The sequence below is a fragment of the Epinephelus moara genome, chromosome 16 (assembly GCF_006386435.1).
Source record: "Epinephelus moara isolate mb chromosome 16, YSFRI_EMoa_1.0, whole genome shotgun sequence".
Classification (NCBI taxonomy): Eukaryota; Metazoa; Chordata; class Actinopteri; order Perciformes; family Serranidae; genus Epinephelus; species Epinephelus moara.
Genome location: NC_065521.1, coordinates 12520476 through 12664654, shown reverse-complemented (window position 1 = coordinate 12664654; position 144179 = coordinate 12520476). Strand labels below are relative to the sequence as shown.

The 144179-nt window shown below is 40.9% G+C and overlaps 4 protein-coding genes across 6 annotated transcripts in view; 3 read left to right on the top strand and 1 right to left on the bottom strand.

Moving 5' to 3' along the window:
- ctnnbl1 (catenin, beta like 1) overlaps nucleotides 1-15849 on the top strand; it is a 109606-nt gene extending 93757 nt beyond the window's left edge. The window contains exons 15-16 of the mRNA XM_050064423.1: nucleotides 1588-1660; nucleotides 14844-15849. Coding sequence (XP_049920380.1) covers nucleotides 1588-1660; nucleotides 14844-14932 — 162 coding nt within the window. The 3' untranslated portion in view covers nucleotides 14933-15849. The remainder of the gene's footprint in view (nucleotides 1-1587; nucleotides 1661-14843) is intronic.
- Nucleotides 15850-26788: 10939 nt separating this feature from the next.
- LOC126402436 (V-set and transmembrane domain-containing protein 2-like protein) lies at nucleotides 26789-98860 on the top strand. The gene is made up of 4 exons (XM_050064419.1): nucleotides 26789-27129; nucleotides 84749-84918; nucleotides 85930-85974; nucleotides 95381-98860. Exons 1-4 carry the CDS (start codon nucleotides 27012-27014, stop codon nucleotides 95846-95848), a joined length of 801 nt encoding a protein of 266 aa, XP_049920376.1. The 5' UTR covers nucleotides 26789-27011; the 3' UTR covers nucleotides 95849-98860.
- A 1091-nt stretch (nucleotides 98861-99951) lies between these two features.
- On the bottom strand, nucleotides 99952-135529 carry tti1 (TELO2 interacting protein 1). Of its 3 annotated transcripts, none has more exons than XM_050065383.1 (14): nucleotides 135417-135529; nucleotides 132703-133442; nucleotides 130952-131289; nucleotides 130553-130847; nucleotides 129580-129757; nucleotides 129011-129303; nucleotides 125121-125537; nucleotides 124262-124421; nucleotides 123800-123967; nucleotides 123429-123580; nucleotides 122833-122973; nucleotides 121033-121237; nucleotides 105342-105429; nucleotides 99952-101704 (listed from the first exon to the last, which is right to left on the bottom strand). In XM_050065383.1, the coding sequence occupies exons 2-14, from the start codon at nucleotides 133426-133428 to the stop codon at nucleotides 101485-101487; spliced, it is 3381 nt and encodes a 1126-aa protein (XP_049921340.1). In that variant the 5' UTR covers nucleotides 133429-133442; nucleotides 135417-135529; the 3' UTR covers nucleotides 99952-101484. The 3 variants fall into 3 exon arrangements, with proteins under 3 accessions (XP_049921340.1, XP_049921343.1, XP_049921341.1); XM_050065386.1 differs by having other exon boundaries at nucleotides 123429-123577; XM_050065384.1 differs by lacking the exon at nucleotides 135417-135529 and adding an exon at nucleotides 134257-134391.
- On the top strand, nucleotides 134854-140403 carry zgpat (zinc finger, CCCH-type with G patch domain). The gene is made up of 7 exons (XM_050065387.1): nucleotides 134854-135012; nucleotides 135535-136200; nucleotides 136491-136624; nucleotides 136849-137013; nucleotides 137239-137361; nucleotides 139090-139504; nucleotides 139928-140403. Exons 2-7 carry the CDS (start codon nucleotides 135590-135592, stop codon nucleotides 140064-140066), a joined length of 1587 nt encoding a protein of 528 aa, XP_049921344.1. The 5' UTR covers nucleotides 134854-135012; nucleotides 135535-135589; the 3' UTR covers nucleotides 140067-140403.
- Nucleotides 140404-144179: the final 3776 nt, after the last annotated feature.

Genomic DNA, 144179 nt, shown 5'->3' with positions numbered 1-144179 from the left:
GGACTCTTCACACATTAATTATTGTTAGGACATCAAATCAGCCGAGCTTTAAAAGCAGGCAGGAGTCAGACGGTTTATTTACTTCAACACAAGTGTGGCTTTTACCAGACTCCATTGTGTTACTTTTGTTGTCTCAGAGCGGAGACAACAACACTGTACCTGCTGCTTAAAACCTGCAGTATAGCCCTGCTCATTTCACTTCAGAGTGGTTTACGCTCACCATAATGTTACTGGGGCGTACCAGAAAATAATAATCCTATTAATAATAAAGCTTATTTATAGTGCACTTTTAATACAAGAGAAGTGCTTCACAATAGAAAAGCAACACATTTACACAAAAGCAAAAAGGACAACAAAATTAGACAATAAGAGACAAAATGTGTAAGTGAAGGTAAAAAGAAGAAGTCGAAGAAGAAGGACATAAATCAAAAGTTAAACTAAATAAATAGGTTTTAGGTGGTGTCTCAAGTATGTAGAGCATAGTTAACAAAAGCTGCGCTGCCTCTTTTCTTGTGTGTATAATTGTTTGCATTTAAAAACCCAGCAGCAGCAGATCCAAGAGCTCGTAGAGGATTACAAAACAACAGTCTGTGATTTCCAGTTTTCCCAAACCATTAAGAGCTTAAAAAACAAGTTAAAAAATAATCTTAAAATTTATTCTAAAAGTGACTAGGAGCCAGTGGAGTGTTGCTAAAAGTGGGGAAATATGCTCTTTTTTCCTTGTTGTGGTCAAAAGTCTAGCAGCACAGTTCTGAATAAGACATTTTCCAATTGACTGTTTCAGAAGGCCAGTAAAAAGGCATCACAGTTATCTGATCTATTTAAAATAAAAGCATAAGAATAAGTACGTTTTTCAGCATCTTTATAGAGTCCGATAACCCCTTTTACATCAAGTGTGAAGGCTCTAAAAGTTGTTGTGGCACTTCGTTGGGCACCTCTCAATTATTGTAACTAGGCACTCACTGTGCACGCAGAGAAAACTGGCTGAGAAGGCTCGCCTGCACAGACATCTCTACGACTCTCCCTTCAAAGACCACATAGACGGTCAAATGGCCTTAAATTGTTGAAAAGAAACAGCCACCACACTGAGGAAAGAAAAGGCTTTTTGCTGTAGGTTGTGGAAGAACGTTAGAGATCACTGTAAAAGCTAAAAATCCATCTCAAGAAAGGGGCGACCTTGGGGGAAAGATGTAAAAAAGCAGTATAAAATGAATTTAACTTTGAGGTACGCAACCGTTATAATTACAGTACCCAACATATGTAAACTAACAGTTCAGGTGTTTGAGAATCAGCATTGCTAGGAGACTTGTTGTCAACTTATGTGATGTGCTATAGTTTATGAACATTCATACAGTACATCCCTTTCCTTTTAACAAGCCTGGTAATGTTACCTGGTGCTAGCAAGCAATTTGTACCTTAACAACATTCAACATTTGGACCCATCGTGTTTGTATTTCACTCACAAATGACATGGTAATTAGAATGTTGACCAAATAATGACACAAACAAACACCAAAGGCGATTTCTTAGTAAAAATGAATTGTAATTTTACGGTACGTTCCTGATCTTCTCTTTCTCTGTGTTTAGCTGCAGCAGAGGGTCCATCAAATTCTCAACCTGAGAGGAGGCTCTGTCAAAGTAGTGCGCCACATCATGAGAGGTAAGTCACGTTATTTTCTTTAATACAGACATTTCTTAATTATAATCAAGATCTAATGATAAACCCATGCACTGCTGTGTTTCCAGTATAATAACATATTTGAGCCATGCTGCTTTCAGTGTCTATTTTTAGTAGAAAACACAATTTCCACACTCTGATAAATTAATTTAAATCAGTTCTACTTTGCTCTGCTTTGTCTGTGCTCCTCTGCTGTTATTGCAGCACTTCTTGCAGATGTTTCACAACAAGAGATGATACCTCTTCACACTGCTGGGGGGCTTTTAATGTTAAACATATGGAGGAGTTGTGAACAAATTAATGTGATTTATTATTAAATTATGATAAAAAAAAATAATGAAAAAATAAACGTATATAAGACGGTGAAAAATAAAGGCATGTGGCTGGAAGCTTTTACCCAGAATGACTTATAATAAGTGTATTCAGCTGTGTGGATACAACCCAAACATTCCAAGACTCATGGGACTACATCAGCTTAATTAAATGCTGAACTGCTTCAAATGCTCCACAAAGGCTTGTCTTTAGTTGGAGCATGTCATTCTAACATGTGACATGAAGAAGTCTTCTTATTTGCAGTTAATGTTAACATACATCACAACTTGTATTTTACTCAGCTATTTTACCTACATTTAAGTTGAATGTATGAATGAACTTATGTATGGTTTGACCCCATTGACAAACCTAAGTGGGAGTGTCTGAGTAAAACTATAAGTCCTTATCAGATATACAGGTCTACATCCTGCATTTCCAAGTGAAAATGAATAAAATAAGAAAACATATTTTTACAAGGCATAAAAACACATTATACCTAAGGTAGCCACACCAAAAACAATTCACATCACTTTAGGAGAAACATTTTATTGACAGTTGTTTTTAAATCCTGGTTCCGAGTGCTTTGCAGCCTGGCGAGGAAGCAACATTTCAGGGGGGGAATGTTGGTATAATCACTGCTCTTTGGCTGTGGTTGTTGTTTGATAGTAAGCCCGTGCTGTTTGCCTGCCAAAGTGGTTGTGATGGAATATAATGAAATACTATGGATAATGTCATTCTTCCTTATTCTTTTAGACACAAAGGGAAAAGGCCCAGGCAAACCTTGAAACTGTGGTGTCTGTGTTTTTACATTATCCAAGCCACTGTTTTGTGCATGTTTCTGTCCAGTACATTCCTAAAAGCATACATGTGCTCACTTACACAAATAAACAGTGCTGTTCACACACTTGTAGCTATTAGGAGACCTACTAGAGCAGAGGGACAGGGGAGGATATAGGTAATAATTAGGGCTGTCAAACCATTTTTGCTTTCACAATTAAATGCTGAATTTTAATAGTTATTCTTGACTTTTAGATTTCTTTCTTTCAAATCAGTGCTGCACTGCTGCAACATTGTGGTCTTGAAACCATGACTTAGAGGTAGAAGACAACTTCAGTAAAGCATATGACTGGTCACAACATGTCAACCTGAGGATGACCCCTTAAGACACAATATACTTGTGCAGTGTTGTGTCTGTGGTGGTGGGGTTTCTGCGAAGTGCTGTAAAGTTAAATTTATTCAAAACTCACGTCCTTAAACATGACCTAATAAAGACAATTTCAAACACAAGTACACAAAGTGGCTTCATTATATCGCACAAGATTCACAGACAAAACACTTTTCTCTTTTGCTGGATATATTTTCCCCACAATTCCAACATGCTAATGTTTTTAGCACAAGCCTATGGCGTTTCACATTATCTAAATTAGCCTGGCAGCTAGCAGAATTTTCATCTACTCATATTAAGCCAGGAACAACAGCAACATTTAACAGAGATAATGTTACAAAATTCACTTCAGTTGCAACTCACAAATTTCACCGACAAATTTATTGTCTTCTATTAGACACGTTTTCCATACAAATACAACATGCTAACGTTATTAGCATAAGCATATGACATTTCACGTTCCGTAAATAAGCCTAGCAGCCTGTGAGGTTTTCCTCTAAAGCCAGGATAAATCACACGCTGGACTTGAAGTGCAGATCTGCAGTTGCCACAAATTAGCATGTGCTGTAATTAACTTCTTCACAGGTCTGTGGCGATTTGCACACTCCAAAATAGTGCTTTGCCGGTGCTGTATTGAAATGTGTTCACCCATCAAACAGTGTTTCCCCCCTCTTGATATATAGCGCCCCCCCTTGGTGGTTAGGGTAAGCGCTAAGGGTTTGGGTCAGGTTTAGGTGGAGGGGAAAGACGTGTTGACAGGGAAACAGTCTGCAACCCAACACCGGCTTTGATGATGCAGTTGCCCGCTGACATTAGCATTAGCTGTACCTGTGAGGTCAGTGTGAGGGTGGTCTTAAACTCAAAGTACTTGATATTTTGATTCCATTTGACACAAGATGCATTTTACTTTTGACTCGTCAACTGAGCAGTCTTGGAGTTTTTTAAAGTGCAAGAAGCCATTTAAAAGCACAGTGGTGTCTTATTTTATATTCACTGTAGCAGCAGAAAGCTGCTATGGCGGCCTGACTACGAGCCAAGGTGCCTCGAAGAGACAAAATAGCAGCACGTAATTAATGCGGTTTTAAAAACAATAACACAGACATTATGTATGGGCCTTAATTGCATCACAATTAACGCGTTAACACTGACACCCTTTCGGATGGTCATAAGATATAAAATGCAGGTGAAAAACTAATTAACAATTAAAGTTATGGCAGCAGTAAATAACAGAAAAATCCAGCATCAGAAATATCCAGGTAGGAATGTATATATACAAGTGTTTATTGCCTTTCACATTACCTGTGTACAGATGGTAAAACAATATGCAGAAATGCATCCCGGCGTGCAAATATGCATTGTAATCTAATCATATTGACATTGTGAGAGGAGTGGAGGCTGCCTGCCTGCCTGTCTATCTGTCATTCATCCTTTATTTTCCCCATCCCAAAGATTTCCTGTCCTGCCGTATTTGTTTTCTGCTTGGTTTTCAAAGACCTAGCAGGTGTGTTATTTTCCTCCCGGTGCGACATCCATCCTTCCTGTATCATTGTCGGATAAAGCTCGAGGACGAGTCTCCGTTCACACACCCTCTGGCTCTCTGTGGCATGTAGCACTGTAGATAGAGCCATCCGTCACGCATGGCGCTGCCAGCAAGCGTGGCAATTCTCCAGTCACTGTGTGTGTGTGTGTGTGGGAATGTTAAATGTGTTAGTGTGTTACTTTTGTTTTCATCTGTATATTTGCATACACATGTGCCTGGCTTGTCAGGGTAGTTTCAACAGTACATTTTTGCTTACTAACATGATTTTTTTTTTTTTTTTTTTGTTCCGGTGTGCACATCATGTTTGCCTTTAGCACGTCTACATATTTATGTTTGCAAACATGTCCTTGCTAGCTTGCGTGTGCATATGTTTTGCATTTAACATATCTTCGCCTGCACAGGTGTGTATGTTCAGTTTTCCTTTGTGGTTCACCTTGCATATTTTATTCATGTGTACCCTTGCATGTGTATATTTAGATGCAACACTTTATACATATTCATTTGCATGTTGTGTGTACTTGTCCTTGCATGATCTTGACGTGATTTATTTATTTATTTATTTGTCATAAATTGCGGTCATGTGTATTTTTACGAGGTGTTTGAGTGTGTGTGTACACCTACGCTGTGTTATGCTGTTACGCCTCTGCATCTGTCCATCATAGCGTGTGTGTGGTTCGTAGTGCGTGCCCTCACCCTTTCCATTAGGCCACACTGTGGAGCCCTCTCCCATTTCAAGTGCCCCACCCGGTCAATGTGAAACTGCAGAAAAAGGTTAAGCACATGCATAGTGTGTCGCCAGCTCTGCCATCTTGACCTTAATGGCTTTAGCTCGCTGAATAAGAAGCAGCTATGCAGGAAGGAAGGCTTAGCACACTGGAAGTGAGAACACTGATTTCACTAATGTTGTGAAAACCTGCTGTGAGGTGTTCCTCCTCAGAAACTTAAGCTAGGTTAGATTATTTTTTCAGGTGTGAAATAACACTGTGTCCCAACAGAAAACTAGTGTCTGACTATTGTGTTACATCAAAGCTCTCTGTCCACACTGAATCTGTTAAATATACACTCAGGATCAGACTGGAAACATGCCCATGTAAAGATGGGTGAGTAGCCTAGTTGCTGTCTTCGTTCCTATGTTTGTAATGTTTTAAAACAGAAAACACAAGTTTTATGTTCTGATATTTACTGGAAATGGCATACAATATAGCAAACAGCAAGTAGCCTTATTAGCGACTGTCATTTAGCTTACCAGAAAGGTTCAGCTCCCCAGTGATCTCCCTCAAGCCAGTCTCCACCTTATTTAGGTTTTTGTAATGAAATGAGGAGGTATCCTATATGGAATTCCTCCTTTTAACTGTACGAATCAGCTGTTCCCTATCCATTGCAATGCTTTCAAAGCGAATGACAGGAAATGGAAACACAGCATGTTACGAAAATTCAGCTTGCAGCCAGTGACATGACTTCTTTTGTCGGCTTTACATACATGTTGGTGCAGTTTCAGTTTTGTTGAGAGACTAACGTCAGGGCCACACTGCCAACGAACTGCTGGGAAGCGCAGCGCACCGAAATTCTCGTGCGAGCCCATTCACATCAGACGCGCATTTCTCCACGCCGGTCGACAAGCGCTTCTGCTCCCAGCTGTTGTCTCCCTCACATTTGGGGCTGTTTTTCCATCATGGGTATCTCTCTCTGTTTGCGTGTGTGTGCCCCAACCCCCACCCCCTATAGCCGGCCCACACTCAAGGGCCGTTTATACGACAACGATTTCAGTAAAAACGGAAAAGTCTGTCCTTTGCGTTTTAAAAAACTTCTGCGTTTATATGACGACGTTATTGAAATGATCCCCGTTCACACAGAGCCGCAAAATCGACTGGAAACGCTGTAGTATGCACGCCAGGCCAATGGGTGGCAGTGTAAATTTGCAAAGCAACACCACGGCATGACGCCATGCGCCTGCGCTGAAGCGCCTTCCTCTATAACGCCGTGATTACAAACCAAAACAAAGAAGACACAATGGCGAAAGCATGCACAGATAACTTTGTCTGGATGGACGATGAGGTGGAGTTGCTACAGTAACAGATCTACACTTCACTTCAAATCAACAGGGTGAGCAGCACAAGCAGAGCTCGGCATTGTTGTGACGGTCGGCATGCCTAGTGACTGGAACCGTAATGCGCATGTGCGAAAAGTCCGTTTTCAGAGGAACTGCATATTGCAAGTTTACATGACAACAGAGACGCTGCCGTTTCCAAAACGTTGCACTTTGGAACCCGTTTTCAAATCGTTGCGTTTTCAGGCACCCAAAACGCCGCTGTCGTGTAAATGATCGGCCAAAACGCAACTAAAGTTTACCGTTTTCAGTTGAAATCGTTGACGTATAAACGGGGCCTCTCTCTCTCTCTCTCTCTCTCTCTCTCTCTCTCTCTCTCTCGTGTGTCTCGTGTGTCTCTCTCTCTCGTGTCTCGTGTGTCTCTCTCTCTCTCTCTCTCTCGTGTGTCTCTCTCTCTCTCTCTCGTGTGTCTCTCTGTCTGTTAGTGGGTGTGAGTGTGTGTGTGTGTGTTCATCTCTCTCGCGCTCTGTTTAGATACCACTGACTAATATGTATAGCCTATATTCCTGCCCGGCTTGACACATTCGCTCGCGGCTCGCGCAGAAAATAGACCAGACGCCGAAACAATCGCTGCAGCGCCAGCCGTGGAGCTGCGCGGCGCGGCCGGTGTGGATGACACAATCGGTTAACATGGGCGCAACACATGCACATTTAGTAAACAGTGTTTACCGCCCATCCTCCCTCCCCGCTCTACTGAAATTTAATCTCCTTTATGTTGCCGACACCTGCCTGGACTCAGCAGCAAATTGCGCACAGCCTGATACTAGTGGCTCTGTTAACTCCCTATAAACACGTTAATATAATATTATATTAATCACATTGTCATATTGCTTATTACTAATGCAATATGAGTTGAATTTAATGCTGTGATGCCATCAGCACACGTTTCTGATGCATGGTACTTTTTAATTTGTCAAAACTTCTCATTCTGTCGGTTGACAAACAGTATCTCGAATTGACCCAACTCTAAATCTATATGACATGAATAGGATTCAAGGACATTCTGGTGGACATGTTTCAGTCCACAGCTCTGGGCAACACCACAACAACATGTATAGGGATTTTCCAGAGTGACAAGCTAGTTTCTCCTTTGCCTTAGGGTCAGGTTATGCTTGATCAGAACTAGTTTGTACGACATGTTGCCTCAACTCATTGGAAGAAAAGTGTTTATAGTTGTTTTAAATGGCCACACTGGAAGGTGAAGTGAGAAGCAGGCTGTCATAGAGAGAGGAGAGACGTGACATCATTTAAATACAGGGATAACAGCACACATTTTCAGACAGTCTCTCTTGGAAGACATTCATAGTGTTGCACTCAATTATTCACATGAAAAGAGAGCCTGCGAGAGAAGTTCAAAGCCTGGCTCCATTCTCACCTCTGCACAGCTGTCCAGGCAGTGCGTGAAGTGGGTGTGAATGTCAGATTGTCGGTTTTGGAAAGTTACAGAAATTGTCGTTCCCCCCTAGTTCCAACATCAAAAAGCATGTGGGGGGAAGGGGGTTTCTGAAGCTTTTCAATCGTCCGACAAGCACTTCTGATGAAGCATATTCGCGCCTTTACCCTCAGAGTATTTTGGTTTCGTGGGCCAGTCACAGTGCTTTGGGATTCATAATTTGGGTAGCGGACCTGTATTGGAGTACTGTATGTATCCTTCAGACACTTCAGACACTATTGAAGTATCCACTGCCCCCTCTGGTGCTCAAAATCTTGGCATATAGATGATGTTACAAAACATTACGGGAAGGTTGTAGTTATTTAATCTTTTTCTAACCAATGAAAAGACAAGAAAAACAGCTTCCGTGCCAAAGAACTCCACTGTTGTCCAGAAACTATTGAAAAGCCACATTGATGTGGGATATGTAATTTGACAAAATTGGCAAAATGGTATTAAGATAGATCAGGGTCTGAGCATGTGCAGTGGCATCTGCCCAACATAGACTTACTCTCTAAAGATGCAGTAATAATAATCAAGTAATGCAAATGCAGAAGCAGGGCTTTTTTATTGAATAGTTACACCTGCAGTACGGGTTTATTGGTCTTTCACGATAGTTACGTTATCGACTAATACGATACAATATATGGACATGACCGCAATCATTTTGCTGACCTCAATATTGTGTTTGGGCGCTACAATTCTTCCATTTTTTTCCTCTCCTGTCCCCTCTCCTACTCATGCAAAGAAAAATAAAACAACACTTCAAAGATGACACAGCATAGCTTACCGGTAGCCTTGAGCTGCACTTTTGGAGTGGAAGGGAACAGTCCTGATAATCATTAGCTTGGCAACCCCTAGCAACAATCCAAAAAGTCCGTCTTTGTACTTTTACCCTCCAACAAGTTCCTCCACTCCATAAATCAACCAGCAAACCGCTCGGCTCCCAGGCTGTCCGTCCCCGGGAGCTGACTGCAACACACCAGCCAGATTATGGAGGTAACTGCAGTGTTGTCAGAGCTTTGCTAAGCTTATCCATGAGCCTGTGTATGCGTATACGTATTATTATGTGTCGTGGATGATCTGATCTTAAGTGGACAGCTCTATGTCTGTCTGTTCACACCAGGCACTAGAATACGTCTCCACATGCTTCTTGAGTGATCAGATGTCATTTTCCCACATTATATGCAAATAAACACCTGAATCATTTCTGCTTGCATTGACCAAATGTGGTTTTGTTTTTACCCGTTTGTAGCGCTATATGTTCCCCTACAGCCTTTACTATGTAATGGGAGTAAAATCGTATTTAATTGTAGGGCTGCGCGAATTGTATTGACAGCTCTTCCCTTCCACTCTCTCCCGTTCTCTCTGAGAGAGAAACTGCACCAGCAAAAGTTTTTTTTTAATCCGGTGGGACATCGGAAAAGGAAGGATATCAGCTAAGTAGTCGGTTGTTCAGTGTGGCCCAGGACACATTAGCGTTCACACTGCTTAAAAAATGTGGCCATACGCAGCCCAAACCAACTCAGCAAGTGGTTTGAGTGATCAGATCACCATATGTCTTGGTGGTTGTTGACTTTTATTTTAAAACTGTCCACATGTGATCAGATCACCTGAGAGGCATGTTGATACCAGGTATAAACAGGCTATGTTAGTCACAAAAGGCGTCACTTGGTTTTGTTTTTGTTGGCCAAATTTTGTATTCTTGAACTGAGTCATTTTGGGCTACTATAAGGTACTATGATTTTATACATTCTTTCTGGTATGTATTAAGAGTTGTTAATTACTTTTAAGAAATATATTAAACATTATTCCTGTTCCAAGGTCTAAATTTTTCACAGAACAGCTCTGCAGATGGCTGACTAAATGTAGCCATACAGATCAGCTGGTGATCTTTCTCAAGGTGTACTTTTGATGGTCATATTTTAGAGATCTCTTTTTGCAGTATTCATTATATTAGACCTTGCATCTTCCTATTTGCCTCTTCATTGAAGCTTCACATAGTAACAGATTTGAAAACAGAACACGAAAGGCTTTGATTTGGTTTTTGTTAATCAATTGGTTCGTGTCAGTGCCACTCTACATGGGGACTGACGCTCATAAAAGTATTATTGTGGTTACACTGACACACCACAGGTGTGCCAGCTGGATCAGACCAGTTTCAGACTGGTATAACGGTGTTTTGAACGAGTGGTGGTGTCCCAGCTGCAGCTGTAATCACACTATAAGTCCTCCAGTGTGTCCCTATCCTTGGCTGCTGCTGCAGAGACCGCTCCTGGAAATGATTCTCCTTGTACTCATGGCAGATCAGTCCCAGTCACTGACCTGAGTAATGGCGATGCTCAGTACTGTATTGTCCTCTGCCGCGTTGCCGTGGTGACAGAAGGAGAGAGTAGCAGCATGCCAAAGAAAAGGTTCTGCAGAGAGTTGAAGAGTCACAGAATCTCTGACCTTTCTGTCTGTGTGGCTGACTGCACCGCCATTTAGAGACGTGGAGACACACACACACACACACACACACACACACACACAGGCACAATGACAGGCTGGCAATGAAAGGGGCTGTAGATTTTTATGTTATTGTTGAGTTGCTCTCTGCGTGTCCCCTTACCTGCTTTTCTCAGTCAACCCTAAAATTCTGCCATTTTTTACTTCAGTAACATCCCACACCTGTGTGGATCAAATGCAAATCCCTGTCACTGCCATTCAAGGCTGCTGTGGAAGGCACATATCTCCCACACCCCAAAGCTCCAGATAGCTGTCCAGCCTTACACTTTTATAACTTTACTCCCCAACTTTATGGTCTTTCGTAGTCCAACTCTCCTCAGAATACCCAATGATGGGGTGACCTCCGTACTCCAGAGTGGACGATTGTCATGCTGTGTGTCTGACTTGAACTGAAAATGCGTCTCTCAAGAAACTGTTCACGTACTGTACTGGTCAACCTACCTTCCGACTCTGCTGATATCTGATGCTTCTCTCAAATTAAATACATACCTGCCTGATTTATTTCTTCACTCCTCTATTGTGCAGTGGTGAAAAGTAACTTAGTGAACCCAAACTTACTATTTAAAAGTCATTTAGTAATACAGACCAACTAACAGAGGCAGCTGTACACAGCAGCTCCCGTGTTCTGCAAGGTGAAATGGTGATAATATTTTTGTCAGTGGAGTCTGGCTTTGAAGACCACATAGATCACAACTTCAGTTCCAAGTCAGAAAGGGCTGTCTGATGGCAATATTCTAAATTTAGATGGGCATTTTTTATGTGGCTAAAATACGTTTTGCTGTGTACAGACATTGTATTGTATGCCATATTTTGACTATAGATAAGTACCTTAAACAACCCCACTTCAAATGATCCTAAGTATCGCTTTAAGGAAAGTGCCTGCATACTTCAGGTCTGGATTTAGATGCTACATCACAGCCCATTTGCCAGAATAAAATGTTGGCATTGTTGTTGGCAGCATAAGAATTTTCGAGACCAGCAAAAGCGGGTATTTTTGAGCTACATGTTGGGATATTTCAAGCTGTCTTTGTTGCAACAAAAGTGGGAGTTTTTAAACAAGAGTTTGGGACATTTCCAGCCATGTTTGTGGCGACAAGAGCAGGTATTTTTTTAACAAGAGTTTAGCATTTTGAACCTTGTTAGTAGCGACAAAAGCAGGTATTTTTTAACAGGAGTTATGGACAGTTCCAGCTCTGTTTGTAGCATTAAAAGCAGGTATTTTTTTAATGGGCTCAGGGCATTTTCAGCCACATATGTAGCTACCAAACCGGGTATTTTAAGCCAAGCATGATCTTGTCCAAACCCTGATCCTGTGCTTTTGTGCCAAAAGTTAGCCATTTAAAACACAAAAAATATAAATTTGAAGCATAAAGTTTCAACAAATTTGCTACGTATGAAACATACAAATATTGCAGAAACATACAATATCACATTTATTCTGGCGAGGAGGAATTAGGAATACAACCTTGTTATCACCTGAGTAACTCAATGGACTATTCTGGTTCATTAAAAGGGGGTATTTTTCATAGTTTTGGCCATCATTCCTATTGTTATTGTACTTGTTGTGATCAGTTAATGGGGTGATGCAGCTAAAAGCAATCAAATGATCAGGCAGGTTTTAAACAAATCCTTAGGTTACCCAAATGTATTCAGTAAAGAAATTAAATGAAGTCAACCTTTAAAAGTATGTTCCACTTCTCCCTACTCAGATGGCCTGTTGCATATCAACGCTTACCATTTTTCTGTGTAGACAATACGGATGCCCTCACTTTTGGTTTCACCTCCAGATGAACTAGTCTAGATAATCAGGCTACACTGGTGGCTTTGTTACAACCTGTTTGACCAATCATCTCAGTGCACATTTCTTGACTAGTCTTAATTTGTGTTAGCGCCATGTTCCAACATCTCTGCAATACCATCAGTGTGTATGGTGATAGCATGCCATATAAATGATGACCAAAACTACAAAAATAAGACTTTAGTTGTAATAACCTAGAAATGTGTTTTTCCAGCACTTGTATAGACAAGTAGTGTTCTTCCACAATACCTCTGAGGTCTCTCTGCAGTCCCATTATGTCTGTCACTATCCTTTATGTACTATCTAATAACATAAAAACAACCCTCCCCCCTCAAAAAACAAAATCTCCTCAGTGTCTTTGACAGCCATGTATCGTCCTCGTAAACCCTGCGGGCTCTTGTCAGGAAAGCCCCCTTCATTCTCTTCTCACTGCAGTGTCTCCCAGAGAAAACTAGTCTTTTTCATCTTTCCGTCTCAACATCCCTGGGTTTAATGTGTAATCCCTGCCTCAGAGGCTGGCTGAGAGACAGAGCGAATGCCTGGACTCCACCGGGGCTGCGGCAGCTGCAGCTTTCTCTTTCTGCACATTAGACTCACAAATCGACCGTTGGACGGTCTCGAAGGCCTTGTGTGGGAGGCAGATGCACAAAATGAAGAAAACAGTCAGACGCTCAGAATCACACAATGAAGTACGAGCACTGCACAGTACACCTGGACTGGCTACTGTTCAGAGCCAGAGGACACAGCAGATTTCAGTACAGCTGATGTCCTGGGACCGCTCATGGTATATAAGCACATTTTCAAAGGAAAGATCTTGTAAAATGACCTTTTGTTACAAAGTGATGGACAGACTCAAAACTGTTTAGACTACTGTGAAAGGCTGTTTAATAATGGTAGCTCCTTAATGCACTGTGTCTCTCAGCTTTGTCCTTTTAATACAAAGCTTCATTTCATTGTTCATTCATAAGTGAGTACAATGAGATCTACTGAAAAGGGTTCACTCTTCCCTAAAGTTACATCTCTTGACTTCCTCTTTCAAAGTATGCATTTTAAATGGGGGAAGGAGAGATCTTAACCGGGTTTACAACTAAGGAACCAGTGAACCAGGAAAAGAGGGCAACTGCACCAGGGCCCCAGACCATCAGGTTCACTGTGTGGCAATTAGTTTGCGGTCATTTAAAGGTCTAGTGCAGGGGTCTTCAACATTTTCAGGCGAAGAACAACTTTGCTCAAGGAGAGATGGAGCAGGGACCCCCTAGTACATATTTCGTATAACACTGAGTTGCACTTGATATAATTCCCTGAATATTTTCAAGTCAGGTCTTCAGGTCTTCAGGTCTTCAGGTCTCTCGTTTTCGCTTGCCTGTAGCTGCTAAATCAGCATCAGATGTAGCATGGCTAGATGTGTTAGCTCTACCCCTCACCGATGGTTTCTGAATTGGATGGTTTGTCAGATCTCTTGATCGATAAAGATATGAACCAACCCATTGTGGCTCACAAGAATGTTTGTACACTTGATATCCTGGTAATAATGCAGCTAAATGGCCAATATGTGGAGAATAAAAGGTGCCACAAAGTGATTTAGTGTTAGCTCCCGATTGAACAAGGCATCATGGATAACAGTTAGCCTGTCATTAATGTTGTGTACTGTGAATTAAATAGGTTTTATGAAAAGGTCAATTTAACTTCACTATTAATGTCAGATTCGTGTTAATGTGTATTTTCAGACACATTTTATGTTTCAAAAAACTGGCAGCACAGTGGTGCAGTGGTTGACATTGTTTCCTCACAGCAAGAGGATTTACAAAGTGCTTAACAATGAAAGGAACACATTAGAATAAGAGTTGTTCTGATAAACAAAGTTTGAGTCCATTTTCAAGCAAAAAAGCCAAATATTTGCTGGTTTCAGTGTCAGTGTGTGACAGAATGCTGCTTTTGTGTGTTTTATTTTATTGTAAACTGAATATAATTTACACAGTTTTGGTGGTCAGGCTCTATGTTGTGATTTAAATTCTTCTTCACTTCTACATAATCTGTGCCCTCAGGAATTATGCGAGAACACAAAGGGGCTCATCTTTTACTCCTTATTTTTTGTGATGGAGTAACTTTAGCTCATACCCAGAGACATTCATAAAACTTTTATTTTTTTTCAAACTCACATTTATCTTCCATATAGTGATTCGAGTTGATCTTAGTCAGCCAGTTTCTGGCTCCAAACATGTTCTCTATAACCTCAGAATTCAAACAGTCATGCCCGTGCTGTCAAGTCAACTAATCCTCTGACTCTTATTTGTCTTTGGCAGAGTACGCTGAGAGCATCGGGGATGGGAAGAGTGACGAGTTCAAAGAAGCCGAGCGGAAGAGGATCATGGACCTTGTAGACAACTTCTAATCTCATTTTCTCTCACACACACAGTCACATTACACACACACTGAACATCAAACACAAACAATATGTTCCTACACATTCAGACCCATCTGACCTGAGCTGGGACTGATGGTGACCTTGAGCCAGTATACGAACCAAAAGGCAGTGGTGTGTTTTTTTTCTGTAGCTAAAGTCACTAGCTATGTTTAAATGCACAGCAACACTGTGATTACTAGTCTGCTAAAAGCTGGACCAGACTTGTGTTCAAAGAAATATAATTTTTCAAATAACCTGATAACTGCAGGAACCTGAAATATTTTCACGTTTTGTTCTATGACATGAATTTCAGTAAATACCCAACTGTGAATTTGAAGCTTTCTGTGGCATAAAAAAGGCGGTTGCTAACGAGTGGCTTGTGACCGTGGTCACCCTTTAGCCTTCAAAAATCATAAAAGTTCTGTTTATTTGCGAAGATTATCTTGCTGAACAAAATGTGTAAGTATCATAAACTTTTGTTTGCCACAAGTTTAGTTTGTGCAATAATTTAAAATGAATCCAATTTAAAAATCTGATAGGCTTTTTGACGAGGGAACCAGGGCGACGTTAACTGCGGCGCCGTCCTACACAGAAAGGTCATCCCTGCACCACTTAATTAATTAATCAAATTCATCTCGTAAACAGTCTTTATGTGCCAGAGAATTGGTTAACATGAAATTTTGCTGTGCATGTAAAGCTGCTCACTGTACATGTAGAAACAGTAGCAGAATATTGTAGCTTGATGGAAACACAGCGAAAACGAGGTGTACCTGGAGCTATGGACAGACTCTGCACAGATCTGCAAACTTAATATCTATCCCTCGGCTCTCCCACTTTACCTGGTTTGTTTGTTTGTTTTGGATTTGCGTGTAAAATATTTTCTAATAAAACATTTGGTAATAAAATCCTGATTGCATGTTTGGTTTGTTTGATTAATGTCACGGTTTAGCGAGCGAGATTGGCACAGCTTGTTGATAACCGTCTGTGCACATGAATCTCATTATGCCTTCGCTTGGTTACTGTTGCACAGAGGCACAGATGGAGACAACAAACCTATATCTGCAGCTTCCTTTGCAGAGAGAGAAAGAGAGAGAGACAGAATCCTTGCAGAAAGCCAGACCTGCTTCTTCTTTATTTGTCTGAACCCACCCACTGCTGGATCTCAGCAGCCTCCCGGAGCTCTCAGCCCACTGCTGTTTTTTCTTTGTGATGCTGTTCACACACATCAGTGTGGAGGTGTATTATGGTTGAGCTGTACACACAAACAAACCTACTGTATTATTCTCCCTGTCTGTGCACCATACTTCACTGTTGCAGTCTTTATGCTTAGGAGTAAGAAAAAAAAAAACATTCCCAATCACTCGTGCATTTTGAGCGTGAGAGAGAAGTGCAGAGCTGACCCACTTAAACTCACTGACCCACTATTTTTAGACTGATATAGATCTTTATGTCATTTTCAGTGTCAGGCAAATTGTACATTAGGGACAAAACTGTTTCTAAATATATATTAAATGACTTGTTTTTTATCAGCCAGCTTCCACATCAAGATAAGACTGATCCGCTGCTATTGTAAGTACGCAGCCGCTGGTGCAGCACTCTGATAGTTGACTAGAAGGGAAAGGAAATGGCTGTTTGCTGAGGCTTGACAATATGATTAATTATTTATATTGCAATAAATTGTAACATTTGTCTTGGTAGAGCTAAAGGCTCAGTTTTATGTTCGTAATATGACCAGTTTAAGACAACTGCAATAGCCTTTAGGCCAAGCATTAACCTCTGTGGCTGAAAAATGAGGCCAACATGCAAGTGCAAAAATGCAGTTCCGTAAATGACCACTTGAGGCTGGCCCCAAGAGCAAGTCAATCTCTAGACCCTCATGTTAAAATGGTACAAAAAAAAGTTTTGGTCTCTATGGTGTCACGGCAACTGTACGAGGGGTGAATTTTTATACAACTCAACCGTTAACATTTTAGGCTTACAGTTAAAAATAATTAACGGCAGGTCGCTTTGAGTGACAGGCTGTCTGCTGCTGACAGTGTCCTCAGCTTCTCAGTCAGATCCTCTCCTCCACAGCTCCAGCCTCTCGCCCATATATGGTCACCCCTCGCTCCAAAAAACCTAGATGGCGACTGCCAAAATGCCCAACTTGAGGCTTTTAAACAAGAGTCCACAAACCAATGGGTGACATCACACTAGCTACATCCATTATTTTTAGTCTATGCTTTAGGTTGATTTGTTGGTTGAACATCTGATTAGATGTCATTGATTGTTAAACTGTAGCAGTTATCAGTGTAATTCTAGGTGATTCATTTCATGAATTCAGTTAGTGTATTGCATTAACATAGTTCTAGTTAGTTCATTTTAGTTAATTTAGCTGAATAAACAGTCAAGTTCAGCGTTTAAACCATCATGAATAAGAACTATTTGATACTGTCAGAACCTCCAGAATGAGCGAGAGGACTCTGATTATTTTGTCAACTGCAGTTTCCAAAGTCAAGAATGGACTTTCAAGCTAATAAAATTTAGATCGGAAAGAGTTTCACAGTCTTAATAGTCCAATTCATTTGGTTTATCAGCTGCATTGTTGGCAAACTTTGTGTTTTTGTTAGCTAAGTTGAGCAGCTCACATCACGAAAAGTCCCGTCAACATTTTGACAAGAAGTTACACAAAAGTCTGACGACTGAAACAAATTTTAAAAAAAAATTCCAAGGGAGGTGATGTCCCTCCCCTTCAGGTGTCCCCACAGAAAAAATGTTTGGTAGTCAATGACAAGAGACAATACAATTTTTATCCTGTTAGAATTGTGCCATGACTGACACATGTATGATGTTTATCAATTTAAAAGATAATTTTACAAGTAATGAAAATCGCAGATTGTCACAGTACCATTTAGTTAAAAATAGGGGTGTAACGGTACACAAAAATCTCGGTTCGATACGTACCTCGGTACACAAGTCACGGTTCATTTTTTTTCGGTACAGTAATGAAAAGAATAGACAACTATTAAATATCTTTTACTTATTGGTAACCTTATTAAAACATACCACCACAGCAGTTAACTCTTTTTACACAATTTTTGAATGAAACAAATATATATAAAATCCTGCTTTTTCACATTGTTTGAATGAAAATAGAAATATAAAAGTGAAAAATAAAATCCTGCTGTTTTTTTAACACATTTTTTGAATGAAAAATATAAATATACATTTCTGCTTTAACAGTTTTACTCAATTAAAATAAAAAGTATAGTGCAGCTGGTCAGCTTTAAAGCCTGCTCAGATTCAGTTTTACTAGGAACTTACTTAGCTTTCCCACTTTGTTAAAGTGCAGTAAACAAAACATGCTTATATCTAAAGTGCAGCTTAAACAATTTTACTCAACTCCAATGGCGTTGGTTATTTCTTTAGCGCGATGGTCAGGGAAACGCTCTTTCTTTTTAAACGACGACGATATCGTAGTTTGCACCAGATTGCTTTTTCTAGTCGTGCCGGTTAACGTTCAAACTCGGGTGGTGTCGCTTTAGATGCGTTAGCATGTTAGACGTGTTTCCAAGTACATACCCGACCGCTGTTCTGCAGTGTCGGCACACTGCTTTTGTCTTGTCCACTTGTTTATTTCCATCTTCGTATTTTACCCTGAAACCAAAGTGTTCCCAAACGGAGGACTTAAGGTTTGCGGGTGGGTCTTCAGGTTCGTCAGGCTCACTTGCCATGTTGTCAAAATGCGAGAATGCGCTGCACAAAGTGAAAGCGGAGATTTACGGTCGGACTCGGTCCGTCACTCAATTATGTCCGTCGGGGAACTAGATATTTTAAATGGTTCGGCTCGCAAAAACGGAATTAAAATAAAACAAAATAAAATAAAATAATATCCTGCGCCCAATAATTCGGTACAGGGTCGTGCCGAACCGAAAGTCATGTACCGAACAGTTCGACACAAATACATGTACCATTACGGCCCTAGTTAAAAATAATAGTTTTTTTTAACTAAAATAATAGCTTGTGAGACCACAAGGTGAACTACATCTGTTTTAGACGATGCAAGTCACCAACACAGATAATGAAACAATAATAATGCTAATTTGCTAGCTTTGCTATGTTCCATGCACAAATGTAACGTTATCCTACATGATTTTATTGTTGTTTTATCCAACAGAAGAAAGACTGAGCAAGACCCATTGCTCATGTGGATACATCTCAGACATCACTTACGCAACTTTTGGATGTGAAGTCTTTCTTATTATGTATTTTTATAGTCTTACACCTCAACAGTTTTGACTTGCGAAAATTAATGTATTTGTGGCACAAGAAATGCAGGATAAAAATAATTATTGTCTCTTGCCGTTAATCCACAGGAAGAGGAGGGACTTTGTCTTTCAATAGCTCTACTTACATGGAACTAGTGTAGAGAATGTAAAGGTACGCCCTGTCTTGCCGCTGTTACCAAAGTGCATGTACTCAGTCCAAAAACAAGGTTGTTTACAATGTATGAGTTGAGGTAGTGAATCAGCCACTGTCGTCCGGCCTGGGGCTCCCAAGTCATATCTGTGTCATTTATTGTGATTAGTTTGTCCAAATACAGTTGCTTGACCGCCATATTATGCAGAGCACAACTCTCTCAAGATGGTGCCCATCAACTTTGAATTCTCTGTTACCAGGGGATCTCTTGAATTTAAAATCAGAAACTTGATCTCTTAGTTTGACTCATGGCCTGTCCACTTAAGCCTAGTTCACATTACATGATGTTCACCCTGTTTTTCCGTCGCGGAGACTATCGTAATCTTTTTAGTGTTCATACCTAGCGATGTGTGTTTCTGTCAGCAGGAGTCTCGCCAACTGCGTTACGACCTGTGTGTGCACCACAAGATTTCTCCACCAAGCCCTCCCCGACAGAGCCCCAGATAATGCGGTGACATCACCAAACTTGGAGACGACACATCGTAAAGGCATGGATATTTTTTATTATCCTGGGTCCAAACACAACGCGCTCCCCGTGATCCTGTGGACGCCGCAATTGTTGGTGTTGCTTGCCAGCCGGCTTGTCAGTGTTGCCAGATCTTGGGAGAGAAACAAGCAGCCAGGGCTATGGAAACAAGCCCAAAAGAAGCGACTGTAGTCCTACATACTATCATGCATTTAAATAACTTATTAGACAGCTATATATAGAGAAAGGTGAAGTTTTAGAGAGCAAGTCCAAATAAGCAACTCCACTTTAGGGGGGTGATGAATATTTTTTGGCTTCAGTTTCGGGGAGCTGCCATGCCATCTGTCTTTATATGCATTGTATGGTCAAGGCTCTGTGTATCACCCACTTCCTCAATGACAAAAGCAATGGCTGCTAAGAAGAAAAGCAGGCACTGGATGCGCAAAGAGACACTCATTTTAATTGCTGTGCAGGATGGGTCTCCATGCTGAGTAGTGAGATAAGCCTGCCTTAATTTGCACCCAAAATGCTGTATGTGTGAACAGGGCTTATGACACTCTAAATAAGTGAGTCAGAGGTGATGGAGACTTTTCCTTCGTCTTTGCTGAATTAGATGCCTACTATTTGTCACTTTGAAGCCATGTGTGAATAAGTGTCACAATGTCGTGACCACCAAAAGGAACTAGTTAAAAGTGTGTGCATGTATTCAAGGCAATGATAGCTGGTTTTCAGAGGACTTTGATTAATCCTTTGTTTGCTCATATTGATGAGGCATTTGAGCTGTTTTACAGTCATTTATAATGTAGCAAGCACATACAGTACATCTTGCTGAGGTGAAATTATTTTCCAGTATTTACCTCTAAAAGCTGATGTGAACACCTTTTTTTGAGAAGGTAGCTCTTAACTGTCTCCCATATGAAACCACAATCAGCATCTGTTTGTATTAGTGTGATGTCGTTTGTATATTTCGGTATTATTAATTGCTAATTTAGTGTACCACACCCTCTCTGGATCCCTGACCATTATCCTGGCAGGAAGCAGCAGTGTTGGGAGGGAACACGGGGGCCGTTCACTGACAGCTGTCACATCTATTGCCTTTCCTAAGTGTCTTTACAAACCCTAATATCGCTCAGTAACAAGATGGGTAGAACGGCAGGGCGTCGTTTGCATATTGTATTGGCAGAGGAGGCCCGGCCCCATGCATCTCTTATCAGTGATTATGACTGCGGCGTGTTTAACAGCGGTTGTACAGCAATTTCACAGCCGAGGGGAAGGAGAATAATTGTATTTTCCGAATGACTGAGTGCAAACACTGTGCACCACTGTGCTTTTGGGCTCCTCTCTTTTAGCAGGGACCAAGAGGAGAAGGTATTCTGTTATTGAGAGTAAGCACAGGGATTGATAAAGGGTGTAAAAGGGGTACTGCAACTTAAAGCTTTGGTGTATACAGGCCTCTAGGACCTGAAGCTCGACAGTAACATTTTTATCTGTGTGTCACTGTGGAGCTTTCTTCATGTTATATCCATCTGGTCTCCATTCCCTAAAATGTCAACACAGTTTTGACAGTCTACAATTTGTGAGAGTAGATTGCTGATTGCTGCAATCCTATTGCAATTAAATGATTTGGGTCTGAAACTGTGCTGTTATGAAAGCTGGACCAACCAGGCTGTTTGACCCTCAGTGAAAGGCATGTAAACAACAAGAACGAATGGCAAAGACGAAAAAAGTAGGAAAACCCTCATGAAGGTCAAGTCAGTGAGGCATCCTCCATCAGACCAGCAAAAAGCATAATGATAGGGGAGAAAGATGGCACCCACTTGTGTTCACTCAGGTGAGATCACTGTATGTGATAGTGATGGGCTAAAATGAACCAGTGTCCGGTATGCACCAGGGTCAGCCTGTTGAACGTCCGAGTGCTTATAAATCCCTAAATTTCCCACTCACTTACTCGTGATCATAGGGTACTGCTCACGCTTCCTGTGAAGGTGAGTGAACAAGAAGCGATTAAATCAGACTCAAGCCAAGACCACCTCCAGCCAAGGTCAATGGGGCATTCACGTGCTTCTCCAAAGGTCGTGCTTCCGACTACGGTGTGTTCATGAGTTTTAGGTTGTAAAGTAGAAACAACATGAAAGATACAAAGAAGATGTGTTGCATTTTATTGCTAAGAGCATTTAAACGACATGTTATGTTGTGGTGAAAGGCCTAGAAATACTCGACCCTGAAGGTCAAATTAGAAGCAAAACATGTTAACTAAGATTGAATAACCCTGAACGGTCTCACTTTGGGGAGAAGTCAAAGAGCAGAGTGACCTGACAAACATTGTGATGGGAACAAGGTGTGGTAAAATGCCAAGTATTAAAATAAGCTCAGCGCAAGTTCTGGAAACGGCAGGAAATCACACCCACACACACATGGAAAGTAAGGTATGATATTCATCTGAGGAGGAGTATAAGAATGTTTGGTGAACTGCTCTACAGTGCTGTCTCCTTGTTGCGGTATGTGAAGTTGTAAGCTGTGTCTTCAATAAAATATCCCGCAAGGCTGCAAATCAACCCCAAGTCATACGAGTCCTTCTTCAGCAGTTGATAACAAAAACCAAAGGAATTGGATCAAGTGAGAAATATGAACGGGATCTCATGTTACTGATTATTTCGACACCACATGAATGCAGCATGAGACTAACTGCGACGACTGCTACTTGCCCAGATTGTTAGTCTGGGACATTTCCGTAACATCATATTGAGCTCATATAGACTACCTACATATACATGTCAGCATCAATGAATCAACGCATTTAAATGAATCTTTTATTAATTTGAACTTATGCAGTGGTTAGGTTAGGCTAGGTTAGGTCAGGTTAGGTTAGGTTAGGCGGTAGCAGTGGTTGGCATCGTCACCTCACAGCTAGAGGGTTCCTTGTTCAAACCTGAGGTGAGGGGTTTGAACCCCAGGTGGGAAAGCCCTTCTGTGTGGACTCTGCATGTTCTCCCCATGTCAGCATGGGTTTCCTCCGGGTACTCTGGCCTCCTCCTACAGTCACAAGAAATGCAAGTTAGGTTAATGGTATGAATGTGTGATGTACGTGTGAATATGAGCATGAATGGTTGTCTGTCTCTGTGTGTAAACCCTGTGATTGTCTGGCGACCTGTCCAGGGTGTACCCCGCCTCTCGCCCAATGTCAGCTGGGATAGGCTCCAGCCCCCCCGTGACACAGGATAAGCAGTTACAGAAAATGAATGAATGAATGAATGAATGAATGAATGAATGAAAGTAAACTTATACATGATGACTGGTAATACACTGAAGAGAAGTTTTGCAGGGAGGGCAGCTCTAGCTGTCAAATGTTTATGTACTAGAACAGAGTGTCACGGAGAAACTGACACCATGCTTTGCAAACTGTATTGAAACTTCAAAGCAGTGTTGGACCTTGACCGTTAGGCTTGAGAGGCAAGCCCCCCTCCTGCCCTCCACATACACTCCACCTCACCATTTCCTTTATATATGTGCTTGAAAGCTTCAAACGGTTTGAACTCAAAGGGACTGATACTGTGAAAAGATCTGGTCGGCTCATCACTATTATGTGACAGGTGTCTGTGCTGAACCCAACCAGCAGACTTTGAGATGACATTCAGCCATGGACATGCTCGTACAAGTAGCAGATAGTGTCAGTGTTTAGAGCTAAAACTGATTAAGAATTTGTCTTTATCCCTCAACATCATCAACACTGCCCCGCAGCCATACAATTAAACAAGTTCACAAACATGAAGCTGTCATTGCTCAAACTCATGGCCTCACAACAAAGCTGTTAATTGCTGCGTAATCCAACTGTCGGGCTGCAGCCGTGGTCTTCACAGGGCCTAAGCTCAGCTGTTGGAGAAGTTGTCTCCACCAAATTGGCCACTCTCACTTCCTTCATATTATCAGGCACTGCAAAAACACATTCATTTCCCATGATGGTTTTATTGGGGCACAGCAAAATATTACTAAGGCATACTCACCAGTAAATTGGGCCTAATGGCACCCCAGAGGTAAACTGACCACCAGTTGGTGATCATCACGATGGCAACAAAGCCTGCTGTGGAAATAAGTATATTTTTTCCAATTCTCAGCACCCTTTGTGTTGTTTCTCTGCGTACTGTTCTCTATTATGTAAAAGTTGTGGGAACAATTTGTGCAATTTTCTTTTTCATCTTTTTTATGAAAGGCTGTGTCTTGGACTGAAAAAGCACATGAATGTCTGGGCTTTTATTAAAGAGGATAATTGGAGTCAGGTAATCCAATCAGTGTGTTGACATTCAGATACGGGTTACAGCTAGGTCCCTGGCTCTGTTAAAAATCCACAAAGTTTAGTCACGGACCGGGTTTCCTCTTCAAAGCAGAGGTACAGTGAGGTTAAACGTGTCTCTATCAAAAGATTTCACGGGATCAAGCACGGTGTACAACCAGTGCCATACATATCAGAAAGGCCAAAGAACTGAAAATAATTATGGACCTGCTGCTGTGTTACACACTTGCTAATGTCTGTGTTTAATGGTCCACAAATAACTATAATTTAAAACAGGAAGAAAAACAATAATGGAAGAATGGACATGAAGACTTATTGTCAGAAATGGCTGCCCGCTATATATATTAAAAAAAGGTTTTCAAAAGAACAGGTTTAACAAGACTACTGGAACACAATGCTGTGGACAAGCTGAGCAGAACTTCTAATTCTTAATACAGAGTGTAATGTTATGTTAAGAGGAGAACACTGCATACTGATCTAAACCTGGACGGAGAGCTTGCTGTTTTGTTAAATTATTAAAAACGAATGTGCCATATCAGATTTCTGACGTTGATCAAAATGTAATTTTTGGTTTATCCCACCCACACACAAATACTTATTGTATGTGTAGAAAATCACATATTAGTTGTTTGTGTGTTTATTCATATTCCCAAGACCATGTTTGAATGTTTTTAAGCATTACATGCAGATTAGCAAAAATAATTAGCTTTCTCTGAGTTGTGTTGTTGAAATAAATTGGATGCACAGTACATTGTGTTGCCTAACAGGGTGGACAAAATAACCTCTGGTTTTGCTGCCCTGTTGTGTAAAAAGTCCATAAGATCAATGGAGATCATATAGGCACTTACATAGTGTTCTATAAAGTCCAACAGCCCATACAATTGTGGGGCTTGTCTCTGGAAATCTGATCTTTTACTGTCTGTGCAATATGTGACCAGCACTGAGGCTGCATTTCAGCACCATGGACAACAACACACCAAAGCTACAGGATGCTGCGTTCCCTCACACCAACCACCGCAGGTCTGATCCAGGGATGGAGCTGAATACAGTCAGAAGACTCTCTTAATATCTCTGTGGTGCAAACACTCTGCTTTAAGTTGAAATCTAGGATTTCAGGCTACTTGCTAATAGCCCCCATTTTGAAGAGAAGAGTAGTCTTCCTTGTTCTTTAGAAACCAGTCTGTACATCAGGCTGGTTGGGGCAGTCGATTGGCTACAAAAGCTGTAAGTGGTAAAATCATGACATCTGATAGAAAAGCCCAGGCTAAAGTAGTGAAAGGGCACAACTAAGATTGGTGGGTGATTTTTTTTTTTCTTCAAAACCCTCAATAAACCTTCTGATAAGCTACTGTGAATAAGGGGTTATACACTTAGTGACGTTTGAACTGTCATCAGATTTTTACCACAATCACGTGCTCCTCAGATGGTCCCATATCTTGAGTTGGTAAGTTGTTCTTCCAACTTTGGTGTGTTCATGAGCTTTAAGTCATAATGCCAAAACAACATGGATGCCACAAACAAGACGTATTGCATAGATGTATAGATGTGTTGAATTTTATTTCTCAGAGGTGATTTTTCCCAGACTTTTTACCTGACTTATGCTAATAAATAAGTTTTCTAAATGATTTAGGTTACCCTATGTGTACAGCAACTCATAGTTACGACTTAATAATGTACCATATTACAACTTACATGTGAGCAAACTATCTAAATGCAATATGTGAATGAATAAAACGTTTATTATCATCGGCCATGTTTCTGTATTTATTACACAACTTGGCAACTCATGTACCAAATTTTCGCTGACTTTCTGAGTCGTTGTTCGGACTTGAGGTGGCGTTCATGTGAATTTTCCCAGAAGGGAACTCATTTTTCCAATTATTCCTACATCACATGAATGCATGGTTGGATTCAAACGTTACTAAATTGTGATTGGTGCGCAAAGTATGTGACATCACATTTTTAGGCTAAGCCCAGCCCACTTTATCCATTGAGAAGAGCACAGAGGAGAAAAGAAAAGTATCTAAAGTGAAAGACAATTGAAAAGTGCTCCATCTTTGGCAGAAAACGTTGTGTTCACGTAAGATCCCATTGCTCATTACAAAACTGAGTGAGAAAAAAAAGTCCTCAGGGGCTTTAAACAAAACGGTGCTGCCAGCCAGAAGTCGTTTCTTAAAACATTTCTCAAACTTTATACGTTTTTATTTTTTCTTTGATAAATATCTTGAATAATTAACTAAATATATTAATAGAAATGCCACCTATGGTCAGACAGCGGTCACTGAGATAAGCTACATGACCCAAGCACGCTTTTTTCCCACTCTATTAACAAACACTTTAACCTACCGTAGTTGCATGCCAATACGTCCTTGGCGGTAGAAATAAGTGTTTTTTCGTTTATTACTGACTTAAAAGTAATAAAACATAATAATAATACCGTGTTAGGACGTTAAATCTCCCCCGTTGTTTCATAAAAGCGCATCTGCTCCGCGAAACGTCGTAAAGTTGCTGAATGTGTTTCTAATATCACTCCTCTCATAACTGATATTCCCCACTGCAAGCCGCGGCACGTCCCATCTGGGAGAAGTCCCTCCGCCGCATGTAGAGCCGACTGAACGGCAGCAGAGCCTCAGTCAGTCTGCTGGCGTTCAGAGAGGCTGCAGCCACTTCTGCCTTGCTGTATTCTTCGCAGGTATCTCACTCATTTCCTCGCCAGAACAAGTCACCTGGATTTTAAAAAACAAAACTAAACAAAACACAAAGAAAAGAAAAGCAACAAATCTTTTTCGACGTGCACTCCACCCGATGTGAAAAAGACAGAGAGGGGAAAGGAGAGCAGATAAAACAGAAGAGAAATGGGAGCGTTCAGAGTGCTGCTGGGGAGTTTACATTACATGGGACTCTACATGCAACTTAGTGTCTCCACAAGGCAAGCTGGACACGGCGAGATAGAGAACCACATCTCTGGGAACGGTAGGTGTGAGCTCCGCGTCACATTCCTCTCATTTATTTTCTTTTATGAGGGGACATCTGAAGGGGCTGTGGAGAGGACGGCATAGGTGATGCCATCTGCTCACATGCAGAGGAGGAATTAAACAAAGAGCGGCGCACAGGCTGAGAGCATGATGCTGATGATATGCCAACTAATGCAAATGTGTGCTTTTTTTGATTGTGCAAAGAGCTTGTGGGCTCTTGCTGTCAGGCATTAAATGAAAGAGTTTAGGTCTGGACAATGAATACATCCACCTGTCATCCAGTCACTGCATGTCTGTCCATCTTATCAGTGCTAACAAGGTTTGTAGTGTTATTTACATTTGGGTGTTCAGACAGTGTGTGGAAGGCTTTTTAATGAGTGTATATGGATATAAGTGGTGGTGATGTATGGTGAGCCTGTGCTCATGACTGACAGGATTTTGTTTTCTGTGAGAGCTGCATCTCTCCACCAGTGCCTCTCATCCCCCTCTCTCCTGATCAGTGGGTGATTCATCCAGATGGACCAGAGGTGATGTCAGCTGATAGATGGAAGTTCATATCCTCTTTTAGTATACCCATAAAATCTATAATGAACATCCTCCCTTTAGATTTGCCTTTTTCTCTCTCCCACCAGCAGCTTCCCTAAATGGCCTCCAGTGTTTACACTTTGTTACGTCATACACGACTGATACACACACACACACACACACACACACACACCGAGTGTCACCGTTTGTTTCAATAACTTTGGCTCGTCCTGGCAATCTCCAATCTCCACAGGTGTCACGCTGCCGGCTTGGCAGATGTGCCGGCAGCACGATGTCTGTGTGGGTTGAAAAATAAAGTGAGGAGGAGGAGAATGAGCGGGTGTGCTGGCCAGAAAGTCTGAATGCCCCAATGCCCTTGAGGCACCGAGTCTCACAGTAGATCTGTTACCAACTTTTCTTACTTCTGTAAATGTGCTCTATCATCAGATGCTTTCCCAGCAGCCCGGTCAACCTCAAGCAGCCATGACTCAGTGTGCATCCCACACACTGAGCTGCACTATGCAAAATTTGCATCTAAGAATACACATCAAATCTCAAAGCCTGGTTACAACACAGATGAGAGTCCTGTTCGCTTTAATTGAGACGCTGATTTGCACAAATAAAATTACCTCGTCAGGTATCAGGCATGTTCGCACCCACGTAAAGTGATTAGCTGAAACTTGAGAGGAGTGGTATCATACAGCGAAAGCACATCTCAGAAACTCTAGATCTTTTAGACAATAAAAGAAGGAAAAAACTTAAAGGAATAGTTTACAACATTTTGGAAAATACATTTGCTTTCTTGCTGAGATTTTGAGCCAGGACGCAGTTAGTTCAGGAAAGCATTAAGGCTGGAGGCAAAGGCTAAATGCCTGACTCTGTCCAAATGTGAAAAAAAAATCTAATGTTCTTCTAATGTTCACTAATTAAACATATTATATCTCCTTTGTTCAATTTGTACAATCACAGAAGTGGAAAAACTACATGTTGCGGTTATAAGGGAACTATTTCTTCTTCTTCTTCCGGCGTATGTCCTTAGACCTTCAGCTCCGTTGAGGCAAGCCAGTCCAGTGTTTCATCGTCCAGGTCAATTAGACCACGATCGCCATTTGTTGCCTTTTGTCGCCATTTGGGGCAGCTGGTAACTATTTATTGAATGCTCCCAGTAAGGATGTTCTGATCAAACCTTTTTTTGACCCGATCTGAGCCCATAATGGATATCTGTTGATACAGAGTCCGATCGGATGTAAATGCTGTTTAATTATGTAAGTAACACATTAAAATAACAGTGTCGCCTGCTTCATTTGACACACCTTATTTTTCACAAGCTACTTATTATAAGTAGTAAAGTCCCGATTCAAAACAATAAAGCTGATAATCTGAATTTATTGATTTGATGTTGGAGAGGAATGCCATAAAGTGGTGCAGAGATGATGTTTTTTGGAGGCTAGCGTGAAAGTTAACACCGCCCTGGTTTCCTTAACAAAACCCAATGGGATTTTTCCATTGGGTTTTGGATCTTTCGAGAGATAATCTTCAGATACGAACACCACTTTTTTTTAGCCTAAATCCAATTGGCAGAGGTAAAATTCGAACAAAAAGCCATAAATTAACTACACTACGATGTAGAACTGTTCGGTGGGTTGATGTTGTCTCATTTAGCCACTTGTTAGCGACACAAGACACAATATTTTTTTTGCTGTAGAACAAAACATGAAAGTGTCTTAAACGTGAGTCAACCGCAGACCTAATTTTAGACATCTATCTAAATAAATATCATAAATCTAAAATTCTATTCAAAAAACACATTAAGTTGTAGACGAGGGAACCAGAGGTGCCAAATTCTAACTCATTTCCAGGCTTTAGGACTCATTTCTGACCACTATGTTAAGGAGAGCAGCTTTTCTGAAACACTGACAGGATGTGATGGTCAGTTTTTAATAGACACGTGAGTGGCACTGACCTTCTCATCTAACTCTTGGCAAGTAAGCGAAACAACTGTATTTCTCAAAAGGTTATATGGATTACTATTCCTTTAACTCAAGCTCCACTTACTTGCTTTTCCCCCTGAACTTTCAACTGCATTTCATGGTTTTCAACAGTGGAAGGAGTTTTTTTTAGATTGTCATAACGTGACCTCCGTATGGAACTCTGGACGCAGCTGGTCACATATGTGAGGTTTGATCTTTGAGTCTTTCCCAGTTGATGCTCTGACCAGTTTTAGTCCAGTGATGTCTGTTTCCACTGTTCATTCAGTCTCTTGCCACCCTTGCTGTTTCATCCATGTAGCGTTCCTCGCAGTCGCAGCTGTCACATGTGATGTCATATACAAGTCCAATTGTTCTCTCTGGGGGGGTCCTGTCTGTAGGTTGAACCAGCAGAGATCTTAAAATGTTGAAGGATTTGTCGTAAGTGCTGACTCTTTGTGAGCTGAAAACTGTGGTTAGACGTTCTGACAGCTGCAGTCACGTATGGGAGTCCCACTGGGCTGCTTCTGGCGGTTTCTGTTGATTTAGCAGTGTCCGTCCTGGTCTTAGGATTCTTATATGATATCTTCAATCATCCACTACATCTTTTGTCTCTTTGCCACCCCCTTGTTATAAAGCATCACAGAGTTGCCAGGTTTGCACACATGTGCTGTGTAAAGTACTGATGTCATGTTGAGGGATTTCTCTGTATCTAAGTTTCAGACATTTAGTGTTTCTCCTTTTGTTGCCATTCAGAACAATATGAGTAATATCTGGTGGCAGGTTGTGCATCTGTAACACAACACATCTGAATGATTTCAAACTGAATAATGTGCTTGTGGGAAGAGATATTTTCTAACAGTGGGTGTGTGGGATTTTTATGGAAATGAGTGTGTGCAGATACAATTGTTTTTGTTTTGTCCTGAGGGTAGAATGAAAGAAAAGAGGAGGGCAGATTCATGTAGTGTAATTCCTAATTGAAATATGAAGTGGCCCTGCAATGTAGTAATTAGTAAATCATAAGAACACAGTGCATAATACTGAAGTATAGAGTTATGTCTAATTGTATATTGTCGGCTGAGTTGCAGGTATGAGGATTTGCAAGGTGGGAGTGAGGAGATATTCAGGAATGAAGATGAGGAAAAATCCACCTGAACTCACTTTAAGACTTGTCTATTTGCAGGATAAATTTTGACACTTTTTTTAGATGGACGTCTATGGTTATGAGGTGAACTCACAGTGTAGGCTACACCACGTTGAGTAATGTTAAATGAATGGCAAGAGGACGGGATCAACTGAGCATTTGCTTTTCTGAGATCATACTATAAGTTTGGCTTGTATTGGTGGTTTCCGTGCCCCGTGGGGGTCATAATTTATCATTCTTTGCCTTCACTGGCACTCCACCAGCTGGAACAGAGAACAGCGAGGGGAAAAAAAAGGAAGTAAGAGAAATGAAAGAAAAACAGTTTGGAAATCTGTGCTCGATTTTCATAATGTTCCGGTCTACATCTGCCTAGACGCTGCTTTAGTCATTGATACTTTTCAATTAACTGCTAATTAGGGCATGGTTATCCAGCGAGGCGATTATTCCAGCCAATCAATTGCCTTAATTAATCAGTGATGGGTAAATGAGCCGTTGGGCCAATAAGATGCTTAAACTTTACAAAGAAAAAAGGCTGTAATCAGACAACAGGAGCAATGCTAACAGACATTTGGATAACCCTTTCTTGTTGACAGTTCCAGTCTAGCAATCTTGACAGTTTAGTCATTTATCAACTTCCATCATGTGCTGAACGATGTGCATATTAATAAATTAAAGAGAAAGGTGCAGGGGAAAAGTATCGCTTTTCTTAAATATATAGATATATGATTGTGAATTCATCATTTTAAATATTTAGTTGGGTCAAAAATGAATCTTTTGTTTACACTTGTGTAAGATGTTTAAAGTTAATTTACTAATTCTGACAAGCAGGGCTGGGCAATATGGCAAAAAATATTACGATAATTTTCCCCGTATTGATCGATATCAATATTTATCACAATAATTAATTTGATAATGCTGCGAGTTTGAAAAGGATCCTGATAATGTCTGACACCTTAAGAAACCAAATGATTTTCCAGCTTCCCACGGCACTCTTCGTAAAGCTGGGGCAGAGCAGTTTGAGAAAAGTATTTCCTGCCTGGGAGCTCGTACCTGCGGTCTAGCACTTACATTGCTTGAAACTGTCTTTCTCCACGGTGCTCATGGGCATCATGTGTTTGGCAGTTTGTATGACACTGCGTCTGTTATATCTCTGCTCCTTTTCTATCTCTTCTCATATGGGGTTACATCGGCAAAAAAGGACACTATTGATTGCTGTTTTGGTGCAACACTGCCCACAGCAGCAGAAGTGCTAGGCCATTGAGCAACACTTGTTGGTGGACTTACTGTAGTTTTGGCTCAGATTTTCATGCTTTCAGTGTAGTCGCTTGGATGCCACCTTTTCAGCACAAACTTTGCAGTGAAAAAGGGGCGTGTACAATGACGCGTATCCCCAACACTGCAGATTGACTGACAGCTGTCTGTTAATTTCTGCTGCAGGACACGCTGTTTGGATCTATCTGGGCCTATCCATATCGAGTAAAAATGACTGTAGTTTATCATCGTCATTGGCATACATTTTATTGTGATCCCATTTCGAGCCAGCCCCTCTGAGAAGGCTGGTTAGCTAATAGTGTAATGACATTGGTAGCTGTGTGGAGCGTTTAGAGTCATATTTGTACTCTAGTGTGCACTGAGATATTTCGTAAAACAGACTTTTTTTAAGCAGAGGGGGACATATCTGTTTTTTTAAATATCTGTATACATGTACACAGAGCCTGAGTCTCACTCCATGCAACCATGAAATATGCAGGTTGTGCAACTAACTGGCAACCATTTGTGCTTTGAGGGACGTTGGAGTTGTGACTTGAATAAAAAGCAAGAGGGGAGGGGATGTGCGACATGTAGTGGCTAATGATATCAATAGCACCTTTAAAACATATTTTTTGACCACTTTAGAATTTAATTTTTGGCTCTACTGACTGGACTTAAAAAGATATTCGTGCCTGTGGGCCTTCTCTTAAGGCCAGCCTTATATCTTCACCCTGTTTTGACCTCCATCACCAGAGAAAGCAGCCCTACTCTGACTCCCATTATTAGATTGGATTTGAACCATTCTTTCCAATTTTCAATAGCTGAATCATTTACCATTCAGCAAAGACAGAATCTTTTATGGCTGCTGCATCACCTTGAAAGGGTTCAGGCATGGCTGCTCCTCTACACTACGACAGTATTTGAGAGAGAAAATGCTGGATGGATGTTAGAGTATAAACCCAGGTCTGGCACAAATGCAGTCACAGCCTGCGGTGGTTAAGCCTCCTTTACAACCCTGTCTTTACCACCTTAAATGCCCTTTACTAATGATGTTTGTGCTGTATAATAAATGCAGTGAGGGGAAAAATAGGTCTTCCACTAAAAGCAAACTGGAGCACTGAGGCAATGACATCACACTACTGTTAGACTATTAAAGATTTAACAGTGGCCAATGCAGTATCACTGGCAAACATTCAGCAGCAGCTTGTGGGGTTTACTCGAGTCTTCTGCAGAATTAGACACCAAATGTCCCCGTCTGCTTCTCGACTCCCACTCACTCGCACTTCACTTCTGACGACGGTGTATTGACATGACAGTGGGGTTCCAGACATTGTCATAGCAGTGAGTATAGAACAGAGGAGGCTGGTCCATGGAGGCAGAGGAGGTGGCTCCCTCTCTTTTTTTTTTCAGAAAAAAAATATATAAATAAAATAAAAAAGTGTAAGGTAAAAAAGATTTATTAAACCTCAGTATCATTTAAAAAATGATTTCCTCGGTTCTCTGGACAGAGGAGGATGGGCTCCTGCTGTCCTCTGCAGGGCAGGGATCTCTTAAATCATTTTAATGTACTTAATTTCTTTTTCATGCCAATCTGTTATTGGCAAAAAAAACTTAAAATGATGCTCCAATGGAGGATGTCTTCCCTGACCAATCAATCACCAGAATACAATATAGACATCGCCTTGGTTTGCTTATAATTTCAAATTTCATATTTAATCCTCCACCACTGTACTGTACATGAGTGTGACAATTTGACAATAAAGCGATGGATTCATGCAGTGGCATCTTAGAAAAGAAATTATACCATGCAAATTGCAAACTACTTTTGAACACATCATGATTTTACTAAGGCCTTTTCAACAGAATGCAAATTTCCTTTCCTCAGATTTACTCCCCTTTTTTTTATTTAGCAGTAAATAGCTACCTGTATTAGCCAACGCAACAGTTAGCTTGTTGTGGCAACCCGGACGGATTGTTAAGCTTATGGTGAGAATGAATTTGGATCATAGACTGTACAAAAATGTGATGTCACCCATTGGTTTGTGCTTTGAGTTCGGCATTTTGACTTTCAACATCTTGGATTTTTTTGGGCCAGAAGTGACCATATATGGGTGAGAGGGAGGAGATAAACCTAACACTAGCTGCTAGCTTCGTTAGCACGGTGCTTGTAGCTGTGGTTAACCGAAACAATGCTTATGGTAATTTTTGCTTTATTGTGATACTTCAGGCTCTTTTACTCTCTCTCTGTCTTTCTGTCTGCCTGTCTGCTGCTGTCTGTAAACACAAAGGGACATACAGTAATAGAAGGAGGAAAGTGTCAGAACAAACAGGGAGGATGGCTGAGGGAGCCGAGGAGAGGGACAGGCTGACAGTTTTAATGCTTGTTGGCGCTCAGCGGTAGGTAGAGCCTATGTATTTAGGTCCTGACCTCAGTATATACTCCTCACTGAGAAGACAAGTGCTGGAGGGCAGCCTGGGATTAACAGCAGAGAGGAGAGAAATTATCACTGTAGCTGCACCGTACCTCTGCACAGTTGTCTTAGGAATTAAAAATCAATCTTGTACACATCTCCTGGCTTTGTCTGCATATCCTTTCACAAGCAAAGTGTACTCAAAGTAATAATCTGTGTTTTCACATTAATAGGTGTTGATTTTGCTGCTCTACACCTTTCACTGATGCAATTCAGCAGTGATTCAAATATATCTATGCCATGAAAGTGGTTAAATGTCAAGGATTGCCACATGACAGTGGGAATCATATAGGTTTTATTGAGAAAAAAAAAGACCTTGATTCCACTGCAAAGAAAATGTGCTTTCACTATAAATAAAGTGTAATTTATCAAGAGCCACACAGGTGTTTGCACTTACTTAGATTAGACCCCTGCTGAGGTTGAATTTGGGTGGGCGATGCTTGTTTACGTGGGGTCACCAAACTCAGTGTACCAATAAGAATGATAAATGTGTAAGTTGTCCTGCCCTAACAGGCGCAGCAGGAGAATGAGGTAGACGTCAATCAAACACAGTTTATACACACGTACAGTCCTGAGAGGTGCAGAGAGGTCTAATCTAAGTGAAAGCACCTGTGTGGATGGACCATGACTGAGTGTATGGTATTTGAAATACTCACCTACAGAAATGCACAAGCAGGTTGGTTAAGTGAAGACAACAAAAAATTGAGCAAACATTGAGAAATATTAAACTGCTAAATTTCATAGGGTTTTTGCTTTTTAAAATCTGCGTGTGTTTTTATCATTACATTTTTGCCTTTTTTTTTTTGTATAGAAGAGCAACGAGCTCAAGCACACAGTTATCTTAAAAGGCTTTGGCCAGAGACTTCCAGTGTCGCCGTGGCAACAGCTTGAAAACCTAGCTTGCTCAAAACCTCAATAAACTAGCTTCAAACTACAGAGCACAGGCAGAAAAAAATACCTGTAGGTCTCTACACCTAAACGATGACAAAAGAGGACGTCTGGAGAAGATAAAAAACAAACAATGTCTGTGTGTGAGATGCCAAATGACAGACAAACTGGTGGAGGCTACAATCCTGGCTGAAATACACAAGCTAAGATATGGAGGCGACTGAGAGCTACTATAATATGATATTTTTGGAAAGGACAACCTTTTTGGAGCAACAAACAATTATGGAGGAACGGCTGAGTGACATAGAGGCCAGAACTGCCAGGGTGGAAATTTCTGCTATGCAAAGACGCCAAACTATGTGCCAAGTGTGAAGACTCGAATTCACGGTCAAAACCAAGCGGCAACCCTCCGGGGCTGAGAGATGAAGCCAACGCAGGAGTGCCAAAAACTCTCGACCCCCATGTTAAAATGACAGTTTTGGTCTCTATACCTAATTTCCCCCCACTTTGATTAACGTGTGTGCAGTCTGTTGACCCCACCATGGCAACAACATTGGTTAGGTAATGTAACCATGGCATAACCCAAATGTCTCTATAGGCAAAGTCAGATCTGCTTCTTGTTCCACCACAGATCCACCCTCTTGTCCAAATATGGTCACCTCTGGCTCCAAAAATACAAGATGGTGGCAGCCAAAATGCTGAACTCGAGGATACCTACATTGAGAAAGTACATGGCTCGTTGAATGCAAAAGTGAAAGAAAACACAGCTCCCCCAAGAGCGATTATTTTCCACTTCCTTGACTATTGAGTAAAAGAACAAGTACTGCAACAAGCATGGAAGCAAGGCACAATCATGCTCCATGGACAAAATCTTACTCTACACGTGCAAACTGGTGTGGGCTGTAATTAAAATGCTTGAGGAAAAGACTGTAAGATAAGATAAGATAATCCTTTATTAGTCTCACAGTGGGGAAATTTGCATTGTTTTGTCCGAGCAGTCTATTTTTGGAGTAGGGCACAGAAACAGCCAACATGCTGCAGACGCCGCCGTGCCCAATCTCAAGGAGATGGGGATTCACATTCAAGAGTGCGAGACAGAGACGCTTCAGAAAACCCTGATACAAGGCAACTGGAGTGCTGTGATGGGGAGGAGTGAGAAGAGAGGGCTGCCAAAGATGACAGACATACACACTCTCGTCCAAGTGATTTCATCCAAAGAAACTGCATGGTGAGCATCGTAATAAGGATGCTAAACTGAATAAAACGCTTGGTGACAATGAATGCTTAATAGATTATGGATAATCTTCCTAACTATAGTCACTTAATAACAGCTAGTTCATACCTCATTAGTCTTTTGTCTGTTTTTGAACTGACGGAGGGTTTACATGGGCGGATAAACAGAGGCTTAGGCTACCCAAAAACTGACACACACTGTCTCTGTTCTTTTTCTTTTTTACGTCGAAGTTCTTAATTCTTATGACTATACTAAGTTCAGTGTATCCTCATACAGTGGTTTGTATGATATCTTACTGGTTAGGGTTTAAAAGCAGAATGGGGGTTTGTGGCACAACTTCACCTACTTTCAAGGTGCATGGAGAGGAGATATCTAATGGCCAGGACACGTGGTGTCTTTTACCACCTGGAATACGCAAGGTAGAGCCCTGAGTGCTCCTCTTGTGCCTCGTCCATGCCAACTTTCAAGGGCGCGGAGGCAGGTCACGCCTCACATTGCTAAGCCACCATAACCAGCACCGTATCATAGCGTGCTTACTAGATATCCTGAGTCCAGAGCTGATCTTCTTCCAGATGTTTTTAAGTGTGTAGGCCTAAAATGTTGTCCGTGGGACAGAAGTAAAGCTCTGGGTAGCCATTGACTTCCTCCATATTTATCATAGACTGATATTTACAGAAGAAAGGAAAGAAATCTGTTGGCTGTGATTAGTTATTCCTCATCACATGACAGGCCGCGTGTTGCTGTGTTCCAAAAGTTTAAGTTTGTTGATCTCAAGGTGCAGCTGTCGTGCTATGTGGACTTTGTTGTTCTTTATATTGCGTCACCTCACTTCAGCCTGCAGCACATAGGTCGTGATCATGATTATGTGGGTTATGTACGAATTATAATGCATTATTTTTCATAGGTTTGAACAGTTAATGAGAAAAGCCTGCCAAGTGTTGCAAAGCATCCTCAGTTTATTTGAAGGGCAGTGTTTTGGTTTCAGCCAAGAGGGAGTAAATGATACATGTTAGTTTTTCCAATACCACAGCCCAGGAAACGATGATGATACCTTGGGCTCTAGTTTCCCAGTGCAGCGCAGGGTGGCGAACCCCGCGCAGAGCTAGTTTCGAGCAGCGCAACCCGAGGCGCGCTCAGTTTGGTAGTTTGGCAGACCGAGGTGCGCTGAGATGGGTGGCGGCACCGTCAGATCCAGCTTGGCGCAGTGACAGTTTCGTGCCAAAAGGCTTCGCCAAAGGTGCGCTAAAAGCTCGCCAGCTGAAACCAGGTCTACTGTCAGCGCAGGCGGAGCGCAGCCGGTGTAAGCCGAAGTTTGGCTGACCGGCGGACAGTGCGCACACATCACCAAAACCTCAGAGGCAGGTTTCCAGAATATCAGGCACATTAACAATGCAATAAATACCCAAAAAAACACTATTCAATGCAACTATCTGCAATCAGCACATAAATGTATCTCTATATCGACTGTCCCGTCACATCTGATGTCAGATCAAAGGGGATTGGCACCGTTTGGCACGTTTGGCACGCGTAATGGAAACCCAACCTGATTTGATTAACACAGCTGCAAACTAATGAGTTCACATCCCTCTCAGCCAACCACAAACAGCCACAGCATCAGATAGGGAGTATATATTCAGCATCTGTCATCTTAGAAAAGTCAAAAGAAAAGAAACAGAGTGAGACTGCGAGAGAGAAAGAGAGAGCGCGCGCGCACGAGAGAAACGCAACATTGATTTACAATTGTGGTGACCTCCTCCCAGGCTACCTTTGCATCATCAGCCCGTGGAGGTCTGCTCGCAGTTCCGTATATTCGGACACTGCGAGCTTGGACCTCCCGGACCAAAACATCAGTTTCCTCCTGGGAGAAGTTTGGCCATCTGACGCTGCTGCTCTCTTCTGCCATGGCAAATTGAGTAAACTCTCAATTTAAGGGCGAGGAGAGGGGCTCATTTGATTGGTGTGATGAGTGTAAAACCCACTCCACGCCTTCTCTCCTCCCTCTTTACGACTTGCGCAGGTAGGAGGGACGGAGGTGGGAAAGAGGAGTAGCTGCACCAGGCGCACAGTGTGCCAAACTTGCAAAATCCACCTGGCCACACCCAGTTGGCGAAGCACAGGTGTGCTGCGCCTCCGCCTCGCCCGGTCTGCGAAACTAGAGGCCCATGTCTCAATCAGGGGAAGAAATGATTCAATCAGCTGAAGCAACTATAGTTCTCAAGTGCTTAAATACAGGAAACTGGTCTAATTGAATACACAAACTTAAACAGAGATTGTGTTAATCTGGTATTGTATGTCTCCCATGGCAAGAAAAGAGGAGTAGCCATAATCATCACTAAATCAGTACATTTGCAGATAATATGAACTTTTTTGAGCAGGCTGTCCTCGTCCATCTCCATTGTATGGAGAAAAATTGGGCCATTGCACAAATGGAACAAAATTCCCCCGTTTTGATGTGATTATTATATCTCTCAAACTACTGCTGAGGATATGCATTTTTATGTGTTGAAACATTTATAGAGACACAGTGTTTTGTTTGACGCCCCACTGCGAGCACCGAAGATGAACATTTTTCAATTTTACACATTAGGCCTTTTTTTTTTTTCTCATCATTTCCTTTGATAGGGACAATGCAGTTTAACATAATCCCAATTCAGAGTATGAGACTGATGTGTAGCACAGAGAGTTTATAGCTACTGCTACAGCTGTGGCTGGAGGCATTACATTTTTTTGAGGTTGTCCATACACATGTATGTATGTCTCATTCTTCTGAACGTGATATCTCAGAGAGGTGTTGACAGAATCTCCAAAATTTGGCACAAACGTCCACTTGGAATTAAGGATGAACTGATTACATTTTGGTGGTCAAAGGTCAAGATCATTGTGACCTCACGAAACACGTTTTTGGCCATAGCACACAAATTCATACACTAATTCTGACATTCTGAAAATTTCACACAAATGTAATTTAGTAAAATGAAGTGACAACACTGTATTTCCAAATGGCTAAAGGTCAACTTCACTGTGACATCATAGTGCTCTGCAACACACTATGACACTGGCCATTACTCAATGTCATATCTCAGGAACACAAGGGGAGACATTCTGTCAGATACCAAATTGATGACACTGATCTTGGTTGTTCAACTTTAAACACGGGTGGTAGAAAACATCAGTACAGCATAAAATCACAAAATTTTTGTGGGGCAATGTTGTATCATTACACAGTGCTGAGTATTGATTTAAATTATTAATATTACAAACACAAATTAAACTTGAGGTAGCCTACTAGAATAATTAAATCAGTTGCTTTCAGTCCACTCGATACATTTTGCTCCTGCAAAGAAAAAAAAAATGGTTGTGAGATGAACAGACTGAAAATGTATCTTATTAAATAAAACAGATATTGACGAAGTTTTCCTTTGGGGACATAATTTACAAAAAAGGTAATAAATTTAATCGCTATACTCAGCATATCGCAACATATTTAAAATTGCATAATATCGTATCGTCACTTAAGTATTGTGATAATATATCGTGGATCCTCTGGTGATTCCCACCCTACCATGAAACTGCGCTGATTGTATAGATCTTCTGTGCTGTTGGGTTGAAATGTGTATGAAGCATCCACCTTTAGAATCCGTAGCTTCTTTGCAGCAACATTAATATTTGAAGCATTGTCTTCTGGCTATATATAAATCTGGACAGACATGGATGTAAACTGCAACTTGACTGGTTGGCAGAGGCATACAAACACAAATTTAGATAAAACTGAGGCCTAGTTTTATATCACTCAGCCATTTGTATGTCTCAAGCCTAATGCACAATGTTGCATTCAAGATATTTCATGTATTTTGCTTGCAATGTTTGGAAAGTAAGCAAACCCATTCTGCTAAACTGAGATCTGAAAGCATGAAAGAGTTGACTGTTTTCCATTAACTCACCATGTATCACTGCAAACAAAAACAAAAAACAGCACTGGGTTTTTTAAGCTAATACTGAGTTGGTTCTGCTTTTTTTGTACTTAATAGTCATCATCATTTCTTTTTTCCTTGCAGAAATACAAGGATTTAGTGACAAATCAGATGAGACACTATTCAACAGTGTAAGTGAATAATGAATTTACAGAGAAATAATAGAACAATGTACAAGAATTAATAGAATATGCCCGCAGCATAAACTTCACTCCAGTCGTACCGTAGCTGCAGTGAATGAGTATGAGTGGACGGCACTGACTGGCCACATCTGATACAACCAGCCGATTTATCTCTATAAAAAACAACAACAGCAGTTCAGGTACTCATTGCTTGACAATGTGGACTCAGACCTTCTGTGTCCTCCATCACTCTTGCCTCCTCCTTCCTTCCCTCGCCTGTCACCACTCGCCATGTTGTGTGTAAAATTACCTCTGAATCCTCTCCTCTTTCTTCCCCTTCGATCAGAACGCTCTCTTCAAAATCGGCACAAACAAGCTGCGGGGTCAGCCGGCAGTCAAGGACTCTCCCTCTGTCTTTCTCTATAAGTGCCTTCTGCTGCGCTCGTCCTTCCCTCTCTCACAAAGCACTTCACTGTGTTGTGTGTGCGAGAGTGTGTGTGTGTGTGTGTGTGTGCGAGAGTGTGTGTGTGTGTGTGTGTGTGGAGGGACGTACTTTGGAGGAGAAATGATTGCGGGCAGCTTTGAGCATGGCGATCCAAAGCTACACTTTCTCTGAGGTGTCCCTCCGTGACTAAAACTCATCTCCGGGGACTCATCATCTAACCCACCGTGTGTGTGTGTGTGTGTGTGTGTGTGTGTGTGTGTGTGTGTGCGTGCGTGCGTGCATGTGTGCGTGAGGCTCTGCGGACTTTGTGTGAGAAATGATAAAGGCAGCTTTGAGACAGATGATCCAAACCGTCACTCTTGGTATTCCGTGTGTGTTTGTGTCTTTGCATGGGTGTTCATTGCGACTTGTGTGTATGTGCATGTGTGTGTGTGTGTGTGCTTGAAGAGATGGAGGGGGAGAGAGTATTCCCTCTATTGCACTCAGCGTGATGATGTTGGGGGAAGTGCTTGGCTGCGAAGACTTGTTTGAAAGAGTGTTGCTTATCTTCCATTAGACACATTACTGCCAACGTTGCCATCAAAGTGGAAACACACACACACACACACACATGCACACAGACTCTCAGATTTAGACACACACAAACACACACACACACACACACACACTTCTCCTGGGGAGGCACTTGGCAGGATTCATCTGTTGGCAGTCTCACTGAGGGAGGAAAGAGGAGGAGGGGGAGGAAGAAGACAGGCGAAGAGGGGAACGTGATGTATCCGTGGTCCAGGATCAGTCATTTGCAGCCTGAAAGAGCTCCTCAGCCTGCAGCAGGCCGCCACATAATTTAGTGAAGTACCATTGTTCCCTGGAGAGTATCTCCGGCAGTGTGACGTCACACAATGCTTCAGCTCCTCACAGTGAGTCTGAAAAATGTAAATGAATCATGAAACAAACCAAAAAAAGGAAAGTATTTGTCCATATTTGTTGCATTTTTAAGAATCAAGCAGATGCTACAAAAAGCTGCCTTAGTGCCTTTAATCACATTTAATGCAGTCATGCAATTACAAGGCTGCCCAGCAGTCCATTGCAGTGACTTTATTATTCACATACTGCTGAGACTTATGAAAATAATCATCCAAGTCTATTGTGCACACCGTAACATACACATATCATAAGCCAGCATGTAATATCCATATTACAAAGCTGCACTGGAGGCCAGAAGATGTTGCTTATGGCTTTGTCCCTATTACTGCAACACATCTTCACACAAGCATGCTACTTGGAAAATTGCTTTGAAGTTCGCGTGTTTGCGTTTTTCACAATGCCTGGCACAATTTCCTGTCTTTTCCATCTTTGCATTGACTTTGTATGTAATCATGCCACACAAAACACGTGCTTTGCGTGTGGTGTAAACACAACATTAGAATTTCTCATTGTAACAGGTGTAACTGACTGTAACTTATTTAGTTATTAAAACAACAGACAAATCAAGGTATTTCAACACATCAATGCGAAAATCCAATAATATTGTAAAGAAATGTTAACCTGATTCTGCCAGAGATAAACAGTTAGTGTATATGTTTTTTATAGGCTAATTTTCCAGACAGATCCTCTTGACCATGTTATTTTGTTTGGTTGTGACCCTGTGTGTTCATTCATGACATGACATTTTAAAGTCTGCTCTTGTACACGTGATTTTTTAACCTCATGCATCACTTTCATGGGTTCGTACACCCCGCCTCTCTCCCGACCTACAAACTGTCTCTCGTGGACCTCACACTGTGACAGACGTATCCACCTATTCTGTATATGCAGTGATGTTATGGCCCCGTGACAGTCCTTTGAAATCAACCCATCACATAATCAGCAGGCGGCATCCCGTGACTTCAAGCACATGGGGGAAACTGACTTTGAAGATTGCTTTAATGTGTTTGCTTCTCACACTGCCTTTCATGTGGCTGACATGGAGGCAAACATTCACATTTTGATGATTTTCAGAAGCACTGTTTGAAGGATAGCATGGAGAGATTACATCATTTATAAAACTCAGTCAATCATACCCACTCAGGCCCACCAATGAGCCCAGCTCCACAGAACTCTTTTTCAAATTCTAGAGGAAATGTCAAAACTCCAAGGATATTGATTTGTCATGCTAAATTTTTGAAAAGTGTGTGGCCTAAAAAATGATGCAGGAGTAGACACTGAATATTTCTGTTTGAAATACTAGTGTAGCCCTAACAACATCACTGGTCTTAAATCTGTGGATATTAAATAAAAACCGATAAGTGAAAATGTCAAATAGTGCAGATTTTTTTTGTCTAACTTTAAAGCAATTAAATTGGAGGACACAATGTCAGGGTTAAACCAGTATTTTGCCAAAATATTTTAAGTTCAATATTACATTTTCCCTTAGTTTAGCTTTAATATTAAATAACTTAAGTGTTAGTTGTAGGTAATTAAAACAAGTAAACAAAGATAGGTCACATTCAGGTTTTTAGATTTTTAGCCAAGTGATGATCTGGATATATGTTGTATGTTGTTCGGCTGTAAATGACACCAATTTGAAATGTTAAGAAAATATTTGGTGAGAGATTTGCCAAGCCCTCAAAAAAAAGAACATCATCACATAAATGTGCTGACAAATTTGTATGTTTGTTTCATTTTTGAATCAGTGCTCAAATCACATCCGCAATCTTACTATGTCAGCCTTGGTAACATTTCTGTAATACTTCCAACATGGCACAAATGAATGCAGTCACATTATTGTCAAGGCCACAGTAGCACACTACACACAGAAAGATTAAATGCCTTGTTCTGACTTATTAACAGCACTGCGGTAGCTGCGACAGTCAGCTATCATCTCTTATGCACAAGGACAACAGCATCAGTTTGATCAACCTTCCGGAGATTCCCACCATGTCTATAAAAATGTTTTTCCCCTCACAGTGCAGGGCAAAAGAGTTCATTATTACCCACGCCAACTGCTTGGATGAAGTTATGAATATCTGTAAGGCTTTGCATACCAAATGTGAGCAAATAGGAATTCAATCAGAGACCCAACTTAATGTCTTGTGATTCTTGTGCAGAGTCAAACAGGAGAATTTGCTAATAAATAACTGATCAAATTGATAAGCAAACCTATAAAAAGATTAACAAGTGAGAAGTGAGGGAAAATAGCAAAATATGTTTTTAAAAACTATCACAGATACAGCATGTGAGAGCAGAGAAAACAATTCTCCTCCTCATCGCTATTCTCCAACATCACTCTCTCTCTCACACCAGGCTCCAAATATCACAGTCACACGTTGTGGCTCTTTCCATAAAGGTCCTTTCGTGTCTGAAAAAGGTTGCAAAATTCTGGGAATATTAAAAGTGGAATTTACAAGAATAAATTGAAACATGGGGTTTATTTGCTCGGGCACTAATTAACGTGCCCTATGCAGAAAGAAACAAACCTTTTACAATAATCACAAGCAGACATAATTGCAAACCCTTCTAATAGAAATTTGAAAATTCAACAGTTTAGTTAAGTTAAACATTAATTAAATGAGTTGACTCACTTAATATTGCATTGCACTTTCATTCAATAACAGCAGTGTAAAAGAAAAAAAACAATTTCTTATGACCCCCTTCCAAAAAAATAATTTTGCTCTTAGTCTTCCATTTCCAACAAAGGTTCTGTATGTAACATTCAGAGCATTAATAAAGCAGCAAACCACTATTTGCTATGTAAAGATATAGTGGAGTAATGGTGTCCTGAGCAGAGAATGAAGTTATCTCTATGTATTGTAATCTAAGCTTCTCTGTGGTTTGTTGTGATAATGCAGTCCTTCTGTGTGTGCATGTTAGTGCATCTGTGTATCCCACTGGCTTGCTCATCGCTGCCGCTTTGCACTGCGCTCATATGGCAGTTACTGCTGATATAAGGACAGCGTCATTGGGAAAGTGTCGCACCAACAATCGGGGTTTTCCCCCTGGTTAGCAAATAAACATGTTTAGTATTGAGGTGGACGTGTCCTCTTCGTCAACCCCAAAATCTACATCTATGCCCGGGACGTAATAAATTTGGTCTTTTTTTCTTCTAACTTGGAACTTGATCTAAAATGTGACTGGTTATCACGACTCACCAGGAGCTATAACAATCTCTGCATAAGCATGACAACAGGACAAACGTACAAATGTATAAATATGCCCATTCCTTTGCATTTTATGCACCTGTGCCTTATGTTGGGACTTTAAACTGGTGGCTTTACTCTCTCTTGTGTAACTATTTCCTTTAAAGGCACCGTATGTAAGAATGTGGCCAAAACGGTTACTGCATTCAAATTCAAAATACTGCCGCGAGTCGTGTCTGCCCCCCCTCCCCTACAGATTCGAGGTTGCTGGACAGCGGCACGCTGGAGACTGATTTGTTTGCCCACGGGCGGCTGCCGTGGCAGGGCTGCGTCGCCGTGTCCTTGATCTTTGGTTTTCCAGCGGACCATTCGAGGAAGTCCAGTTTCTCTGCTGCTAACGCTGCTGCCGGGATACAGCTGAGGAGGAGCCGGCTGCTAATGCTATGTACCGGGACACTGCTAACTCTGCTGCCGGGATACAGCGTAGGAAAAAAAATCAGTGGGGCGATGACCCACCTGCACATGGGCTACAATGTATGATCAAAAATGAATAACAGTTGAAAGTATTTGAAATGATGCTAGTTAGCCAACTTTGGCTAAAGCTTACCTGTCGAGGAGAAGAGTAGCCACTTCAACATCCGATTTCAAATACTTCTCCGCTTTCAACCACCGTTCAAAAGCATCTCCTATATACCCTCGCTTTGCCTTGAGTTTTGTCTTGGCGTTTTTGGGAATCATAACGAGGTCGTTTGGATTTAGTCGCACCGTCAGCCATTGTAGCTCAGTCGTAACTAACTGATGCTGAGACTCTACTGACTGCGTGACTGGTAGACGGCGGTGGGTGGCGCAACAGGCCAAAACACAAATTCAAAACATAAACATGATTTGCGGACCGTAAAAATGTTTTTTAAATGTGAATATTCTGGCTGTACTATTGTTGTCGGTGAGATCAGTATGTTATATTAACATTATTCCTTTGTCTCTGTGACATATTAGGAGGATTTTACGACTATTTGCTTTAGATAGCTCCTTTAACATAGCTCTGAAAAGCTGCTGGACATGTTTGTACTATATTAGCAGAGAGTTTTTAGTTCCTTGAATATTTTTCCAAGGCTACAGAGCTCAGTGTTTACTCTCTTAATGTGAAATGTCTGACACAGACGCTTCTGGTTTTGCCCAATATCCTCATATGAAGGCACAGGGCGTCAAACTCCGCGTTCATTAGGTGCTGCTGCATACATAATACAGTGAGTAGAAACAAAACAAAGCAAGCAGCGTGGTTTGCCAATTTTGTAGCCCTCCCTTGTGAAGCACACACAAATGCACGCACATAGACACAGCATGCTCAATTATGTGTGCTGCCCCCGGCCATTTTCAGACAGGGTTATCCATTACAACGTCTCTGCAGTGACCAGGCCTAATTACACCGCTGTGGAGAGCACTCTTTGCTACACAGTGGGTGTGTATATATACGGACACAGACGTGGTGTGTGTTTTTGTGTGCGATTGTAGCCTGTGAATGACTCTACATCCTCTGGTTGCTTCCGCAATTACCCAAACTGGAGCCAAACTAACTGGCATGCGCATGTGTAGTTGTTCAAAGTATTGTTTGGGGGTTCACACACTCACACACACACACTGACAGGCACACTCTGCTTGAATCCAATCATGCTCTATTCCTCCTTTAGACCGCTGCCAGTGATTCACATATTCTGTCTTTCATGTCCAACTAATAGGCTCTTGGACATCTTTGAGGCCCTGCATGGTATTTACAAAGGTCTGCTGAGTTGGACAGCTTGATTCCTGTGGGCTGTTTAGAATGAAACATGTAAACGCTCACATATACAAACACGCTAATACCCTTACACTCAGCTGGTGCAGTAGAACAGCATTAAAGTAAATGGTATTTTCTCAGTGTGGTTTGTGATGGTTGGTCGCACTGCAGATGACAGCTGTAGTCCAGATAGACACTGCATCTTGCTGGTTAGACTTATTTGTATTTAATGAGTGTCCTTCAGAATTATGCTTTAAGTTTTGCTCATTGTTAGGGCTGTAATTTATGTATTATTTATTTAATTTCATCACTCTATTTTTTTTATTCCAAAATGTAATCAGTAAATTGTTTAATCCATGAAATGTGGAAAGAAATGGTCTGTCACGGGGTGTAAGGTGACATTGTCACTTTTCTCATTTTGTGTGATCAACTGTCTAAAACCAAAGATATTCACTTTACAAAGATTTAAAACATAAAGACAGTAAGAGCTTACATTTGAGAAGCGCAAACCACTGAATATTTTGTATTTTTCATTGATGAGCGACTTTTAAAATCGCTGATTAATCATTTGTCAATAGACTATTATTTCAGCTCTAACCACTGTAATCCAACAGCGCTAGCGCAATCACTGAAATGTGAATATGTCAATTTGTCAAATCCGAAGAAAAGAGAAACCTTATTCTGTGTGTGCGTCTTTATGATTGATGTCTCCCGATGAATTAATGTCAGCTTAACTATGGTGTAAAATTAGTTATAGTTAAAGGAATAATTAAAGCTGGTCGTGGGTGTTATGTGTACACAAACTATGTCAAACATCCCACCATCTTACTAGTGCCCAGATCTCCTTGCCTGTTTGCTAGCAAAACTCCACCGAAAAGTGCATTTCATGGATTTTCACTGGGTCTTGAGCTGTTGCTTGAGCTATATATTGTGCTTCATCATTCTTGATTGCCAGCCACCACCACAGACATAAAGAGTATAAAAGCGGATTGAGAGAGAGGGAGAGAGAGAGCCACCGCCCTTTCTCTCACAGACCAAAGTCTGTAAAACTAGACAGTGCTGATCAAATATAAACCAAGATTCTGTCACTGTGTTGCCCATATCTAACTAACTGTTTTCAGAAACAAATTTTAGTGTACAAACAGCTGTAACATGAGAACAGGAAGTGAGCACCGTACTGTTTCCTGTTTTGTAAAAACAGAGGCTGAAAATACTGCGATCCAACAGTCCAAGCTTTTGTTAATGTGTTGTCGATTTCTTGCTTCAAATGTTGTCATAAACAAATTTTAACAACAACAACAACAGGCAACTTGCATTACATCATCCACCCGTGGGACCGTTCATGGGTCTGGTGTGGTGCACTGCATTCTGGTAGTTGTAGGTTTTCTACATCTTTCAGCAAAAGCAAATGCCACAGCCCTTTTCCTCTGTTTTGTTTGATCATATAACACCAATTTCAAAAGTACTTGCATCTTTTCACTGCATAGACAGCCTCATTTTATTAAAAGAGCATCTGCCCAGCAGTGAAACACTTATTTAAAGGAATAATTTGACATTTTGAGAATTACACTTATTTGCAGTTTTGCAGAGAGATAGATGAGATGATCCATACCAATTTTGAGTCAGTGCGTTAAGTGGGCAGCTGGGTGTTGTTAGCCTAGCTTAGCATAAAGACAGTAAAAAAGGGAAAACAGCTAACCAGGACTCTTACCAAACCACAAAAATATAGATAAAAGTTTGTTTGCTTTTTCTTTCTTTTTTTTTTCTTTTTTTTTTTTTACATTTGTAAGGTTTAGAGGTGGTAGTAAGTACTTTTGTGCACATTAGCTAGCTTTTTCCCTTGTTTCCAGCCTTTACGCTAAGCTAAACTAAGCTAGCTACCTCCTCCTGACAGTGATATCAATCTAAGGCCTGTAGCTAGAAACCAAAATAAGTGTTATTTCTTAAATGTTGCCCAAACTGTTTTCACTGTATGTGTCCAAATGAAGCAGATATGAAAAAAATTAAAATAAATCAAATATTTTTCCTACCAGGCCTCTGCAGGACACTGACAGTTGGCTGAACAGAGAGTGAGCAGCAAAGCACCTTAATGCAGAAGGGAGTCCCAGACATTTCATAGGTGAGACATGCTGAGGACAGAGAGGATGTGGATGAGGCCGCTCAGAGCTGTACTTAACTGTCCCCTGGGGTGGATTTCTGTCTGCATCTGGCTGTGCCGCTTGGAGAGGAACAGTTTGGCCAGAGAGGATGCAGCTCATAGATTGGAGCTACATAGCCCTAAACATGATCAGTGATGAGAGCATGCTGCGTATCTAGCTGAATTGCTACTAGAGGGATGCTTTAACCATGAAACTGCTCAGTGCTGAAGCTATAACTCCAGACAAGGGATTAGTGATGAGTATATGTTGCATATCAAATCACCTTTTGACTGGAGGGATGATTTACCCAGCAGTACATTTACACTCACATATTTCCTTCTTTCCTCTCCAAGGAGTTTTGGCTTTGCTTATTTTCACTGCTGTTCTACTGCAGTGGCCATTTTGCCTTCTTTCCAGTACATTTTCACTTAAATGTTTTCAGGATCTCAAAATGGTGTAGGAGCAAACCAACAAGCATGTGAGAACTGGTTTAAACAAAAATGGCATTGTAGGCCATAGACTTAATTTTGACCTCCTGTTGCTGCACCAGCAACATCCTCCAACAGCCTCTGTAGCGTCTCGGCTTCAAAGCCCGCTGCTGTTCCTAGGGACTCGATGGGGACCCTAAAAAAAATCATGAGCGGAAAAAAACCATGCATTTATACAATCACAACTCTAAACAAACCCCCAGATTAGCCAAACTAGCGAAAAAACCTAGGTAAACTTTTTACCCAGACTGTCCATGTAAACATCCATTACAGTTAACAGACAACTTTGGTTGAGCTTTAAACTATATGTTTACTGTAGATGTATGTGCACAGTTTTCTTTTGCAGAGTGTTTACTTCCAGCATTTCAGGTGTGCCTACTTTCAGCTTCAGATAGACTTTAAAGTTGAGCTAACCTTTCTAAGCTGTGGGCTTGTTTACAGTCTGATTCCACTGTTAATGTTTCTGGCCTTGTTTGACTCAGTTGTAGCGATCTCATCTTCTTTCAAGATTTCAGCAATCACTTTGAGGGCTGGGTATCAATACTGGGGTATTGATACTGTATTGATACTGTGCACAATACTGGGGTATTGATACCTTAAAGTTATTGACCAGAATAACCCGATACCAAGAATCGTTAAAACTTCTCTTGTCAACACTTCCTGCATTCAAATCTTTCTGTACCCAGATCAAGAAAAACATGACTGTTTGTATGGTTTTGCCAATAACCGTAAGTGAACTGATCTGTCAATGCAATCAGAGCTGATCAGGTCAGATCAGTGGAAGAGAGGAGCAGCTGTTTGTGAATGAAAGCAAACTTTAGACCCAGCACACTAAAGGTTAAGTTTTACTTTCACTGCGCCCGTCAATGCTGCTCCATCCGTGCCTTCTGTCTGTGGAGCAATTAATAACCAAACAGTCCAACAATGTTTTAATCAACGGGGGCCTGCCACAAATAAATGAATGTTTGGGAAACCCTGAAAAGCTTCAAAACGACTAAGTGGACCTAAGTTGGGGACTACTGTTTCCAAGTTCAAGACTTGACTGCTGAGCTGAAAGTGTATCCACTGCATTCTTAATGTAAACTGGTTTGCTGCAGCCAAATCATAAAAAGTCTTTATACAGTCACTGAAAAAATAGAACAAGCTATTTCAGATGAGATTTTGTGCAAAATTAAAGACATGGTATGGTTTTGACAGAAGAATAATCAGCTAATGGACACTTTATTTGCAGCTTATTCTCATTACTACTATCTTTCTACTGTCGTTAGCTTCCATTAAATCTGTAATAGACAAAATCAAAACAAGTTTTTATTTGTTGGAAACTTTCCTAATTTCCACATTATACATTCATTCTGATGACATGTTTTGGTGCTTGTCTCATTAGATATTTAACACTGATGTAAGCAGTTCATTTGTCATGTCATTCCCTCCTGATTAAACGTTATCGTGCTTGTGACAGTGAGCCCCTGATAAGCTCTGATGTCTTGCTGTTGTCCTGAGCTGACGATATGTCAAGTTCATTAGCTCAACCAAATAGTAGTTCCAGAAAGACAAACACAGCCACGCCGCAAATGAAATCTCCTACAAATGAAGCTTAGCGTCGCCACTGCAAATAGATTACAACCGAGGAGTTGTATTCCCAACGTCGGCTCTGATTAGCGCCGCAAAGGCACCGCTCGTTCAGTTTTTCAAGAGAGCTGTTTCTGTGTGACAGCTCGGCGTCTCAGAGGATGCTTGATGTGTCGTGTCCCTATCAGATGTGACACTTTTTTGCGCCTGTTATTCTTTTTTAATCTGCTGTGTCAAAGTCATGCTCTCTCTCTTTGTTTTTTGTCTTTTCCTCAATCTTTTTTTTTGGACTGTGTCTCACTCGTCTCACACTCTCCTCTTTTCTCCCTTCCTGTTCTCTTTCTTTCTCTCTTTCTACATGTGTTAATGTGGCCGAGGTGTTGCCGGCGTGGCAGCCGCAGGGAAGATGAAAAGATCCAGTGCTGATGCAGGCAGGGCAGACACTCGCCTATCACAGGCAAACAGTTTTTTTCACATCTGATTAATCGAATGTGATTCACTTTAAAATTCTGCGTAAGTTTTGGAAAGTAGGCCAGGTGCCTCTTTTTCCCCGTCAGCTCCTTGTGCTGCTGTCTGGAGTCCTGAGGTGCTTTTTAGTTTGATTTTTTTCCCTCAATGTAATGAGCTGTACTGAACTGAGACTGCAGTTATTTGAAAATGATGCTGCTCTCTTCCCAGTTTGTACAACGAGTTTATCACATAAATGTGGTATGAAAAAAGATTGTGTTAAGCTAAATGTATTATTTGGTATTTATATTTAATCACAATCCTACCAGTCCAAACTATGAATTGACAGATCAGTTCAGCTTTACTTTTAGGATGTTGAAGTTCAGCTTTGCTTTGTTGCTTTTACACACTGAGCAACAATAAATTATGTCCTTGCCAGACTAACAAGCTCCGGTGCTGCATTCACAGTCACAGCACACAAAGTCACTGTCCTCTGTCCACCTACTACAGTACATCACCTTGATTTTTTTATTAGGCGACCAGACACAAAATTTAGTGGCTTTATTTCTCTTTTACTAAAACTGCTTTCTAATGAACAGAGACACCAACAATCCAGTCCCAAATGATGTGTAAATGTGAGTCTTATCAGATGTGTTTCTTCAGTTTTCTAAGTGTAATAAAGCAGCATTCAGACAAGACCAAAGCACTGGGTGAATAAAGGCAGCCCCCTTATTCATTTGAATGGGGCTGTTTTGTTTGGCGCAGTGGGTGTCCCGACGCAGATTGCTGCAGCAAAAAAAAAAAAGGCATGGTCCATCAAAGAAGTTGAGCTTTTTTTGCAATGCAATGTAACGACATCCAGTGAAGCACTGCCAGATTTTTTATCTGGTCAATGAAAAAACATGCCAGCTCACATTCCTGGTAGATTGCTTTGTAACTTAAGCAGTATATTTCTACTGTTGATCCGGTGGTCTTGGCAAGAATAAATCGGTGAGCTGATAAAATAGGATCCAGGAAGGTTTGAGTAAAAGATCAATGAGTTTAAAAGCTTATCAGTAAGCTGCACATTGGTTTTAAAAGTAACATGAGATGTTACAACTCTGGTGAATAAAAACATGCTGGCTGAACTGGTCAAGGTGGCCACTGGGTCATTAGGGTGCAGCAAGCCCAACTTCAAGTCATTTTTTGTAAAAGGGTTATCACTAAGATTATCCCATGGACTTAAATGAGGGCGACTGTGAGTCATTTCATTTTGATGGCCGACTGTATTTATTCAAACCAGTGTGAACAGACGAGGTAAATCAAATGGAAGATGAAAGATGGAGGCAGAAAGGCAGCAAGAACTGTACCTCAGGAAACTGCTGGCGTTTGTGTTGTTTTGCACAGGTCTGCTACCCTGAATCTCAACAGCAGAGGTGGTGAGTGTAAAATTAGTATGACCCTCAGAGCCACAATGCCCACATTTATGGGAAATACACCAGTATGAATCAAATTGATTTCTCCTTCAATGTAACACTTGCACACAAGCACTTTGGCTCAACCCCTTGCCCTTACCAATCAGCCTTTAACACTTGGTTTTGCATGTTCACGTTAAGGGGTAGGGGGTAGGTCCTACTTCTTGTTGGGATGGAGGGGTAGGGTGAAGTGTTAGCGCTACATGGCCCTCCACACGGAGGTTTTTCAGAGGCACACACCAAACTAAGTTTAATAAAAAATCATCAGCAAGATGGCTGCACGAGCAACAAAAGAAACCCACATTTTCTTCATAATAAAGATTTAAAAAAATATGATAACAGTGGTATTATCTTAGTTTAATGTTGTTTCAATGAATTGGTCATTTTCTTCAAGCATGACAAAAAGACTAGACTAGTATGCTCATGTCTTGGTTGGTAGCTAACTAGCTAGCTAGCTAACATTACATTGTTATTGCTCATTTGTGCATGACAGTCAGGCATTTTCACATATTTCCATGTTGCACATTAGCTAACGTTTCTAACGTTAACCTACAGAGCACTACTAGTTGCTTGGTAATGAAGCAGTCTCCTTTGTTATTTCATCTCCATAAGATAAATGGCAAATGTCATTGTGATGACGGCATTATTGCCATAATTGCGTCTGTTTATATAAACACTATCTGTGAGATGATGTATCGGGGCTGCAGCCTTCGAAGGCTGCATTTGAAGACCGATCGCATCACAGCGGCGCGACCGAGGCTGTCCCATTTCAAAGGCTCCTTCAAATGTGGCCGAGAAATGCAGCCTTCTTTCCCAGAATTTAGAGGATGCAATGGATGAATCCTTTGTAGCCCAGTCTTTCCCAAGATGCATTGCGTGCCAGTGACAATTATATATTAAGTCAAGTTAACTCAAGTCTGCAACCCGTGAATTGAGACTATTGAGTTGTCCCATTTCGTAGGCAAAGACTTCAACCAATACCCTTTGTAACTCTGAAGGGCAAAGGGCCTCTTGAAAACAAGGAGTAGGGGTAAAATTAAGAAATGGGATTGGGTCTTTTTCTCGCCTACAGTTGGACAGCACTTTTATTTGGCATTGGTTCCAATCTGCCACTTTTGTGGTATAGAGGATGGCACAGGTGTTTCTGCCCTTGGCTTGGTTAGCTACTTGGTTTTAATGTGGATATTTACTTTTAATTATTTCTTTTAATAAATATGTTTTATAGTGCTTTAATGTCCTTGACAATATATTACAGCTTATCAGTGTTTTCTTGTGACCTTTGTGTATAATGCCTGCCTGCAAACCGAAGTTGAAGTTGAAGCTGGAAACTTATTAGGGTTGAAATCTTTTTATTGTTTGTTGCAATGACTGACTGACTGACTGACTGACTGACTGACTGACATGCATATGTGCAACAATGTCTAGATGACCTGATAAGGCACATTAAAACCCTCATACTATAACTATAATAACATATCTAGCCACTTTGTAGTGAAACATTACCTACATTCCCTTGATGAGTGTGACCAATAAATTGCACTAGAAAAACAGTTACAGTGATGAAAATACACGACAGATTGGCCTCCTCTGAAGTAATGCTTAATGACTTAATTGTGGGGAAAGCTTTCCAGATGGTGGGTCTATAACAACAATTTGAAAACTTGTATTTGTTGCAAAAGTGTTTCATTTTTACGTCTTTTACAATAAATTCTCAGCAACCACTCAAACCTTTAAACCCTTTTTCCCCCTTTATAACAAAATTGCAAGTCTGGTGCTCAGTCGCCTTATTGCTGCTTGCAGCTATAATTTGTTTTGCTTTTTCAAATGCCATCTCTTAAGAGTAATGCCTCGCTCTGAAATACGTCTGGTATTTCTTGTTTATTGGATGCTATAACATGGAGAGGGAGAGCAAAGACGGGACAGAATGGGCAATGGCATTTAGCAAAGGGCTGATTTGAAGACAGCATATAATGAGCACATGGTACAGGACTGTGTGAGTCCAAACAAGTCTTAACTTCTTTTTGGACAACTGTAATGAGCTTAAGTCTAAGATCCACTAACTCTTTCCAGACTCCTTAGAGTCCCAGCATCATTATGCCGAATCACTTTCCTCCACAGGATGAGAAGAGTTTATGTCATCACATTACCGGATACTATCAGAATATAGTTTAGTGGCTATGTCCATACTGAGAAAAGAAACAGACTGTTCCATGTGTAAAACAACTTGTTTCAAGGAGTTTCTTTTTTGTGAAAAATGAGTTGACATTAAAATACTTAGAGCTGTGTTGCAAGTGAATTAATCTCAGCACTATCAGAGTTTGTTTTAGCAAAACTGAGATAAGTCGGAGCTGCAGTATCTCCATCCTTTTATCTTTCAGTTGACAGCTTCAGACCACGGTCTTGTCTCACCATATCGGAACAAGAAAAACTTATTAGCTGTTAATTTTTCAAGTCTTCCCTTGATGTTAATAAGAGTCATTTGGAAATTAATTATCCACATCCCTGATAATTTGGATAACTAAAATGCTAATCCACGTTTAAAGTGTTAGTCTTGTGGTGATTTCCCTGAGTTGTTAAACCATAAGTGCAGACAGTGGGGGAGTTGTTTATGTATTTATATGCTGTAAATAATGAGCAGTTGAAATATGTTAAGAGTGCAAAATAATGTGACAATGGCAAGCTTACACTCAATTTGCTTAAAAAGCCAGTAGGTGTTCATCAGTGTGCATGTGTTTAACTTTACTGTCAAATTTAATTGTGAAAAGTTCACCTGCATGTATTGCAATTGTGTCAGTGTGTGTGTGTGTGTGTGTGTGTGTGTGTTTGTGTGTGTATGTTTTCAAAATTAAGCTAGATGATGAAGGCACATTTTTCTGTAAATTTAAATATAAAAGGGAGCATCTCAAAATTGCTAGAATGTGCTGAAATTTTACCAGCTGTATGACTAAACACATTTCCACCTCATAGTGGGACTTGTGGGACCCACACTGACTCTCAGCAGCAGAAGTGTGTAGTGTAGAAGCCATAATAAATGATAGTTGTGGTTCAGGATGCCTCGCCCAGTCTTATGAGACACACCAAAGCCTATAACAATATGAACATGTTATAAAATATTCACAGCTTGACATTAACTTTTTGCTCACCACCCACTGTGGCTAGTGGTTTTCCCAAAGTTATAAACCACTTAGCATTTTCACTAGCCACAATTTTGTCACCTTCCCAAAAGGCAACAGGTCAAAAGAAGCCATAAAACTGAAAAACATTTGTCATGATATCAATATGAAAATCAATAGAATGATAAAATAAAATTCTGAATTAGTTTCAATTAGTTTCACCTTGGCTATATGCCAATATAAATGACATTTGCTTCAGTAATTGTTTTATTCTGTTCTGCTTTTGCGTCTGCTAAAGGCTGCTTGAAAGCAGCGGGGATAAGGAGTTTGGCTCCAGATGTTTTTTTCCTAATCCCAGTGAACAGCACATCTGGGTGATGCCGTTGATTGTGTTTTTAGACACAGACTGTGTATAAAGATGGACAACACATCTCCACTTTCCTCCACTGTACAAAACTGAAGCCAAAATATTCAGGATACAGCCGCTGCCATCTTGCACTGGTCATGTCATTTGGAGTCGGAGTCTGTGCAGTAGCGATCTCCACAGTGTGGAGTTTCTGACCATGCACTCATTCAACCAATGTTGAGCAGCACCACTGATCACGAGGACACCCATTGGAACCCACAACTGTCAATCATGATGTATTACCCCCTTTTTATAGCATCGAACAAACCAAACTTATCAGAGAAATACATGTTTGAACTTACATTGGCATGATAAGAACTACCTTAAATGACAGATACCATTTTTGGGAAAAATGTATATGTGTATTCTCATCTTTTAATCTGTCCCATGTCCGATCCACTAACATGGAGGCGGCAGGGTTGATGACCTATTCTGCAGCCAGCCACCAGCATTTTAGATGTTTTGGTTTCACTTTTGGGAAACATCATTAATCTTTATATACAGTCTAAAGTTTTAGCATGTTGAATGTGTTTCCTGTCAAATACCCTAAGTATGGTGGATCAGTGCTCATATACCATCCCCGTCCTCTCTTGGTTGCTGATGTAGCTGACTATAGGAACCCACAGACGGGTCTTCTCAGCTCTGGCATTTAATTTGCACTCACCATAGTGTGACTGACTCGCTCGGCAATCAGCTTGTTGTGCTAACCTCAGCACATGCTGCTAACTGCAGTCAGCTAAGTTTCTGTGCAGAACTCACGCTTGTAAACTTTGGTTCTGCATTATGTGCAGCAGTCTAGATACCATGCGACTTTGTGCACATATATGCCACCTGCTAAAGTGGCTAGGACAAGTGATTGTGTTAAACGCCACTGCCATATTCCACCCACATCTAGCGAGTGAGTGGGTGCTAATGGCAAGCACTGAAACATTATAGCCCTGCTATCAGTAATTGGAGGTAATTAAGTGTTTTGCATGCATGCAGCTTGTTTTTCACACTGAATGGGGGAATAAATTAGTCTGCACATTATAGTTTGATTCATTATTTCAAAAATCTGTCAGCTCTGACAGACCCAAATTATCACTGTTGTAAAGCTGCATTTGTTGCCAAAAAGCACAAACAAAGACCTTGGTTTCTGCAGAGACAGCATGCGCTCTCCTTGTCGACAGTGCGATTACATTCTGCACAGGTCACAAAAATTATGCCAGTCTTGTCAAAACAGTGTCTTCTAATAAACTCATTGTCATCAAGTGTTCCCAAAACGTATGTCCCCGACACCTCTGGAGTTCAGCAGAGATAGAAGTAAATTTGAATGTTGAAGGTTGTACAAATGCTTGTACTTATAAGCATAAAAGCTGGACTACTGAGAATGTTAGACTGCTTAGGACTGATTCCTGCTTTGGGATTATTGAAAAATACAGGCCCAGTCCTTCAGGTGTTCCAGTGGAGGCACACAAACTCAATCATCGACATGTGCTGAGGATCTCCAACACATCTTCTTTTTTATATTTAGGCCTTCTTTTACAAAGTACACAGACTCTTATACTGTGTGTCCTGTTGCCTTACACGCCTCCATCTTGTGGCGTGTTAAGTTCCCTTGATGCTGTCCGTGTCTTTTTGTTTGATTACATTCACTCTGTGATGAAGCTAAACGGCAGTCTGTCCTGTAATCTCTGTCATTCATCAACGTCAGCCTTAATAGAGGCAGAGAAAGAAAGGAGCAAAAGGGAGCGCTGTTGGTAAACCTCCTGTGACTGCCTATACATCTGCTGGTGTGTGTGTTTGTGTGTCTTCAGATCTAACCTCCTCTCACTATATGCTACCTCTCAAAAAGCCCATTTTGTGTAATGCATGTACAGAAATATGTACTTCAATTTAGCGAGTCTTGGAAAAGGAGCATAGAGTGTGTTCCTCTGTGTGGAAAGGTGTGTGTGTGTGTGTGTGTGTGTGTGTGTGTGTGTACGTGCATCCGACAAGCCAGTTCACTTGTTTATCTGTGCTGTCAGCTCGCCCCATGAGAGCCTCGCTCGCACAACAGTAACCTGCAGGGAGGAGGAGTATGAGGAGGAAGAGCGAGGGATAATCAGGAAAAGAGGAGGAGGAGAAAGAGGTGTGATTTGTGTGGCGGGGAATTTCACCACTCCCTGCCAGACAGGGAGGCTCGATTCCAGCTGTCTACCAACAAGCCTCCTGCCCCCACTCCTCCTCCTCCTCCTCCTCCTCCTCCTCTTTTCCCTGTTGCTGCCTGTACGCCTCCAGCATTGGACACAAAGGCTTTCTCAGCTCTGGCTTTTAACAGCGTGGAGATAATGGGAGGCTCTTTTGGCTCTCTGCAAACAGCTCCGTAACTACCAAAGCCGTGCTCTCAGTCAAACCAAACAGAGCATCAGTCTTTCTCCACGTCAAAGGAGGGTGTAAAGCACATCCGTAACATAACGTCCAATTCATCACATTGTCATATCCATAAACGTCCCCTTTGCAGTCAGTGTTGAATATGTTGATTCAAGCTGTAACTCTGTTTATATTTGCAGTTCTCAGTATTTACTATCCTGTCGCTCTTTCCTGGGATAGAAAAGAAAAGCACACTCAAAGAAACAAGGTGCAGTCAGGCCTCAAAACTCCACACTCAACCTTTTCTAAGCCTTATTTTAGTATACAGCCTGCTTATATTTCCATTTGGCAGTTATTGATCATTTGTATGTTGTTGCCCAATGTAGCCTAAACAATAAACTGTGATATATCTCATTTCTAAGTACAGTAAAATGATGACCTGTAGAAAGAAGTACTTCTCAGTACTTCTCAAGTACTTCTCATCTACCACAGAGGAGGATTTAATGTACAGGTTGTGAGGGGTCTGCAGTCATTTTCTCAGACTAGTCCTGGATTGTGGCCAGGTTCAGCACCAGTGATCTTCTCTGCAGACCTAACTTGTTGATTGCAGCCTGTTCTCGTCCTGTTTTATGGCCAGTTCAAACGAGACTGCGATTGATGTGCAGAGAACAGACACTGTGATTGCTGTGTGGAGCTGGATGAGCAGCTCATGTGGCATGTTGAAGTACATTATCTGCAGGGCCATTTTGATGATGGATTTAGTGGATGTCGATCACCCACTTCAGGTCCTGAGAGATTATATAGTTCTTTCATGGCTGACAGGGTGCTGTTAAGATTGGTTGGTCCACTAAACAAATTATATTTTGATCAGCCTCAGCTGTACTCTCTGTTCAGTGCAATTTAGCAAATGTTTGCATGCTAACACGCTAAACTAAGATGGAGAACATTGTAAACATTATACCTGCATTAAGTCAGCATGAAGCTATTGTTCTTGTTGTGCCTAAGTTCAGGCTCTCAGAGGCAGAGCTTCTGCACTTTGACCAGACTCCTTAAGAAGAAGATAATGCACCCAGCCATTAACCGTGGCAGGACTGGAAGATCCTGTGGAAGTTATTTGCAAAGAGTGGAATTTTAATTGATTCATGATTTTTTGTAAGAACAGAATCATTTTTTTCGGTCTGATGCGCACATGAGCATGGAGGTTTACGGCATGTGGTTAATTTGCAACAGTCTGGTACTGGTTGTACACGATTTAGCCAGTGGATCTGCCATTCATACTTGAGGTTCGATGGTGTGCAACATCACTCCATTTAGAGAGTGCAAATGCTTCATTTTACAGGCCTGTTATTTCCAGAGTAATTTCTATAAAGATTTTGTTTTGTAAAAAAGAATGCAATTTTGAACAAATTAGGAAAAATTGGCAGAGTTGTGAGGTTGGTATTTTACTTTGTTTAGTTGTATATAATTTAAAAGCAGTTGTTGATTTCAATAGGTTTTTTTAATGACTGGTATTAATTCATAATCAGTTATCACTTGAAACTTCAGGTAGCAGTAGTGCCTAATACAACCTTGTTTGTTAAAGTGATAGAAAACAAAGGCAAAATCTATATGTATCTATACATTAATTAAAGGGATAGTTTTTAGCCTCATTGTAGCCTGTAGACCGTAAGACATGGGCACCGCGTTCATGTGTGTTCACGTGCTTTCGCTGGTCTCGCACGCAAGTGCACACACGTGAGCGCGGAGCACAGAGAAGCAGTCAGAGCTACAGGCTACAGTGAGGCTAAAAACAAGACGTTAAGACGTTTTTCCAAACAACTTTTTATGTTGGGGCTTCAGGACACTTGGATCACTACGGACGAGCAGTATGGAGATATTTTGTGGTTTCAATTATGTGCTTTTGAACGTTTGAATCTGGGGCGCCGCTGCTACCCCCTCTCCTCTGGGATCTCCGCAAGGGATGTGAGGACTCTAAAACTTCACCTGAGCCTCCCTTGGCATATGGGTGAGTTGATAATGGCTGAATTTTCATTTTTGGGTGCACTATCCCTTTAAGTTCCTATCTTTTTTCTTTTTCTGCTGCATTGTCTAATTATAAAATTTCTCTTCAGCCACAGTCACAATGTGACACTCGGTTTATGGCTCCTGGGCTAAATTGGCCCATGATAAGATGCTGGGGTGGCCCACTGACCATTTTCTTATTCATAATGAAAATAAATTAATTTACAATGGGTTTTTTTGTACTTTAAATGTAAATAAGGTGCAAGAGTGTATAGAAAAGCATTAAAATAAAGCTTGTTTATCAAAGAAAGAACAAAGTCACTGAGGTGGATCCCCTGGTACCCCTGGCAGAGGTCTGGGCAAGGCCCCAAAAGTCCTCAAATCCTAGAAACACCCCTGTGTACACTTGACCAACACTGGGCTACTTCGACTGGGTTTGTCTTTTGGCAAGGATAAGTGAGGACAGCAAATGTTAAAAGGTTTAAAACAGGCTATTCACTTATTATATATGCTGATAAGATTAATATTTGTAATTTAATTGCCCCCTGGCCTCCTATAATTTGCAAAAGTTGCCCCCAGGCATAGCAAGTTGAATATCCCCGGTGTAGGTGTTCAGGTCTCCTCAGGGAGGACAGGAGAGGGCAATAAAGGCTGCTCCCACTGTGCACTGTGACTAGCAGTTGTGTTTTTTTTCAAGGTGACTTTAATTTCCCTCATTTATTTCCTGGATCTAACCCCTGGCCTTTGTTACAAATGTGTGTTACTGTGGGAATCCAGCAGAGATGGGCAAAATCTTTTAACAAGTGAAGCAAATCCAACAATGGGATTTGCATTGCAAATCTACATATTTCAACAATCTCCCGGAAGCTAGTCGTGTTTTGTGTCTGCTTGTGGAGGTATGCGTTTGCCTTATTTGAAGATGCTGACACATTCTTTGAGAAATTTCTTTGCCTTGTCTCACCCAATTAACTGCTTTTTTTGCACTTCTTTAAAAGAAATAAGATATAAAGTGTTAAGATTTGTATAAGGCTCTTGCTAACGTAGGCGGTTTTTGTAATGCAGACTTAAAAGCCCCACGGTGAAAAGTGATTGATAAATAAGACAAAAACACAGCTGATTCATCCTTTTTAGGTCTCTTTAAAGCATCCTTCTCTCTTCCCTAAACTTGCCCCCTTCTGTTCTGAGTCAGGCCCAGCAGGGAAAGCTTACCTTTAGCTGTAAAGCTCGGGTGCTGGGTTTTAGCCTGTGCAGCTGTCGACTCCTATCTGTCTGCCTGTGTCGGTGTTGGAGAGGATACTCCAGGGTGCATTAGAGAGGGTAGGGAGATTAGATACTGAGTGCTGATATCTCTCGTCTCTCCCGCTATGTCTCCTCTCTGCCGCCGTTGCCTGGCCCAGGAGGATAGGCTGGTGGAGGCAGCTTTTAAAGAGGCAGAGGAAGAAAGATGCTCCCCGTTGTGATTTCTGCAGGCCTGTTTCTTTCATTCTGCCTCTTCTTCCGTCTCACTTCATCATCTCCTCTTCAGCTTTCTTCTCAGAAACTAGTCCTCCTCCCATGGCTGCACTGCTGTAGAAAATAAGAATACTGCAATAAAACCAAAAAAGTGAATGAATAAACCCCCCAAAAATGTTAGAAGCTTTCCTGGGTGCTGGTATTTATTGTGCAGCTGAACACATGGCTGTATCTCTACACTTTGCGCAACGATTTTCTGTGTCTGTTGGGAGCTGCTATAGATTCACCTTGGAGATGGCTTTATTGATCGCTCTGTCTCTCGGGGTGAGCTACACACCTTCAAATTCATTGACTGAATGTTTGGTGAGGTGTTTTAATTGCTGTGTGCTAGTACACACTGTAACGGTTGAAACGGGGAAGCTGAGCCATTTGGGAGAAGCAGATGTATGAGGAGAAATACTGCAGAGCACATAGCAACTGAGCCTTAAAACAACTCTAGGTTGTTTGTGGTTGACAGTTTGGGGTTTTAGTGACAACTATTGGATGGATTTCAATGAAATTTGGTACATTTAGTACACTCCAATTTGGTTTCTAGCGTTTTTAAAGGGATACTCTGCAGATTTGGGATGTGGGTAGTATGTGAAAGTGAACTGTGGTAAACTTCCCTCCATTTTGCCAGCGTCCAGATCTCCCTGCTCGTTTGGCAGAATTATCGAATGTACGTCCTCATTTTTGTATGCCCGCCACCACAGACACAAAGAGTACAGAAAATTCAGATCAGTTTGTAAAAATATAAACCAATACTGTGGTACTATATTGCCTATTGCCTATTTCTCCCATAAAATGTCTTCAGAAACAGAAATTTTAGTGTACTCTTTGGCTGTAAAGGCCCTGGCACACAGAGCTGACGGTTGGCCATCAGTCAGTGTTAGGCTGCCAGTGAGCACCCTAGTCGACCTGATGTGTCCTGTATCATTGGCCCTCACCGACCCTTGTCGGCTTCTTTTTTTTTGGCTGATTCAGCATTTTGAATTGGCGAGACAGCAAAGCCTATCGATGAATGAAATCACTCTGATTGGCGTTTCAGCTCAGCACATGAGAAAAGAAACGTAAGATCGAAACAAACTTGTTATACAAGGTAAGATTATTTTTCTTTATCCACTGAGTTCTTTAGCAGAAACGTTTCCCAATGTTTGTGTTACTGGCGTATGGTAAATATGCTTTGTCTGCTGTGAGCGTCCAAAGGACAGAGGGATGTCATATGCTGTGAAGCCCTCTGAGGCTAGACTCACAAGTCAGTCTTCAGACGCTTTCCTTAACTAAAGACTGATGTCTTTCTCCCTGATTTTGTGTTTAGATGGGCGGATACAATTTCAGAGTTTAAAAAAACTCCCTACGTTGCAGAACCAACAGTAAATCCGCAGGGCGGTCCTTCGGTGGCTCGCTGAACTCTTGTGCTCGTAAACATAGTCCGACTGCTTTAAAAGTTTTAAACAAAGTCGCTGTAAGTCCTTCATTTCCACAATCTTGTGGACTGAGCACACGTTTGATAAAACGGAATTAAATCTCACGGCATCCATTTTCAAGCTCTGTAGCTGTGTTCAAAACCGTCCACTCACTCACTCACTATTCCCTATTTCGTGTTTACTATATAGTGCACTACATGGGGAACGACTGAACGAGATTTCGGACACTAACTGAAATTTTCTGAACGTCATTGCGTCAGTAGCTGCGCCACATACTCCTGTGAGGCAAGTGGACGCGCCGAGCATCATATAAGCAAACCGGGCGCTTTGAGGATGATCGAACTGTACGGTGGTTGTACTTTTTGTCAATAAATTGTTGAAATGTCAATGGTGTGGACGTTTGGTTTTGTCAGCTATGGTTGTGTGTCTGCATTATGAGCTGTAATAGCCCACGATAGTGCACGAGCTACAAGCTACCTGGCTCGTGCGAGCTAAGTGGCTATTGTTAGCTCGTGAGCTAACGTTATCCACTAGCATCCTATTTGTTTCTTTTCTTTTTGTGCCATCTTTGCGGTTGTTCTTCTTCTTCTCCTCTGGCAAAAGACGACCGCATTGCATTGTGGTAGGCTATACGGGAGTAAAATGTAGGGTACATCATTTGTTCGCTCACATTTGCTGTGCATTGTGGGTATTTTATAGTCCACTATATAGTGAATGAAATTAACCGCGGTGAATTCGAACAACACTACAAAATGGCGAACACACTGTATAGTGCACTTTATCCATGATAGGGAGCGATTTCAAACACAGCTTCTGTGTGTTTGTTTCCTTGCGGACAAGAAAAGGGGGAGCACACATTTCCGGGAGGGCGTGTCCTTTTAAAAAATGCAAGAGGCATTGCTTTGTTGCCGGCCATTTTCTCTGGTGCGTTAAACACACTTTAGAAAGGAGTGTCCCCAGACTATCAGAAGGTGGAGATCTCTGATTGTCTGGTGGCGAGACTACTCTGAGGCAAATTGTGATTTGTGATATTGGTCTTTATAAAAAAAACTGAATTGAATTGGATTCTTTCAGCATTGAATTGTGTTGTTAATGTGCCAACTGGCTAACTAGCATCATGGCGATCTTCTGGTTTACGTATTGAATGACAAATACAGACTACCACCTTCTGCTGGTATGGAGAGCTATTTCCTCTTACACAGAGTGCACATGCTGGCTGTCTTTGCAGGTGTTCATGTGCAACTTGGCTGAGACACAGACAGCATGAGGTGATACAACAGTCAGCTTTCATCGCTGCTCATTCTTTGATGTCAGTGCATGAGGTTGGGGCTTTATAGGAAAGGTTGTAAACAGGAAGTGAGTGCCATACTGTTTCCTGCATTGTGAAAAATTGAGGCTGAAAAAAATGACATAAAACAGTGAAAGTTAGCAATGCTGATCAAATATGAATCGAGATTCTGTTACTGCGTTGCCTATTTCTTGCCTCAGATGTTTTCAGAAACATATTTTACTTCACTGTTCATCTGTAATACGAGATTGTTTGTTACCAGCCAGTTACACTATTGTTTATGGACAGGCAACTCCCATTACATCACTCACCGGCAGCAGCGTTTATTGGTCCAGTGAGATGCAGTGCATTCTGGTAGTTGTAGGTAGTTGTCATTTTCATTTTTCTCTGTTTTCTCTGGTCATGTAGCACCAGTTTCAAACGTATTTGCGTCTTTCTACTGCATAGAAAGATGACTTTTATAAACAGACCATGTTTCCAGCAATGAAATACTTCTTTAAAGTAAGTTCTTATAAATGAAGGAGGACAACACAGTCTGCCATCCCTTATTTTTTCAGCTCTATGAGAAATATACAGCTCGAGTGCAAGTTAAATGTTTTGTTTCATAAGTAATTTATATCTATTCCTTTTTTAATTTTTGATATTTTTGTATTTTTGTAGTGGAACTTGATCAAACTTTTATCTAATCAAATCTAACAAATTTGTATCTATAGAGTATTCTCATTTGTCTATATTGTGTTAACCATAGAGTATCATCAGTGGTAATGCGGTTTGTGAGATATAAGCAGTTCTTTCATTCTTTTCTAGCTTCTTTGAAATTAGGATCAGTATCAAACAACTTTTGCTATGAAAAAAATAGGTTTATGTAGTTCCTTGAACAGAGTTCCTTGAATTGTTTGCTTCTTTAAATAGAACTTCCTCAAAGGGTCCTGGTCCATGCAAATTTCACTGAATGATTCAACCCTATTTTGCACAGCTGTATTTGAAATATATTTAAATTCCTTTCAGTTGATTTTCCCACATTTTAGATTTTTATTGATGGATTACTCCAAATATGTCCCTAGTTGCAGTGCTGATATGTTTTTTACTTTCTTCCAGGATCAAATCGAAATCGTATCGTGGCAGACTTTGTATTATTGGCAAATTTCACATTGTTTTCCAAAGAATGGATATAATACTGTATCGTCATGAAACCACCAAACCAATATTGACGTGATTTATTTTGCTTGTCGTCAGACTCTCTTCTAGACTCTCCTTTTGATACCTCCATCTTCCTGTTTTTGGGTTGCTTTGCAGTGTAGGCAGATGTGATTGGCCAGAGTTTCCCGTCAAGGCCGAGATTTTCTGAAGCCTGAAAAAAAGCTAAGAGGAGGTCCAGAAGTCTGGTGTTCTCTCATACCCCTTGAATTAAAATATCAAAGTTTATTCTGGGATTTTTACCCAATGACACCAAAATAAAACTGCCTACCCCAGCTTTAATACTTCTGACAAAATACCTGTACTTTGTTGTGATCTTTCCACTGACTCCTTTCATTAGATGTGACTGAAAGCTCCATAAGAAGCTAGTAAGTGAACCACTGAGTCAGAATTAATTTTATCATATTTGAAATTGTATTTTGTTTTGAATGGGCTTCACCAAGAGTTAAGAGAGGTACAGGTCACACAAGGTTCAACATAACAACGGCATGTTGTTTGAATAAATAAATGAATGGATGAAAAATCTAGTGCTTGCGTTTGTGTTTTGGTGACAATGTGGTTACAGCACATGTGATATAACCACAAAACACTGTGGGTTTGATTTCAGCCTTGGGACCTTTGTTGCATATCATACCTCCATCATTCCCTCCCTTTTCTGTCCACTGTCAAATAAAGGTGAAATTTCCAAAAAATAATCTTAAAAAATAAACATCCAATTCTTGATGACCTTGGTGTCTTTTATTAAGTTAGAGACTTGCTTTGCAAGCAGTGTGCCTTTTACAAACCCTCATGAACACCAAAGAACGGCTCATAAACACGGTGGCATTTACACATGGCTGTTTAAACCTTCATATCATCCATCACTGTTTTATGGCTAGTTAGCTCAGCTCCTGCTGTACTGCCCGTACACACCCCGCAGGGCATTTTCATTCAGGCTTGTAAAAATCATTACACACCTCACCATGATGCGTGTATGTCCTTTCCTGTTACTTCCAAGAGCTGATTTCTGACAAAATACAGTTGTTACTTGGTGTGATATTTGACACTTAATATTTCAGAGCACATTTTTTGGAGGGGTGGGGGGATAGTGAGGATGAAGCATGAACAGACACAGAGATTTATGTTGATAGATGGCAGGTATAAGTTCCATCACTGTTGCAGTCAAGTTTCAACACATAAGCAGGTTAATCCCTTAAAAATGAGAATAGATTTTCTATATTTACATAGAAAGTTCCGTTAATCTTCTTGAATTTGTCGCTCAAAGTGGTCAGATTATCTTTACCACTTGGAAAACCATGTTAAATCCATGACAAATAGCAGGGTGGGTAGGATTAAGTGCCTTCCCACGAGTGTTAGAAAGGCTAGGAAGTTGGCTTTGGAGAGAAAAACTGACTTCTTTTCAGAAAGGTCTGCTTTTCATTAAGTTTTGAAATGGCATCTCTCAATTCCCCAACCCCTAAACTATTTTTCATTTATTATGCTTTGGAAATGCTTTATTTCATTCTGCTGTCGGGACTGCTGATTTAAGTTGTGAGGTACTGTAGACCCTATGAATAGGCAATGGGCGCAGCAAATTTTAACTGTGCCGTTCTACGTTGAATTCATTTGTGGTTTCTCATTAGCGAATCTTCAAAAAAAGCCAAACGTGTTCCAAAGAGACAAAACAATCTTGCGGATTCTGCTTGCTCAGGCTGGTTTGTCTTTGGGTTTGCTCTTGCTGAAGGCTTCCGGCAGGTTCTCTGTGTAACTGATGGCAGCTGTTTACCAAAGAACTGTGTAGAGGCTCATTATTAGAGCGTGAAGCTTGTTATTAGGCCGTGTGAGAGACTCGTTAGTCGCTAATTATTTCTGAGGAGCTGCCTGGCAAGTCTGGATGGAAATGAGTGTGGAGAGAAGCAGAGAGACGATACAGTACAGTAAGAAGATGGATGTGGTGTTGCAGAGACCGTGGTCAAAGGTGTCAGAAATTACCACTGTATGTCTTAACCTGCTGGGAGTGGAGTTTATTCAGATTAAAGCTGGGCTTGTGGTTAATTGTACTGTGCGATTTATTTTTCTATTAAAGTACATCAGTTGTTTTGTTTTTAATGTCAAGGTAAGGGAGAAACCAAAAGGTAATACACGGATAAAAACAATTATCAGAGGGACAAAAGAGAAAAAAAAAAACATATATTTGAAACACATCAAACATTTCTGTTATATTATAGTCCCTCAAAGCCCAAGTTTTTGTAGTAAACAGATTAGCAAACAACTGCCTATTTAGACATTGTGCATACACAGAGCAACATTAGCATTTGTTTGGAGTATAGTGCTTCTGGCCACATGGCAAATTTAATTACAGTATCCACAAATTTCTGAGGAAAATATCTGTCCCTTAAACTGCTAGATATATACACTTTTTTCTCCAGCTAGTTACTAACTGCACTTGCCCTGAAGCAGCTTACAGTGGGTTTATCAGAGCTTTTTTTGTTCAAAACAGCAGCTAGCTGCCTCTAACCAACAGAGATGCACACCACAAAACCAAGGCAAAGATCTAAAATAGACAGAAAAGCTCCATAGCGCTGAGGCAAACCACAGAGCAGGGTGATATTAATCAGTAGTTTTACTATTACGAGTGACCACTTTCACATTACACAGTCATTTGATTAATTTTTAATATAATAACATTAATTAGTGCAGCTTCAAATTTCCTCTGATAATTAGGGCTGTTGCTATGAAAGAATTTCCCCTGTGATTAAGGATACCTGAACAGAACGATATGCAACATCATCATCATTTTTTGTAGTTTTAACAAATGTATTTATTCATTTATCCTGATTTTAGTGCTTTGTAAATAAGCTTTATTGTTAGGCTATTATTAGGTATATTGTTGCTTATTAAATGACAAGGGTGACACAGTTTTAAAACAAATTAAATTCTTGTACATTGTTAAATGAAGACCACAGAAGAGCAGAGAGGCACGATAAGAGGCACAGCATTTTTTCAGCTGAGACGTTTTGGTTGCGTCTAGTTGATATGATGACACTCTGGTACTATATTGCCTATTGCCCAGATATGATCTCATTAATCCTTGTTAGTCTTAGTTCTTGATGCATTTAAATCCATAAAACTGACTATTACTATTAACTGGATTATTACAGTTTTAAGATCTTTTCAATTGCTGGTGATATTTAGTATATAATAACAATAATAATAATAATATTAAATAAACTTCATTCTTTAACAAGGTTACAAGGTGCTTTTTAGGAAAATAAAACAGTAGATAAAACTCAAAATAACAATTAATAAAATACAAACAGCAGAGGCCCCACAACGCACCCCTGAGGAACTCCACAATTAAAATGAGCTACAGAGGAACAGGCATATACTGAGGCTCCAAGTACACTCACGCATCCCACACTGTAACATACTGAGGCTTCAGTTAAAGGAAGCAGGGAGTTGTGTGTTCACGTCCCTCCCAAGAGTGTCACTCCAGTTCCATACTGTTTATGTTGCAGCCTACCGTCTGGCTGTCATCAACACATTAGCTCTTTAAATGTCAGCTCCTCCACTGACTCAGTGTCCATCTTCCTGCTCTCACTCTAACTTCACTTCACACATGGCGCTTTAATTCTTTCCTTAGATGCCTCAGAGTTTAGTTTTTTTTTTTTTTTTTACAGCCTACACATTTCATCCAGTGAAAGCAGCCTTTTATTTAGACTGGAGGCAAAGTATGTCATCAGTGTTCATATAAGCCCATTAATGTGTGTTGGCGTTTGTGTAAGTGTGTAAGAGTATGTCGCTGAGTTTCTATTTTCCTCTTTTATTATGTTCACACTGTATATATTTTGCCAACAATTAGATGGGATGACATTTCAATAAACCCCATGGGGATCTGTGTTGTTGCAGCAGCTCAAAATATGGTAGATAAAAACAAGATAAGATAAAAATACAACAAATACAGAGTGCAGATAAACTGAAACAGAACATGTTGAGGGTAAGGTAACAGATAGATAGACCATCTTTATTTGTTGTGGGTGGATGTGTAAGTCTACATTGTGGTATCAAAGTGACCACAATAAATTATTAATGGGGATTTATACCCCATTACTACCCGTATCCACTGTTGATCATTTATATATGACAGAAGGTGGTCTGTTTTGCTCCATGCGTCTCTCTCTCTATTTCCTATGAAGAAAGGGGAAATTTTACAGCACCTCACAGGCTGCATGTTTTTTTTATTTTTTTTATGCATAGCACAGAGGACAGAAATAGCCCCGGCTCTAGTCCTGCATTTCTTATTGTTCCAACCGGGAGCTCTGAGCCAGACAACTGATGTGGTCCTCCAGAGCAAAATAAAGCCCCTGCTGGATGAGAAGTCAGATTCATGTGCCTGTATTATTCCTGATCGTGATGGAGAGGAAAGCCTGGAGTCTGAGAGCTAATACTGCACTGCACAGACAAATACTGCTTCTAGATTTACTGTTCTGTAATTACAAATACCATGATTAGCCAGTCCTTTAATTTTATTCAGTAAACTGTTATTCAGATATTGTTTGCAATCTCTTGAGTGATCAAGTGAGCCTCTTCATCCGCCTGATGTCCTCTCAGACATGTGTGGTGAAACAAGAGATACTCAAAGCACATTCACCTCAAACAGCTTTGTTCTACAAAGGCATCATTGTTATTCTGAACTCTCTGCACCCGTTGTGTTTGTGTGGGGAAGTAATCGTTGAGTGTTGATGTGGTAATAATTTCTTGCGCAGAGGTGGCACCTTTGTTGTGTTGAATTACAGAAACAAAAAACGACTCGTCCTTGGTGTTCCGGCTGAACCCTCTGGCTCAGGAAGCCATGTTCTCCTTTTAACCTTTTTCATTTGATTAAGAGGGAAAACAGTGTTTGACCTGCGCTGTGGGGAGGCAGGCCGGCAGCTGGGATTTGGGCCAAAACAGCAGGAAACTGAGCTCAAGTGGGGGAGCTGGCAAAGCCAAGGGTGGTGAAGGTCCACACGCACACATATACACACGTGTGCATGTACACATGTCCTTGTGTGTGTAAGTGGATGCACTCAAAACACACACAAGCAGAAAAATATATGAATGCATGCAGGGAAATACACATAAAAATGTGAAGCACACAATACAGTGCTGAAATGCTGATGTACAGTTAAATTAAATGCATGCATAAACATGCAAAGGGTGCAAGCACAAATGCATTTGTGTAGCATATGACACATTCTGCAAGCATATGCATTAGAATTGAAACTCCATTCATATTATATATGAATATATTTTCTTGCAGTAATCTTGAATCAAATGCAGTGTAAGAGATTGTCTGAAGTAATCTGCCAAGAGTTATCAATCAACTTAGTAGCTTTATCAAGCATTTTAACCTTTTTTAGATTACTATTTAGCTTTTATGGCTGCTGTATGTTTCAGTCTCACCTCAACAGCTGCAGTCAACCCATTGTTCACAACCTGACCAGAACCACATAGACAAAGTTAGTGGCTCTCTCTATAAACAGATATTTGCATATATATGCAGAATCAACAAAGGGACAAGATTTTAGTGTTGGCCGTGCTCTGGTTTGCGTTTGTAATCTGTTTGTAGTTTGAGTAGTATTGGCCAATCAGATTTGAACGGTAGTCCATGTTAAATAGTTCACGTGCAGAGGCGAAACGCATTGACCAAAATGCAATCTCTGAACCCATCAGTTATTTTCTGATAATAAGTTAGATTCATATTAGCTTTTTTTTATCATTTATCTGCATTCATATGTAGATATCTGTTTATAGAGATAAGCCAAAATGAGCAGAGCAAAGAAGAGGAAGTCTTCTGATGCTGAAGCTCTGTCACTGAAATAAATAAAGAAAGAAAATATACTGATAATTAGTTATTTACCATAGAAGCTGTGTAAAGTGCTGTTGCATCAGCTGTAAACACAGCAAAATTCTGTTTTGTATCAAAAGGAAAAGTCTCCAAAATTATGACAGCATATGGCAAGTGCAAAAACTTTATTGCTGAAAACTTCAGCATACACAAAGTTCCCATCTGCTTGTCTTAAGTAACAACATACACTTCTGATACAAGGGATGTACCTTCCTACTCCCTTCCAACAAGGATTTTAAAACTTGATTGAAATATATAAAGGAAAAAAACAACACGTCAAGTGCTCAGAGACAGCATCTTGTAAGTATGTGGCTGCAGATGTGTTTGCATCCTCTGTAATGTAGAGTCCTGGAAAAAGATGAAACTCCTACAAGCTCATGGTTGCTGTTCTTGCAAAGCCTGACCTCTGACCTCCCAGTGGGGCAGTCTGAGGAAAGTGAAGTCTCTTACATAATATAGGCCTATATAGTGGGGGTTTTTTTCTCTTTCATTCAGCATTGATCCCACCTGGGTTGTTTCCCACACAGGTAGGGTTGGGTACAGAACTCTGTACCTATAAGGTTGCTGACTGAATTACGTCAGTACTACAGAGTACTGATCCACGTTACATTAATCGGTACCAAATTCTGGTATCTAAGAGTGCATGGGTGAAAGAGACAAAGAGAGAGTAAGACTATAGATATAGGTAGACTATGGGCTCTAGTTTTCCGTTTGGCTGTGTAGCAGACACAACAGATACAGTTTGAGTCAAACTGTTACCACAAACGTATTTACATTTCAATATATAGAGGCTATCCATTAGGGAATATTAGCTAGATTAACATTGTAATGAAAATACAATTCTATTTAGCAGAAGTGTAATTGAACAACACAGCAATATATACCCTTCTCCTTCCCAGAGTGTAACAGAGGATGCCCATACATCAGCCTAATTACCATTATAATGGTGAGTGAGTCACACTACGCTCTTGCCACTTCCTCAGCTATCATTATGAAGCCATTTCAAGACGGTGAAAAGCTCTTGAGAGTACTGTATGCGGCCCGATGCACCACCAGCCATCTCACACACTGAACAGCATTGACATTCAGAGGCTGATGCTGCTGGCTGAACCGATCATGCAGCAGGCGGCATCTATTTTGCAACAAATAACAAGTAGAAGTAAGTGTAATTTTCAGCTTTTCTCACATGATCTGGTTGCTAACACTGTGGCAGATAAAAGAAGATGAAATAAGATGTATCTTTTATGATGCTATTTTCATTTTTATTTCATTTTGTTACATAATATTTGAAATTAATTTGTTGTTGTATGCATGTCTTTAGGTTTCCAGGGATTCCAGTGGTTGTATGAATGTTGTTTCAGTGTTTTTTGGTGTGAGGTTACATTTTAACCATAGGTACACATAGGGCAGAAAACTGATGCTGGACCACTCATCATAAGTACAAACTGACTACATTCAGCAGATGTTTCATGCCTGTGGGAAGTTCACTGTTGATTCATCATGTAATGAAACATTCTTGCGTCCTGATAAATCAGATTTAGTTTTCGTTGTTCCCGTTTTGGTTTTAGTAATGTGTTACAGTCGTGTGATTATGTTTTTCAGTGGCAAGTAGTTGAAGGGATTTGAAATTCAGTTACAGTTTCTCATTCCAGTAGTCTGATCGTGGGTTAATATCTACTACTGACTACTTCGGGACATGTTAGCTCGATGCAGGGTGTTGAAGTGAGGGGAGTAGTGTGACTCCCAGTAATAAGCAAAGTTGTCCCATTTATATGATGTGTGTATGTAGCTAGTTTGCTAAGGTTATTGGTTACATTCAGGAGTCACCTGGTTTTGTTTAAACTGTATGAACCGTTGAGTAGTGGTCAAGACTTCTAGTATCCCTCCAAAGTGTTGGTCTGTCCACTTGTTAAACCACAGTTTGTCATTTTTCGTGTCTATACATCCATCTATCCATCAATTTTCATTTGCTGATCTGAGGCCAGTGTTAGGGTTCGGGGTGCTCCAGAAGCCCCTGTCCTCAGCAATGGTTTCCAGCTCCTCCTTGAGGATCATAGTGTGTTTCCAGGTCAAATGATATATAATCCCTCCAGCATGTTCTGGGTCTGCCACAGGGCCTCCTACCAGTTGGATGTGCCCAGAAAACCTCTAATGGGAGATTCCCAGGAGGTGCTCTGATCAGATGCCGAACCACCTCAGCTAGCCCTTTGTGACGCAAAGAAGCAGCGGCTCTACTCCGAGCTCCCTCCAGCGTCTAAACATATTTAAATAAAAATGATGTCACGTTAAGATGATAGCCTATGGCATTGCTTATGGTACCTTTAATGGAGCTGGGCTGAGTAATGAAAGTAAAGAAATCAGCAATGTAATGCATTATTTTTGCTGTTGGCTGATAAGCAAAGTAATGTACGCTAATCACTTTGTAATGTAAATGCTTGCAGTTTTTAAATAATTTGCCAGTGTTTCCATTAGGTTGACTGCTTTGGTCTGGTTGATGGGTTGGGGGTAGGGGTGCTAAAACAAACCGCCACTCTACCAACTATCGCCACACCAAATTCCATTCTCAAATCATATATTTTAAAGTTTCTTTGATATTTTATTAATTACTTTTCCAAATATTATCTGTAACTTTTTGGAATCCAACTACTCTTCATGTCTACGTAAATAAGATTGACTGCACAGCACTTATTTCAAAAGATATGTCACTTGTGGCACCTGATATTTCATTCCTTCATAACAGTGTTGAAGAACACCAGGAGAAATTGCTAGGAGTTAAGTTTTTATTAAAACAAAATTATGACTGTTGATTATAAATGCATGCCAAGTTAATCAGAGCACACAAGGCCAAATTAGCTCAAAATTACCATTCGGTCTGACGCTGTGCTCAGTCCACATAAAACACAAGGAGAGCAAACTTTACAGAGAATAGTGAGGGCCAAACAGCATCACCAATCTGTTTTAGCCGAATATATTCTGGACTAGCTCAGCTAAAAACACAAAAACACCAAATCCATCAGCACGCTGGCATGTTGTTCACCACTGAGCCTGTTTTTAACTGGTAGCTAACGGACAGAGTTCAATTCCTGTCACCTTTCCAAATGACTTTAGCAGTTTAGATAACAGGCACTTGTGTGTTCTGCTGTCATTACAGACGTGTGAACTAACCACAGACACTTGCTGCCTCGTTCATTGACTCATGGCAGTGTGTAACTGCAGAATGTATATACAGGAAACTCTGCAATGGGTATTATTTTTGGCGTTTTTTGGCCTGATGGGGGTTCATGTTGGCCTGGTGGCCTGCCAGGCATGGAGAGTTGTAGGGGAAACACTGCTGGCTATCAGTCAAAAATTTGTTGTTTTATAGTAAGTAAAAACATTAATAGTGGCTGCGTTCCATTTAGGCGTGGTGGGACATTTAAATGGCATGCAACCAACATTAAAGCTGAATCAACTGAACTCCAAAACAAGCTGGACGACCAGCCCGTCTCTTATTACACAGAGTCATTTGATTGTTATTGTAAAAATATTAAGTTCATTGATTTGTGAGTCTGTTGCCAGAATTATTCTCCTCCTGCTCATTAAACTAAACGTGTGTGTTTATGTACAGTATATCTCTTTTGGAGTAACTCCTGTGATTTTCATTTGAAATTATTTCTGTCTGAAACATTTTCATTTTCGAGGAAGTAAACGAGCTATTAGATGGAGTAAGGTGGAGGTTTAGGTAGGCTGGAGTAATACCTCGCCACAGAGAATCATCTCCTGCTCCCCTTTTATCACCGCTGTAATTACCACATTCCATTTGTCAAAGAAATAAACAATAACAGGCGTCCCCGCAGCACCCGCCCACAGCTATCTGCTACCTCACACATTGTCCTCCGCCTTCCTCCTCTTCTCCTGCCACTCTCTCTCTCCGTCACTCGCACAGCCGCATATTAATTCCCCCTTTTATCCTTGCGATATATTAGTCCCTCACAAACACACAGAGGCTCGCCCTCATAAACACAGACCCGCTCATTAATTCAATCTCTGCTGATGATTTATTTTCTCGCTCATCGCACAAACACATACAGTCTCTTTTTTTCCTCAGTCTCGTGAGCGCTCTTTCGCTCATATTAATTTTTCCGTCCATGTCTCCTTCCTCTCATGGTAAATGGGTTGACATGGATGGCTGCCGTACTGTAGCTTTCGAGCACTGATTTGCAGAGAGTCTTCCACTGTTTATCTTGGAGATAATGATAATGCTTGAGGGTGAGCAGACTCAACTCACCGCAGCCTTTTATGGCCTCAACAATGACGGTGGAGCTTAGAGATGACTGTAGCCACATGTTTGAATCGTTGTCACTCCAGAATCAATGGAATATAGAGATTTGTAGAGCAGGAGGGGATATTAATGACATTTAAAGGTCCAGTGTGTAGGATTTAGGGAGATTTATTGGCAGAAATGGAATATAATATAATAAGTATGTTTTCTTGAGTGTATAATCACCTGAAAATAAGCATCTGAGTGTTTACGATATGTTAAAATGAGCCATTTATATTTACATAGGAAGCGGGTCTTTGTCAATGGAGATCACCATGTTGCCCTGCCATGTTTCAAAAGTGGCCCAGAATGGATGAACCAAACACTGGCTCTAGATAGGGCCATTTCTATTTTAGCATTTTCACATTGCTGCATTTCAGTGTCGGCCACCATGGAGCCCCTCTGTGTGTGGGGAAAATACGAACTTCTTTTTTCACATGAAACTGCTGTATTCCATGTTTTTACTGGTTTTCATCACCAGGCCCATTTGTTTTGGAGAAGAGGGGACCTCTGCGGATAATTCAGCTCCTGGCAAAAACCTCCTGAACTTCTGGATCTCAAGTTATAAGAGGAAAAAGGGGATAGGTGCTAGGTTAGCGGCCCATCTCCAACATGCCAAAAAATATTGGGGAAACACCACTTTGTAACATGAAACTGCTTTATTCTGTGTTTTTACTGGTTTAAATCACTGGATCCATTTGTTTTGGAGAGGAGTAGACCTCTGCATATAATCTCGGCTCCCTGTAAAAACCACCTGAATGTCTGGATCTTACGTTACCAGGGAAAAAAGGTAAGCACACATGAGCAGGAGCTGAGCTGGCGGCCTGCCTCCAAGATGCCAAACAGTGTTTGGTTTGTAACATGAAACTAGTTAATGTTTTTACTGGTATAAATCACTGGGTCCATTTGTTTTGAGGAGGAAGAGACCTCTGCAGATAATTTGACTCCTTGTTAAAACTTCTGGAATGTCTGGATCAAAAAAAGGTGAGCACACATTAGCAGGTGCTAGGTTAGCGGCCCATCTTACACATGCCAAACAGTATCGGAGCAGCACGGATATGTAGCGTGAAACTGCTAGCCTATATTCAGTGTTTTTACCCATTAAAATCACTGGATCTATGTGTTTGGAGAGATAGAGACCTCTGCAGATAATTCGTCTCATGGTAAATACTTCTTGAACAATGAACACTGAAGGAATTCTAACCAGAAGAAGTTTCAGCTGGTTGATATCTGCAATCCTCACCGCTTGCTGCAACTAAATCCCCCTAAATCTTACCTTTAGAATTGTGGGATTTTTCTGTACAGTAAAATCAGTTTTCAAGTATCAAATATGTGCTGAAAGATTTGAATTAAGATGTTTTACTGAAAGAAACAGGACCCTACGTGATCAGATTTGCATTCGCTGTGTGGATTTTGTAAATTACTCGGTGAGAATTATCTCCCTTACATTATAATGGACTACTGATGACTATCACATTTTCCTGTGGTCTCCAAATGTGTGAAGCATTAGGTCGGAAATGTGCATTGGATTTTGCATCGCGGGCTTCACAGTTAAGTGGGAAAAGACAGATTATCATTGCTGAGAGCAACTTCAGAGGCTCTATCTCTTACACAGCAGTTTTTATGTCCCAGCTTTGAATATTATCAACAAGAAGAGGGGCTGTGGGCATTGTTGCCGGCTCCGGCTGTGTAATGTCAAATCGATACCTGGTGCGTTTCGGGTTTCACAAATGAAAAATACAAGCAGATTTGATCAATGTACAAGAGGGATGTATGACTTGAGGCTTGTACTGCTCTCGTAATACAAGACGGATCCATAGCGCAGCCTCAGTGGTTGAGCAGCCGGGGTTGAATCTATGAGCAGCACTTAGTTGGTGCAGGTTTGACTCATGCTTATTGACTGAATAAGCCAGACAAATCTATGAGCAGGGAAAGTTAAGACATTTTAAAGCTTGTAGGAGGACTTGTACACTCTTTTGAATAGCTGCATGATTGAAAACACACACAATCCTCTGGAGTGTCACTCTGCTGTCAGGAAAAAGCTCAGCAAGGCAGATACACTTCAGTAACATTAAATAGTCGATTTAACTTAAATCACATGGTGCTGATCTCAGTCTGGAATAAAACTCTTCATCTGTGACACAGGATTTCAACCGAGGGGAAACACATGTGATCTATTGGTTTCAAGGGGAATTCCCACATGACGTGTAGAAAATATTGTGACGGAGTATTAAAAGTGCAGTTCCTAGTATTTTCATGAGGCTATACATGGAGTGAGTAATTGCCTGTCATTATAAAAAATATTGACCAATTTCATCCACTTTCTGTGAGAAACGTTCAGTCATGCCTTCTTTCAGTCCACATTTTATAACTCATTGTAATATTCAGTGGTGTTTCTTGTAAATCAATACTCTGTGTATTATATCACATCCCGTATATGTATCTCAGAGCTGTCACTGCTTGTGTGGTGGATCACTAGCTACCAACCTTAAAGTAAATCTGGCTTTCAGTTGATAGTTTTCCATGAAAGGCAAGAGAGGAGTAAAGATGACTTCAAATATTTGTTTTCTTGTAATTTACCAGCTGCAAGAACATCGCAATGGCTGGCATGGTTTTCGCCTTGTGTATCACAGACTGTAAAGAAGGATGAGATAACAGCTCCTAAAAAGTGAAGTCAAAAAATCTTGATCGCCACCTGTTGGCTGGCTGCAGTACAGGTCATAAACCCCACCCCCTCAATGTTAGCAAATGGGACATGAGCTAAAATAAAAACTCAATTTAAGTTTTCCCAAAGATGAGTTCTGTCATTTTAGGCAGTTCTTATCATAATGATGTGTATTCAAAGTGCTCAGTTTGGTTTTAATTAGTTATTTGATGCACTAAAAAGGTGGTGTGAGTTCTTGATTGACAGCTGTGTGTGCCAATTGGTGTGCTCGCGATCAATGGCACTGCTTGGGATTGGTCGGACCGGTGTGTAGGTGGGAACCCGATACTGCGGAGATCGCTACCGCACAGACTCTGGCTTCAAATTACATCACTGGCTGTATCCTTGAAATGTTAGCTTCATTTTTGTACAGTGGGAGAAGTGGAGATGTGTTGGCCATCTTTATATGCAGTCTTTGGTGTATCGTCATGGCTAAATGTGGTCCTGGTGACACTGATTATAGCAGGAACTGCAACAGAAGCCATTATGAGTATTTTGCCAAGTGTTTGTCTGTCTGTCTGTCTGTCTGTCTGTCTGTCTGTCTGTCAGCACAATAATTCAACAACTAATGCAGTCACGAAACTTTACAGGAGTGCAGTTGTGATCACAATGAAATTTAAAGGTGGTTTTGGTCCGAGCAAGCGGGCAGGAAGTAGGGGGGTATCACAGCTGGAGGGATCCCATCGCAAGATGGGCTCTGGTTTTTAATGGTAATTAGACACCAAGATAACATCACTGATTTTATACTGTTAAAACAAGACTATGTAGGCTAAGTTTTAACACCTGTTGCAGCCAGACATATTCTACACACAGGGGAAGACGGTGAAGCACAGTAGATATGACGGATGTGCTGATCCAAAGAGCTCATGTGAGAACATTGCTGCTGCTTTGGAGAGCCAGTGTAAGATGACCTTTGGCAGAGGAACAGTGACAGCAAGACCGTCAACAGTTTTGATGGTTTTATCACAAACACAAAGAATGTTTGTTAAAGAATCTTAACTTAAGGTCCATTTTTTTTAGTTTTCAGCAGAGTTATTAACTGCATTTTTTCCAGACTGGTGCAAAAACTATTCTGAGCAAACACCACATGCTGAGGACTGTAAAGACTGAGGGATGTGGTTGAACGCCCCAGAAAAAGCCAGTAAATGGACCTACATATGAGTTTTTGGTTTGTTTGTCTTGTATTATGATACACAGTCCTAAAAAGTTGTCTTGTAGTATGAAATACTGACCTGCTGAGACCCACTCAAAAGAAAAGGCTCACTTTCAATCTGACGATTATTCTTAGTCTGTGGTTTCACTTGAAGGATGAGAAAAAGATGAGAAAGGTCTTGCAAGGTAGAGGATTTTTCTGGTCCCACAGAGCTCACTGCTCAGAGCATATCATTTATGAGTTGCCAGATTTAAAGATTACAAAAAAATTCAGTAGCCTTTACTCGTGGTACTGTAAGACGATTTGGATAAAAGTATCCACCAAATGATAAGTGACATCTAACATTCAGCTTGAGCCCCTCCAAGTCTGTTCACTGTTCCACTGTCAGTCCAGTTGTCAACTGACACATAACTGTCACTCCAGATGTGTCCCAGTCAAAGGATCAGTCTCACAGAGACCAAAATTAATGGTCCATTCAAGCACTCCTTGTCAACTTGGGTCACTTCAAAAACTGATGGACAACCAGAAAATTGCGTCCCATGGTAATGGTTAGTTGTAAAGATATCCATGGTATTACCTTCTGACAGTAAATACCTGTGATTGTAAAGATATTTCTGCCTGGCTTAAACTCTTCATACCGGCTACGGCTTTTCAGTACTCAAATACTGATGTGTTTACTACTGATCCAAAGAAAGGTGAGAGTGTGGCACAGTGCTAATTTGTGAAGTCACAACTTAAATCTTTAATTTAATTTTTGTCTCTGTTTTTACACTTCCTGAAAAATGCATTTTCTGGGTAGAATTTAACAGCCCCAGTGAGTCTTATTTTTTTCTTTCCAGAATTTGCACATAATCCTATTATCAGTTTGAGGAAACCACTAAGAGGCTACAAAAAATACATACCAATAAGTAGCCTACTGCAGGAAGACACAGTACAAAGTGCTGCTGTCTCCTTTTACCTATTATTTAACATGAAACAATGAATGTAACTTTCCCTTTTCATGAATGCCACTGGATATTCATGAGTAAAGGAGATTTATGACTCCCTTTAAACAAAATTTTTTATGCAAAGATTATAATAACCAGGGTTCCCTGGTGCAATGTGAGGATGACAGCTGGTCTGTTGGGTTTTATTTTAATAGTATTGTGCAGCTTGGTGGTGACACACCATTCAGAATGTGGTTTTAGCTCTTGCTGCACCTGAATTCAGGTTTGGTATCAGCAGTAAATTACAAAGAAGCTTTGAAAGAGGATATTGTTAGCACTAACACAATAGGCTTTAAGTTGTGAGCATACAGAAAGAGTAACAGCATGCAGGGCGACACAGTCACAGTCACTAAAGTATTTTTTAGTGGGTCACCAGACTTCGATGCTCTAATGTTTGCTATGTGGGGTCACCAATGCTAAAATGACTTCATTTCATGGTTTCCTGTCCATGACTCTACTGAGAAGAGTCCCGGGGTTCTCTTTGAAATGCTGCCCCTTTATTACCTCTGGTTTTGTAGGCTTTGCTGTTGGTCTTTTGTGGCTATGAAATCTTAGTTGCTGAGGTGTTTTGCAAAATCTTGCATCCTATAAAAAAATCCCTGACACTGGATCATTGCTTGTTGTTTAATTCCTTTGAGGGAAATATCAGTGTATTGGACACTTTTCTCGTCAAACTATAATCAGCGGAAGCTTGGGATTTCAATCCATCCATTTTCTGCGGTTTATCAGGGGCTGCTGGCTAAGTAAAGTACTCCAGATGTCCCTCCTCCTGCAACATTTTCCAATTCCTCCTGAAGGACGAAGACAAGTTCACAAGCCAGATCAGCTATATAATCTCTCCAGCGTGTTCTGGGTCTAGTAGCCATCCTGTTCAGATGCCCAAACTACCTCATCTTGCGATTTGAGATAATAATAAAATTACAAATGATGTGTCTTCTGTTCAGCAGGGGCCAACAACATAAGTCTTTTAGGCCCAAAAGCACTGAAAGCGCCTGACACGAGATTTGAGGTATACATATTGATTTAAATGGCCAAGCATGAACCAAAAGCATTTTGAGGGGCGTCAAACTGCTTTGACGTGCCCACTCTGACCTTGTTTCTGTGTTGAAGCATCAAATGAGGACCCAGTGACCAAAGTCAGTGAGGCAGAGAGATGAGACAGAGAGGAAGATGTGCAGCAAGAACGCACAACATTTTTGGGCAGCAGCTAACAGCTGACCTTAGCTCTGTTAGCTTAGCTCAAACTTTATGCACACTTAATTTTGCAATGCTAAATGAAAACAACTACCACTGCCAACAGATATACAACTATAGATCTAAACCGTGTGATTTCACATGTCAGGTACTAGAACTAAGAACACAAAAGCGTAGATCCTTGGTAATTACGTTAGCATAACAGACCCACCCTGTGTCATCTATCATGACACGTTTACTAACATCCACTGTGTAGGAACTTAACATGCTGCATTAACCTAACTAGAGGAAAAAAACAAGATGAGGAGAGATAGCTGGTCTCCTGTGGCTTTACTGCTAACCAGCTGATGAAAGCATCAGCACGCACCCAGCAGTTGCCATCCTGTGACGTTCTAGGCTACTCAAATAGAAACGTATATAAGATTAATAAAAGGCATTTAAAGCATACACACTTGTGTCTGACTTTATATAAATTGCTACTTATTTGTAAGAGACTGCTTGTTCTTTGATGTTGGAATTGAAAATCTGGTACTAGTGCACCATAGGAGGAGTAAATGATGCACAACAAATGAGGCTGTTTAATTATTGCTTTCAGTGCGTTTGGTCCTTTTGACTTGTATTTAAAATGTTAGTCAAAGGCCAGGAGAAGAAATAAAAATAGAACTTTTTTCTTACTTTTCATTTGTCAATTAAACCCAGTGTGAAATAGATTTGAGAAGTTGCACTGGTCCCTGAATATTCTACTATGTTTGAGCAAATAAATCCGAATTAAAGAAACAACAGTAATGAATTTATTAAACACTTTCAAACATCTACTATAATATGAAATAGTGCTGAATGTTCCTAGCATTCAAGTCTTCTTTGATGTTGTGTATCTTACATTATATCCCAGCCTTATAAAACTGTATGGATCCTTATGCCCTCGACCTATTTAACCTTCATGTATTTAAACTAACCATTGAAAAAGGATCTTTATGAATGCTGATGCAGATGACTGCTCAGCATCAGTGCTGCTCACTGCAGCATTTAATACAATATTGTGTCCTTGTTAATAGATTGAAACACTCTTCTTTTTGAGAAGCTTTAACAAAACTGAGGTAAAGGCTCCTCATTCTTTTTTATTCTTCTATATTTTAAGATTAATTCCAAGAAGAGTTGACATTTTCGGTTTTTACTGGCTCTCAGATATCTCTGTCTTCCCCTTGAACATAACCTAAGCGCCGCAGGTACTAACCTACTGTGTCCAGGCTGAAGACTAAAGGTTGCCAGAAGCCTGCCTCAGGAACTCGTGCTGCTAGAACTTGTAGCATCTTATTAAAATCAATTTTCAAAACATTTCTTTGACCTTTGTGTTGCTGTTTTGTTTTTTTTTTACCTTTGGGCAGAGCTGTCTAGCTGTTTTGCCCTACTACCCGGCTTTAGGCCAAGCTAACCTAAGCAGCTCCTGAATGTAGCATCATATTTACCATACAGACATGAGTGTTATCAGTCTTCTCATTTATCTCAGCGTGAAAGTGAATAATTGTAATTCCCAAAAAGTTTAACTGTTCCTTTAATGGATCTGGAATGTTCTCTTTTGGCCAAATAATGTAAAGGGGATGCTAAACAAACCTTCCAAAAACAGCATTTGGACATTCTGTAAAAGTTACCCAACGTGTAACAAAAGAGAACCCTCTGTTACGGATCAACCACAATTCATTTTGTACTAACAGGCAAAATTACAGTTGGTCTTCACCTTGTCGATCCCCATCGTTTTATACCTCTCCCTCACTTCCTTTGACACATATTCCACTTCCACCTTTTCATCATGAGTCTCACCATCACAGACACTTATATATGGCTCAGCATCCTGAATATGCAACCGAGGAAGACCACACCTTTTTTCCATGACTGAGTTCTTTTTGGTGTTAGGGCTGCTGTAATACTTGTTGTTGTTGTTGTTGTTGTTGTTGTTGTTGTTGTTGTTGTTGTTATGGTATTTTTTGCTTCACCAAAGGCTTTGGGGATTGCCTTTTACCACACTGAACTGAAAAATATCAGTATCTGAATCACATTCAGAACATTTTTGTGGTGATGCTACTATGTCAAATCATATTCAGACTTTCTCTATTCGACATCGTTTTTTAACAGGGTCTTCTTTCTGTGTCTTTTCAGCCATGTTCACAGAGGTGCCTCACGATATGACTGCCCAGAGAGGTCAGGATGTGGAGATGGCCTGCTCCTTCAGAGGGGCGGGAACGCCCTCGTATTCGCTGGAGATCCAGTGGTGGTACATCAGGAACCATCTCGACTGGACGGACAGACAGCCCTGGACAACCAATGAAGTAGGTTCATAACAGGAACTCTGACTGCCTTCAGATGCCAAATAATAAACTCTTATGCAACAATTGTAAATGAGCCTGCAGCCTCCATTTAGGACTTTAGCTCAAAGGATATTTAAGGATATCTTTAACAACTTTTTCAGTATAGTTTTGGCCATCATTCCTATCTGTAATAATACACTGTGCTCAAAATTTCACACCTTAGATCTGAAAGCATGGCAACATCACTAAAAAAAGTCTGAGATGGCAAGAAATATAAGCATTCAGACAATCAGCTGTGGTATACAGCACTGTATCGCCTGTGATTACACATTTATACTAAACTAAATGGGGCCAAAAAGCCTACCCAGTCCCACTCCCAACTCATCAAATACCAGCATTTGGTCAGTGGCCGTCCTTGTCAGTTACCAACACACCAGGGCACCCTTTAGCAGTGGTATAAAAACAAAGTGTTTTTCTTACATTCTAAGTTTATTTCGAAAAGCCTCTGTATGCATTAAACAAACAGAAACTGTGAAAACAGAATTTTATTTTGAAAAGACACATGTAATGCGTGTAAATTGACACACTATGTGTGTGTGTCCAAAAGTGACACAGGAGGGGTACCTAGGGTGTCATATTTAGACATGATGGGCCACTGACCAAGTGTCAATATTTGACAGGTTGGGAGTGAGAATGAATTAAAAAAGCTGCACAGAGCTGCAGAGTTGGGTAATTTATGTAAGTGTTGTGAGTGACCTTTGTCACATACAGCCATTTAATTCAGTGTTATTATAAAAAATATTGATATATGCAGCTTTAAAATAGGAAGGATCCTGAGAACAGCAATCCTCAAAAAAGTTTTTGGAGAACCCCACATGAGATAATCCAGCACATTGTTATCTAGTGACATATTTAACCTGCATGGATTAATGTGGATTTATCTATTAGTTAACACTTGATTATAATCCCATTTAAATGTTCATAACCTCAGTCTAACTGTAATAATGATTTATTAAAAATCTTTGTTCCTAGGTGGCTCCTGAGGAGGAGATGCCAAAGGATGCTACAAAGATAAGTGTGAGTTAACCACTATCTGCTGTCACTCTCTGAGAAAAGCCTTCTGTTTGTCTTGGTGTTATATGATGAAATGAGGCACAAAACCCTCATGATTACATTAAAATTCCTTGCTCCGGATGATCCGCAGATGTTGTACTTATGCTGTTTTATACACAAGGATCTGATTTTAACTCGGTGCTCTAAACACTCCAGACAACACATCAACACAATCACTTCATCTTTGATGGGTTTGTAGAATCACAGTGTCAGCCAAAGCACGGATAGCTCTGGTGCTGGTGGGTGGTAAAGTGTCCTCCTCAAGGGGGCACGGCCCGCAGTGCATCATCTTCAGCTTCTCATAAACGCCCCTGCAACTTTATGACAGCAACATCAGATCCAAATAATAAACAATGATGGGGACAGGCTGGGAAGTCAGCAGAACTTTTTATATCTCCTCAGGTATCCATAGAGACTTTAAGTTACTCACCCAGACGAACAGTTTTCCACAGCTAGCAGGGAGGGCCTTTTTACTGAGGAAGACTGCAGGAACATATTGTGACTCAAAATTGCACTTTTTCCTTCTAATTAATTGAAGAAGTGAGCAGACTGCAGGAAATACTGCACATCACCTCCACACTAACATATTCATTGTGCTAAATCTCTCTCCACCAATTTTACAATTACAAAAATTAGCAACAAATGTTACTGGCTAATAGGGATGTAACCATACATTGAATTTTGCTTCAATACAAAAAAAAAAGTCTGAGTGCCATTGTCGGACTTTGACAGTATTTGTGAAGATGTTACATGGTTATTTCACTAGTATAGCTACGTTTGACTATCTCTATCTCTCCAAAATTGTCAGGGCTCGTCAACATTAACACTTGCCCACTGGGCAAGTAAACTCTGTGTTTGGGTAAGTGTAATGCCTCATGCTCTTATCTGTTGGGCAAGTGTAGAATAAATTATGTGTAATATGTGTAATATAGCATTCTCCATCCATCCATCCATTTTCGTAACCGCTTATCCTCTTGAGGGCCGCGGGGGGGCTGGACCCTATCCCAGCTGACATTGGGCGAGAGGCAGGGTACACCCTGGACAGGTCAGCAGACTATCACAGGCTAACACATAAAGACAGACAACCATTCACACTCACATTCACACCTACGGGCAATTTAGAGTCACCAGTTAATCTGCATGTCTTTGGACTGTGGGAGGAAGCTGGAGTACCTGGAGAAAACCCACGCTGACATGGGGAGAACATGCAAACTCCGCACAGAAGCATCAAACCAGTAACCCTCTTGCTGTTAGGAGACAGTGCTAACCACCACACCACCTGCCCAATATAAAATTCTCTGTAAATAAAATGCTTATAGACAGTGAGCATCACAATGACCTAATTTTATTAGCTGGAGGCAAAACATGACTCACTACCACAGGGCTGTAGGCTGCATAGGAGTCTTATAATGTCATCACATTGTGTTTTTGGGTGCCAGAATAGAAGGAGTCATGGCTCAAATCTTAAATGTTATCGCATACCAGCCGCCACTGCCTGTCAACAAAAACGAAGACAACTATGGTGAAATGCGATGACATGAGAGGACTGGACGGAGGCCACCATCAGAAATGCTTGCATGTGCAGCACACACTTAATATCAGGTTAGGTAGGGATGAACAACCTCATGTGTATTAAGCGTTATCATGTCCTCCTAATCACAGTTAAGAAGGATATTAGATTTCTCCGCAATGCTAACTTTTTAGCGCATTAGCTAACGTTAGCCTCAATAGCAAAACAAACTAGAGCAAACCATTGTAATCAAGCTTTTAACTGTGGGGACTTTTTGGAAACTTTGAATAATAAATCCAAAATGATAAATCCGACACCAAATGTCATTATGGATGTTGAAAAGTGTAATTTTAGCTGCTAGATGCCTCTAATGCCTGGAGCTCAGCGTTTCTCCAACCACCTAAAACTGCCCAAAAAATATTAGGTTTAAGGTAGAATCATCTCAGCCATGTCATTGTTACCTCTTAATTGTATATTTTTTATGTTAATGAATTGTAATAATTGTCCAAATCCCAGTTGGTTTAATTTTTGAAAAAGATGAATGTCATGCCCTGATTGCATCATTTTTGTTTGAGCAACAGATGGCGCAATTACCAGTCAAGTAGACAGACTCATAGAGACAGGCGAGAAATAACGTCAGATTCATTATTTAATGAAGTTTTTTTTTTGTTTTTTTTAAGTAGGGATGTCCCAATGACATTTTTTTTGCATCCGATCCGATACCGAGTCCTCTATTTTGAAACCGAGTCCAATACCGAGTCCAATCCGATACTTTGCAAAGCATTGAGAAAGAAAAAAAAAGAATACATACAAGTTGTCCTATAAGATTTGTTTTTTATTTAAATAGTATCCAAAAAGCTTATTGGTGGTTCAGCAGCACAAAATGTAAACAAATTCTGACTTGTAAAAAACAAATTGTCCCTCCAGAGTTGCTGTAGGGCTGCGGTAGGTGAGGTTCCGCCGTTAGGTGTGGCTGTGTTGCTCCAAAGACAGTAGATAAACCAAGACGGTCCACTGCGAGTCAGTTTCCTGTATCAGTATCACATGGGGTTCGCAACCACCACGCCCCTTTAGGAGACTAACAGCAGGTCCTGAGTCCATTGACTTCAGTGGGAGAAATGAACGTGATAACAGATTATGGCCGATTCTTTCGCCCCATAGTCACGGAAGCAGATATTGGACCCATTTATCACAAGCCACATATCTTCAGAACATTCCAACACCAAAATGGCAAATTTCAGACGGACAAATCAGGAGAAAATTTACTTTGTTCAAGACCTATCTCTGTCTCAACAACACACTCTCGCGAGATCTGGGGCAACAGATATCTCCTCTCTGGTGCTGAAATCAGTGCAGTTTCACCAAAGATACTGGATTAAAAAAATATTTTTTCCAGCGGATGTCTTAGTTACAACACGATTGAGCTAACTGGAGTAGTTTCATGTCGTATCCGACAACGGAAGGCTTTTAACAGATGACGTCCTGATGTTAGCTTTGCTGCTGCTGTTAGCTGACCCTGTCAGCTGCAGCCACTGATGCTTTCTAGACATTGTGATTTCCCAAAACTGAATAAATACCACACATAGCAACACAAAACTGCTTTGCTAGCTCACTCATGTTGTAACTAAGATATCCGCTGGAAAAAATATTTTTTTCACGGACCGTTTATTGAGTTACTGAGTTATTACAGACACCGCTAACGGCTAACGGTTAGCCCAGCTAATCTACAATAACCAAGCGAGGTTGGGGATACTCGTCTTTGATTGGCGGTTCTCCATCGTCTTTGATTGGGCTACGGGGGACAACTACTTAGGAGACCGGAAATGTATACCAATTCATACAATGGGGGTATATTGTAGGTGGGCCATCTTGTTATAATACAGTATCTTTGGTTGCTCGGAATAAAGAGAGAAGGGGTGGCCGCTGAACCTGTTGTCTCGACTCCTGTCCGTTTATTGCACATTAGCTGCACTCAGTTAGGCGAACCCAGGATGCTCGGTTACAATACATTGGAAAGTGGAGGCAACAATGAACAACATAGCTTAAAAAACCTGGCCATTTTTGTTGTTTTGATTCCTCCGATCTTTTATTACCAATTCCGATTTTGTAAAAATAACGTGATCGGTGCCGATACCTGATCCGAGGATCGAATCGGGACATCCCTATTTTTAAGTCATCATATTTCTTTATGAATATTGTGATAATTATCATACTGTGGACTTTTTATCATGATATTATTGTACCATAATTTTTTGGATTTGTAACATCCCTGTTGGCGAATCATACAGTCTTATACAACAAGTCATGTAGAAGTAAATAAAATGGTGTGCAAAGTTAAAACTACCAGACAAACAAAGATGTGTAGTGCAGAAACAAACGCACAGAAAAAACATGAAGCCTTTCTCCTTCCTCCCAAGAGGCTAGCTGCTGCTGATTCGCTATAATGAAAGCACCAGCTGTGGTTTGGGCGACTGAGTGCGGGAGCGTGTGTGTGGGTGTTTGTGTGGGTGGAGCTGAAGACTGCAGGCTGTACAGCTGGAAAATCATTATGAGCTCTCTGTATATAATGAATGTCGGCCCACATTCGTAGTAGAGCAAAAACATGATAGATGCTCACACATATGTAGACACGAGATGATGAGTAGTGCTACAAAACAGAAGCTTTTAACATACAAAAAACGCACATGCAGGGACCGTGTCCGGGGCACGTACATTTACTGCTGTCACAGAAGGAAGGTGGGTGATAAACGAAGTTGTATTTATATCTCGGCGCGTCACGTGTCATGATGTCCCCAGACTCTCATCTCAACAGTGCTTTTCTGTGAACTTGCAAAGCTTTTACTTCCAAGATGTCGTCTTTTCATACTTTCAAGGCCACAAATAGAATTTGTTAAGCGGCACCTTTGTCTGAGTGCGTGTGTGTGGGAGTGATTGGCTGGGAGGAGGCGCAGCTGTATGAGTGTATCCAGGCTACGATACAGAAGTGATTTCAGCATCACATCTATACTGTAGCTCTAATATTCTGATTCTGTATCTCTCTATCACTGCATGAGTGGTCTGCATATATGCTAAGCCTATTTTCCTTTTAAAACACAGCAGAGCCTAATTTATGATAGGCACCCAGAAACCTTTTATACGTGTTTAAACAGATTATCACTGTAAAATTATTCAGTGGGTGGTAACTGGCAAGTGCAGAGATGTGTGTTCCTGAATTTGAATGCAACAAGGATACTAATAGAGTGGTGCAGGGATGGCATTTTTTTGTAAGCCGACCTGGAAGTTAATATCGCCCTGGTTCCCCTGGCTAAGAGCCAATGGGAGTTTTCCATTGAATTTTGGATTATTGCAGAAAATAAGCTCTGTGGCAAACAATTTAATTAAATAGTTTATGACACTTACACTTTTTGTTCAGCAAGGTAATCTTCACAAAGGAATGACACTTATAAAAAGCTAATGTTAGGGTATAAGGGAGTTGCACTGCGGTCACATGACTTCTGCATCCCCACAACAATGAGACTGTAAAGCCATGTTTGGCGTGATGACGTTCGGTCGTCTCATTTCACTACTTGATAGCAACATCCTCTTTTAAGACATGTAAAAGCTCCAAAACTCACAAAACTTGTCCACATATTTAAGTCATAGAAAAAACATCTCTTAAGTCTCTTAAGCTTGTTGTAACCACAGACCTTATATGAGGCTACTAACCAAAAGCCCATTCAAAAAAAATGTTGACTCTGAGATGAGGGAACCAGAAGTGCAAAAATGCTAACTCATTTCAGCAGCACTCTATACCATTAAAGGAGAAGTCCAGCTTTTTAGGAAATACAGTTAATGGCTTTTTTCCTTGACAAGAGTTAGACGAAAAGATCAATACAACTATCCGTCTGTAAAATATGAAGCTGGAGCCAGGAGACAGTTAGCTTACTGTACAGTAGCGTCACACTTCACAGACAAATGTGACAATCAAGTCAAGTCAATATATACAGCCCATTATCATGAATCTTTGCCTCTGGGCTTTTTTACGATGTGCACAGCATATCCTACACCACCCTTTGTCTTTGGACCCTCCCTCTGGATCAAAACTCCCCCCCAAACACCCTATAACGGAGAAAAAATGGAACAATGTGGATTCCATCTTCCTTCTTCTTATGTAACTCTCAGCTCTGTTTGCATCACAGTCACATTTAGCAAAGTTGTGCAGGGTGTTCGCTGTGTCCTGGTTCTGTTTGACACATCACAAATATTGTGGAGCTGGTCGCACATGCAAGAACCTCATTTACACTCCCACAGGTGTAGGAGGTGGATGTAGAAATGGCTTTAAACATCCGTTTGCATATTGACGGTTCTGCTTTCTCCACCACTCATTAGATCTGTCAATAACAAGAGCAGCTAAGAAAAAGTGCGTCGTCACCGACTGTGTCACATCGATGAGCTTCTCAAACAGCACCACAACAGCTGTCATTTACTTGATGTTTTTGGGACATTTTTATAACATACTATACTATGACACATTTATGACATTTTTATAACACACTATACTATACAACATACTATACTGTGACCTTGTCATGACTTTTTTGGTGACCTACTGCAGTATGACATTTTTATGGCTTACTATACTACGACATTTTTATGACATTATTGTGGCATATGATGTTATGATTTTTTTACGGCATACTTTACTATGACTTTTTATCACATTAATTTTTAATAATTTATTAAACATACTATACTGTGGCATTGTTTTGACTTTTTTTAGTGACTTACTGTATTTTGACATTTTTATGGCATATTATACTATGGCTTTTTTGTGGCATTTTGATGACATTTTTGTGGCAAACTATACTGTGACTTTTTGTTACTTCCTACAATATTACTTTATTTTAATAACATATTATAGTATGGCATTTTTTATTACATTTTTAATTTTAATTTGTGGCATACAATAATATAACATTTAAGGACATATAATACTATGGCTTTTTTAATGACATTATTATGGCATACTGTAATATAACATTTTAATGAGATACATTTTTATTATATATTATTTTTATGAGATACTTAACCATGACTTTTTTAATGACATTTCAGTAACATTCTGTGTTGACATTTTTGTTACATGTTTATGGCATAATGCACTATGACTTTTTTATTATATACTGTGCTATGACATGATTTATGACATGTTTTTTATGGCATACTATACTGTGACTGTACATTACAAGTTTGGCACAAACGTCTACATGGACTCAAGAATGACCAGATAAAATTTAGATTAGACTAGATTTTAACATTTATCAATGATCAATCAATCAAACTGTCAAACTTTTTTGATACTATACTATGACATATTCTGTGACCTACTAGTGTGATATATTTTTTATGGCTTACTATACTGTGACATATTTTGTGATATACTATACTAGTCATTCTCTTGTGCTTTGTTCCCACCGTGTCTGTCTTAATTATATTACATTGATAGAGCGGTCTAATTAGTTACCACATGTGAGGACTCTTTACTTTGCTCTCTCATAATCAGTGTATAGTAAATATAATCTAAAGTGTGTTGCTGATATAACAGGTTAGAACTTGAAATGGTGGGGAGTTCTAAAACTGCATGAAAAGGGTATTTAAAAGATATGAAATTTAACTTGAAGGTTTCTGCATGTACCCTGGTTGTATCGTGATTTAAAAATACAATATGTATAGCATCACACTTTGACTAACTAAGACTGTATAATGGTATGGGTGTAACAACACTTGTAAAGTGCCATTTAATTCAGGGAAAATTTTGTCAAGTAGAAACTTCCATTTCACCCTCTTGGTGTTAGATGATAGTCAGAAATCTAACCCAAATCATGATTTTGGCACAATGAAATAAAGATCAGAGAGTAAACTAAATAATGCCATCAGCTTAGCTGTGATAGTTAATGTTTGTCTTAAACTTGTGTTTCATCCTGTCCAACAAAGACGGGCAGCAAAAGGAGTAAAAGGAGTCCAGATGTCCAACAAAGTCCACAGTTACTGCAAGTGGGCCTGTGGTAGCTGTTAGATGCATGTGACAGTGAGTGCACTTTGTGCTCACATTACCACTCACCCAGTTTCATTGTCTGACAGCTCGACTTGATGGAGCGTCTATGAGATAATAGCAATAAGTGTTTTTGTGTGTTTCGGGGTAAAAGGCTGCTCTCTTTTTAGTGTTGTGCATCTGCTGTGGTGCTGCAGGTATTTCCTTTTTCCTTCAGCGCTGTATGCAACAAAGGGCAAAGACTATGAGGGACAGGCTGGCTAAGATAAGCTGATAGGCCGACAGGGATAAGCACAGAAAGAGACAGAAGGACATTTTGAGGAAAAGGCAGAAAAATAGAAACAAAGCAAAAGGACAGTAAAAAAAAAAAGACAAAGCCAGCAGGAAACAGAGCAGACCTTCTGTGGATACCATTAGTGATGTTTGGCTCATTATACTTGATAAAGTACAAGCAACAGCCTAACAACATTTACACATTAAACTGATGTTGATCCAACAGTTGACACTGATGATGATGGTCTAGTAGTTAGTCTGAGTGCAACAATGTTCCTGCAGTGCTTCAGTGCTCATTTGCATTACACAGTCTTTGGCTGCCATGTTTGTTGAAGTGCAGCGTTACATTGTGGTATGTTGACCATGGGAAAAATAGACCTGATGAAAAAAAAAAAAGGCTACTGAGCGGTGTTTCAGGAAATGTGATTCATTTGCAATTAATGATTGTCTTTCCACCACTATTTTGCACTAATGTTGAAAATACCCATCCGCCTCCTGCCGAGGCCATCAGAAAACTTTACATCTTTACATCAATATCACTCACTCTTCAAGGTATTAGCTTAAAGTGAGAGTACACTCACTTTTAAAGGACAACATAGCTCATTACTCCTCTTCCAAATGAAAAGTAACTTATAAAATAATCCCTTGAGCTATTCAATACATTCGGGGTTTTGCCGCCACAGTATACTTGGTCTGATATGACCAGTAGCTTATGGTGGCTAATGTAAGATGATGTTAGCAAACTTTACATTGTTATGTAACTGATAGACAGTTTAATCACTAAACTTGTGCTAGTGTTACACTACATTTTAGCATTAGGCTAACCCTTTTCCTGTAACTACAACTTGTGGCCACAGCAGTGCCCGTTCAGCAGTTACTCAGTATAAGAGCTGTAGAAGGTAACATTTATAAAAATAAATTCTCGTCATATTTGCTGAAACTGTCACTACATCCACACAGTTGTAAATGAGACAGATAGTCTGTGAAAAAAATCATGGTCCTCCTCCTCGTAGTGCTGCTAATGGCATTTGCTTAAATCTACCATGGCTGAAGGAAAACACCAGATCTTACTGTCAAACTAGGCAGCGCTGGTCAAACTTGAATCAAGGTTCTGCTATCATGTTGTTTATTTCTCGCCTTAAATGTTTTCAGAAGTGCATTTTAGTGCACTGTTTAGCTGTAAAAGGAGCAAGTTGGTCCGGCCGTTGGGCGATACTTTGTTTTGGCTCGACTCAGAGTCACAAACTTTCTTATTTTACAGCTAAACAGTACACTAAAATGCTTATGAAAACTGCGTTAACGACTCCTCAGCTCTGATTGGTTGTTTTCGTTCACATGCAGTAATACCAGAAGCACAACAAGGAGGCAGAGGAACATGATTTTTTTCACAGGTTATCTGTCTCATGTACTACTGTGTGGATGTAGTGACCAGTTTCGGGAAATATGACAGATTTTTTTTTTATAAAAGTTACTAATTACAGGTTTAAGAATGATTTTGTTTTTCAATCTCATCATAATTCGTGTCTTTCTCTCTATATTTTGTCTGCATTTCCCAGGTTGTGAAGGTCGTGGGAAGCAACATCTCCCACAAACTCCGTCTCTCCCGAGTCAAGCCGTCCGATGAGGGCACCTACGAATGTCGTGTCATCGACTTCAGCGATGACGCAGGTGCCCGCCACCACCGTGTCAGAGCCTACCTGCAGGTGGTGCCAGAGAGCGACATAATTGACAGCAACCACAATGACAACTTTGAGGCCCTGGACGATACCAAGGGAGGAGTGGCATTCGTCGACGGGGGCGACATGGAGTCACACGGTGGCACCAAAGAGCACGCTCACGGCCATCACCAGAATCACGGGCACCACCAGGAGCACGGCAAGCGGCCTTCATCGCCGGCCCACCATGGCCACAGCCACAGCGGCAGCAGTCAGCAACACAAGGCAGGCAGAGAGCTGAGGAAGAGGGACGTGGACAGTAACCACAGCCACAATGACTGCACCAACGAGCCGAGCTGTACGCTGTAGATGTCGCCTTACGACACCTGAGTGATAGATTACACAAGGATTGCATAACATGATGTGTGTCACAGCATAAAAAGCTATTCTTCCCACACAGTGCAAGCGTGTGCACAAATCCAGAATCCCTAGAAATGTACAGTGTGGCTTGTTCAGAGCACAGCGCTGCAAACTGTGCTGGGGAATGTAGCTTTTTCTTGCTGTGCATGGGTCTGGGTTGGACTGCTCACTGTCTGTAAAGCCTGGCTTCACGTCATTCAGCGAGGGGGGCTGATGTGTAGATCTAAGCAGCTCCACTGTTTCTGGTCTCAGCACCGACAAAAAAAAAAAAAAAAGACTTGTCTTACTATTAACCCATGCTCTGTTCCACTCTTGTACTTTAGATACTGTAAATGACACAACCCTGCTTTCAGGCTCATACTTCTTCCACTGCCTTACTCTCTCATTTGATACACCCTCAGAAACAAAAGGGTAATATTATACCTTTTGTAACTGGGTCTATGCCCGGTAAAAGAAATGTTCCTTTTATTCTGAGAGTGCACTGAATGAAACTAAACCGTCAGTAATTTTCCCCTGGAAATCTAGTCGAGTCTGATTCCTCAGCTTTTTACTTAGAGCACTAGCTTCTTTGCATTTTTTTGTGTGTTCATATAATGCACATGAATATGGTGCAAAATCTGTATGCACCTGAAATTCAGCAATTTATTCTGTGTTTACTCACAGGGGGGAAAGAAACATGCTTTCTTCAGCAGAAACTCATCAAGGTCCCAAAGCAGCAGCGCTCATCAAGGACAGATACGGCCTCAATTCATTTGAGTTGGAGGAAATACTGCGGGAAGTCTGAGATTTCTTCCCCATTTGTGCGGAGTTCAAACAAAGCACACCACAGGCTTTATTTTCCCCCACAGCACTTTTGAGCTTATGAATTTGCAGCCCAACAAAAAAGATGTGATTTTTGTTCACCCCCTTGTGCTGCAGGTTTAATCCATTCATGGCTGTTCAGGCTGAGAGGAATCAATCGTGTTGTTCCATGTGGACCCCACCTGTTTGGAAAGCCATGAAAAGACTCAAATCTGTGCCACTAAATTAAAAATCTGACTTGGTGTGCCTCTAAATCCACTCTGTGACTAGAAATCAATGGAAGAAATGTGATCTTGGTGATACTTTTTTTGGAAGAGCAGTGCTGTATCCCGGCTTCGTTCCCTTATTCTGATGCTCCAGCCCAGTGCTCATCAATCATTTAAAAAGCCTCAATCCTCTCCACTACAAGCCTCTAATCCACTCTGTATATATGACTGTATAATATTAAATAAAGTGAGTGCATGTTCAGTAATTTTCTTAAAAACTTTTTCAACCAACCATACACAAAGACAGTGTGTTAGTTAAGGATATTTTGTCATTTATTTATTTGGTTCATTTAAAAAAAAAAATGTCCATTCAGTTCAGATTTTTTTTCTTCTACTTTATAAGTCCTGTCTAATAGTTTTTCAAAGCAGTTTTCCGTTGCTTTACCGCTCTCCAGAAGTGCTGTACAGACAGATGAATGACATATTCTCTTCATAGCTGCTCAGAAAGGGGTTTCCCTTATGTATCTTAGTACTTAAAGCAGTGTTTCTTAAACTACTGTACTGTATGTGCAGGGCCGCACACATGAGTGTTACCGTGTTTTAAATGAGCTTGAACGTGGGATTCATTTCGTGCAGTTTGGGACTTTGGTCTGAAAAGATCTGAGAGGCCATTTTACTTCTGCCAATTGATAATCTCTTTGCTTAGATGCTCGTGTGAAGCGCAGGACAGTGCTTTACTCTGAAGGGATCAAATGGGGCAAAGTGAATGTGGGTGACACGCTGGATGAAGCCTCGAGCAGTGAGGGCGAGAAGTAAGAGAGAAGTGTTGTTAGTGAAACCCTGAAATTGGCTGTTCATACCGCCTCAAAATAGAGTCTGTGTCTCAAGGCCATGCAGGGCTTTATTTCTCTGCTGTAGGGGAACGTTGTTGGCAGTCCCTGCAGAGAGGGAGGGAGCTTTAGTGAACAGAGGAGTGATCAATTGGATGTTTTTTTTTTCAATGAGTAACTTTGATTTGATGTTTTGTAAAAAAGAGATCACTGTTAAAAAAAGAGGGAAAATGTACATTTCTTCTAGAATGTTTGGTCTCACACTAAGTGTATGGCTTTATCAAATGAAATAAATTGTATATGAAACAACAGTGAATCTATGGTCATTTTCTCATTCATTTAGAGACGTAAAAAAGATAGAAGTCACAACAAGCTTAGATTTCATTTCAACCCACCCGGACAGTCGCTATGCATTTATATCTAAAGGGTTATTGTGGGTGTTTGTTTAGTTCTACGTCAGCTGTGGTTTAGCTTTTGGCCCCCGCTCTGTGCGAGTGTCTATCCGTGTGCATTAAGGAGAAACGATATTAGGCAGTTGCCTGTGTGTAATAGGTGCTGCCAAAGCCCCACTCCCATTGCTGCTGATGACTAATGGTGCTATTGTCAGCACTGGCAGCAGGATAAATAGCAACAGCACAGCATGAGATAAAGAGGCACTGTGCCGCGCTCGCTAGCGTTAAGCCAGGCCAGCTAAATACAAAACACGTGGCGATCTTGTTTCACACTAGAAGGCTCATACATTCATTATGGAGCGATGAGGTGGAGAGGCTCCGGGTTCTCTCATCGCTGAGGTGATGTGATAATGGAGGGGGCTTCCTGTTTCCTTCATTTGAACATCCCAAGCACCCTGTAGGGCTCTGAGTGATAACAGGTACAATGATAGATTGGCCACTATCCCTGTCATGAGGCGTTCAATTCCCCCATAGTTACACAACCTGGTGCACCCTGTACCCTTCAAGCTGACTCATCTTCTGCTGACTGCATATGTGATGTGGGTGGCAGGATAACTCAAAGAGAGTTCCTCCTTCCTTTGTAAAGCCAAACCTCTAATCAATCAATCAATCATTCAAATTATTAGAACTGTCCATTGTCCATCAGTGGAGTATTTGCTCAATCATATAGTTTCCATTTAAAATCACAACTTTTAATTTTGAAAAAATATTGTATGTCTGCTTGTGTTTGGAAACACTGAACATTTAAGAATGTTGTCTTTTGTTAAATGACAAAAAAAAAGGATTTGTAGAGAATACTCCTTAAAGTAAGATGTTTTTGCATCCTCCTGGAAACTTGGTATTGTATCTGCAATAGCAGCAAACAATGTAAAATGATGCCCAGCCTTACTAAACATTTCTTATAAAAAGTATATTTTAAAAATATACAATGCAGGATTTTCCTAAACAATAGACTCATACAGAAGTAATCTCTCTAATCACTACTATGAGCCACTAGAAGTGTGTGGCGGTAGACTTATCTGCAGAGACTCTGCCCTCTGCCTGTTTTTTCTAATTATGCCTCCACACTGGCGATAGCCATGGCATTATGTTTTTGGGTTGTTTGTGCGTCCCATTCTTGTGAACATCATATCCCGAGAATGCCTCACGAAAATGTCTTCAGATTTTGCACAAACATCCACTTTGATTCAAGGATGAACTAGAGAGATTTTGGTGGTCAAAGGTAAAGGTCACTGTTTTTTGAACACGGTATCTCAAGAACAACTTGGGGGAATTTCTTTAAATTTGGCACAAACTTTCACTTGGACTCAAAAATGAACTGTTTAATTTTTAGTGGTCAAAGTTCAAAGTTGCTGTGGCCTTGTGTCCGTCTCATTCTTGTGAAAGTAATACCTCAAGAAGGCCTGAAGGAGCCTATCCCAGCTGGCACTGGGCGAGAGGTGGGGTACACCATTGGGCGAGAGGCGGGTACACCCTGGACAGGTCACCCAACTATCGCAGGGCTGACACATAGAGACAGACAACTATTCACATTCACATTCACACCTATGGCCAAGTTAGAGTCACCAACTAACCTGCATGTCTTTGGACTGTGGGAGGAAGCCGAAGTGCTGGGAGAAAAGAAAAGAAAGAAAACATGAAAAAAGAAAACATGCAAACTCTGCAGAGAAGGGCTCCCCCACCCTGGGTTCGAACCCCCAACCCCAGGTTCAAACCAGGAACCATCTTGCTGTGAGGTGACAATGCTAACGACTGCCCCACTGTGCTGCTGCAAATCATTTTTATTAAGAGGCTTACGTGTAGATGGACATCTTTAGAGAAGTCTCTAAGCAAGACGAAAAGATGGATGGTGCAGGCTCTAGTACCTCGTAGTACCCAGCACATCTGGGTTAGGTGTTTTGTTTGGGACAAGACTGGTGGTCAGCGATACCCCATGAGCAGACTGAAAACAACAATAAATTTGTAATACTAGCAAGTATTCTCTGTGTATTCAAAGCCAGATATAGCTTATTTCCCTGTGCCACAGAGCTCCATTGTTGTCCATAACTTGGAGAAACACAAACCACACTGTTGCACTGGCCAACATGTTCCTTGAAATGTTCATCACAGTGACCACGGGCTCTCAATCCAACATTCATGGTGTATGCTGCCATAAATTCTCAGTGACAAACCAAATCCAGGGCTGAAAATAGTCCACAGTTTGCATAAAAATATCACATTGCCCGGCTGTTTTATATATTTTTCCGTTTTAAAATAGTAGATTACATATCCATAAATGTGACCTGTTGTTAAATATTTACCAGTGGGCATGGGATTAAAAAAATCGCAGGACCAGAGATACCATCTTTTTATTTTACACAGTCTTCCTCATTGTCAAAACCTGGTGCCTGTGGGTACATCACCCACAATGCAACACAACTGCTGAGATTCTGGTGTGTTATGCTAGGAGCGGCTAATTTAGCTTCAAGCCCCTAAACATAGGCAGAGATGAGGAGTGGGCCACATAGCCACAACTGATGCTGACTCAAGTGACATCAGTTGAGGTCATGTATTATACTTCACACAGCTTCCTCTGGAGCCACAGAAGGCTCTATGCAGCTTTATTTAAATATGCAGTCACACATTCCAACATCTGTGGACAGTCTTTGGTGTGTAAAATCGGTAGTTCCCCATTAAAGACTTAAAAGCAAAAAGACTATCAACCTGGCATGACATTTGAGCTTTCTCATACTTCCATACTGACTTTGAGGCTCAACACAAGTGCAGAATGTTTGACACCTCATGAAGAATGTTTTAAGGTCACAATTAAATCTCTTTATCTGAGTCACCAACGGCCACATTAATCTGTATAAAAGCCCCATGTGTTCAGGACTACTCTGACACTAAAGGTTGAGTAATTCAGCCCAGCAAAGTAGTGCCAAGTATGAATACGGTATTTCTTAAGAAAATGAAGAAACAAAAGGAATAGCAAACGTAACATTTGCATACAGTATATGTCAGTGCCTTCACATGAAATAAAAAACATCCGCACTGTGACTGCATGTCTCCCAATGCAAAAGACCTGTCAGAAGTGGTGCTACATCTGCAGCAGCAGCGAGATGCTTCATTGACATTTTCCCTTTGTACCTCGCTGCTTATCAGAGCTGTGTAGGGCGGGAAGGTTATCACAACCGTATCTGATGGCTGCTTTTTGGCACAATTGTCAGATTTTCCTTTCAGTGAACTGACTTGTTGGAGTCAGCGGTTCAATAAGCCGTCCACGTGAGAGACGAGTCAATCACATCAATTTCAGCTCATTAGCCGACTGGCTGGTTGACTGTCTCTGCAACCGAGCCAAACTCCTCTCTCAGCAGCTTCAGAACGTTGTCTGAGTACTCGTCTCTGGGTCGGCCCATCCCGTTCAGCTGCACAGGCTGGAGGTCGGGGTGGGATGGGATGTAGGAGGACGGGCAGTGCAGCTCATTCAGAGTAAACCAGAAGGCATCCGGATCTACCTGGATTAAGTGATGGAAAACGCTGTGGAGAGGAGTACATGGGAAGAGGATTAGCTCTGGGCTATATTTTGCTATGGTGCATCACATCTATGGTATGGAAAAACACCTTCTTTTAATCCAGAGTGACAGATTGAGCAAAACATAGCACGTTCACTGATCTTAGTGCGCAGTCCTGCAGTTTGACTATAAACTCATTCACTCAGCTTCATCTTTTTCCGTCATTATTACCTCCACCATGTACAGTACTTTAAGGCCAAGGTATAAAATCAAAGCTAGTTCTTAGACATGCTATCAGACCACGTTGGAAGCTCATAGTGTTTATGGTTGTTCCGAAACACTTTAAATACACATACTTTGATACAATCTCTCCTGGAGGACAATCATATCGTTGCATCTTTGTTCACACACAAAGTGACAGAAATAGTTGTAACAAATTAAGACAGAGCGCTAGAGAGAGAAGTTCAAACCCTGGCTGCTCTCTCACCTCCGCACGGCTGACCTATTTTACTATGAAAAGTGTGAATATCGGATCATCTGTTTCGTATCGAACGCAGCCTCCTTAATCTGATGTTGGAAAGGTGTGGAGGGAGAGAGTTGCAAAGGTTTATGACCATCCCTCAAACAATTCTGATGGAGTATACTGGCTGCTGAAGTATACTTAATAATGTTTTTTAAAGCTCTTTTGCAGATTACAACAGGTTCAAGTTTACCAACCAGGGCCCCATGTCCCAAAAACATCTCAAGGCAAAAATGATAGTAAAATCCAATTTAAGAACCAAAGCTCCGTAACATGACACACTGATACCCCTTTTGCACCAACTTGGCTGTGGTTCTTGGATGAGTTCTGTTTAGGATTCTAGAAATTTTGGTGTTGTCTACGTGTTGTGTTGCATGATGTGCAATGGAAGTAAACTGCAGCACCAAAATGGCTGGTTATATTCATAACCTGCAAGCTTTTATTACATATATTTGTTTTTATATATTTAAAAAAAATGCATGGACCAAATGAAGCTCAGTGTAAGTTCAACCAGGAAGACTTAATGCTATCCATTTCCTCTATCCCACTCCCACCACGTCCTCCAATCAGCTAACTTGGGCGTTCCCTCTCCCGGTTATCTCCTTCAGCCATTCATGTTGCTTCTGCCAAACTTTAAATCTGTTCTCCTCGCTGCACTTGTCATCTGTCATTTTAGGCGGGATCGGCGCACCCTCCTCCACCCCATTCAACTCTAGTCACCTTATCCAGAGCCAAGGACGAGCTCATCTCTTTACCACCCTCCTGGAATATGTCATCACGATGGGGTCTAATCACCAAAGACTCTTCACATTTCTCATACTTATGAGCACATGTAAATAAATATTCTTTTCTCTCGGAATGAGCCTCTCCTGATTGAACTATTAATGAGACCACTGCACGCTCTTTTGTTCCCCTACGATTTCTCACTTGACTTCTCCATTTTTGCCTTCTTGTTCCTCTCTTTCCAGCCTATAGAATATGACATGATGTTGTCATGGTTCACATTTAAGATTAATAAAAAAACTTCCAGCCAAAAAACTTTTCAGCTTCCGAACCAATTTATTTTTGGTCGAAATGCTCTGACCAGATCAATTGGGCTCAAGAACCGTAACGGAACAGCTTCCATGTTGGTGGAAAAGGGGTTTTAGAAATAATGGCCTTTTTTCTTTTTATTTATGGTGCATATGTTGTTTCCCACCGGCTTGTGGGTCTATTTATGGAAATGATGACAGAATGACATCCTCAATTGATGACCTACATATTCATTAAACGTACAGCCACTGCTTTCTTTTAGGTTAAATATGAGCTGCCTTGAGCAGCAGGCAAATGAATCAGTTTACTTTCTTAAATTGACTTCCACCCAGTAACATGAATTATAAAGGGCAGCCAGCTGTAGACCGGTGACTGTAGATTTAACAAGAGGAAGAAATCAAAGTAAAAACATCAGACAGTTAAAAAAGATGTACAAAGAAATCATTTTTGCAGGTACAGAAATGAGGAAGGTGAATGTAAAGCATGCTAAGGGTGATATTGTTATTATTGGTTTCCTTTTTCTTTTTTTGGGTAGTATTGTTGATTACATGTGTATGTACATGTGAAGAGCATGAACAGAGTGGTTTAGTTGTAAGGGTTGGGCGCTGGGGAGGCAAACTGGTTTATGGGATTGATTGTGTACTGATGAGTTAGAACAGAACAGGGGTAGGATGAGACAAGCAGTTTGCTTCTAAATACTCTTTGGACAAGAAATATTAATGTATGTTGCACAATGTAAATCTGTTATACATGTTGGCTGTTTTTTTCTACATCTACATAGTATTTAATATTTTTTTTTAAATGATCATAATTAAGTATTCAATTAAATTCAAAACTTTGTTTTCATAGTGAACGATTCCAAGTATATAGATATATAGTATATTTTTTTGTGTGAATGTATGCATTTTTAATGTGTACCACAGCTAACAAACAGTTAAATATAAAGTTACTTTAAAGAGTGTTTAGCATAATATTATTATTTGACAACAATGTTGATAATCATTTAATAATTTCATAAGAATAAGTGCTGCAAGGGGATGAATATTGTTGAGTGTTGAACTGTCAGACAGATCAAGTGATTTGAAGTCTTCACCTTGGGCTTTAGAGAAATTGTAATCTTTCAATATTTTCTGACATTTACAGACCAAATGCTCAATGTATTAATTGGGAAAATAATTGGAAGATTAATTGATAATAAAACAAATAATTAGTTGCAGCAGCACCCTAACAGACTTGACGCAGTGACGGTGAGCACTTCAAACATGCCACAGTATGACTGAGGGCCAAACAGGGACTAGACCACAAGTCTGAAGGTTTGACATTTGGATTCAGCCTGAGGGGCACAGCACATGCGTGATGGACGCAGTACACATTCATGCTGCGGGTCTGTTTGGATATTCTGCTGATTGATAGTTGGTGGCTGTACTGCAGAAAACACATACAAATAAACAATGTGGGATCTGAAAGATTTTGAAAACATAATCTTTTATTCCTTCCTCATTAAATAGAGGGTGCATGTTCAATCTGTCTCAATGATACACACAATATGTTTTGGTTAGAAATACTTTTGTTTTGTTTTTCCCTTTAACATGTAAGCAGCATTAAAGCAATACTAAAGATGGACTGGTTAAGGTGAAGCTCATTTTGACTACCTAATATACGGTTGGGTAATTTAATGTATGACAAAACAACAGAATATGTCATTATTAATATGTCAAATCTTAATCAGCTAAGTAACTACAGCAGCCAAATACATGTACTGAGGTACTGAGGTGTATTGGTGTTGTGAAAAATATCAATTTATCTATATATATTGATCCTGAATATCTGAAATGTTTCAATACTCATTTTTCGCAGTACTGATACACGAGTACAAGTTGTGCTGCGCTCTCTCTTGTTAATGTTTACCACAGTCATTCTGCTGTTCTCTGCTACTAAACAAGAATTCATTGTTGTTATCTTACAGACTTAACTTTATGCCCTAAACTAAAATTTTCCCCATGGTTTTTAAAATGGTATCGAATATCAGTATTTTCAAGGTACTGTATTAAAGTGAAGTAATACAATATACTGTATAGCATACGATGGAAGGACCTGGATAAGGGCTCACCTCAAGCTGGCTTCCTGCAGTCTGATTGGTTGTCTGCAGCTCAGGTAGGGCAGGCAGGCTTCACATACAGCATCAAGGTCAGCCTCACCTGAGAAAACCAAACAGAGGACCCTTAAACAAGAGATTTTTTTGCATAATATCAATATGATGTCATAACATCGTATCAAAGATGAAGAACTTTAGTCATCAAAAGAAAAATATATTCTTATCAGAAAACAAATGGCCAATATCTATATCAACTTTATATATCACTTCCTAAAATCCACATGATCAGGAACTCAAGATGTAATCACAGCTCCCAGTGTATAGCATGACTTGGTAAGATGGTAGATTGGAAAGGGAGGAGGAAGAGGAAGAGAAGAAGATGAAAGAGGAGGGGTAAAAAGAAATAGATCATGCCTGGACTTTACCCTTTCTAACTCCTAATGAGCTCAGAGAAACTGCTGAGATGGCTGAGGAAAAATTTCACAGCAGGCTGTTTCCACATCTCTGGATTTCACACATCCACTCCTCTCCCTTTGAGGAGTGGATGTGTGTGAAAATTGCTACCTTTCCCTCTATCCTTCCCTTCATCTTTTTCCTCACTTCCTGCAGTTTTATATACATTGACCCACCTGCCTTCTCTCTCTCCCTCTCCTCCCCTTCTTTATCTGTACCTTTCATAACATTGCCAGCTCCTGCTCCCTCCATCTACTTGACTCCTTTCCACTCTTTCATCTCCTCTCCCTATCTCTTGCACTCTCTCTCTCTCCATCGTTCCCAGCAGACATTTAGCGATTCCCTAAGCTGCAAACTGGGCTGCCTTTCAAGCCTCATTTCAAAACATGTCTCTCTCCCTCTCTGCTTACTCTATTTGCCAATTCAACCCACACTCGGCTTGAACCAGGCCTGCTCGCTGTGTGTCAAGAATAAAAGCAGCAGTGCACATTTCAGAGTTAAATGGGATTATTTAGCAACCGCTTTTATCCCTTTTCTTCCTCCCTTTCTGGTGCTGCACTCATAGCCTGTAGTCTTTTGTGGAATCAAGGTGCTTGGGGGGGAGCAGAGAAGTGAGAAATACTAAAGAGGAGAGGGCCAGGTGCTGTTAAGATTTTGTGGTAAATGAATATCGGGGTGAAATTGGAGCTGAAGCTAGAACTGCGGCTGAAATGTATTATTTGCTTCAGTCAATCTGTGTTTCTGTCTTTCTCTCTCTGTGACTGAGGCTTGGTAATTGGCTTGCTGCAGGCGTCCCAGAGGTAAGCTGTAGCCAAATCGGTATTCACATGAGTAAGGCTGCAGCCACTGACTGTTTCTCTCCTGCTCTTTCACATTTTCCTCCATCTCCAACTCCAAGTCTCTCCCATTCTGATATGGAGGAGGACAGCGTCAAGTGCCACTAAGAAAAAAACATGCACAATGGTCTTAAAAGAATTGACTAGAACCTATCCTCTGATATGGCAGTAAAGACACATTTTTTAATTGCAATGGATGGAGGTTGCTTTTCCACTAGCCTATATAAGGCCGTACTGTACTAGGAAAAATCTTTATGTACAATACACCAGGTCAATATGCCAAAATCACCAAATGCAGTTCCAAGAGTAGTAGAAAAATATCTCAATGATCCTTTTCCATTTTTTCCATTTTGGCTACAGTTAACTCCTGCTATCATCATCATCATCATCATCATCATCATGTCGAGTGTACTTATTAATCCCCAATGGGAAATATTTAAGCATAAACTGTCTTTAACACAACAGCCGGTGAGCAGCCTGTTCAGATAAAGCTGGAAATGTTGGGATCTACGTCCTCTTCTTTCAAAACATCACAGAATAGAAAGTGTTGGTATTCCCAAGTGTTACGTGTGTAGTTTACTGTGCAGAAATTTTGGGAACAAAAGACCTGCACAGGCATTAGACCAGGCCCCCAGGAAGTGTGCGAGCTTTGAGGCAAATTTTTTTTATAGTGGCCAATCAGTTTAGTTACACCATCAAGTGCTGCCCTGTGGCCTAGAAAACCTTTTTCCCCATTTACTTACATGGCAAAAGAGATGTTTTTAAATCAGTGGATACATTTTTTTTTAGCTTCATATCCCTGCGAAATGACTCGTTTCACATTGGGATTTAATCCATTTGGTGTGACATCATTTGCAAAGTCTAGAAGAGCCGCACGATAAAATCATTTTATCCCTATTCAAGTTAGCGGTGGCTAAATCAGGAGTAGCTGACTCCGTTGCCGGAAGTCTCTTGTACGCCTGCTATATGGGCCACACAATGCGGAAGCACAGCCGATCATCCAGGCAATTTCATATGCCTCCGTTGAAGTTTTCTGTCTTCACGGGCCATTGAGCATCTTTCATAGGAATGAACAGGGTCCCACCCCTAATGGTGTATCCTGTTCTCTTTATACATCCATGCATTAAATTGAGGTAGAAATGCTGCCCTGACCTGAGAGTTGAAGACCAAGCCCGACTTTTATTGCCACATTTAAGTTTGTTTGTTATTTTAGTTACCGGTATTCAGGGGTGGACTGGCCATCTGGCATACCGGGCATCATCCCGGTGGGCCGTTGACCCAATGTGGGCCAGTACGGTCCGCTACGTTTTTTTTTTTTTAAATTATTATTTTGACATGGCCTATTAGACAGCCTATCTGGGCCGTTTCAAGTTTTTTTTTTTTCTAAACTCCCTCCAATTGGGCCCGCCAGCCACTCATCATTGGCTACAGAGGGCTAGCACCGCAGCGTGTTGCCAGCGGCCATCAACACATATTATTGGTCTATTGTTTATCATGGTCAATCAATCATGGGCTGACAGGCTCAGAGAGCCCTGACAGTGCTGTCAATCACTACACGAGCCAGGGTGGGGCGGGACCTCATAGGCTGTTCGCTAACTTAGCTTGCTATGCTACTAGCCCAGTACTAAAAAGACAACGAAAATGGACAGGAAGAAAAAACGCCCAGGTGGCGCTGAGAAACAGAGGACTAAAAAGCTAAAATCTCTTGAGGTGGAGGCTGCTAAGTGTGCAAAATTTACGGACCTATTTGGGGCCGTTGTTACCACCCCAGCAGCAGCAGGTGCTGCACCGGGAGATGAGCGAGGGGGGCCGGGTCAGACTCAGCAGCGGGAGCCAGTGGTGATCTTGTCCGTGACCGATGATGAGCGAGTGGAGGCAGACATGGTAAGTAACGTTAGCCTGGGGCTGGCTAGGCTTAACAGAGCTGCCAACTCTCACGCATTGACCGTGAGACTCAAGCAACTGACACTTTTCACACGCTCTCACGCCACATGTCCATTTTCTCACGCAGTGAAAACTAAATTCATAACTGATAACGTCGTGGCGTGAAAAGAGGATACTGACAGTGCACGGACAGACAAGACAGAGCAGCAAAACGCAGCAGCAGCACCGTGTTATTCAGGTCATCAGGGGGAAAGCAGGAAATATACAGATATCTATTATATTGTAATTTATTCCCATGCATGCTGCTCTGAGTAATCTCAGTCAGCATCTCTTCCTCTCCTCTCATGCCGTGCGCACACAGGCAGGAGCGAGTGAGTTACTATGGTTACGGGAATGCTCTGTGTCTCTGTCGCTTTCTCAGGATTCCCAATAATAGGTTTTTAGGTTGGCATGCCTATGTGTAGCGGTAGCCAGCAGGTACAGTGCAGTGCGTAAAACCTCACTCCCCGACACATTAAGATGCGCACTAGCGACAGACACTCGGGGCCATGGATTTTAGTCTGGATTATGTATGTAACTACCTCAATGCTGAAATCTACAATTTTACATTTTTGGTTAACATTATACATGGTTGCTCTGTCTTGTCTTAATCCAATAGGTTAGGTGGTGTAGAAATCCAGGAAAATTGTTTTAAATTACATGTTTTTTGAACAAATCTCACTCCAAGCTGAAGTCAAAAGTTGGCAGCCCTGAGGCTATATTTTTGAGACATGTCCAAAACAAAGTAAAAAACGTTTTTACATTGAATGTGAATGTGTTACCTTCATTGACAAAGTCAAGCAGTCATTTCGTCATGCAATGCTTTACCTGCAAAGTGGCCCATGAAGCTTTCTGAGAGCAGAGTGTAGTATTTAGTCTGTTCTTACTCTTTTTAATGGAGAAAATACATTTACAACCATTTAGTAAAGTATCCAATTACATAAAACAGGAGAAAAACAGGAACTGTTTTGGATGTAAAGACTAAAGCATTAGTTTTGCCTGATGATTTTGAATTATTAAGGGTCAAATACCTAAAAAGTATAATAGCTGCACAGAAAATGTTTATAAATGTATACATATTTTGATCTGGAGTACAAGACGAGGAGAGATAGGATAGGAAAGGACGGTTATTGTCAGAAATTGTCCAATTTGAGGCTTCAGTAAAAGTGCTCAGGCTATTTTACAGCTCTCAAATATTATATTTTTTCTCAGTTGTTTTGGTGCATTTCTCTGATCGGAATTAAAAGTCTCATAACTGTTAGTTCAACCTCCACAACACTGAGTCATTTGTGCAAATCATAGCAGCAGTTTCTCATTCCTTCTAACAAATTGCAAATGCTTTTGCACATGCATCAGTTGCTTTCATACAATTCTCTGCTGTTTTATAACATCATTTGTTTATGTCATGTCAGTCAAAATGAACTATACTTATGAATGCTGAATAGTCATTCCCTATAAAACTAATAGTCCTCATTTAGTTGCTTGAGTCATTACATACAAACATGTTCAACTAGTTGTCAAAATCTGTCAAGCAAATTTTATACATTTCTTTATCACTTTTTTTCCAGACAATGTCGCCTAAATTGAACAATTCCAATGGACTATAATATTGTTTGTGCACAGCTCTAGCCAAAGTGTCAGTGTCTTGTACTCAGTTACCTCATTAAATGCAGTAATGTGTAACTTTTACTGTAGTTTTCAAATGGCTGTGCAAATAGTGCTGTCTTGAGCATTTTCAGGTAGTGTCACAAAGATCTGACTTTTTTGCATTGGAAAACACTTAGAGAGTAAAGTGTCATATTGAAAACATGACAAAGCCATTTTACTATCTTGTTCATAAACGATGGTGTCAGGACTTTTTTTATGACAAGCACACTTTCATTGACATGAATACTTGCTTGCTGCAGGTTATCAACATGGTTTTGCAGTTTGTACTAATTGTTTTGAGAAATGCACTAACTGTTGTGCAAATGTTAATAGTGATGTGAGAAATGCTCCAAAGCCACTGAGAAAAACTGTTAAAAAAAAACAACAACATTGGGTAGAATTGGACCCTGAGCACTATACAAGGCTTAATTATAGCTTTTATCTATAGTTTAAGGTGGCATGCTGTTTTGGCTGCGTAGACTTCCTCTTTAACTCTCTGCCCAGATTTGTGGACTTCTATGTGGTGTCCGCTGATAATGTAGTGGGCTGGTCTGGTCAGAAAATGCCAGGGCTGAATTTTTGTCCCAGTCCACCCCTGCCGGTATTGTCCTTTTTTCATATAAATTCATAATAATAAATAAATCTGTTACAGCAGTGATATTAATAGCATTCCTTTTTTCAGCCCTTTTAGACAGTAATCCAACTTCCAGCTTTGACAGCATTACAGTTTAGGTTCCAGTTCTTCTAGCAGTATCTTTCAGCTCATAGCTTCTTTACGTAATGCACCAACCAGTCAACAGGAGCTCACAGTGTTGGCTGGATTTTCAAAATAAAAGCCTCCAGATGGCAACAGGAGTTTACCGGAGGGGCTGGACAAGGTTGGATTTTCAAAATAAAATAAATCAAATGTTCAATAGTTGCAATGAATCAAAAAATAATCTTCAAATCTTTGATCTACCCTACAATTTACTACTTTGAAATTTTATCATTCTCCATAGTTTTATCTACAGATTTCGTGTATGCTTTACACAAGTCACAGAGAAATTATACATTTTTCATACATTTTTCTATCAACTTTTTCTGCATATTGTAAGCTACAGAAACCATTAAAATATCAAAATATTATGCTCTTAAAGGACATTTCTGCTGGTAATCAACTTTTTTCAACATTTTATACTGTTACTAAGAGCAAACCTTCCTCTTTTAGCCCTTTCAGTAATCAAGTTTAACGTCCAGCTTTGACGGTATTACAGTTTAGCCTCCAACATTTCTAGCAATGCATTTTAGCGATTAGCTTCTTGAGGTAATGCAGTTCAGCTTCCAACTCTGCTAGTTTGACATTTCAATTTCCAGATTTTCAGTAGTGCAGTACAATGCATTTGGGCTTTAAGATTACAGTTTTTCCCAGCACTGATTTGCAATTTCAGCTGCCAGCATTCACATGCGTTTTCTGCAGGAAATGCATTTTCAAGTTAGGGTTCATTGCTCCATACTTTTGGTGGCAGTAACAGGCACAACACAACGTGACACAGTGGGAGGTAACTGCATTGACAGAGCCACGCCCTCTAGCTGACAACTCTGTCAGGTCAATCCACTATATTTTTGGTTTAGAAGTTACTGTAAGAGAACACCGAGGTACAGGTAAGACTAGCAAAACCACAGTATAAGGTTAAAACCCACAGCTACAGTGTAGGATTTACTGTTTGAATCCACAATCATATTTTTCTGCTTTTATCTCTTTGTTTTACACTCTGGGGAGAAATATATCTTATTGTATGTGACTCACGATGGTTTAAGAAAAGCTACTGAAGTAAATACATTTTGCCTCTCAGAAAAAGAAAACATTTTTTCAGGCATGACTGTTTTTATTCTGAATTTGTTTGCAATACTGTGTTAATATCAAAGCGAGAGCCCAGTATGGCATATCAAACCAAACTGTGAGTTGAATGTATCATTACACCGCTAATGGTGTAGCTGTGGCTGCTTGCTAGGTTTATTTTTTCTCTCTTGTGGGAACCTGGGAGGGGAAAAACAGACAAACAAGGGTATCAACACCAACACCCAGAGCTGCTACTCTCACCAAGTGACAGAGACTGAAGGGATGTTGAATGAGAGTGGAATAAACTTGGAAAGGAGGTGAACCTAATGGGTAACTATATGTATATGTATATGTATCATGACTATATGTACTCTTGGTGGTGGAAGCACTAAAACACCACATTCAGGTGGGTTTGCTGGGAGTGCATTTCTTCCCAAGTTCTTTCTTTGTAATGAACACTATCTAGGCTGTAAAACAGATATATCCTTTTGGCTCTCACTTCTCATAGTAGGCTTGTGGAAACATTTTGATATTGTCATTAAGTAAAAACAATCCAAAGGAACCCAATGAATAGCATAAGGTGAGTAAGTGTTGTTTTAAAATACATTGCAGAATGGAATATAATGTTTATATCATAATCACTGCTCAGCAGCAAAGTAAAAAAGTGTGCTGAAGCCTCTGGACACTGCTGAGCTGTCTTGGTTGACACGCCTCTTCAACGTTGCATGGAGGACAGGGACAGTGCCTGCCAAATGGCAGACTGGGGTGATGGTTCCCATTTTAAAAAAGGGGGGGATGATGGGTGTGCTCAAATTACAGGGGTATCACACTATTCAACTTTCCTTGGAAAGATTATTCCAGGATGCTGTAATGGAGGCACCAACTGACTGTCAAACCTCAGATCCAGGAGGAACAATGCAGATTATGTCCTGGTCGTGCATTAATGGACCAGCACATTACCCTTACGGGGTGACTAGGGGGTCATGGAAGTTTGCCCATTAAGTCTACATGTGTTTTGTGGACTTAGAGAAGGCTTATGACTCTGTCCCTTGGGGAGCCCTCTGGTGGATATTGGAGCGTTGCTATGAGGCATACAATCCTTATATAATCAGAGTGAGAGCTGAGTCCAAATTGCCAGCAGAAAGTCAAACACGTTTGCAGTGGGTGTTGGACTCCCTTGTCGTCTATTCTGTTTGTGATTTTTTCAGGTGGAGGAGAGTGTCTGATTTGGGAACCTCAGAATTGCTTCCCTGTTCTTTGCAGATGATGTGGCTCTGTTGGCTTCAACAGATCATGGCCTTAAACATGCACTGGGGTGATTTACAATCATTTGTGAAGCAGATGGGATGAGAGTCAGCCCCTCCGAGGTGAATTACTCTGGGTTGGGAATACAGTTCTGTCCCAAGGACAAGGGTTCAAGTATCTCTGGGTCTTGTTCAAGAGTGAGGGTAATATGGAACATGAGACTGATGGGCGGATTGTTGCAGTAATGTATGACAGTTGTACCAAACTACTAAAGGGAAAGCTGAGCCAAAAGGCAAAATAAAGAAGCTCAGACATCTGGACGCAGCTCGGAGAAGAGCTCCTGCTCCTTTGAGCCAGTTGAGGTGATTCTGGCATCCAGGCAAAGTTCCTTTGTTTATATTATCTCTGTAAAGCTACATGCTGCCCTGAAGTAACTAACGGAAGTTTCTACAGTAAAGAGACACTAACATTAGGCCAGCACCATGGTCTGTATTCAGTAATTAATACATGAAGTACCTTAGGGGCTGCTAGAAGGGAAAAAGGGGACACGTAGGGGACAGTGCAGTGCAGAAGCAATGTGTACAGACAGCCATGTCATCTTTGGTCTGTACGTCTTCCTTTTTCCAGAGAAAAGAGGCCTCAAATTGCATCGTATTGCCTTGCATAAAATGTTAACCGGGTGAATATAGGATCAGTCAAATTGGTAGGAGATCCATTGTAGACCTAGAACACGCTGGTAAGATTCTATGCTTCATCTGGCTTGGAAGCTGGAAACACTGCTGGACAGGAGGATTTCTGAAATACTTATCTTAGCCTGCCGCTACCAAGAACATGCCGTGGATAAGTGGCCAGTAAATGGATAGATGGATGGATGCTTTAATTGTTAGATTTTTTTGGCCACTTGAGGGCAGCTGAACAAGCTGAAAACCCAACAGCTGGCATATCATCATAACATTTTAGTGCAGAACATGCTTATTTATACATTGGGCAGACACAAAACAACATCACCATTCTTTTGTTGTGTCTGGGCACCTAAAAAAAAACTTTAGCTTTGTTCCCCACTAACACCTGGGGTAAATATGTGTCTCTTTAGCTGCTAAATGCTACTGCTGGGCAAATAGCATGCAGTGGCCTTATTGGAGATTTTTTTCTCCTGAAAGCAGCTGCCTGTTACAACTGAAAACTAGGTTGTTGAGAGCCTAATTTGTGAGTCTGAAAACCAAAACAGTGGGCTAAAGGAAGCTAAAAGCTCCAAGGGGCTGAGGGGAACTGCAGAGTTTGATGATACATTTTCTGTGGGTTCATCACTACGAGTGACATATTTCTCATTATACATAGTCATTTAATCTATTAATACTATTAAAAAAATACTGATTAGTGCAGGATTAATTGCCATTCCTGTACAATTCACCTAAAATAAGGCATACCCAAAGTAAATTGACAACTATGCTTGTTCCATTTTTAGTACATGTACATGCATTGTCTCTTTGAAAGCTAAGACTGAAGTAAAAATCAGTGTAAGCTCTACTGTCATTGAGTTTTGTAAGTTTAAACACACTGAAATAGAAGTTTTTTTAAAGCTTCTTAATATTTTCATTAAAAAAGCTGGAACTCACTAGCTACAACACAAGAGGGTCATAGTAGATAACAATATTACAAAAAATAAATATTTTCACGTTTTTCTAAGGTTTTGTCCAAGCGCTTTACAGAAAAGAGGGTAATACAATGTACTGTATGTGTGAATATGAGTGATAAACAATCAATGGACCGAAATGTCTATTTAGCCGCCTACAGCCGCCCTTCCTTTCAACTAAGGCTTTCTTGGATATTGTAGGCTATTGAGAGGACGTGGACGCTCCTATTGGCTCATGTCAGATGTCAATAAAAAGGTCAGGGTTCAGCCACCATTTTTGTGCCTTGCTATCGGCAATATGTACATGCAAACTGGAGATATTATGGACAATATGTGGAGATATTAGAACATTTGAAGTGATCCAACAAAAGTCCATGGATATTTATGGATGTAATAATGTGTCTGGACTAAATATTCCACTTAATTTGGATTGTCTGAAGCTTTGCTAATGTATGAGGACCATTTTCATTGGAATATTATTGATGGGTGGATTATGATAGGGCCTCACGGGTGAGTTACAAAAGTTGTTTGTTTGATGGTTGTCTGATGGAAGCGTATATTGTATCTGCTGTGGTGGTTGTATCTTGATTCATCAATTTAATTGCAAGGATTGTAGCTTTTTAAAGATATTTCATATAAGTAATACAAACACAGCAGTTGTTCACATATCATGATGATTTAATTCATCATATGAAGGCCTGCAGGCTGGCCATCATATGGCTAAGAGTCAAACACTTGGAACATTCACATTTTCTGTTCAATGTTTTGAATTTGTAGAATAAGTACAATAAATAAATACCTGTCCCAACCCTGGTATGTGTAATGGTTAGACAATTTTGAAGGCAAGTGTATATACTTTAACTTAAATTAAGATTCTTTATTTGTTTCATATTTGTACCTGTACCAAAGAGGAACGTGCTGCTTGATGTGACCTCATCATCAGTCAAACAGTGTACAGTATGTCACATTTTCTCTATTATTGGAGACGGGTACAGATGGCTTCTCTGCTGGCACACTTGATGGCTCTTGTCACCTTTTCTCCGCACCTCACTTAAAAGCTCAAGAAGTGAAAGCACTGACGCTGACTGAAGAGCACTGTGTGGTGAGTGTTTGGAGTGCAAAAGCTTACAGCCGCCAATTTTGCCTGCCCAGGTGAGCATTTATTTCAGAGATTGTCTTCTGTCACCAATACCAGTGTATAACACCAAATATCACCTCTACTGCTGCTGGGTCATCTTCTTGTTAAACCAGCCCTGTTCACAGCAGTTGAATCCAAACCACAGACCATCCCCTATACTGAACATGACAAGGACAATACAACATAACGAACATGTTTTACACACTGATATGCAGTTTGTGTCTTGTGTACATGAACTCAAAGTGCGTTTATCAAATATTTTCTACCAAAACAATATTAAACAATATATTTGGGGACTATTGCCAAACGCACAGTGTCTGTCTGACTGTATTTCTATATACAGGTCTCTCAGGTTCTCACACATCTTTCCTGCTGCAGTAAGAGACTGCCTACCACAGTTAAGAGTAAACAAGGTCATCTTGTGACGACAACAGTTCAGAATATGCTTAACATAACAAACAGTAGACAGAACATACACCCATAAGCTGCTGTTTGCACTTTGAATCAAATTTCTTTCAAAATCTAGGATTCTTCACGCCTTTGCCGTCATGTCCAATCTGAAATTCTTCGAGCACTGCAGTGCTGTCATCGCTAACTCAACTGTTAGCCTGGGGAGCACTGCAGACAGCCCTGCCACCTTTGTGACACATGGTGTCACCTGCTGCTAACTTTTCATCTGCCAGTGATATGCTTCAGCAGGAGGGTGGAACATGTGTGAGGGTTCAAGCAACTTTCATACCACACTGTGCAGATGACCCGACTTAAAGTACCACTAAACAAAATCAAATACCAGGTCTCTGAAGTGGTGGACAGAAACTTAACATCTATGCCACTCCCTCAAATCATAAAATCTGATTCTTACTCAGACTTTTGCTTTCTTTTTTTTTTATTTGAAAGAATTTGAGCCTTTTTAACTTAAAAAACAAAAATAATGAGCCCAATAAATCAAAACCTCAATATACTGAACCACTTCATGCATACTTTATGTCCTTGGAAAGTAGAAGTGATTACAATTACTTCTTAATGAATGAGAAGGATTTTTATCACTGATTGCAACCAACACTTTTTACTGTAGGTGATGAGCATGTTTTTTTCATTATGTAGTTTGAAAAAAAACCCCACTCAAACCTGCATGCAAAAGTAAAGACACCAAAATAGAGATGAAAAGAAGTCCCTCAGTGCATAAAGATGCTCTTAGCTCCACTATAAGTACTCTGTTTCCTCTTGAGTATTCAGCAGTGTCGGAAAATTGGAGCAACCTGAACCCAGTGCGCCTGTGACAGGGACGTCACTGCCTAATGAACATAATGATTGATGAAAAATTAGACAAGCAGCTAATTATATCATTGGTAACACACTGGCACTGAGCCCCCGGGCCACTGTGGATGAACATTGTCGGATATGATGCTGAAGCTATGCCAAGCACAAAATAAACAACTGTAAAAAATTTTTTACGTTTTCAAGTTAAATAATTAAATGTCTTCTTTTCCTGTAGCTTTTGCATTTGCTGATTGCTGCGCAGATTTAACGGCATTTCTTGCTTGATTGTGGTGAAATGGAGCTTGAGGGAGAACAGTTGCTTGCGGCAGTTATCGTAAGTGCAACTAAGGATTCGGCAGCATCCCATTGGGTTAGTTGGCTATGGTCTGTATGCTCAAAGTTGGCTTAAAAATATGTTGAATTCAAGCACTGCCACGGTCCTTTTTAGTCATCAAATTCCACTGAGTATAGTGTGACTTTCTGTATGAGTGGAAATGGCTTGTATAATTATGCACACTGTAATGGATAGGATAAGCTGGGACGTGGGCTGTGCTATCAGCAAAGGACAATAAATAAAACAATAAAGATTAAGCAAGAAAATGGAAACTCTGAAAGAGTGCTGAATGCAATGAAATCATTGCCTTGTCCCGAATACTGACACACACCAAAAATAAACTATGATAACTATATTACATATAATAGGGTCGATAAATAGGTGGACTGCATCTTAAGTTATCCCAATCAAATTTTCAAGATGCAACACTGAATCATGTCTTCAGTTCTTCATAGTAAAACAGAGCAGGGACATTGAGATACACTAACTCCTGCTGTGGTGCTCCTGCCTGGTTTTCACTGTTATACAAGACTGCCATCTGGAGGTTAAACAAGTCACCATGTTCAGTGTGTGCTTTTGCGAGGAGCATCTTTGACAAAGTCTTGGAAATGCAGTGACTACTAGCTGGATGCAGAAGAACTTTGACCTCCATCCATTTCAATATAAAGTCAACAAAACTAAGGTTACATTTTAAGGGAATAACCCGTAGATAAAACAACAAATACTTGGGGCTTTAGGGGGAGTTTAAATCTGTAACTACTTCTTCACAAACCACGGCCAGGTGCAGTGACTGTGAACAGTGCTTCAAAGTCTTTCAATGAAATGAGGTTGCCAGGTTTGGTAGGGCTGAGCCTGCACAGAGAGCCAAACAAAAACCTGTGACTGTTAAGAATATAGTTCAAGAATATAGTTCACACCTAACCCCCCTTATGATCTCAAACTGTCATCTTTATACCTCTTTCTGCAAAAACAAGATAACTGCTTTAGATGTGTTGGTGCTTTAGGCAATTTCACTTTGGGCAGATTTGGGCAACTTGTTTCCCCCGATCTAGTCCATATGCTTGGCTAATCATATCCTGACTGCAGCTTGATGCACAAACACAAAATTAGCATCAATTTTCCCCATTTTATTCTCAGAGAGACAACAAATAGGTGTTTGCAAAAATGTTTAACTGCTCCTTTAACACAGAAATACAAAAATTAACTTCCTTTATATAGTGTTTTTTTTAATAATGCTGCTATCATCAGGAGATGTGCATGGACTTTAAATGCATGTAGATTAATGTCTTTCTGTCTGTTTCTTGTTAATTGCTTGACTTTAAGCACAATTTTAAGGTTTTCATCAGCGCTCTCATTATACAACACACTTAGGTAAACATTACATATTACGCATTGTGTGATAGCTTCAGTATGTTCTTTTTTAGGTGTCAGCAGTGTTGGGTAAGGGTTACTTTAAAAGTAATCAAAGTATTTTACTGTGTTACTTGTTTTTAAAGTAACCAGTTACTTTACTGCGTTACTCCCTGAGTAAAGTAACTCAATTACTTTAAAAGTACTTCCAACGTTACTCCCTGAGAAAAGTAACTCAAGCACTTTTAAAGTACTTTTGAGTATTCTACATTTCCTATTGGGCAATGGACCACAGGGCGCTAAGCCTACATTTTTTTGTCTCCAAAATTAAAGTTATGGACCACTTGCCCTTCACTGAGATCCAATTCTCCCATCACAGCCGTCACTTTGACCAGTAGAAACACAGAACGATCTGCTGCCGTAGACAACTGTATGACAACAACACCCCAGCGTTTTTAATATTTCCTCTAGGGATGTTACCACACAGAGTAAAAGGGGGAAATGATGGTGTGAAACAGCAGAGGCACTTTGTCAACCCGCTGAGTTAACGTTACTGTCATTAGCATCAAGCTAGCAAACAATGGTACATCCTCACGGTCGGACATAAAGTAATAACATTAACAAATAGTAATAGTAAAAGTAATAAAAATAAGACAAGAATAACCCGATGACATCACACACATCATGAAAGACGACCAGGGATAATTGGTGAGTACCATCGTGTAGTGTGTCATGTCTGTCGGCCAAGTCACGGCATGATTTTATGACTCCACAATCGTGTAATGTGACATAGTGACTTTCAGAAAAGTCGTGTAGCGTGTACCAGGCATAATGCAAATCCTCCTGAGTCTGAAATATGTCTGTCAGCGAGTCCTCCTCCACCTTTTTTTAGACTTCACCGTAGACAATGGCAGCATTTCTTCTACCACGTAGCGAGCCACAAGCTTCATGACTTCTTTCAGACTGATAGGTTTAACATTATCTCCGTTATTAGAACCAAAAGACAGTCGTTGCTGTTTCGGAGCTGAAGGACCAGCGTTCTAAAAGTAACAGAAGTAACTGATGGCTTGTTTGAAAATGTACTTAAGTATTTGATTACTCAAACAGTAAACTTATGCGTTAGGTTACTTGTTACTGCAAAAAGTAATCAAAGTACTCTAACACGTTACTTTGTAACGCGTTATACCCAACTCTGCCCATCAGCACGTTCCTGAGTGGTGTAAAACATGGTCTTTAAATAAACCACAAAATTAATTTTAAAGATTAAAAATGAATTTAAATTCTGGAACTGCACACTAAATTCTTTAAAACTGCACATTGTTAGTTTTAGTTAACATAAAACCCATGTCCAAAGTCAACCAGGTCAGCTTGAACATACACCATTTTTGCTCTATTAATGCCATTCATCTACACCTTTTGTTTGACCCCTGCAAATGCAGAACTTCTTTTGAATGTGCTATCTCAGAAGACTGTTAGACAAGTAGTCTGAATTCAGATCTACAAAGTTACACTCCCCTTAGCTGCCTCCCTCAGCTCTTTCTTTCTCTGCTGTCTCTCTCCTGCATGTAGCCTGCAGCCTATATGTTAGCCAGCTAGCTACTTGGCGAAGATTGATTCATGTCATAGGATACTATAAGGCAATATAGCGCTGTATATGAAGATTCGTATTCACAGGGCATCCAACTGGTCAAACTATTTGTTGTTCATTTCTACAAATTAAAGAGACTCACCCACCAGCGCGCTCAACCGTCACCACCACAACAACAACAGTGTCACATGACAGGAGTCATAGGGCGCATTTTGTGATGTTTCCTTTTTTCTCTTCCAATTTGGTCTACATCTAATAACAAAGGGCTACTCACATTTTGCTTTCACAACAGCAAAAATAAAAGTTGTTTTTTTCCATCAGAAGGGCTGCACAGCCAAAGAGGGCAAATGGGCTGTTGCTTAGGTGATTTAAGCATGTACCTCAACACATCCCTAGATCATACGATGTACAATCACACAGGACAACCCTGTATATTGTATCTTAGGAAACCTGTTTGTTTGTGTGTTTCAATTCTCTTACCCAGGTCCAGCCTCTGGCACAGTGAGCCCAGTCCCTGCAGCACAGCCAGCTGCAGTTTGTAGGCCAGGGTGTGTGTGTAAACGGGTCCAGCCTTGGCGCTAACCGGTGCCTGCCGTGCCAGCGAGGAGCTCAGCTTGGGCAGTACCTCTTTAGATACCCTCCTCCTCAGGAAGTCACCACATGTTTCACCCAGCGTACACAGCACCTGGCAGAGAGACTCAGCATGTAAAGTCTGTACGCAGCAAGTCGTTAAAATGTAATAAAACGTCCCTGAAGTGTGTCCTTCATTAAAGCATCTGACAAATGACACCGTTTTATCCCCAGGATGAGCCACAGTATTTATAAAACCTGGACCAAACCCAAAAGCTGCCACATTGCTGGTGGCCACAGCACAGTTTGACAGCAGCAGTGATGAGCAACTAAATGACAATTTACAAACCACTTCTATCTGATTTTGTCAATTCATCAGGGAAAATATGGAAAAAAAAAAAAGAACCAAAGATAGTCCAACTAAAGACAGGTTTGACAAGCAGACTAATGCACAGTGACAGTAGATCAATTGACACCTGTACTTTGAGAATTGATCACAAACAAAGTGTGATCTTCAGTCATCAGGGAAAAAAGGTAGAGGGCCATTTTCATCCTCTGATTCTCTGAAATAGCTTGAATAGTCAGCTCTGAGAAGACAATTCACAACACAATGATACTCCCTTCTTGTTAGTTTACAGCTGGAGTGCAAAATGTTTGTCTCCCCCCTCTGGCAGTGAGAGTAATTACACAAACAGTGTTGACATGCGCTGATGTCCTATGCCTGCAACTAAGCTCGCCACACCTCCCCTGCACCCCGGAGCGCTCTCTTCAAGTCTGTTTTTTCCATTTTAAGCCTTCCTCTGAATGCCAATTTCTTATCTTTTTCAATCAATCAATCTATCAATCAATTTATTTGTCACATGAAATAATAAAACATGATTAAAGTGAAATGGAGCAACCATTGCAGAAACTTTTCTTGGACACATCTTGGGATTTTCAACATATCTTCTGCCTTTTGCTCCGTCACTATCAGTTCTCCACCCTTCCTGCCCTTCCCTTAACAAGGGCTTTGATGTAAAGGACTCTCCCTTATATGTAAAAGTCCCACACTCCATATTTAAAAAGGCTCTATGTGAAATTTAGAGCATCGGTATTCTAGATATGGTTCTCTCCAACGTTGCTTTGTGACGATGCCATCCCGATATCAGTGGTAACCGCTGTGCGCGAACTTTCAAGTGGCTGGACCAGCTTACCACAACAAACCACAGAGAAGCTCAGATTACAACACACACAGAGGTAGCATGACTTAATTTTTTTGCTAAGGACAGCAAATAGTAGATTGCAGCTATATTATTGCTCTGAACATCACATACAGAACCTTTGAAATGTTTTGGAAAAAAAAAAGAAAAAGGTTTTCCAGAATTACAAACAATGAAATAGCCTGCCAAATGTAACCATAGTAGATATTTCATAATGAACTGAGACAATACTTGTACCCAAAGCTACAACTTTTGATTGATTCAACATGGGCACATTTCAATAGGCTATTTTGATTTAATCAAAAATGTAGTCGAACCTGTTAACATGCTGTGCATAATGACATACAGTAATTTGATCCTGAGAATGTAGTACAAGATTAAAGAACTTCATGTGTGCTTTTTCACAATATCCAGCTGCAGACGTTATGAAATGATCCACTGACGCATTAAAGGCGATTTGAACATTTGTTACTAAGCTAAGTAATTTGAAAGACAGACTTGTTTCACGTACCCTGAAGGCTCTGAGGACTGCTAGAGGGTCATCAGCTGTGAGTCGCTGTATGAGGGCGGGCCAGCACCGATGAGCCATGGGCAGCAATTCATTTTCCTTCTCACTCAGTACACACACACACAGCTCCAGCACGTCCAATACCTTAAGACAAAGACATGCAGTACAGACAAAAATATATATCTGGTAGAGAAAAGGTTTTGGTCTCTATAGGAAATTTCCTCGTTCATACTAAATGTACAGGGGGGAAATTTTTTTTGTTTGGAACATACTCTTTTTCCAAGTCTACAATTTTGGAGGATGACAGCTGTGCTGGCTCACTAGTGTGTGTAAATATATAACATTACAGGTGTTTCAGCTGACATGAGGTTGCATACTGTAAACAATACAACAGTCAACAATACAACAATGCAACTTTCGGATCTTCATGTGTGGCTGAGCGATTTTTCACACCAATAAAAAGCCATCACAGCGTACAGACAAAACTAATTTATTTCTACAATATCTACAGGTCCCTATACAAAATGAACAATCCTCACTAGGATTATTATCATCAAACCAACACTCCCCTTCACACTACATCACACTTCAGACAGTACCTTGAGTCGGAGCCTGAGACTGGGGTCAGACAGCAGATGAATGCAGCGCTCCATTACATCTTTAGTGATGCTGAGGTGGGAGGGAAGCTCTGCTTTCACATCAGGACCACCAATATCTTCAACATCCTCAGACTCCATGGGCGGAGGGACTTCTGGAGAGACAGTGATAGTCAGATTTGGGAAACACCCACTGTTGTTGTTGGCTCTCATTTTTAATACTTTAGTTATTCATACTGTATTTTCTGTCATAATAACCCAGCTTCCCTTCTGATAAGTTTCATCTAAAAAAACCTCTACAACAATATCAAACCTATACTACAATGAAATATAATTTTCTGTTTTGCCCTCATACAGACACCATGTTGTATTACCAAGGTCTTCAGTGTCGTCTTCCTCTATTCCTATGCCCTCTGCCAGCTCTTTCTGTTTGCGGTGATCCAGCAGGAATTGGCGGATGTTGAAGGCTTCTTTGTCAGGGGAGGTCTGCTTGGGTCTGGCAGACTCACTGGTCCTTCCACAACTAGAGGGAAACCACCTCGCTAAAGGAACAACATCAAGAGCAGATTAAGTTAGTGACCCCTTGAGGTGTGTGATGCAAAAGTGGTAATACTTTGTTAATATTTTGTTTCCATCTTTGCACCTCTTCTCAGTAATCAGTTGTAAACTATCCTTAAATCTTCTGATTATAACTGAATTGAAAACTTAAGGTAAAGTGTAGCAGAGTATGGTATGGGTATGGAGAGTCACATGAACTATATAGTGAATATGCCCCCTGTCCTTTTCAGCCTAACAATAACGTAATAAATAAGTTGACATCACTTTTGAAATCTCACCCAGTGCCTTCATGAGCGCGTGCAGCACAGAGCAGAAAAGAGCAGCTGTGTAGTCGTAGCTGAGATCCAGAGCCATCAGCACATCCTGAACGATGTCCCCGACCAGAGGCAGCAGGCTGCAGTCGGAGTGAGTCAACATCACTGTCAACACCCGTGGAGCCTGGCCAACAAGACAGGAATATGATGAAATACATGTTCAGGGCCCTGCAAACCCATGTAGAGCCATTCACAGTATTCACATGGGTGATAAACCACAGAGGCGTGGACTCAGGACTTGGACATGAATCTAATGACTTTATTCTTAACTTGACAAAATCAGACTCAACTTTAACACCAATGACTTGTGATCTCATGTCACTTTAGCCTTTTGACTTGAAATGACTTGATATCCCACGCAAGCCCAAAGATTGTGAAATGAATGTAAATGAAAATTGGAGGGGAAGGGGTGAGGTATTCAGTTGGTAGCATTCTGCAACCTCACCACTAGATGCCACTAATCCCTACACACTGGTCTTTTAATGGCCAAGAATTCCAGGGTTTCCCACACACTCATTTATTTGTGGCAGCCCGCCATGATGAAAACATTTGCCACCACGAATAGATTTTCTACTTTTGGAGGTGGACCGTTTATCAGGAGCACTGATGGAGTATATTATGTACAGTTCAGTTAGTTATAGTACCACACTGTCAGGGGATGCAGAGCCCCTGACAGTATACAGGTGCCTATTATTACTGAATTACAGAGGTTTCCTTCTTCCCCAGACAAACAGATCAGGTGCTAAAAATTGTTGGCTCTATTTCATTATTTCTTGATTGATAGTGTGCATTCTAACAATGTGCCAAACGGTGTTGATGTTACCTGTGGATGCTGGCTGAGCCTCTGCAGATTAAGAGATATGTCATTGAGCAGATAGTCAGAGTTCTCATTGATCAGCTCCTTCAGAGAGGGGTAGCCACAGGCCTTACTGATGTCCCACATAGAGCCCAGTGCCGCCTGGCTGACCAGCAGTGATTCCTCTCCGGCTTTCTCCAGCACAGGGTACAGAGATGTCATCAAAAGGGGCCGAAAGTCACACCCCAGTGCCTGAGCAAAGCAGGCGATGCCCTCCAGTTGGATACACAGCTGCCAGATATTGCTGTTGAGCTGGTGGATTGTGGAGGCGGAGGGTGAGGAAGATGGGGTGCCAAACGAAGAAGGAATCACTTGGAGAGAGTTTGCTTGAGTGTTGCTGACATTACTGTTGGATATGGAGAGGAGTCTGGATGGGCTGAGCAGCTACAGAAAGACAAAAGACAAATGTCATTATCATTCGTAGTACAGATTTTTTTGTACAATTCAATGATGTTTTAGTTGATAGACATAAAAGGTCAATATAAAGAAGATAAGTTTACATTGTGACACACGAGCGGACAGCTGTATTAAAACCTGAATGTACAAGGGGACATGAACCTGAAATCCTGCACCCTGTGGGTCATTATTACTGTTGTTGTGTTTCTGCAGGTAGGCATCGAAAAATAAGACTCAATTCAATTAATATTTTCTGCTGAAGGTCTACTAACTGTAACACTGGTTCATGTCAGTGCTGCTGTAAGAAAATAAAGTTCAGTTTGGAATATTATGTTCCAGTTGATTTCGAGTTTTAAACGACTTACAGTATAGCGCTGTGGAGAGTTCTTTTGGGAGTAGGTTTCCATTTTGTAAGCATAATTTTTTTGCTGATAGTTGGTGGTAGCAAAGCAAAAAGTGTAGCAAATTCCAAGAGGCAAGAGAGGCAAGAGAGAAGACTGCTAGCAAGCAAACATGAATGCAAACTATGTAGGTTTCTTCCAAAAACTGCATTCAACATGTTTATTAGGTCTCAAGGATACACATGTGTTCTGGCCGGAAACAACGCATGTAAGAAAACTCTCCAGGGTACCATTAGTTTTACAAAGAAAAAAAACCCCAACTGAACAAGGTTATTTAATTTAACCAAAACAGAAAACCTCTATGTGGTACCTTTAAAGGCATATTGTACAGAAATTGTCAGTTGCTGTTTTTGGACACAGCAGTTAAACTTGGCCCCTCCCTACATCCACTGCCAGCTACTGTACTATTTTAGGAATTTGTTGGTATGGCAACATATTAGCAAGCTAACTAAACTAACCATAACTTAGACTTATTTGTCTGACAGAAAACAAGCCACCTCCACATCGCTCTTCATCGCCATCCTGTCCTTCAGTGCTCTGCCAGGGAAAGTAAAAGTGAATTTCACCTCACTGTATTTGCATTTTTCCTGCACTGTATCTATGATTTTTGTAGGTTCCTCTTGGATGTGTGCTGCTACTACATTTTTATAAAGTCCCGTACTAACCTGCTCACATCTTTGACTGGGGGTTACATGCCCACTAACATCCCAACTACAGCAAAACAGGAAGGAATTAGGATAATAAAGGCAGAGGGCAGGGTCTGTGCTGATAAATACACTGCCACACATTTAGAGGGGTTGCGAGTGATGATTGAGAGGGATTACTTTTGTATAAGTCTATAAAGTGTTTTTTAGGAAAATCCTACATAGTACACTTTGACAAAGAAAGACAAAAAAACTGTACAATGTACCTTTAATTTTACAAAAAAAAAAAAAAAACTCTACAGGTACCTTTAATAATAATAATAAAAAACTCTACAGGCTACTTTAAATTTTATAAGAAAAAAAAAACAGTAGGCTAAGTACCTTTAATTTGAAAAAAAAAAAAACAAAACTCCACAGGGAACCTTGAATTTTACAGAAGAGCGATGCTGTACCACTACGAAGTAAAGGGCAACATGGCGGTGTAGTGGTTAGCACTGTCTCCTCACAGCAAGAGGGTTCCTGTGTGGAGTTTGCATGATCTCCCCTTGTCACCGCGGGTTTTCTCCGGGCACTCCGGCTTCCTCCCACAGTCCAAAGACAAGCAGGTTAATTCGTGACTCTAAATTGTCCGTAGGTGTGAATGTGAGTGTGAATGGTTGTCTGTCTCTATGTGTTAGCCCTGTGATAGTCCGGTGACCTGTCCAGGGTGTACCCTGCCTCTCGCCCAGTGTCAGCTGGGATAGGCTCCAGCCCCCCTGCGATCCTCAAGACGATAAGCAGTTACGAAAAAGCAGTTACATGTAACTAGTTTGGCTTGAGAGAGAATCTCACAACAGTCAATACATGTAAACAGTGTATGTTTCTGTGCTCAGAATCCTTTTCCTACCGTGGTGTGCCTCTGGGCTCACATTTTAGCTGACAAGGAGAATGTTTATCTACAAACTAACACAGTACTGCCAATGTTGTCAGACCTCTGTTGGTTGGAGGCCCTGAAATATTTCCTCTGCCCTTCAGCTCAATAATCCAGCCTTGAAAGTTAAGAGCAGTTGGTTGAAACCCTTCTGCTCAGTCTGCAGGCATAAGCGCACACAGCGGTCAGTCCAAGGCCATACTGTGAGAAAAGTATGGATATATTTCTTTGTTTGGAGTGAAGTGAACTGACTGTGATCACATTGAAATGCAGGAAGAGTTGTGCAATATGGACTGAGCATTGGAGCCTTGATTAGAAAATGCTCACAGAATACAAAATGAGATGTAAAATTTTTACATCAAAGTACCATTTCTTCATTCATCAGAATATCATTTCATGAAGAGCGGGATCATCTATTACAAGTAATGATCGTTCCCCGGAGAGCTTGCGAATCAGTAAATTTAGCTGGTGATGATGCAATATTCAGCGGCAATAAGACAATCCATTGCCACATTGAATTTTTAAACTTTCAAAGACATTAAAGGAGTAGTTTGACATTTTGTGAAATGCACTTAAGCGTTAGATGAGAAGATTGACACCAATCTCATGTCGCAATGACAAATATGAGGCTCGAGCAAGCAGTCAGTTAGCTTAGCATAAAGACAGGAAAACAGTGATTTCCTGGACCTAAAGGAGTCTTGTCGTCGCCATGAGGTTGCCAGGCAACCAGGACTTGCATTGCCAAAGTTTTACATTCTGATTTTAATATGGATTGAACAAAACTATACAAAGTGTTAACTGGTTAGCTGCTGGTATGCGCATTTGCTTACCTTTGGACAGAGCCATGCTAGCAGTTATAGCTAGCTGCTAATTACCTGCTGACTGTAGCTTCATACTTAGCCTACAGACCATACACTGTTGGAAATAATAGACATAGCCACTGTGACTTCAGCAATCGGTTTACGGACTCGTATTCTGAAGCCTTGACTTTGTCATTTTGGCTGTCACCATATTGAATTTTTGGATCCAGAAGTGACAATGTTTGGACAAGAGGGTGGAGCTAACCCCAACGCTGTGCGGTGCATGTACAGCTATAGTTAACTGTGATAACACCAATGCTAATGCTAATTTTAAAACAAAAGTACTAGGCATAAAAATGGAATATCCAACTCCTACAGGGTCTTTTAGCACAAAACTTTTAACATGGGGGTCTATGGGGATTAACTTGTATTTGGAGCCAGCCGCCATTAGAGGAACTTAATGCACTTCAGCATTGGCTTTATTTTTCAGCCCAGGAGGTTGCCGCATGCTATATCCATCTAAATGGTATTAAAAAGCATATTTCACAAAATGCCAAACTATTCCTTACTTATTCTATGTGCTAGTTAAAATCAAATCATAAGTTAAAGTTTTGTCACGTAAAATACCATCAAACAAGTGCTAAATTTTAACAAACTAAAATCCTGATTCAAAATATCAAAGCTGTAGAGCTGAAACTCTCCTCACCTGCTGGTCCTGTCGGTCTCTATCCGTCTCCTCACTCACAGTAATCAAGTGCCAGTTGTTCAGACTGGTGTACTCCTCCATGATAGACACCACTGCCTCTTTTAGGTCTTCCTGGTTGGCAGAGTGTCCCCGAACTTGACCGTCCAAACCCTGACCCTCTGTTGCCACAGCGATGCCTGCAGCACCCCTGACAATCTCATTTAGCACCATGGCAGCCTGCTTTCTGTATGCTGACGACTGTTGGTACAGATCCAGGAAGTGATCTGTCAGCAGGTAAAGGTTGCCGTAGTAAGCTAAAGACAGAAAGAGAAAAAGTTACTTGCTATAATTTTGAGAGAGAAGAGAAAGAAAATGTCAAATATAAACCCTGAGGCAAAAAGATGTAGCCAGCTTTAATCCATTAAGCATCAGTATGAGCCAACTGACATTAGTCCAACTTCTTTATATTCCTTTTAAATAAATTTGAAACAGAAGTAAAGTGCTGTTATGCATGCAGATGGATAAGAACTGTGCTGCAGATCAATCTGATACAGTTTATCCCTTAAGTTCGTATCAAACAGCACTCATACCTAATGTTCGACAGATCTCCATGAGCACAGAGAAGATCTTCTCATCTGTGAAGTAGTGGAAATGTTTCCTCTGTATGTGAGCAGTGTACGAATCAGGAGAGCCCGAGTTTGTCTCAATTGTAGCAGCGTAACTCCTTTCCTCCACAATGCGAACATCCATCACATCCAGCTCCAGCACCTGTAAAAGCACATAAGACTGTTTGTTGTGTTTTTACCTGTTAGTGATTCAAGATGACTAACTTCTGTAAACTGTGGTTTAAGTTTGCTGCCATAGGACGAAACCAGAGGGCAGGCAAAGTCCGACTCTATGAAGGGTCTCATATGAAACTGCCAAAACTTGCCTTGTACTCTCACAGTAAGGATGACAACTTTGTCTTGGCTGTGTCACGTTTTTTTTAAATAAAACAAAGAAATGACAGTTTAACCCAGTCATTGAAAAGCTTACATCCTGTTAGAGATTCTATCAGAGTTGAACTTTTGGAATGCAGCAGTGCACAGTGCATGTCATGTGACAGGGAACAACCAATCAAAGCCAACAGATATCTTTCCCTTTATCCGTAAATATCAGTGTGTGATACATATGAAGAGGAGGTTGATTATATTAGTGCAGGGCTGTGTCATGGACAATAGGTATACACAAACAGCGCCTGGAAAAAGATCAGCTCTGCACTCAGGATTTCAGGGAAATAGGCTTTAATACGGTGCCTGTAAAGGTTGCTTAACAACACTGAACGCAACCTGCTGCCGCACTCTTGAAAGCTGGCACAGAAATGGCAGGAGAGTAGCACCAAGCACCTGGCTGCATGTTTTCCTGGCAGTTAAAGACACGGCATGTGTATGGCCCCTAATTCTTCTCAGATGGAGGTCCCTGAAGCAAAATCTCAAATGGGGAACAGTGACCTAATGTTTATCAAATCTGGGGTCCTTGACAAAAAACAAGTTGAGAACCACTGATCTGACACAGTGGCATTACCTGCATCAAGGCTTTGGAGATCCTCTCGAGATGTGCTGCAGAGTTTAGCACCACAGAGACCAGCGGTCCCAGGACTTTTAAATAACCCAGAAACACGTTGAGGACAAACAGCTTCTTCTGGTCATCAGAGGTCCTCATCAGTCTGGGCAAGGAGGTGGCCAAAGAGTGGAGGTTCTCTGAAAGTACGTCAGTGAAGGTCTGGGCACTGCTGCTGCTTTTGCTGGTATTATCACTGCTGCTGCTACAGCTACGGCTCTGATTCCTCTGTGATACCTCCCTGAGAACAACTTCACACCTAGAGCAGGGGAGAGGACAGGACAGGTTTCATTAAAAATCTTGTTATCAGGCAGTCTGAGCTATGACATATTTTTCCTCACAAAAGTGTCCATCAAATCAAACCTCTTTCTAACTCTGGGCTCCTCATCATTGACTGCTCCCACCAGTGCTTCCAGTAGCGGCCCCACACACTCTCCCAGTGACTGGCTACACCTGGCCAGCAGGTGGTCATCCAGCTCCACCATCTCCAGTCGAACCCTCCAATGCTGGTGAGCCGAGGTGCAGGAGATGATCTTCTTCAGGAGCACAGACAGTTTCCCCGCAGTGCTCTTCACCCAGTCGGGTGTCCGATGGACAATCAGCTGGGCGATTCTCCCCAGCTCTGGTGAGGGAGTCTTCCAGGGCTCACTGGCCTGAAGCTGGGCATCTTCCATGACAAGCCCCACAGTCCTGGACCAAACCTGAATGACAGTAAGAGTGGAAAGTGATGACTGTGTGGCATAGAGGAATCATTGCATTAGTTGTGTTTTGATATAGTTTTGCTGACGTTAACCCACACAGACCCAGTCTTGTCTTTTTTTTTTGGGGGGGGGGGGGACTGTAAGGGGAGACTCGTGGATACCTACAGAACCCATTTTCATTGAGATATCTTAAGGTCAGAGGTCAAGGGACCTTGAAAATGCCCATGGTGTTTTTCCCTCTCCAAAATTTAGCCTAACTCTGGAGCGTTATTTAGCCCGCCCTCCTGAGAAGCTAGCATAACATGTTTGGTACTTCTGGATTCCTTAAGTCTTATAGGTTCTTATGATACCAGTATCATCATCTCATAATCTAGCTTTAAATTTCAGCCTGCTACAGCCTCTTTAAAACAGGAAACACGACCGGGATTGCCGGCAACCCGGCGGGTCTCAGAGGGTTAAAGGCAGACCCCGATTACTTCAATTCATGAAGAATGTTTCCCTTTTTGGGATTCCCTGTTCACTGTGGAGGCATGCAGGACAAACAAAGTTGTCTTCACAAATTCAAGGTGAGTGAGGTGAGGCAGTGAGTGACTACTATACAAATGGTCATTCTGCAGGGGAAGTATTCCATTCAACTGACGGGGGAGTTAAATCTCTTAATAGTTTAAAATTTATTAGTAATGGATTAGCTTATAAAATGGACTGCTTTTGTCTGTATTATTAATGCTGTGACCTGGATATTTTAAGTCATTGCTGGGGGGCTCAGCCAAAAAAAGCAATTTGACGTGAAAAAAAAAAAAAAGACGTCACCTTGGAGTCCGGCAACTCATGATAGACATTTTTCACTATTTTCTTATCAGTTAAAATGAGAAAAAAATCAACACATTCATTGATAATAATCAGGGTTGCAACTACTTATTATTTTCTTACTGACTCATCCGCAGATCAACTTATTGATAAACCAATACATTGTTTGGTCTATTAAACCTTAGGAAATAGTGAATGATGTCAGCTTTCTTGAACTCAACCAAAGATATTCAATTTACAATAAATGTAAGACAAAGAAAAGCAGCAAATGTTCATATTTAAGAAGCTGAAACCAACCTTGACTATGAACTTTAAATGACAATAATAATATTAAAATATGTGCAGATTAATTTTTTGACTAATTGGTTCATCCACTAATCATTGCAGCTCTAAAAACAATCCTTAGTTGCAGTTGTTTTGTGTGGAATGTAGTCAAAATACACACATTGTAATACAGGACTGAATACAGATTAAAACCTGAAAGACATCGCCAATTAAACAATGAATATTTTTAACAGGTTATGAAGCATTTCAGATATTTAAGCATGACTGTATGGTACTGCATCATTACACCAGGAAATATAAATGAATACAGAAATGTTGTACCTTGATGGCCCTGACTGTGACTGCATGGCCTTGTCTCAGATCTCCTGTAATGATCCTGGCCACAGCCACAGTGATCCCAGGTAAGAAAGAAGCCATGGTGGTGCCTATAGCACATCTCTCCACTGAGGATGGGACTACATGCTCCTGAGTGCAGTCACATTGTAGAGTCAAAGCCTGGAGGCACTTCAGTGCTGCTGCTTGCACATCTCGAGATTTCTCCTTCTCTCCTAAAGCCAGCAGGAGTGATATGGCAGCTCCCAGTCCGGGCAGCATAATCGGTTCAAAGAGTTTGAAGACTATATCGCCATAAGCAGCATGAAGCAGTGCGTTCAGGCACCTCAACACAGCTGATTTCAGCTCCTCTGATGTATCTGCAGGTTTCCCAGGATCGCTTGGAGAGCACAGGCAAAGGCACAGCTCTGAGAGGAGGTCACGGAGGGTCTCCCAGCTCTGGACACAAGTGTTCTCCAGGACGTGGCTCATGGCCTCAGCCACAGCCTGCACCAATTTGTCCTTCTTGGGCCCGGGGACTTTAAGGACGAAGCGAAGAGGGAAGAGGACATACTCTTGGAGCTGCTGCAACGTGGCATCGTTGACTTCTTTTAACTGGGCACTCAGCGTCTCCACATTGGACACAGTGGGCGCTTGGGTGAGGAGGACACAGGCTGGGCGCAGGTAGGCAAATGCGATCTTTGGATCACTGATCTGAGCCATGACTGGAGGCATGACAGCACAGTTCACTATAATGAGGGGTATGAAAAGAGGAATGGAAGATGCAGGAGTGAGAGAAAGAAAACTCATGACTTTTCAAATACTGTAGAAGAAACTGAAATGAATGTACTCTTAGAGCTAAAATAATTTACATTTTGACTTGGAAAATAAATCTGTAATGGTCACCTACCATGCTAGCCAGTAACTTGTAAAGGTGATACTTAAAATACTACTTACAAGAGCGAAAAAACCAAGGCTTTTCTCAACCCCAGGATTTCCTCTTCAACTTTTAACTTTTAACCTTCAAATGTGAAAAGGTAAGTTTTGAAAATCTAATAAATAATTTCTGGTGGTGGGAAGGTCATGCATTTTATGCCAGTCACTCAGGGAGGCTCAAGGGAAAATATTTGTAGTTTTGGGGAGGGTTAAAAAAAAAAAAAAATAAAAAAAAAAAAAACAAGTCAAACCCCAGCCACCCCCCTTCCTCTGATAAATAAAGAACAGTCCATACTGAGGAAAAACTGTATCAGAGCTGCTTTATCCTTGCTGCCTCCTAAATGTTGTTAAAATAAAATGAAGAAGTCTATGATAATTTACTAAAATGCCTGTCAGCAGGTTGTGGTAATGTGGCAGGTTGTGGTGATGTTTTGTATTGCCTGAGAGTCTGCCTTGACATTCTGGATTAAGGTTTGTAACACCAGTAGACAGACACATAGCAACAGTATGTCTATACAGTAACAGCAAACCATCACAGCATCGATGTAGTCTTGTAGTTAACTGACAGCATCCAGCATGCTGCTGAAGCTGCGCTGCGGTACCAGCGTCAACAAACAGGAAGCCTACCTTCACATTAGTAGTAACGTTAAACGGACCCACTGCGCGGAGCATAGAAAAGGGCTTATTTCAATAGAAAATAATTATAACATTACACACTGATGAAGTTGCTGAACTCTACCTTCAGCCAACGTCATGATTTTGCGTCGACGACGCACATGTTTAACGTAAGCAAAAGACGATGCTTCCGGGTTTGACGATTTACCTTCAAAATAAGAGGATGTGAAGTCTTACCGTGGAAAAGAAAAGCACTTAAACTGTGTAATAAACAGTGCTTTCATCATAGAAATGTATGACTCTTGTCAGGTCAATGTAGCATTGCCAAAGTGAATAGCATATTTAGGTTAGTGGTCATTAATACTTATTAAATTGTTTTAATATGTAGAGCTGTTATTTCTTTGTTCAAAAAAGCTACCATGTGAAGATGATCTTATGAAAAGTATTCTCTCGCATACTTAAAGATGCGAGTTTAACACTAACAAGCGGTATCTTATATTTGTGCTGTCAGTAGTTAGTTAGCTGTGGTCAAAACCATCCAGTGTCGGGTGACATTTGTTTTATTTTGAAAGAACGGCAATTCACAACCTAAGTAAGTCCATTGATTCTTCTGCTAGCTTGATACTGAACCGGTTCATGTTTTGACTGCTGTACCATGTAAATTCTGCTACTTGAATTACTTAATTTCTTAACACAGCACCTCTTTTTCATGGCTGTCGCTTTTTCTGTCGGTACAGTGGATGTCAGACAGGTAGCCTAATTGCTAAGGTAATGCCAGTGTTATTTTAATCATATGTTAAAGTTACATTAGCTCAGCGTAGATACTGCTAACAGTTAGCTAAAGCTAACGTTACCTCCGATACAAAGCTAGGTTAGCGGTTTACAGCTAGCTCAAATATTGATGGTAATGTTGATGGTACCTATTCATGATACAGGAGATTTGCCATTATGAATCCCACATAACATAGTGTATGGTGTGTGTATTATCGTATGTAACGTTAGTTCTTACTACTTTAAAATATGAATCTAGCGTTGGTAACGTTATTTCCTAAATTTTTGATGACTGTCATTTTCTCTTTTACTGTGTCATTTTAATCTCAGTCTGACAATTCACTGATTCCTTGTTGTAAAGGGATAGTTATTAAAATATGACTTAAAACTTGTATTCTTACGTGATAACAAAGAATGGCATTTAGCAGGAGTACAGCTATAACAGTTCACCCTCTATTCATTCTGCTGAGATCTCTTTACTCGATTCTGCTTTAAGTCATCCATCTTCTTTTCCTCAAGTGTCTTGGAGGCTTGATGCTGTCCATCCCTGCCCTGCCCTGTGCCAAGTGTCAACATGGATGAGGAAACCCTTGAGGCAGCCATCAGTACCTATGGTGCCCAGCTGCAGCAGGTGGAGACAGCCCTGTCAGCTGGCCTGGACCCTTCCCAGCAGTCAGACCTGCTCAAACTGAAAGACGACCTTCGTCAGTTGATAGAGCTCACAGAGGCCAGCCTGGTGTCCGTCAAAAAGAGTCGGCTTCTGGCCAGCCTCGAGGACAGTAATGGACTGCAGGGAAACACCTCAGAGGCAGCAGCATACACAAACGGTGCAGGAGGCAGTGTGGATGATGAGTTTGCTGCTTTCTACTCTGCACTAGGGGAGTCGTCAGGTAGTAGCTCTGATACTAGAGGGAGAGACGATGAGGAGGAAGGTGGTGTAGAATATGGTGAAGAGGAGGAGGAGGAAGAAGAGGCAGAAGATGCTCTCAGTGGTACCAAAGTAAGAGCACCCTACCGGACAGCATGGGGGACACTGGAGTATCACAATGCCATGGTGGTGGGGACAGAACCGTCAGATGGTGAAGAGGCACAAGTAAGAGTGCTCTACGTCTACCCCACCCAGAAGTCTATGAAACCCTGTCCATTCTACCTAGAGGACAAATGTCGCTTCCCGGATAATTGCAGGTAAAGTAGCACTGTTTTGTTTTTGTTGTTTTTTTACATTTACACCTGCAAAAGTTGCTGTATTATGTTAACTTAGCCATATCTGCCTTGTTTGTAATGGCAGATATCATCCAGCAAGTGTCACCCATTGTCCACATGACGCAGGTTTTATCCTGACCATAGCTACAGAATTCAGTCTAAAACTTGCTGTGAAATGTTGCCTTCAATAGGCCACATTACTTGAATCCTTCAATATTTACTGTAAAATCCACTTGGATATCAGCTCTGTCTGTTTCCCTTTTTAATTGAAGGTTTTCCCACGGTGAAGTGGTGTATGTGTCGGAGCTCAGAGAGTTCCTTGAGTTTGACCTCAGTAATCTTGAAGAAGGATCATCCTGCTTGGCTCGACATGAGGACGGCATCTGGTACCCAGCCAAAATCAAAGGTATTCTGTTGGCAGGGCAAATTTTTAAGATGTTTTTTTTTTTTAAGTAAACTCTGACAGTTTGGGTAATCCGTTCACACTCAGATTGACTGAACTGAAATTGCGTCAACTTGTAATAATAATAATATATTTGCACACTGTAGCAAAAACAAACAAGACAATGGTTGAGGAAATGTTTCCAGTCAGTGTCAATGTTCTGCTGACTCATGTTTTCACAAATGTAGAACTTGACAGTGGTTTCTACACCGTGAAGTTTGACTCACTGCTGCTGAAAGATGTTGTGGTCGAGGCCGACTGCATTATCCCGCCTTTGAGAGAAGACGACCCGCTCTCCTCTGAATCAGACCTGGACGACACTGGAGATGGAGATTATGTGGCTTATGCAAAAGGTGTCAATTTCTCTGTCAATCAAAATTGGAGCTAGTCTAAGAAATAATGCAAAAGATAAAATGTGACTTAAGTGTGTTCGTACAACTGTAAAGGCAAATTATAAACTTCCTTAACTGCCTTGTATTCTATTCAACATGCTAGTAAAGATTTGAACATTTGTTTTTGAAGTTGTTTTACAAAGTAACTGACAGTTTCCACTTTGATTGTCACTTGGTACCCAACAGTTGTGGACTCTGCTGCAGATTCCACAGAAACATTAAACAGCGCACATTTTGGTGGCTGGGAGGCACATACCAGAGGCATCGGATCCAAGCTTATGCTCAAAATGGGATACGAGTATGGGAAAGGTAAGTGCAGGTTTAACACAAGATTAACCAAATGTTACGTTCCGAAGTTTTGTTCACATTAAAATCAGTAATTTGTGGTTTGTGGTTTTCCTTTTTATTCACATAAGATGACCACCAGCATTTCATAGAAGCAGTAACGTACACAGTTTATGTCCTCTTCATCACATTCATGCTTTAGCTTTACAACCAATATAGTGCCACAGTTGTATTCTCATCTTACAGAAACCGACCACATGTTCTCCCTGTGTTCACATGTAATTCCCCTTGGTTTCTTTCTGCCACAAACACATGCATGCTAGATTTACAAAATCCCTCTGCCCTTGACCAAAACATTGGCCTCAGAATTTGAGTTGGTCCTTGAGCTCTGCACATTGGCCTCAGAATTTGAGTTGGTCCTTGAGCTCTGCACTGTGGGTGCCAGCTGTAACTAAATAGTTAGGATGGGTCAAATGCCGAGGACAAATTTCACCATCGACATTATTAAACTATTCCACAAACATCCACAAAACCTCAGAGGGATGGGTGCTGCATTAAAAAAACACCTTGTAAATTTCTGAAGGACTGCAGCACATTGCACAAAGCAGATCTAATAACAGGCACCGTATGTAAAATACAGATACGATGTAATTATGAAGATGATGTTTTTTTAATTAACTAAAAGAGCTGTAGATCTTTGATCCATATCATTTATAACTGGATTTTTAACTTATTAACTTTGTCTGTAGGCTACAGCACAACAAAGTAGGAAATAATAATAAACACAATTAAAATAGACACAAAAAACATGTTACTATGTAGCCTGCTTACTTACTCGTGGTAGAAGCACAAATATCAAGGAAAAATTACCAAATCAACAAAAAGGTCTACAGAGTCGGGCAGGCAAAAACTCCACTTCTGGAATGCTTCAGGTGTGATATGAGGCTGTGTGGTGGACTGATAAAACCAAGTTCCAGCCATGAATGCAGTACAGCTGTGCCTGATGGAATGAGATAACAAAAATGGTCAGTCCTAAAAAAGGGTGGCCCCTACCATTTAGTTAAGAGGAGCGAGGAATTAGCAGTCAGTGACAGTGTAAAAGAGTCAATAAAACAGTTTTCAACAAATGTGAATCACATCAACCACGACGTCCTTGAGCATACAGTCATACATGTGAACACAAACTATTAGACTGATTTGTCCAGTAGTTTGCAAGAAGAGCTGCAGACAGAAAGATACACACATTCACACACACAAACGCACGAGCCCCTCCTGGCTTATGCCTGCTGGAGATAAGAAATCAATAATATTGCAATGCGGAGAGTAACCCACACACAAGAATTACAAGCTCCCTTTAGTGTAGTGACATCATAAGTATCTAATTACATTCATGTATGCCAGGACATCCTTGAGACGAGGCAAATAATAAAAAGAACATTAATATGGATAGACACACAAGCACGATTCAAAGGGGTCTTGCGTAAACTCCCAATTAATGGGTCACAAAATATATAATAAAAATATCAAACAGTCGTTTCATTTAAGCAAAAAGGTGGATGCTATAGGTGGACAAGACACTAGAGGGCAACATGAGTCATATAAAAAGCATAAATAACATGTCAAATGTTTATAAAAGTGTAACTTGTTCAAATCTAGTGTGTTGCAAAGTGTTTGTCTTGAGCTTTTCCTTTTGCACTCCCCTGATAAGTACATGTGTTCCTCTTCCTCACTCAGTCGCTTTTGTTTTCTCAGGCTTAGGAAAGATGCAGGAGGGTCGGGTAGAGCCGGTCATGGCAGTGGTCCTCCCCAAAGGCAAGTCTCTGGACGAGTGTGCCGAGCTCACCCAGAGACGAACGCAGGGCAAGGCTGCTAAAGATGGCACACAAACAGGCCGCCCAAAGAGACGCAGGAAGCCTCGGAAGCTCGCCACCGGAGAGCGCCATACCGTCTTTGACTTCCTCAACCACAAGCTGGGAAGCAAGAGAGCTGATCCTGCTGAGGGGGGTGCTGCTGCGCCGTCTGCAGTGAGGGGGGTGGAGGCTTACAGGGGAGGGAAAAGCACCAAGAGGACTCTGAATGTGAAGCTGTTCCAGGCTGCTGAGAGGGTGTCCCAGACGGAGAGGGAGATCCAGAAACTGTCTGAGTCACTCAGCAGACAGACAGGCAGGTCAGTACTGACACCTGTATATGTTATTTATTCCTGTATGTTTAATCTGACCTCTGTGAAGGCCGGAAACCAAACAAGACGTCATCAGTGATCACTTGAAAATCTGAAAAATCACTTAATTCCTCTGCAGCTGTTATCTTCCCCATAGAGAGTATAGGCACATTGGCTATCACACACACACACACATACATACATACATAAATGCGCAGCTATAATTTATTGTAAAATATGAGCACACTATTTGCTAACTTGCTGTGTCAAGAAGGTTTGTGGGAGTTGTGTAAAAAATGTAAATAAGGTGCAAAGATTTGAGGTTAGACACTTGTTTCCGTGGCCAAGTCATTCTGAAAAGTGCATCTATAACCAACTTGTCTTTGCGTCTCTCCCCACTTCCTAATCTTTTTGTTATTTGTTTCTGCAAAGGGACGCATCCAGAGTGAAGCAGCTGGAAGAGAAGCTGTCAGCGGCCCGCCGGCTGCTGGCCCAGCAGAAAGCCCAGGAGCTGTCCATCCAGAGAGAGCACAAGAAGGCTGACACACACAAGAAGATGACTGAGTTTTAGGCTCAGTTCTCTCAAAGACTTGGAGGATAAATGGAAGCGCTGCCTGCCTAAAATGAACTTTTGTCCCTCTCCTGTTGTCAGTTATTTGGAACACTGTTTTTTAAAAAGACATTTTTTAGCATTATTTCTCACTGGCAGTGTGGACTGGAGCTGGCAGTGGTGCAGAATAGATCATTTTCTATGTTTCTCATTTTATTTTCAAGGACTGAGCAGTGCAGTTGTTTGGTTTCAAATAATACACTTCACAATAATGCTGCAAACTAAATTTTATTTGTGATGAGCATTTAGTCTCAGTGTATTTTTCTTCGTCTGCACTAAAAACCCTGAGTTTGGAGAACCTACTGTGTATTTTTCTTTCTTTTTAACCGTACACCTTCACACAACTACACTCCAGTGTAAGGAAATGTTTCTCTACCACAGAATTTTTAATGTGTTTTTTGTTAGACTCTTCCAGGAGAGGTTTCAATAATTCTGGCCGGAGGCTGCTCAGGCGGTCAGAGCGGTAGCCATACCTTGACTTGGTTTTTTGACTGATTTTTAAATTACATCCTCCGGAGTTTGGAGACCTTTACACAGTTTTGAAGTGAAGCCCATCCATTCGCCCACCTCTCTTACCGGCTTATACACAGCGTCTTTGAAGCTACGACCGTAACCTCTCTGTTAAATAATGAATTTGAAGAGCAGCTTGTCTAGTCATAGATCGGACACACATTGTCTGTAGGTGGTGGGTGTGTTGGGTATTGACTGCATCTACCTTGCTGCCTCTCAGACTGTCAAGTAAGGGTTTAAGTCGTGATGTTAGGTAGCTGGAAGTGAGGTCTTCATTCTTATGGGCAGTGTTTAATCTGAATGTGATACAGCATAAAAACACAGCAAAATTAAAAACAAAAGTATTTGCTGAATATATTTAAAGGGACAGTTCCCCCCCAAATCAAAAATACAAATTTCTCCTCTTACCTGTAGTGCTTTTTATCACTGACTATGTTTACATGCCCACTAATTTTTTCAGTATTATTCTGAATATAACAATACTCTGAATTTGATACAGGTCATGTAAGCAGCATATTTATTTAGATATACTGAACGTTTTCCAAATCTAGCATTTTTCTGATTAAGACATGTTTGACATACTGATATTATTTGGGTTTTAGGAGCGTCCCATGGACAAGTCTAAGACAGCGCATTCGGAATATGCACTTCAGTTGGGGTTTTTATCGCCATTTGTGACACACAGCATCCTGTTTATGGTGAGCTCTATGCATTGTACATTGACACATTGTACACACACCAACTAACCAACAGTTTGCAAGGCTGTGGGGTAGAGATGCACGCCCAAAAGATAAGCCCACATTACTGACTGAAAGAAGGAAAAACCCCTATGTTAAGTACTATAAAAGACTTGCAGACTAACAGGATTTTGGATATGTGCAATTATTGCAATGCTGAACTTTTCAAGAAGGTGGCTGAAGGAATGAGAGAGGACAGCTGTGTTCACATGGTTGAACCAGTTGCTCACCAGTGGAAAACTTTGGAAAAATCCTGGTACAAGCGTGTTCCAGTCTTCCATATTTTTGATGTGATAAACAACATGTTGGAGCACATGATGCACGACTGCATGTAAGCAGGGAGATTAATGTAATATTTATTTTATTGGCCATGTATGCAGTTTAGTAGGAATATGGTCTTTTTTGGAAAAAGGGCAAACACCAGAATATTTTGCACATGAAAACAAAGTCAATCTAGTTGGAGATATCGGCTGTAGAGATGTCTGCCTTCTCTCCAATGTAATAGAACTAGATGGCACTCGGCTTGTGGTGCTCAAAGGACCAAAAAATACATTCGAAAAACGCAACAGCAATGTCTCTTTCCAGAAATCATGAGCACATTACTCAAGATAATCCACAGACCTTGTTGTGAGCAGTTTCATGTGGGAACTTTTTCTTTCTACTGCACTACACCCGCCAACCATATCACTGTGCAGAAGGGAGCGTGCACAATGGTCAAGAGGCTCGTGCTCGTAACAGCATGAGATGTAAATGTTAATGGTGTCCACCTGAGCTGTAACGTTAGCTGGCTCAGTGGTGCTACGTGAGCTAGCAGTAGATGCATGTTTCCTTCTGCACAGTGATACAGCTGGCAGGTGTAGTTCGGTAGACAGAAAATAGTTCCTTCATGAAACTGCTCACAGCAAGGTCTGTGGATTATCTTGAGCAACCAGGTGTTGATTTCTGGAAAGAGACATTGCTGTTGAGTTTTTCAAATGTGTTTTTCTGGCGCTTCGTGCACCACAAGCTTAGTGCTACTTCCATTAATGTGAGAGAGAGCAGACATCTCCACGGCTGATATCTCCAACACTCTTCAAGTCACACCAAAACAATCTGGACTGATAAATAGCACTATAGGTATTTGGGGGGGAACTGTCCCTTTAACTTTTTAAAAAATAAATACTTCCAAAAGAATAAGGTCAGGTAAAATATGCTGAAGTTGGAGTGACCCTGAGTCCAAAAAAGAAAAAACAGTTAGGAAAGTGACAATCAGCAAGTCATAGTGTTGTCCCTAGGGGCACGGAGATAGTAAATACCTTGTTAAAGCAATAAGCAGGGAGATACAGTGCACTTTATAAGCCCTCCCTGAAGTCTCTAGATGGACTCTGGTGGATCAGAGGGCAGCTGCACATGCAGAACTCATGAACCCTCCACTCAATATCCTGAGGGGAGCCCCGCTCGCGCTCTGATCTGTTGAGTGGCAGCACTTTAAGATTGCTGGTGACTGCAGGGATCACACTGAAATTGCTGATCGTTGGGGAAAAATGGCAAAATGCAGCATGTGTGTGTTGATTTAATGGGATCCCTTGAGGGTCTGTGCTTCACGCTTTAGCCCATTTATGAGCCTGTGGTCTCTGAGGGTATTGCTGCTTGGCCAACTGCAGATTTACTGAGTGTGTGTGTGTTCAGGTCTAGGTGTGTTGTCTACATCCTTGGCCGTTTGTATGCACTGCGCACTCCTGCAGACGTCTGTCTCGTGTATGGATTCAGACTGGGCTATTAGGAGAGTTTTGGCTGCTAATCACCACTTATCAGAGCTTGGATTATGTGATTAAGGAGATGTGATGGGCAAATTGATTGGAAGGCCAGCTTGACAGATGTTTTACTTAAGCTGTCCAGCTGAGGGCCACCAGGCTACCAGAGATGACCTATGAATGTGTTGAGTAGTCTGAGCTTTCTAGTGTTTATCCACCTGGCTCTCTTTGGTACAAAGTTCCCGTACAGTGGTTTCAGAAAGTTGTAAAATGAATCAACTTTTTTTTCCAGAGTTTTTAAACTGTATCACAGTCTTTGCTGGATGCAACAGTTGCTCAGTTGTCAAGGAGATAAATCATTTGACATGCGAACTAAGTTATAATTTCATCATTTTTAGTCACACTAGCTGCATGGCTATGTCAGTCAGTCTGTACACCACTGTGGTCCACACATAAATATTTGAACATCTATTGAATTCATTGCCAACAAATTTTGTGGACACATTCATGTTCCCCAGAGGATGAAGCCTGATGATGTTGTTGTTGTTTTTTTTATTATTATTTTTTTGGGCTTTTGCCTTTAATGTACAGGACAGAGTGAAATGGGGTGAGAGAGAGAGCGGGGGGTGACATGCAGCAAATGGTTGCAAGCCGGAATCGAACCTGCGACCGCCGCGGCGAGGCATCGCCTCTGTACATGGGGCGCCGGCACTATCCACTACACTACCAACGCCCCCTGATGACGTTGGTTATCCCCTCATTTTTCCCATTAGTGTCACAAGAAGGCCATATTTTCAGTTATCCTGTGAATTATCTGAACATCTGCCAGATGGATTGGCACAAAATTTAGAACAGATGTTCCTCCCAGATGGTGTATCCTAATGACCATGATAATTCCGTGACTTTCCCTGTGGTGCCATTATGAGGTTGACATTTGTTATTTTAAGTAAAGTGTTTCAACAACTCTCAGATGGATTGCCATGAGATTTGTTACACACATTCATAACACCCACTGGATGAATTGGAAATAAATTTGGCAACCCCTTTTTATCATCAGGTTAGATTTTCAATTTGTCCAGTACTTTGGTATGATC

Bases quoted from the DNA above. Each gene is read 5' to 3' on its own strand.
- LOC126402436 (XM_050064419.1), top strand. From the start codon at position 27,012: ATGGGAGCGTTCAGAGTGCTGCTGGGGAGTTTACATTACATGGGACTC. The intron at 27,130-84,748 runs GTAGGTGTGAGC...GTGTCTTTTCAG, and splicing joins GAACCACATCTCTGGGAACG to CCATGTTCACAGAGGTGCCT. The intron at 84,919-85,929 runs GTAGGTTCATAA...CTTTGTTCCTAG, and splicing joins AGCCCTGGACAACCAATGAA to GTGGCTCCTGAGGAGGAGAT.
- tti1 (XM_050065383.1), bottom strand. From the start codon at position 133,428: ATGCCTCCAGTCATGGCTCAGATCAGTGATCCAAAGATCGCATTTGCC. The intron at 131,290-132,702 runs GTACAACATTTC...ACTGTCATTCAG, and splicing joins TCACAGTCAGGGCCATCAAG to GTTTGGTCCAGGACTGTGGG. The intron at 122,974-123,428 runs GTACTGTCTGAA...CTTTGTCTTAAG, and splicing joins GTCTCAGGCTCCGACTCAAG to GTATTGGACGTGCTGGAGCT.
- zgpat (XM_050065387.1), top strand. From the start codon at position 135,590: ATGGATGAGGAAACCCTTGAGGCAGCCATCAGTACCTATGGTGCCCAG. The intron at 136,625-136,848 runs GTATTCTGTTGG...TCACAAATGTAG, and splicing joins GTACCCAGCCAAAATCAAAG to AACTTGACAGTGGTTTCTAC. The intron at 137,014-137,238 runs GTGTCAATTTCT...GGTACCCAACAG, and splicing joins TTATGTGGCTTATGCAAAAG to TTGTGGACTCTGCTGCAGAT.